Consider the following 144,179-nt stretch of genomic DNA (forward strand, 5'->3'; position numbering starts at 1 on the left):
GGGGCAGGTACCCTGAAAGTACTGCCACTTCTTAATACAGTGGGAGACATTCTATACATTATATAAATTGAGCTGACACTTCTGAAGCTAAAAACAGCACTGTTCGTGTCTGTCCTTCCTTTAATGAACCACCCAGAATAGTTATTCTCTTTGCGGTAATCAGACCAGTTCAACATACACAAAAATCACACTGTTTAACCACGGACATTTTATTGCAGTGATATTTCAATGCAAAGCATTTGATACTCATTACCACATATCTGTCCAATTTGTGGGAGGTTTGTTTGGTTTGGAGGTATTTGGCAGTGAGCCATACCTTATGGCTTGCCATAAGTATTGGAGCTTCTTGTTGTTTACATACCTCTTCTAGGTGGTTATTCAATTCTTCTTGAATCAGATGCATCTGTTGGATCCAGTCAGTGGCAGCAGGGTTCAGAGAGGCTGCTGGTAATGCTGGGTGGAAACAGGGGTGGAATCTGTAATTCATGAAGAAGGTGCTCCTACCCATAGAGGCATGGTTGGCATTATTGTAGGAAAACTCTGCATATGGCAGGATTGTGGAGCCTTGTCTTGATGATAAAGTACGAAGCATCTTAAGTACTGTTCTAATAGTTGTTTCACCTGTTCTGTTTCTCTATTTGTTTGGGGGGTGGTTTGCAGTGGAGGTGGATATCCAGACATCCAGTAGCCTGAACACTTCACACAAGAAGCGAGAGGTAAACTGTGGGCCTTGTTCAGAAACGAAGTGGTCTGGGAGCCCATGGAACTGGACCATGTTGTGCAATAGGAGTTGGGTGGTAGTCTTAGCAGAGGCCAGCTGGTTGTAATAAATGAAGTGGGCCATATTGGTCAGGCGGTCCACAATCATCAACTCTACAGTGTGACCACCAGATGGCGGGAGCTTCACAATAAAGTCTAGACTAACGGTGGACCAAGACCTAGCAGTAGTCTCTAGGGATACTAAGGTACCACGGGGTCTGGGTCAGGGTGTCTTGGTATGTACACAGCATTTGCAAGAGTTGATATATGCTTGGTCTTCAGCCCACTTATGCCCAACCATGCAGGATGTCTTCTGGTGGCCAAAATGATCCACCAATGGAGCATCATGGCATAGTCATAGCATCTCCAGCAGGGTCTCCCTGGTAAACACATATATGTACTTAGAATCATAGAGTTGGAAGGGACCTCAGGAGGTCATCTAGTCCAACCCCCTGCTCAAAGCAGGACTCCTCAGCTAAATAATCCCAGCAAGGTTTTTGTCAAGCCGCATCTTAAAAACCTCTAAAGATGGAGATTCCACCACCCGTCTAGGTAACCCATTCCAGTGCTTCACCACCCTCCTAGTGAAAATTTTTTTCCTAATGTCCAACCTAGATCTCCCCCACTGCAATTTGAGACCGTTGCTCCTTGTTCTGTCATCTGCCACCACTGAGAACAGCCTAGCTCCATCCTCCCTGGAACCACCTTTCAGGTAGTTAAAGGCTGCTATCAAATCTCCCCACATTCTTCTCTCCTTCACACTAAACAAGCCTAGTTCCCTCAGCCTCTCCTCATAAGTCTTGTGCTCCAGCCCCCTAATCATTTTTGTTGCCCTCCGCTGGACTCTCTCCAACTTGTCCACATCCTTTTTGTAGTGGGGGGCCCAAAACTGGATACAATACTCCAAATTCGGCCTCACCAATGCCGAACAGAGGGGAATAATCACTTCCCGCAATCTGCTGGCAATGCTTCTACTAATGCAGCCCAATATGCTATTAGCCTTCTTGGCAACCAAGGAATACTGCTGCCTCATATCCAGCTTCTTATCCACTGTAACCCTCAGGCCCTTTTCTGCAGAACTGCTGCCTAGCTCATCGGTCCCCAGTCTGTGGCTGTGTATGGGATTCTTCCGTCCAAAGTGCAGGACTCTGCACTTGTCCTTGTTGAACCTCATCAGATTGCTTTTGGCCCAATCCTCCAGTTTGTTTAGGTCCTTCTGTATCCTATCCCTACCTTCCAGGGTACCTACCACTCCCCCTAGCTTAGTGTCATCTGCAAACTTGCTGAGAGTGCAATCTAGCCCATCATCTAGATCATTAATGAAAATATTGAACAAAACCGGCCCCCGCACCGACCGCTGGGGCACTCCACTTGTGACCAGCTGCCAGCTAGACATGGAGCCATTGATCACTATTCGTTGAGCCCTATGCTCTAGCCAGTTTTCTATCCATTTTATAGTCCATTCATCCAACCCATACTTCTTTAACTTGCTGATAAGAATACTGTGAGAGACCATATCAAAAGCTTTGCTAAAGTCAAGGTATATCACGTCCAATGCTTTCCCCACATCCACAGAGCCAGTCACCTCTTCATTGAATGCAATAAGGTTGGTCAGGCATGACTTTCCCTTGGTGAATCCATGTTGACTGTTTCTGATCACCTTCCTCTCTTCCAAGTGCCTTAAAATGGATTCCTTGAGGACCTGCTCCATGATTTTTCCAGGGACTGAGGTGAGGCTGACTGGTCTGTAGTTCCCTGGATCCTCTTACCTCCCTTTCTTGAAAATGGGCACTATATTTGCTTTTTTCCAGTCACCAGGGACCTCCCCCAGTTGCCACGAGCTTTCAAAGATAATAGCCAACGGCTCTGAAATCACATCAGCCAACTCCCTCAGCATTCTCGGGTGCATTGCATCCGGCCCCATGGACTTGTGTATGTCCAATCTTTCTAAATAGTCTTGGACCTGTTCCTTCAGCACTGCGGGATGTTCACCGCCTTCCCATTCTGTGCCGCCCAGTGCAGTAGTCTGGGAGCTGACCTTGTCTGTGAAGACAGAGGCAAAAAAGACATTGAGTACCTCAGCTTTCTCCACATCCTCTGACACTAGGTTGCCTCTCCCATTCTGTAAGGGGCCCACACTTTCCCTAATCTTCCTCTTGTTGGTAACATGCCTGTAGAAACCCTTCTTGTTCCCCTTCACGTCCCTTGCTAGCTGCAACTCCCATTGCGCTTTGGCCTTCCTGATTTCATTCCTGCATGTTCGAGCAGCATTTTAATACTCCTCCCTAGTCATCTGACCAAGCTTCCACTTCTTGTAAGCTTCTTTTTTGTGTTTAAGTTCACCAAAGACTTCTTTGTTAAGCCAAGCTGGATGCCTACCATATTTGCTATTCTTTCTGCACATCGGGATGGTTTGCTCCTGTGCCCTCAATAAGGTTTCTTTAAAATACAGCCAGCTTTCTTGGATTCCTTTCCCCCTCATATTAGCCTCCTGCCCATTAGCTCCCTGAGGGAGTCAAAGTCTGCTTTTCTGAAGTCTATAACCTGCTGTTCTCCTTTCTTCCTTTTGTCAGGATCCTGAACTCGACCATCTCATGGACACTTCTGCCTAGGTTGCCTCCCACTTCTACTTCCCCTATCAAACCTTCCCTGTTTGTGAGCTTGTTAAAGTATATTGCCATTCCCACATAGAACAATAAATCTTAGCCTCCAGTAGCAGGGGCTGTGTCCCTTGGACAAGCAGGTCTTCGTTCGAGGTGTACTAGGTAAGGTAGAGCAGGTATCACTGGACTGTGACATTGGTACCAGGCTTGAAGTGGCAGGAGGGGCTTGGAAGTTGGTTCTTCACTTCCCCAGTAGTATTCCCCTTCTGTGATAAAAGCATCGGCTTTCCCATTTCACCTTGCTGTGGGGTAGTGTCGTTCGCTAAGCCTCCCCGCCCCCGCCCCCTTGTGTGGTTAACTCTTTCAGTGTGGGGTACACGCACCCCGTCACAGGTAGGTAATTGTGAACTTGAACTGAGAAAAGAACAAGGCCCTCCTTATCTGCCTGTAGTTCAACAGTCAAGCCCTGCGGAGATACTTGAGGTTCTTATGATCAATGAAGACCTATGCTGGATGCCAAGTCCCCTCAAGGTGGTGACACCATTCTTCCAATGCAGTTTTTATGATGAGCAGCTGTAGTGGGGTATTTTAGCAACCAGCCAGGTGTCCAGGCCACTGCCAATTATTGGGATGGACTATCAATTGTTTTGCTTGCTGTTTTTAGCCATTCTTAGGCCTCTGCAGAGAATTTAGCATAACTAGGTAAAGTGGAAGGAGGGGGGTTAGACAGTGAACACGTGAAGTGGACTTGATTCTGCTTTCTATCCCTCTGAGTATGCTGGGGCAGATGTCTTGAAAAACAGGAAATCTGGATATATTTTAGGACTGCAGCTATGGGGAAATTATTGCTAGACATGTAACTTAAGACTGCTTGCTTAATAATATTTTTAATGACATCTCTAACTCCTGTTTCTGCCCAGTGATGGACTTGTTTGTTCAGCTATGTAACATTTTCTTGATTCACATGTCTCTGTAGCTTTTGGGTATAAATGGGGGCTAGCAAGTCTGAGTCAGGCGGATCGCTTTGTAGACACATTGAAAAGATCTCCAAGATCAAACAGAAAGATCAGCCATTCAGAAATCTGTGACTGAATCACCCGAAGACTGCCTCAGACTTGTGGGGTAACTATCAGTTTGGGGTACACTAATAACCTATTGTATATGTGTGTGCTTAAGACTAAGAAGGGGAGACTTCTGGTAAAGGCATTCCAGAGGACATTGCTGGAGAATAATAAAGTACAGCTTTAAGTTAAGAGCCCTTGATTTTGACTTGTCAGTACCAGCCATATAGCAGACGGAAGGTGCTGTGTCTCTCTTGGTTTATGTCCTGATACCGACTCACAGAGACTAAAAGTTACTGGTTGAGGAACCCTGGGTAACACAACCACTTGTCCAGAATTTCATAGTTTGTCTCAGCTTCCTGGAATAGAAGGCAAAAGGGTGCAGAACTGACTGGGCCCAAGTCGCTGTGAGAGTTCAAGCCCTTGCGTCACACTGGACGCATCTGCTTCCACTACAAATGGATGAATCAGGTCAGGGTGTGCCAAGATCAGGGCTGTGATTCAGGCAGCCTTTAGCTGGTCAAAAATGAGCTGGGCTTCAGGAGACCAACTAAATAGCACAGCTTGTGGAGGAGGGAAGTCAGGGGGTTTTTAATTGAGAGAAGTCAATGATAAATCTCATATAAAAATTTGCAAAGCCCAGAGAGTCCGTGGTGCTGTCCAGTTACAGATGGCTTCTTCCTTCTGAGGATCCATCTGGATTCTCTCCAGGGAGATGATGTACCCAAGAATTCAATGGTGGCCTGGCTGAAGGCACACTTTTCTAGTTTGGCGTACAACCCATACTTCTGTAGACTGGGCATGGTGGTACTGCTTCTCCAGGTTCTCAGAAAATACCCTATATTGTCAAGGTATATAATCACATATTGATCCAGGATATCCCTGAACACATAATTTATGAAAATGTTGAAATGTTGCAGGGCATTGGTCAAACTAAAACAGCATCACCAAGTATTTGAAGTGCCCGTATCGGGTACAAAAAACAGTCTTCCATTCATCCCCAGGCCACATTACGTTGTATGCCTCCTGACGATCTAGTTTCATGAAGATCCTAGCTGTCCTCAGGTAGTCTATAAATTCCAGAATGAGGAACAAGGTGTACCAGTTATACATAGTCACTTGATTTAATGCACAGAAGTCTACCCAGAGGGAAAGCGACCCATCTTTCTTCTTCACAAATAGGACTGGAGAAGTAGCTCACCGAATGAAGCCCTTAGCAAGGTTTTCCCAGATATACCCATGCAGTGCCTCCAGTTCTGGTTCACACATGGACTATATCCACCTGTAGAGCATCTTTGCCCTAGGCTGTATGTCTATCAGGCAGCTGTAGTCCCTACGTGGCATAAAGTGGCATTAGCAGCTTTCACCAGGAACCAAGCAGAGAGCATAAAAAAATGGTAAACGAACATGACACATGGCATGACCTTTTGGGGTATCTGAAAAATGATCTTTTGGGGTGTCCGAAAAATAGTAAAAATACCTGAAGAACCTTAATCACAAGATGTTCCAAACACCTAAACAATAAACTTTGACCACATAATGTTAGACAAGTTGTGGGTGAGTTTTAAGAACAGTTAAATGTCAAGGCAGCAGGAGCATGGGAAGTGGTCAGGGTATGCTTTCTCCTTCCTCCCCCTCCCTTCTCCAACAACCCCCTTGCAATAAGGAAATTGACTGCCACTGCTACTGCAAGTGTTAATGAAAAGACAGCATATAAATATTGGCCAGTCTGGTTGTGGAGGGAAGAAAAGAGAGCCTTCTGAGGTCCAAAGACTGACCTCATTCTGTACTAAAGGAAGGTACAGAGCAGAAGACCCCCTCCAGAGCAGAACCTTGATTGGCCATCAAGATCCATCTGGAGGTTGTAACATTGGTTTGGTGAGCTATAACTTTTGTTGCTATATTCATTTATTATTTATCTAATCCATGTTTAGCAATCGTAATACAATAGATTAATAAAGTGTAGTCTCTGTATCAGATGCATGTGCTGTGCTCTCATGAAACCTGTTAACTCCTTTTTGAACCTTGTAAACCTAAGTCAGTGAGCTCCCAGGGATTGAAGGAATTGACAAGTTTGTCCCCATGGAGCCCTCAGGATTGAGGAACTGAGGAAGGTTTTCCCTCACGGAGCATCCAGGATTGGGGAAACTGAGGAAAACCTGCTAAGCCTTATTCAGTGAGTTTTCAGGGGGTGGAGGGGGGGAAATCTGATGGATCTATTCAATGAGCCCTTGGGGAGGAGGGAAATTTGAATTGCAGGTGGTGAGCCCTCAGGGTGGGGAATCTGACCTGCTGACCCAAGGCAAGGGTAACAGTGGATGTACTGAATCTGCATTCTTCTTCTTGAACACATCTAGGTTGTTGTGTTACTTATCAGGGAGCTGAAGTTCTGGTCTGAAATCGCTCCGTCCTGGCTATCCCCTGCCATCCAGTGTACTGCTTCTGAGAGTCTCTTCCCATCCTGGTGCCCTGAGCATGTGTCACTTGAGGGTTCATTACTTCACTTAAGGCACACTTTCTGACAGTATTCCGAAGAAAAGATAATGTTCCCCCATCATCCAGGATATGGATTGTGCTGTTCCAACCAAAGAATGCTAAGAATTATCAGGAAGAACAGGGAGCGGATCATATCAAAGCATTGTTTCTCGGTGCCTTTCCACGACAGCTTCTGAGGGTATGTCTACACTGATGGCTGCAAAGTTGCTGCCATCAGATCTACCTTTCTGGATCGATTGAGCAGTCAGTGAAGACCCGTTCAATCGATCCAGAAGTCGACGCAGTAAAACCACCCCCTCATGTAGCGTAGTGCTGCGTCAATGGGAATGTGGTTCCCATCAGTGAAGACACCACACAGAATGGAAACACAGCAGTCGATGGGAGTTACACAAGCTACTCTGCATAGCTTGCGTAACTCCAATCAACTGCCGCCGAGTCTCCAGGTAAGTGTAGACCAGGCTTAAGGGGATGGTCTCCTGAGACAACATTCCCGATGATGGGGGTGACCCATCAATCATCTCCACCAGCTCTGTTGCAGGTTTTGGCCAGAGGAGGATCTGCAGGGTTTTGGCTGCCATAGCATCTATAAAGTTGGCAGCAGCCCCGGAATCTATCATTGCAAGTTGTGAGGAATCTGCTGTGCCTGCCCTAAGGCCTGCAACTGCAGAAGCAAATGGAAGTGTGGGGATATACCACAGTTCCGAGCTCAGGTTCTACTTGAGGTCAGGGAGGTGATTCCAGAGCAGGGCCTGCCCTACACCAAATGGCACCCCAGGTGAGGAGCATCTTTGGCGCCCCCCCTCCATTTATGAAACTTTTGAATATCTTATTTGTATTGCATTTGTAGCCCATTTCACGACTCTGATGCACAATTTGCATGCATGATTTATCCCTGTCATATAAGATGATGAATTTGCACACTAGGATCTGTAAATCTGTATTTATTCATGCCATATAAAAGCAAATAAAAATAATTTGTTTCCTCTAAGCTTATAGAAACTTTTTAATTTTAAGACTAACTGAAACATTTTACTTCAAACTTTCTATTTTCCCTTTTGTCGCTAACAACAAAAAGAGCACCCTGAGTTGGCCCCGGTGACCCCAAGCCCAGCACCCCAGGCAGTCACTTGGGTTGCCTGCCCCTAAATCTGGCCCTGTTCCAGGCAATAGAGCTCCGGTGGTACCCAGGCCCTACTCCCTTACTGGGCCTGGGCTGGTCTGTTTCTTGAGTTCTTCCAAAGTGGGCAGGAGGAAGGGCATGTGCCCTTGTCCCTGTCCCTCACCGTAAAAACAGAGGTTCTGTTGTCATCGATGCTCTTTCTCCTCCAGGGTCAGATGTCATCAGCCCAGGTTAACCTGCATGGGTTCTGGACACGGTTACACAGACCTTGGCATGGAGGACAAGTGTGTAGGTGTCAGACCACCCCTCCTCACGCAACCAAGAGTCAATGCACAGCACAATGTCCATGAAGATGCCTAAGTAGGTGGGCTTTTTGACATGAACTAGCTCATCTTTTACCTCATCAATGAGCCCCCAGCAGAATTGGTAAAGTTAAGCTGCATCATTCCACTCAACATCAGCCTCTGTAGAGCGGACCCAGTGCAGGTTATCAAAGATGGTCGTGAAGGCTTGTAAGAAGGCATCTGTCAGAAAGCACTGAGCTGTTCTGCTCTAACAAGGGGGAGCCCCAATTAAGTGCTTCACTAGAGAGCAGGCTAATTACTAGCCCTAGTCTGGTCTGTGAGGTATGTGTGAAAGCAGAGCAGGAAGTGCAGATGGCATTGGGTCAGGAAAACCTAGTATTTTCAACAATCCCCATCGAATCGCTCATGGAGTAGCACTGTGTGGGCTGGTTATGGTCTGTTCGGGGACGCAGTGTTGCCACTTATCTCTGCGTGTTTGTGAGTCGTTCACATAGTCTGTGCTTCAGCAATGAGCTGCACCACCTGAACCTGCAACTGACCTACTTGTTCACCCAGATTTTGTGCTTCCAGTGCACCCTGTGTAACGTGGGTCTGTAATGTGAGGTTCTCCATGTGCAGGCAGCTAACTTGTTCCTGTGGGGCCCGGCCCTGTGGTTGGAAGGCAGCTTACCCTCTACATCAACTGTAAACAATGGATTTGGAAGTGGAGGGATTCCGAAAGGTGGTCTGAGCAAACTGTCTCAACTGGGTTGTGGACAGTCAGACCTAGTAGTCAGAGCAAGAGTCGAGAGTCAGGCCAAGTTGGGTACCAGAGGGTCAGAGTCTGAGACAGGTCAGAGGACAAACCAGGAGTCAGGCATCAATAGGTAGTTACAGTTACCAGGTAGTTACAGTTACCAGGGTCCAGTTACCAGGAGATCAGAGTCCAAGATAGGATGAAGGGCAAGCCAAGAGTCAGGTGTCAGGAAACAAGCAGGGTCAGACGCCAGAGTCTGGTATTTCTCATGTGCAGGGTCTGAAGCAAGATGGGCAGGCAGTCTGTATTGTTGCTTAGACAGGTTATGTCCTGGCTTCCTAGCTTAAGTACTGTTGTCAGCCAAACAGTGGGCTGCAAGGAACTGCTCCTCAGGTCCCGCTGGGTGTTATTTCCTACTGGGCCAGCCTCACAGAGTCCTCCCACAGGAGCCCAGGATAAGCCTTCTGTGGTGATGTGGAGGCATCAGTAGCCAAGAACCCCCATGATCCCAGTTTCTAGACCTGCAGGTTCTTATACACACATCATTGTACATATACCTAATTCAAACACAGAGATATCTATACACGTTTTCAACCACTGCTAATGTATTCCCCAGACTTTGGTAAAATATGCAGGAATTCATTTTATTTTCTGTTTCTTCCTCTCTTGCCCAAAAGGTTCCAGTTTTGGAATTGATCCAACCAGACCAAATATGTAATACAAAGTTGTCTTATATACATTATATTTTCATTAATTTTCTTAATCTTTTTTCCAGTGATCTAAAAATCATCCCAGTTGGTTTGACTGATATGGCCTATTATGGTATTTCTTGTTAAAAATTCTCCTTTGGTTTTTATATGGACCTTTTTTACATTACATATTATGTAAAGTTTGAGAGTTCATTTTAGAGATTTAGCATCCTTTGTGCCTTCACTCAGCATAAAACCCTTTGAAGTCATATGAAACTAGATTCTTAACAGTCTAGTCCATCAAGGCCTGATAATTGTTACTGTCTGCAATTTCATAGTGCATGTAACCTGGTCCTTGACCTTGATTATCACCTTAAGCTTCTGATAAGAAAACAATTGGCCCAAACCCTAATCTACTCCATTTGCAGGCATGTAAAACCTGTGTTGTTCTGCAGCACAGAAGAAAGAAAATGTAGCAGGGGGGGAAGCCAGACACAGGCATCCCCTCTGCCAGTATCCACACTTCCTTGCACATCATGGAGCTGCAAGGTACAAGAGCAACAGAGCTGTCTTTATAATTTATAAGGGCAAGCTTGCAAAATAATTTTTTCCACATGCCTCAAGTATAACCAATTCCTGCTCATCAGGGTCACGTCACTATACAAAAGCCTGACCTGACGATTTTGGGAGGATTAGAAAGAGGATTCTTTGGAAAACTTCCAGCTGACTCATCTTACAAAAAACATATTCATTTTAACCCTTGTGATCTGTTTATATTGGCTCACATTTTCAAGACAATGTTCACAAGGAAATGGGCTAGTATTTTACTTTTAAAATGAAACCTGAGACTCTTCTTCATATTTTTAATGTACACAAATCAGAGGGGATTGTTGCTAAGGTCTTGTCATGGTTTAGAGACCAATTTTGGGTAATGTAGGCTAGGGAGAAAGGATCACAGCTAATGAACCTTGGACTATATACAGCGAGTCATAACGCTCCCACCGACCCCTACATTGTGGCAGGGGCAAATAGCCATGGTGGCATTATATTTGGAGTGGGGAAGGCAAAGCAGTATAATGTCCCTGCTTCAGTTCCCAGGGAATATCCTCTCAGAAAGCAAGACTTTCTAGGAGGTGGGAAGATTGGGTCTGAGGAGCGAGAGAGAGATGAGAAAAGTGCAGTCCCACTACTTAGCGAAGAAAGAAATCTAATAATAGATGACACCAAGAAGGCTGAGGTGTTTAATGCCTATTTTAATGCTCCATTCTTCAATAAAAATGTTAATTATGACCAAATACTTAACATAATTAATAATAACAATGGAACACAAGCCAGAAGAGGGAAGAAGAGGTTAGCAACCATTTAGATAAACTAGATGCTTTTAAGTTGGCAGGGCCTGACAAAATTCAACCTAGGGTACTTAAGGAACTAGCTAAAGCAATCTCAGAACTATCTTTGAGAGCTCATGGAGGACAGGAAAGGTCACCGGAGAACTGGATAAGGGCAAACATAGTATTTATCTTTAAAAAGGGGAACAAAGAGGACCTGTTAAATTATAGCTCAGTCGTCTTAACATCAATACCTGGAAAAGTAGTAGAACAAATTATTAAACAAATAACAGGAGTGTTATATGTAAGACATAGGAGGTAATTACACCACTCTACTCACCACTGGTGAAGCTTCAGCTGGACTACTGCGACTAGTTTTGGGTGAGAGACTTTAAGAAAGATATAGATAAATTGGAGAGGGTCCAAAGGAAAGCTACAAAAATGATAAAAGGTTTATAAAACCTGAACTGTGAGAAAAGGGTAAAAAACCTGGGTATGTTTAGTTTTGAGAAAAAAAACCCTAAACCGTTCTAAAGAGGATGGTGATCGATCATTTTCTATGTCCACTGAAAGTAGAAAAAGAAAAATAAGGTTAATCTGCTTCAAGGAAAATTTAGGTTAGTTATTAGGGAAAACTTTTAGTTATAAGGACAGGCTTCCAAGGGAGATTGTGGAATCCCCATCATGGAGTTTTTTAAGAACAAGTTAGACAAACACCTGTCAGAGATGGTCTAGGTATACTTGGTCCTGCTTTGCACAGGAGGCTGGACTAGATGACCTCTTGAGGTCCCTTCCATTATGATTCTATAAACTGTATGCAATCCATAAAGATACATCCTGTTTATTGATTCTTATGAGTTAATCTCATAGTGTCAATATATATATAACATTGGTTCTGTAACATGCACACCACCCACCCAGGACAATTTTTAAGAGGCAATTTAAAATATGCTTCTTCCTCCTTCCTGTCAGTTTCATGACAACAATGTAGTAGTGTTGTACATGTAAATATTCAAATTCACAGGTATATAACTATAAATGAACTGTAAATGATAAGTATAAAAACATATAATTTATAAACTATAAATTAAATCATAAACTTGCTGAAAATTTGTGATAATACTCTTTAAATAAAGGCAAAAAAGAGCTCACCAATGTTAGAAATATCAATGCAGCATTTCTTGATATTTATTTTCTGAATGAAAAAGTCTTTCTCCCGCAATCTCAGCCTTGGAAAAGGAGATTGTGGCCATAATGAAGAAAAAAATCAGTAGTCAGCCGAATCTTTGCAGGCAACTGAATAAGTACCTTTTATAAGAAAAAGGGTTTGTTATTGTTTTTACTACAATTCACTTCTAAGGTTTTATTTGAAGTGCACAAGGTCAACTTGCAATATGTTGCTGGAACGCTAATAATCTTTAGTACCAACACTTATTATGTATTGGCAAAGCTACCTTCCTTACTTTGTCGTTTCTCAACATAATCTGTATTATTTATTTTCAAATGTTTTTATTTTAAAAGAGCTACATAAAACAAATTCCAGTAATCTAGAAGTATTATAGTAGCACTGTTTACACTATTTTAAGGTTTTGTCAGCACTTATATTATAAAACTCTACTTTCATAGGTTTATTACAGGGCCATAAAAATTCACTCCAGTGTTTAGCTTGATATATAAATACTCATCTTGGGACTCTTTTTATTTTAAATTCTAGAATTTATATTTATATATTTAAGTTATAGAAATACATTCTTAAATTTACCTGTTTTGAGGGAATTTCTTCCAGATCCTCTTACTAAAAATATACAACATGACATTTTGGAGTATAATGGACCCAGCTTTTTTGCACACATTTTTTTTTTTTTAAATCTTTCATCTTTTAAAGGTATACCATAGTACTAATACTCCAAGAGTTCTAATATGATTAATCTCAAAAGCCAGAATCTTGAACTTGTTTTTTCCTTATACTCACTTCAGAGAAATGACTTTCCCTTGTGTAAAGAAGCAGGGTGATCTTGAATAAACAGAGCAGTGTTGACTTGGTCCATTCATGCATGTGAGTAGGATAAAATACATAACCTTTCCCAATAATAAAAATTGAGTTCTCTTGCTTCTTCCTCCATTCTGCTCAAGTTATTCACAACAACAGAAGGAATAAATATTCTTGGTTCTTCTGGAAAGCTCATGATTTTTTGCTTATGTTATATACTCTCTTTACTGCTTACTGACAGCCCATTATACTGTTTCTCTTCTTTCAAATCCCTCCTTAAAGCACACATCTTCTAAAAGGCCTGTTAAGCCTGGATCTCATCTCAAGGAAGTGGCCACTGGAAGCAGGCTTAAATTAGCCTAGTTATCTAGATATCTGTGACATACTTGCCTCTGTGGTACCTGAGGACTCATCAAGTATTTGCTGACAAGCACAGATGTAGGCAGTTTATTACAAGCAGGGATGGTAGCACCATGTGTTAGATTGCCTGACAGTCTCATTCTAACATCTTATAATATCAAAAAGAAAAAGGTAGTTAAAATACATTAGAATCAAGAGAAAGAGAAGGGAAGTGTGGGTCTACTCAGCAGGGAACAAAAGCTAATATCTGATAACATCAAGAAGCCTGAGGTGTTTAATGCCTCTTTTGCTTGTCTTCACTAAAAAGTGAAGTATTGTTAATACTGAACAATATTAATAACAATGGGGAAGAAACACAAGTCAAAACAAGGAAAGAACAGATTAAAGAAATGTAGATAAATTAGATGTATTCAAGTCTGCTGGGCCTGATGAAATTCATCCTAGGATACTTAAGAAACTATCCAAAGCACTCTGAGAACTGTTACCAATTATCTTTGAGAACACATGGAGGATGTGTGAGATCCCAGAGGATTACAGAACGGCAATCTATCTTTAAAAGGGGGGGGAAGAGGATCCAGGGAATTATAGACCAGTCAACCTAACTTCAATACCTGGAAGGTACTGCAAAAAAAAATATTAATCAATTTTGTGACCACCTAGAGGATCACAGGGTTATAAGGAATAAACAACATGGATTTGTCAAGCACAAATCATACCAGAACAACCTAATTTCCATCTTTGATAAGGTTACTGGCCTACTGGATAGTGGGAAGAATCTGAAAGATCTCGATAGATTTTGGTTTTAGTTAGACTTTTAACACTACCACATAACATTCTCATAAGCAAACTAGGGTAATGTGGTCTAGATGAAATTACTGTAAGGTAGGTGAACAACTGGTTGAAAGACCATACTCAAAGAGTAGTTATCAATGGGTTCACTGTCAATATAAGAAAAAGTATCTGGTGGGGTCCCATAGGGGTCTGTCCTAGGTCCAATACAATTAAACATTTTCACTAATGACTTGGATAATGGAGTGGAGCATATGCTCATAAAATTTGTGAATGACACCAAGTCAGTAGTGATTGCAAGCAGTTTGGAGGATAGGATTAGAGTTCAAAATTACCTTGATAAATTGGAGAATTGTTCTGAAATCAACCAGATTAAATTCAATAAAGACAAGTGCAAAGTACAACACAGGAAGAAAAAATCAAATGCACAAATACCAAATAGAATAATAGGCTTTGTGGCAGTAGCGCTGAAAAAGATCTGTGGGCTATAGGGGATCTCAAATTGAATATGAGTGAACAGTGTGATGCAGTTGAGAACAACACTAATATTTCTGAGTTGTATTAACAGGATTGCCGTACATAAAAAAATGGGAGGTAATTGCCCCCCCACCCTATTCTGTATTGGCGATGCTTCAACTGGAGTACTGTGTCCAATTCTGGGCACCAGTCTCCAGAAAAGATGTGGATAAACTGGAGAGAGTCCAGAGGAGAGAAAAACATAATGATAGAAAGTTTAGAAAGGTTAAAAAAAAAAAAAACCCGGATTTGTTTAGTTTTAAAAAAATACAGCTGAGGGAGGACCTGGTAGTCTTGAAATATGTTAAGGGCTGTTCTAAAGAGGACGGTGATCGCTTGTACTCCATGTCCACTGAAGGTAGGACAAGAAGTAATGAGCTTAATCTGCAGTGAGGGAGGTTTAGGTTAGATATTAGAAAAATCTTTTTTACTATAAAGATAGTTCAGCTCTGGAATAGGCTTCCAAGGGAGTTTGTGGAATCCCCATCATTGGAGGTTTTTTAGAAAAGGTTGGACAAAACACCTGGTTGGGATGGTCTAGGTTAACTTGGTCCTGCCTCAGAGGGCTGGATTTGATTAACTCTCGAGGTCTCTTGCAGTCCTACATTGCTATGATTCTATCATAGCTTTATCAAACATTAATTGTTCAGACTGAATTTTTCCATTCCAGGTATCTGCTTCAGGATGATTTTTTTCTTTTTTTCTTCATTTCAGACAAAACAGTACAGCCTTTTCTCAGAATGAGGCTAGGGAAAATAAGTTGTATTTCAATGTTTAAAAAATTCTGGCAACCTTTGATTTGGAAAGCTGTAGAGCCCCAGTGCTTTGCAGCAGGGCTTGAAATTCAGCATGGTGTAAGGGATATGGCCTTTGCCATCCCTCTGAATATCTATCCAAATTTGGCCAAATTATAAGCCTTTGAAAAAAATCATATTTCACAGATGCTCAGTAAAGACCTGCTAGAGTTTAACAGCTAAAATATCCAAAGATTCTGTGTTGACTGAGCATGCTCAGTGCTCTCATATCTCCTAATCCTGACCATGCTGCATGTGCCCCATCTCTACAGAGCAACTGAGCATGTTCCATCTCCTCACAGTTTCTACATATGACAGGATAGCACATGCATCAGCCCCATAGAGCGACTAAGCATGATCACTCCATCCCAGGACTAGAGGAACAAAGCCAGACTTTAACTGCAATGGTTGCTTCTGACTCCTGGGATGATGTAGGGCTGGGAAGTGGAATGGAAAGCAAGACACCTGTCTCTTCTGTGCCCTCAATGTCCTCCAGCCAGCACTTAGACAATGTTCAGGAGGGAGTCATCTGATTCAAATGCAGAGGGGACAAGAACTAGACCGAGGGCACTGAACGGGAAGACTGAGGGAGTAAACTGGGACAAGGTGCGTGGGGGAAATGGAGGCTGGCAGGGAAGGTGGAGACTCGGACTGGAAGCCAAAGTGAGAAAAACAGGGAGGGAGACGGGGAGGTGGTGTGGGGACTGAAAGTGAATGAGGAGCTGGGAAAAGACTGGGACTGTCTGGGCAAGGAGACTGAGAAGAGAAGCCAGGAGAGGCAAAGACACTGAGATAAGGAGAGAAGCCCAGGGAGGGAATCTGGGACTGGGAGCCATTGGGGATGGAGGTTAGTGACTGAAGGTGGAGGTAAAGAGAGTGACAGACTGGGGAACTGGAGGGGAGAAATCTGAGACTGTCTGGGCAAGGAGACTGAGGACAAGAAGGGGAAAATTGGGAATGGCTGGGCAAGGACACTGAAAGGGGGAGGCAGACTGAAACTGGCTAGGTGCGTAGAAAGGGATTGGGACAAGGAGTCAGTGGTGGTGTAAAGACAGCACTGGAACAGAATGGAGACAGGTTGGAGGCAACAAGACAGAAGAGGTCATGCTTAGGGGGAATGGGCAGAAGAATCTGTGCCCACTAGAACACATTCCCCTCCAGAGCCTGAAATGGAACCCAAGAATGCTGAGCCTCACCTTTTCGCTGTTTCAGTATATATCTGTTCTTCTTCTTCTTTCATATGGCATGTGTAGGGAGCAACAATTACAAAAATATCTGTTGATACCCACTGGCAAAGTATCCCAGCCCCTACTAGAGCTGGTCCACAGAGAGGACGACATCCTATTGCTATCACTTATTTCATTTGTTCAAGAGACAGAGGTCTGTGCAGTGGATCTAAAGGTTCCAACCCTGCTGATGAATCATGTAAGTGTCAGTACAGAATTTTTTTGGCAAAATGGTTTTCTAATTAAAAAAGCCATTTTCACCAAAATCAACACTTTTTAAAACATTTTCTTAATTGGACAAATATTACTGTAATACATTTTAAACACATTTTATTTTGTTTCAGAATTTGGAATTTGTTTTTTAAATGGATTTCTCATTTTTACATTATATTTACATTATTTCATGACATAGTATAGTATGTGATCATATAATCAAAAACTTTATCATAATGCATACCAACAAGGTTGCACAGGCGAAGTTATTTCCTTACTTTTGAGTGCTTGACTTTGCAAATGTAATAATGTTCTTTTGATGTATTTTTGTATGTAATAAATATACAGGGGACTGAAATGAAATCAGAAGGTCAAGCTTGGTCTCAGCTGCATTCATTCAACCTACTCATCTTCAGGGAAGAGTCTCATTTTTTGTGTGCAGTACCTCCATTAGCACACATATGATTTTATAAAAATTATAAATAAATAGTAACACTGTCTACTCTTTATGTTGTCTATTTTCATACATCCGTTTTTACTACACTGCTTGGCAGTAGCTTAACTGCTCTGCTGGTAAAACATCTGTTGTCTACCCATAACTGCTTATTTGGTGAGGTTTAGGGGCTAGAACATTCAGCTAGGAGTAAGGAGACCCGGGCTCTTCCTTGGTCTACCACTGACCTGTTATCTGACTTTCAGGAAATCACTCCACTTCATTTCTCCTTTAATTGCAAAATGGGGATAATACTCCTCCTCTGTAATGTATTATGTGAGAGTTATGTGGCCGTTTTGATGACAATAAAGAACAGAGAATTAAATAATGGCAGGGATCTGATCTTGTAAGGTATTGAGCACCATCAGCTCTGTCAGCACATCACAAGTGATGATTTCAACCCATAACAAGTGATGTTCAGCATCTTTTAGGATTGGGCTACAGGGAAGGAGGGAAAATAGAGTCAAATCTGAGTTGTCCCCTTCTTGATGAAGTACTGGAAGAGGCACACAAACTCTTCTCCCAAACTGACCCTTAGATTGCATTCCAGTTTTCTGAGTATATTTTTAAGCAGCCTATGGGCTTTATTCAAAGCCCTTTGAAGCTGATGGAAAGACTCCAGTTGATTTCAACTGTCTTTTGATCCAACCCTAAGTTTCTATTTAATACAAAACACTTGATAACTTGTCCCTCTGAGAGAATACTATGTATTTGGTTTGTAGAATAAAATGCAGGATCTTCCTCAACCATTAACATGGGGTACTCTGCTCTCTCCTTTGGCTGCAACAGATTAAAACCCTATTTAAAGGGGGAGCTATTACAGTTACAGTACAGCCTACAGGCTCATCCTGCATTCCATCACAGAGTGCAAAGAAAGCTGAATCTGCGCTTGGTGCAAGTAAGATCACAAGGTTAAAACAACCTGACCAAAGCTACGAAATTCAAAATAGAAGCTGACACTGAACTTGCAGACTATTGCCTTTTTCCCCCCAGAACATAGGGTTAAGAATGGAACATAAATGATCATTATATTTTCTGGCTTCGGTGGGTTGAATGCATTGCATAACCATTAGGTAAAAGTAAATTCTCCTAATTTGGCTCAGTCCAGCCCCACTCAACCACCTGAAAGTTCAAAAGGTCACAGGCCTTTTTTAACAGGAATAAACTGGAAGTTTTAAAAATTGTAATTGGTATATCTGAGACTGCTGCTGGTGGCAGCCATCTTGCTAAAAAATGTTATCATTTTGGGCACCATGAATACAGGAGCTCACTTTAGTAGACTCTAATCAAGTTTCAGCCTGCTGTGATACTGGTTTAACAGTCAGAGGAAGGAATTATTGTGCAGTATTAAATGAATTGTTTAATTTTTAAAATGTAAAACTATTTTTCTGAATGCTGACCCAACATTATAGCAAGTAGGGGAATTTATTTACTGTCTCCGAAACAGAAATATCCTGCTATCTGTGTCACTTTTAGCAAAACAGTTGCCAATAGAAGTGGCTTAGAAGTGACAATTAGTTCTTAAAACCCTGCATTTTCAAATACACGGTGATTTCAATGAATTTGAACTTTCATATTTCTGGGTTAGATTGAGCAAAAATATAGCCCCTGATTCTTGGGCATGACTGAGCTGCACTAAATACTGGACTTGTGTGGAGAAAGGTGACTTTACAACATCTTTGTTTCTCAACTCTGGGGCTAGCTAAGGGCTGGTTCATCCCCCAGAATAAATTAGAGGAGCCTCAGTACTGTTTCAACTTATGCCCAACTACCAATGGTCCCAAAGGGCCTTTCTGCAACCACTTCTCTTCTTCACAGGGGACTTGTGAGGATAAATCCATTAAAAATTAAATTTTTACTTAAACTTGTGAGGATAAATCCAAAAAAAATCCACTCAGTAATTATTATAATGTGGCATAGTGACTCACCAGCCAGGCACTGCCTTATGGCTAGGAGCAATATTGCAGAGTTTCGTTCTGTGCAGTCCTGCTGACCAGGTCCACAACTGCTCCCCTTTACCTTGTGACTAGAACCACTGGCTGTGTCACCTGTGGTCTTGCCCCTTTCAGGGTAAACCAGGGTTTTCACCCAATAGTCCCAGGGCCAATGGTCCTTCTGGTCCCTTGTGTCTGTGGTATTCTAACTAGTCTTCCCAGTGAGGCTATAGGGGAACCCAGTCCCTCACTTTACTCTGGGTTCCAGCTCAGGGACTCTTGTGGCAAGTGGTTAAGTTATGTCCGGTGAGACTGCTTACTTCTTCCCTGACCTACTTGGATTTTGGGAGATAGTGGGCTCAGAGTGGGAAAAGAGTTCTTACCCTGGGGCAAAGAGCTTATTTCCAAACAATCAGGTGTAGGATGTGGAAGAATTTTGTAATGCGAGGGTAACATGAGTGGCAAGACTAGGCCTGAGTTAGCCTAAGTAATAATAGCTAGGCCTTATAAGCAAAAGCAGGCCTTCCGAGCAAAGCTAGGTGCCTCATGACCTGGGCATAAACTCGGGACAAAATGCAGAGATAGGCTAACCACAGAAAACTAGGTCAACTGTAGGAAACTAGGCTAACCACAGAACCAGTTTAAGCCAGCTAGAAGCCAGCAGAAGTTGTAAACAAGTAACTGCAGCTTATAGTGGATTGGTCCCTAGCTAAGTGCCAATAGCAGAGAAAATAACAAGTGTTAAGACCCAATCCCCAAGTGGATTGAGACATAACCAATAAGCTTATTGCTAAAAGTAGGGGGAAGAGGTATATTGGGACCCCCAGGTGCTGCCCTGCCTCGGAAGTCTGTAGGCCGGTGGAGGTATCAGCGGTGCTACGTGTCAAGTCTGTTCCTGGTGCAGTCTGTTTACGGGGAGAGATAGGCTTCCCCTCCCTTATTGTGGTAAGCGCCTGACTTGTATTGCTGCTGACTTGAACAAACAGCTTTTGCAGTCAGAGGCTTGTCTGTCTGCCTTTTTCTCACCACTGAGATCTCAAAGCACGAACCTTCCGTTTCGGTGGAGCACATCAGGTCTCTGCTCCAGGATCTGAAATGAAATCCTTCCTGTGAGGACTTTACAATAAGAAACAATATAAATCAAGGACTCCATGGTGAAATAACTGAGGACTTTGCTATGAGAGATAACAACAGATAACAGATAACAGATAGCAGAACTGAGTAGACTCCAATGATGCCCTGCCTATCTAGCGTCTGAATTCAACTGAATTACTAAACTGGATTAGGTGCTGGTTCCTCCAAGCAGGACCAGACAAGCAGCAACCTTGGGACTGGAGTCAGAGCCACAAAAAGAAAGACACTTGGACTACTGCACTTATCCAAACTGGTCAGTGGGGTTTAGTGGATGGGTAAGACAGTATGACTGCTACCTGTGGGACATCTCACCAGTGGGTGGGAAGGGACTATTGCCAAAGTAACCAGAAGAGAGGGTGTATCTTAATCTATTTGAATATACATTCTGTTGCTGGGTTTCCAAATTTTATGACTATGTTCCTTTTTCCATAATAAAGATTTCCTTGTTTGTACACAGTCTCAGAGTACTCAAGAATGGGGAAATTCTTCCTGTTAAGGGTGTCCAGGGAGGGTGTGACAGCCTTAAAGGAGCAGCTGGCACAAAGGAATTCCCAGGTAGTATAGATATAGCATAGTTGTCTCTACACCATCCCCCTTTGTAGAAATTGGCATGGAGGGAAGTTGAGGGCATGGTAGGAGGCAAGGGGAATATTGGACTGCCAATTGATTCTCGGTGACTCCTGGCTGGCAAAATGGCCTTTGGTAGCTGTTACAAACTGACATAATTTAGGGGGATGGCACCAAGATCAGGGGAGCAGAAAAGTGGCATTAAACCATTTTTATCCCCTAGTTCCATACCAAAATATTTCATCAAGTTAAAATAAGATGAGATTACATATTGATACAAGCTGCACATACTGCAATAAAAGCTAATGCATCAAGTTAAAATTCAAGGAATTTGAAAAACTATTCAAAACTTTACAAAACTACCATTATTTAAACTGTTTACAGCAAACTGTGCTTTAAAAAAATTCCACTGCACATAAAAAAGAATCAGGTTGGTGATGATCACATAATCTGAATACAGAAAGACAGAGGACACTAAACAACTAAAATTAATCTAGAGAAATGGGTTATTTCCCCAGTATCTTTTTGTAATCTAGTAATGTATTATATTACCCAATTATCCCAGGCAGGCAGGTTGCTATTTCCTACCTTGTCCAAGAGGAGTAGAATTAAAGAGCATCTCCTGAAATTACTGCTTTTAAAACTGAATTATATTAGTTTGCATGGAACCTGTCTGTGCTTTTACAAATTGTTAATCTACTGAATGTTTTCACATTTAATACACAATTATTATTTACGAGCAATGTGAATTTATTAGCTAGATGTAACTGATAGTTATTATGCATGAATTTTTTGCTGTCCCCTAGGACTGAAATGAAAATGAGATGCTGCATCTCTAAAGGCCTTCTTAAAAGGAACATTTATAAAGTAAATAGTGTAACTAAACATTTGCTAAATTGACACTACTATACAATCATGTCTTCCCAAATTTGAATCATATCCTATCACACATGGGAAGACTGGATGACTCAAATGTTATGGATTTTTCCAACCCCTCAATTGCTAGTTCCAATCTAGGAGGCCTATGTGAAATGAATAGAGACAATCAGAATGTTTTTATCTAAAATTTTTTTCATGTTGATGATGTTTTTGACAGAAAAGTTTCTAAAGTACAGGATAAACTCTCTAGTCACTTCTGATGAGACACCTGAACGAACCTGAACATGGACACCTAGGATATGTCTACAGGGCAAGCAGAAACCAGGTCTACACACTCAGGTTTGAGATAAAAAGCTAAAAAGAGATATGTGGATGTTTGGGCTCAGGCTCTGAAGCCCACCCTCATCTCTGGGCCTCAGAGCCTGAACTCCAGCCTGAGCCTGAACATCTACACTGCCATTTTTAGCATGAGCCCCATAAGTCCAAGTCTGTGGATCCAGGCTTTAAGACTCCCTGCCTCAGGATTCTACTTGTTGTGTAAACATTCCCTTAGGGTACATCTATGCAAAAAAAAAGAAAAAAAGAAAAAAAAAGTGCAGCAGCAAGTCTCGGTGTCTGGTCAACTAACCTGAACTCACAGGGCTCCTGGTAAGGGGCTAAAAAGACCCTTCCCCCTCAGCAGGTTTCAGAGGCCAGCCTGCAGTCCAAGCTCGAATATCTACACTGCTATTTTTAGGCCCACATTGTGAGCCCCAGGAAGCTGAGTTAGTTCACCCAGGCTCTGAGACTCTCAATTGTGAGAGATTTTGCTGTGGAGATTTACCCTTAGACACAATTTCATTGTGCTAAAACATTAAAAAAGTTCAGTTTTCTTTGTTCCAGTATGGAACAAAAACAAAATGTCAGAATCTTGAAAGTTGTTACAAAACAAAATTGTCATCCTCTGGCTAGCTCTAGTAATGAATTGGTGATTTCCTCATGACTCGGTACAGTGTCTATATCACAAAAACCCGCACCATGGATGGCAATAAAATGATTATCAATAATCTCAGCATAGAAGTTAAGAACTGTGTGTGCATGGAAGGTGAACTAACCTTTGCACCTCTTAGAGGTAATCATAGCCTAATCAGGTTAAGATCAGGGTAATGTAAGCGTAACATGAGAGTTGGTACTACCCTCATGTTTCAGAACCGGTTTACAAATCTTGAAGGTTCCATTATATTTTTTCCAATTACCTTTCCTCAGTGCTCAGTTAATGTAGGCAAGGAATGCATTTGCCAAGCCATCCAAGGTAATAGGAACCTGAAAAGCCAGGTCCACAATATCCCTGAGGAAAAGGGGAGAGGAGAGCTTACCTGAACCATCTTTTAGAAGCTTCGGTAAGGACTTCAGAATGGTATATTTGAATTTTCACTGAATCTTTTAACATTAACTAGGTTTAATAGCCTGTAATTATCCTGAGGAAGTACTTGTAGCCTTTAAGCTCATACCTCTTCTGCCACAGAAGTATAGACCAACAATATGAACACTACAGGATATTTTTCCCTAAGTCATTCCCAATAGTGTTTTATCTTAGAAGTCTTTCCCTTAACTAATACTATATTAATACTGAACATTTATATAATACTTTCCATCTTCAAAGCATTCTGAAGACATTCATTAATTAATTCTCACAACAGCTCTATAGGGTGTAAGTAGTTTTGTCCCCATTTCATTGACAGACAAACTGAGGGAGAGAGAGTTTAAGTGGCTTGCCAAAGCACACTCTATGAATCAGTACTAGTATTAGTAGGATTATTGCTCAGAAATACCTAATTTGTATTTGTGATTAATCCAATACACCAGACAATAGACTGTTATCCAGCATTAACCAATTCCATGCCTAATCATTCTGACTGTTCAGAATATTTTCCTAAAGACTAACCTGAACATTTCAATTTTTATCAGGAGACCATTACTTCTTGTTTTACTCCTTCAGACAATGTGAATAATCCTATTCCTTTCTTGATATTATTTCCCTGAAGATATTTATACAGTATTATCATGTTCTCCCTTTACTCCTGTCTCCATGACTGCATAAATTGAGTTCTTTCAAGTCTGTTTGTGTAAGTCGTGTCTCCCAGTCCTTGTAGTGGTTTACTTGCTATTTTGCTCAATTTTCTTTAGGTTTTCAATATTCTTAGTAGGACGCAATGACTAGTACTACAAAGAATTATAATAAGAATGGTTGGAACTGATGTCTGAGCTGAGGAAGATATACATTTTATAAGTTCCAGAGGGGTAGCCATGTTAGTCTGTATACAGCAAAAACAACAAGAGTCCTGTTAGTCTTTAAGATGCTACAGGACTCTCATAAATTTTATAGCCTTTCTGGATTAGCAATTTTTACAGAAAAAGGATCTCTTTCTTGCAGACAAATTTGACAACTTGAAATGCTGGAAAAGATAACACAATTCTGCCATGATTAAAACCCCACACATCCCCATTAAAGTCATTAGGGCGACAAGGAATTTAGTCTCATGCAAGTTTCATGTATACCTCTGAGTGGAGAATATGGCCCCATAATGTTTTTTTTTAAATGGTAGAGGTTCACTTGTTTTCTAATAGCTTTATTAATAAAACTCCAAAATGAGAATCTTGCCTGTGTACTGATTAGTGAAGCCACAAATAAGGTAAATGAAGAAAACAGCTCTTCCACGAAATAAAGCTCTCTTGTGAATCTTGTGTCAGCAAAATTCACAAATGGCTACTTATCTTGTTTCCAGTGAAGTGATAATATAATTCTGTTTTCCCTCATGCCGTCTTCTGCTCCCTGCTCATTCTCAATGTAAAATTCAACAAGGAAGTTTAGGGAAACATTTTGCTTGTTTTGTTTATTTTTCATGAATATCACCGACCGAAAAACAAAGCTCACATAATTTACTACATGTTCCAAACATCACTGCTGTGCATTATAGTCATTATGGAAAACTATTAATTTGCTGACTACTAAAGTTAAAAATCTCATTGGCTTATGTCCTTACCCAAGCCTACAATGGCCATAATAAATTAATCTTTTCAAATCAGCTATGCATTTTAACAAAAGAACTGTAAAGAAGATGAACTGGATATTTTTAGATCTCATATAACAGCAAACTAGTTATAAACAAAAAAAGTCTTGGATAAAAGGCCTTTTTCATTAGTCGTCCTATTTAATGTATAGTTAGATGAATGTTTAAAAAGATATTGGGTAAAACTTGCAAAAGTACCTAAGAGACTTAGGAGTCTAAGTTTCATTTTCAAAAGTGACAGGCACTTTAGGAGTCCAAATATCACTGAAGATCAATGGGACTTTTAACATTTATCCTCAGTGCTTTAATATTCTTCCTGATCATTCTAAACATCAAAAGCAACATTTACGTGAGTGGTACAGGTATCCACATATCACATAACAAAGCACAACTTGGGAAAGTAAAAAAATAAAGTCACAAATATTATTTAACTTCCCTATGCTGTTTCCCATGATGAACTCATCAACTCTTCCTTTAATTTATCCTCACAGTCATGATGAAGTTTATTAATATTTTCATATTAAAACTATATTTAAAGAAATGTATTTGGGTTGCAAAGTCAAGTGCTCAAGAGTTAGGAATTACCATCTTTGTGATTGCCCAGCCAACCTTAATTCCCTCTCCTTGTGCCTCCAACTTGTTCACTGAATGAGGCAGGGGTCTGTGGAAAACAGCAGTATGTGACCATGTAATTAAAGATCATTGGTTACTAGCACTTTGCATACCAAAGCACTTTAAAATATGGCCCAGAATCCCTTTTAATTTTAGGAGGAATTCTGGTAGACAGAATGTTATTCATTCAAAGTAAACAATTTCATAATAGATATACAGACTTTTAACTGATATATAGAGAGCTTTAGTGCTTACTTCTGGCACTGCTGGCTGGTGAGTAGGGAGAGAGGAGACACTCACCTACACAGAAGCCCAAGCAGTGGTCCCATGGACCCTGCTGATGTCAGCTAATTCTCTGCCTTTTATTCTAGATTTAAAAATAAAAAACTTCTGGGAGGAGCTGGGAGCCTAGGAAACCTAAAAGAGGGAAAAACCAAAGGCACACACTGTTATATCTATGAGCATTCTTCTGCACTTGAACAGAGAGCTTGAGTCTTGCTGACGATGATATCATGGGCGCCGGATATTATAAGTGGAGAAAGGCTTAGTCTTCCCAAACAGCTAGACATGGCCCCACCCACACTCCACCCTGAGGCCCCACCCCCTCCTGCTGCATCCTGCTCTTCTCAGCTCAGGATCCTGAACTCACTCATCTCACGGTCACTGCTGCCAAGGTTACCACGCACTTCCACTTCCCTTACCAATTCTTCCCTCTTTGTGAACAGCAGGTCAAGAGGAGCCCAGCCCCTATGCCAATTTATACCAGCTAAAAATTCTGGGGTATTGTCTCCAACTCCTGTCCTCATGGCATATAACATCTAGTTCCAAGTATATCCTCATGGCAAAAAAATAAATTCCCGTTTTTGTTGTGTTTATTACCTGGCTTACATAAGCATTCATCATGATCAGCTTCTTGGCTTCTCAGTCCAGAAGCATAAAAACGAACAGATGGCAAATAAAAATTCTTAAAGGCTCCTTAAAATAGAATTGTTACATCCAAAAATTGTTTCCCAAGGTCACCTATATCCTATAATACTGGAGAGGCGAGAAGAAAGATCTTTCAAGTTCTAAGTAGCTAGCTGCTCTGAATACAGCTGCTCAGCTTTTACAATTACTTTTTGTTTCAGCTCATTAAAGGGTTTTTACAGACCTTTTATCTGGTGTAAAGAGGTTGGAGCATGGATGTGGATCTCATCCTAGTTTTTTATATTTTGCTTTCTTTGAAAGTATCTAATTTGGGGCAGAGGAAGGGAGGAGGTGTTTTTTTCATTTATCTTTTTCTAAATAGTTTATGTATTAAAATATTGAGATATCAGCTGAGATATAGACACTAACAATATAAATGATGTCAGAATACTATTCATTAATGGTCCTGGTATCCTTTTGATATGATGAATGTTTATTTCACTTAGTGCTGGTTGTCTACTGCCTTTGTACATCTAGAAATTCCAAGAGCAAAGATTTGGTGTTAAATTACATTTCTGATTTTTCAGATTCCATTTTCTGTCATAAAAGATTTCTTTTCCCTGTTGTCACTTGTCTTTATATGTGGCACTCAGGCATGGCATTTGGGACCAGTGTCCCTCTAATCTCCCAGGCTTACAAAAAAGCAAGCAAGAGGCTATGATGAATAAGGAATTGGATGATGAATAATACAAAAAAATAGTATAATGCCTTGATATAAACCAATGGTGAAGCTTCATCTGGACTATCGTATGCAATACTCATCACTGCGTTTCAAAAACTATATTGTAGAACTAGAGGGAGGTCAGAGAAGAGAGATGAAAATGATTAAGGGCAAGAGAAAACTTTCCTGAAAAGAGATGGGAAAGAATGAGATTGTTTACCTTAGAAAGGCGACAAATAAGAGGGGACATAATAGACGTGTATACAAGAATGAAGGGTATAGAGAAGGAAGATTGGGAACTTCTGTTCTCTCTGTTTCAGAATACATAAAAAAGTGGGGAATTCATCAATAAAAGGAAATACTTTTTCACTCAGTGTGAAATTAGACTGTGAAACTCATTGTCACAGAAAGTTGTTGAGGCTAAGAACTTAACAAGTTTTAAATAGGGATTGGATATTATTCTAGATATCAAGAATAAGAGTTATTGTTAATGATAACAAAAATTTTTGCTTCAGGGCTTAAGCCAATCTCTAATTATTATGAACTACTAGAGATCAGGATGAGACCTAATGGCGGGGGAGGGGAATGGTTATGCTACATCTGTCTTCTGCAAGGTAGTTACATCTTCCTCCAAAGCATCAGGTACTGGCTACTGTCAGAACAAGGATACTGGACAAGATGGACCTCTGGTCAGTCCATTATGGCAATTTCTATGTTCCTAAGACAAAAAAAGGAAAGGAAAACATAAAAGAGGGGAGGAAAGAGCTAATACAACATTTTGCACATCTATCATCAATAAATGGGAAAAGTGGTAACTGCCAAATACCCCTTCCACATGAAACTTGTACCATGTGGAATGCCATTGATGTCATAAGGACTGAGTGTAGACTTTTGGATTAAAACTGCTGTATAGTATGCCCTTACTCTTTCATCTTTGTTCCCCCATTTGGTCTTGAACAGGAATTTCCACCATATCCTTCATTCTCACCTTCTCTCTACTTTGATTAAATGTTTTCCTAAGAATTCCTGAAATGGCTTGCTGAGTAATTAAGTAAATTACAATGCATGGCACATCTTTATGTCCCATACCCAAATACACATAGCAGATATTAGATGTTTCATTGTTTTTATGGCAACATAGCCATTGAATGAAAAACAAAGGGATATCTTTCAGTGGGAAAAGGAAACATTTATGATCTTTGTTTCAAAACTTATAGCCTAATAAATATGAAGTATAGGAGAATAAAGTGTCAAGAATTCCACACTCATTTGCTGATATTATAGTAACTCTGTGATATAGAAGGCTAACCAGGCTGTTGGTAACAATATTTCTGTAGTCCCCAACGTTACATACTCTTGCATATTGTGAATCACTTTAATCAAATGTAAATTTAAAGTCTAGTTCCCCATTTGCTGGTACATTATTCCTGGGTTATGTTATTGTAATATTATCTCTCTTCTGCCATAACAATATTAATTGCTCATCTATTGCTCAGCTATTTTGCTTTGCTAGCATTTGTAGAATTTGTTCTGTTTATATGGTCCAAAATTGTTTCTGCAATAAAAAATTTAACACATAATAGGTCTAAATTCACTGAATTTTCCAATGTGATTGCAAAATATTAGTTCAGTGTAGTTCCCTTTTGATGACTAGAGATTAGGAACAACTACCAAGAACATTTTCAAAATTGTGTGGAGTCATATTAACTTTAATAGTGTCATAAGCTAAAAATCCATTGGGTTTTGTATGCTGTATTGTAGCTATAATATATAACATTTGGAGCTTATTCCTAAATAACAGTTTATGTTTTAAAATAACAAGAAATAAGGACTCTTGGAGAGTAAGATATATTTTATGCTCTAATTTTAAAAAATGCAGTCAACTATATTTCAAGAAAATAGCAGTGGCTGAAAGAAAATGACCATGTGACTATATTTTTTCATTTGAACAGTTTCAAAGCCCATTAAAAACTATAGTAAAACTGTTCTACTTTGCATCTCTTTGTTGGAATATAATCACAATCTGTTTTGCGTTAACACTTAAGTGGGTACAGCATCAGCTATGTAATGCTGCTTCTCTGAATGCTGGTAATGTGGCCTGCGTGTTTTTCTTAATGGAATGTTATAAAGCTTTGATTTTAAAATACATATATAGAATACTCTGCAGACACTTTTCATTTTAAAAAATGGAAGTGAAAAAAGCAATTCTAGATTTGTAATTCCATGTAGTTAAAGCTATATAAAAGCATTTCCATCCAACCCCCTGCCCTCCTTCATTTCATGATACATGAAATGAAACACATTCCTCCCAGGACTGGAATTTGTATTCAGGCTAACCATCCAGAATAATTTATTTAGTTAGTTGGTTATTTACTTACTTACTATTTCGGGGTTTTTTTCAAGTTGGCAAATTAAATCGAGTTTTGGAGGTTAAAAGTGTGGTTTTATTGTTTGTTTTTTCTTCTTCAAGAAATTAAAACTTGGCAATGTCCTTCCACAATAGGAAAATATTTCTTTTGAATGTCGTGGAGATAATAACATTTTCAAATGGCTGTTGTGCACAAGCTGTAACAACTTTGCATCATGTTTTACTGAATTTGTATCTAACTCCAAAACACAATGAATCTTTGGATAAACATCTGAGCTTCAGAGCCCTTCTCTGAATTCATGGAATAAAATTTACAGGTGATATGTAAAGGACATTGAATCAGTTGGACTGTTAGTTACAATACAAGTGCTAGAAAATATCAAATTAGCCTGGCACACATTAAGTGTATTAATAGATGACTAACTGATAGATCTCAAAATGTAAACAGGATAGTATCATTGAATCGGTGTATTTCTAGTGGAGTTCCACAGGGATCAGTTTTGGCTCTATGCTATTTAACATTTTTATCAATGACTTGAAAAAAAAACTCATCATAAAATCCTCACTTGATAAAGGCTGCAAAATGACACAAAAATGGCTGTGTGGTAAATAATGAAGAAGACAGGTAATTGATACAGAGCAATCTGGATTACCTGTTAAAATAGGTACAAGCAAAATAATATTTGTTTTGGTATGGCTAAATGTAAATGGGAACAAAGAATGTAGGCAATACTTTCATGATATGGGCCTCTATCCTGGGAAGCAGTAACTATTAAAGGAGTGGGTGGGTGAGGTTCTGTGGCCTGCATTGTGCAGGAAATCAGACTAGAGGATCATATTGTTCCCTTCTGACCTTAGAGTCTATGAGACTATGAAAATAATTTGCGGGTCATGGCAAATAACCAGCTGAACACAAGCTTCCAGTGCAATGCTATACCTAAAAGAGTTAGTACAATCCTTGGATGCATAAACAGGAGAATCTCAAGTCAGGGTAGAGAGGTTATTTTACCTCCATATTTGGCACTGGTGCAACCACTGTTGGAATCCTGTGTCCATTTCTGGTGTCCTCAATTTAAGAAGGATGTTGATAAATAAGAGAGGAGTTAAAGAAGATCCATGAGACGGATTAAAGAATTAGAAAATCTGCTTTCTATTGATAGATTCAGGGAGCTCAATCTATTTAGCTCAACAAAGAAAAGATTAAGTGATGACTTGATTTTGGTCTACACATACCTACCTGGGGAACAAACGTTTGACAGTGGGATCTTCAGTCTAGCAGAGAAAGATATATGATCCCAGGATAATATGCCTGGACATTAAAGCTAGACAAATTCAGACTGGAAATAAAGCATAAACATTTAACTATAAGGGTAATTAACCATTGGAACAATTTTCAAACATTCATGGTGGATTCTTCATACTGACAATATTTAAATAAAGATTGGTTGTTTTTGTAAAAGATATGTTCTAGAAAACATTCGGAGTCAATTCTATGGCCTATGTTATACAGATAGCTTGACTAAATGATCACAGTTGGTCTCTTTTGGACTTCAAATGTATGAATCTACATTACTGACTAAAAGGTGTAGCCAATTGTTTGACTACATTCATGGTTCATTTTTAAAAATGTTCAAGAGACCAAATACTCAAATTTAATCATATGTATTGTCTACAGACAAAGGAGTATAATACAAAAAGGAGATATACATACCTTCCTTCCAAGAAGCAATTATTATCTCCCAGCACGTTCACCTTACGCAGAGGGAGTGCTTCAAAACTATGCATTTCAGCTAGTCTTATTTATGGTACAATTTTCCAAGTTAAAAAACTCTTTACACATCACTAAAACCCAACCCACCAGTTTGTAACAGTTCCTTAACTTGTTGTTTTGTTCTATACTTCTCTTATCTCTGTTTAGGATATTACAGTCCAGAAACGTTGAGCACAGACATACATCCCAACCTAGATGCACCATTTACATTTCACAGCTTCTGACAGGCTTCCTATTTTCTAATGACAAAGCTGACTTCAGCTTTCCAAAGTGTGGGATACTTGTGAGGAGAGCATAATACAATCAGTTAACATAATTTCCCAACATTTTTATATATATGTAATGCAAATTATATTAATAAGAACATAAGAACAGCCATACTGGATATGACCAATGGTTCATCTAGCTCAGTATCCTGTATTCCAACAGTGAACAATGCCAGATGCTTCAGAGGGAATGAACAGAACAGGGCAATTAGCGAGTCATCCATCCCCTGCTGTCCAATCCTAGCTTCTAGCAGTCAGAAACTTAGTGATACCCAAAGCATGGGGTTGCATCCCTGACCATCTTGGCTAATAACCATTGATAGACCTATCCTCCATTAACTTCTCTAATTCTATTTTGACTCCAATTATATTTTTAGCATTCACAACTTCCCCTGGCAACAAGTTCCACAGGTTGAGTGTTCATTGTGTGAAGAAATATGTCCTTATGTTTGTTTTAAATCTACTGCCTAATAATTTCAGATTCTTGTGTTATATGAGAAAGTAAATGATACTTCATTATGCACCTTCTTCACACCATTCATGATTTTATAGTCCTGTCATATAGACCCTCTTGATCATCTCTTTTCTAAGATGAACAGTCTGTCTTTTTAATCTCTCTTCACATGGAAGCTGCTCCATATCCCTAATTATTTTTGTCACCCTTCTCTTTTTATAGTTCTAATATTTTTTTGAGATGGGGCAACCAGAACTGCACACAGTATTCAAGGTATGGGTGTGCCATGGATTTAGATTATGATATTATGATATTTTCTTTCTTATTATCTATCCTGTTCCTAATGGTTCATTCTTTTAGCTTTTTTGACTGCCACTGCACTTTAAACAGATGTTTTCAGAGAACTATCTACGATGACTCCAAAATCTTTTTCTTGAGTGGTAACAGCTAATTTAGATTCCATCATTTTGTACATATAGTTGGGATTATATTTTAAATTGTGCATTACTTTGCATTTATTTCATCATTGAATACCATATGTATAATACCCATTAATGTAGTGTATACTATGTCTAACATATATGTATTAGCTAACAACATTTTGGCAACTGAATGTGAATCTAAGAGATTATAAGTAAGTCTATGGAGTGAAATCCTGACCCGATTGAAGCCAATGGCAAAACTTCCATTTATTATAACAGGGCCATTGAGTCTAAACTGCCATAACATACATGTTGAGTAGACTGGAAGAAAGTGTACCTTACATCAACTTTGACTGTCTTCTCATTTTGGTCCATAGATCATAGAAGTTAAATATGGAAATGATCTATTATATATCCTTCCCTGAGTCAATATAGGGTTTTTTTCTATAGTGTATTTTCTGATTTTTTTCCCAGTCTGTTTTTAAAAGTCCTATGTGATGGAATTTTACCACTTCCCCTGATAGTGAATTGCACAATCTAACAGGGGAGAGGATGAATGAAAAAAACAAATATGAGAAAATTCAAATGTTAGTCTTAATGAACTATTGGAACACATTCAGATACTACAGAGATGAGATCAGTATACGAACCTGTATAGAATAGTACAGAATACAGTCCACTATTAGGAAACATTTCCTGATAATCAGCCTAATTTTCCACATTTTTAGTTTCATCCCATTACTTCTAATTATACCATCTAATAACATCACTTAACTAATTTGTCTCCTACCTTGGTGTTTACACACTTTCAATATCTGTAATCTGTTATCATGTCCTTCCCTCAGCAAAGCTGTATATATTTAGACCTTTTACGTTTTCTTTTAAGTCATCCCCCTGATAATTTTTGTTGTTTTGCTCTGAACACTATCCAATTTGCCAATTTGTCAGGTGATCTGGTGCCTAGAACTGAGCAGTCACCAAACCAACTTTATCACTGGTATAACTCAATTGAATCTGGTGAAGTTACACCAGAGTGAATTTGGCCTCTGATATTTATGTGCTCCATTATCTCAACTCTATTTTCACTACATAAGGAAAATAGTTTCACTATCACACAGGTATTGTATTTTATTCTGTAGCATATAGCACACTTGACATTTTCCCTTTTGGTTCCTTCATAATGAGTAGTTTTAATTTTTCTGACAACTTGCTGTTATTTACATACATACATACTCTTCATTTTCCCACTGCAGTTCATCATTCATCTCCTTCTCACTATATAAGCTTCTTCTCTCTTTTAAATGCTATCTCTGTGCTATAGGTATGTTATTAATAAATTAACTGGGAATTGGGTTGGCACAAGGCCCACCACAAAGTAATTTTGGAATCATATGGTAGTCTGTTTTAGACATAAAGTTGAGGTAGACACTGGATTTCTTTGTACAGAATAGGTTATTTTACGATAAAGCTAATACTACAAACAAATTGTTCATAAAAATTTTTTGTATATTCTTTTATTTAATCAGAATATCTCATAACCTGGATAATATGGAATAAACATTCCATATCACATTCAAGGTATTCTGTCTTACATATGTACACAGGGAATACTTTGGCCTCTCCTGAACACAAATGCTCTCTTTCCATCTTCCTAGGCCATTGATTACAAGTAGGTTGGTGACTATAAAAAAAACTTTTAAAAGCTGCATTAATATTCTTAACATTTCTGCTGATGTAGAGTGTGCTTTTTTCATTCCACTATACTGGTGAGTGTATTCTGGAGTCTGAATTCATTAGCTACTGTACTTTGGAATTAACAAACCAAGAATGTAACATCAGAGACCAACATCTATATTTTATGTCTGACTGTGCATATCAAAATATATTTTCCATAATCTGTGTTATCACACAACTATTTCTTTTAACAGTAAATGCTATAACATTTATTATTAGTTTTTATTTTTTGGCCATTGATTATATCCCAATTATTATACTATTTTGGGCAGCTCCTCCATGGAGCTTTAAGCTTGGGCTTGTATCTGGCACAGTTTATGAACTTCCCTGATACGTTCTCCTTTGTGGCAAGAGGGAGACCCTGGAACATGTCTATGAAGAGTATGTCAGTATGCGGCCCCTCTTACAACTCCTCCAGAACCTTCTAATGAGGTTCTGGCTGCAATTTTCCCTGCACCTCCTTATTTATATACACCCCATTCATGACCCCACAAAGTCAAAAGACCTCCTCATCAACCTCCTCCTGGCGCTAGACAAGATGGATATCCATCAGAACTAGAGGAGGAAGCTGAATGGGGGGGATGCTCTGCGATGGTGGGGCCTATCTCTGGTCCCTCATCTGATTACTGCCCAGGCAGAATTCCTCTGAGCGGTGTCCACTGACTTCTTAGATAACTTAGAGGAACAGTAGGAGCTGTGGAGGGCTCTCTACTCAGTGGCCCCCTCTACATTACTGATTTTTAAACTTTAACCTTCACTCCTGAGCCTGTTTTTTCATTTGTTGTCCCCAGGATTCTCCTGTGACATGGATTCAATGGCTACTCCCCCTCAGTTGAGGTGGCAGGCCTTAGGTTTTTGGCAGGCTTAGGCCCACCATGTCCCATCACAATAGGTACTTATACTATTTCGGAGATTCAGTCATCACTATTAAAATATCAGCAAATGGTATCTGAGAAGCTGTAGTATTTTCAATTACTTAGAGTAAAACTAATTGTAATAATCTAGCTACCTCTGTGGAATGATAGCTGAATGAATTTAATGGCAACTACTGTGATAGTCTTTTTCATTTAAAGGTAAATGCCTTCCTGCATGTCAGGAACTCAGCTGACTCTGGCTTCAATCACCTAGCAATCTAATGAACTCAGATGGTCTAATAACCCTCACTAGATGACTATGCTTCCTGATTGAACAGAAGGGCCAACAGATCACCATTTAGGGTTGTAGCAACAGCAGCAGAATGGCTGCTCAATGTATACCAGGCCCACAGCTGCTCCAGACCTGCTTGCTGTCTGACCCTTCCTCCAGCCAGTGCTTACTCCTACTCTAGCCCTGGTCCCTACCTTTCTTTGAACTGCTGTCTCCTAATTGTCTTCCTCTGAACTGCTGATACCTGCTTGTCTCCTGACCACAACTCTGATTCTGCCTTTTGGTTCAGTGCTGGCCCCTGACTTCTGACAGCGTGGTTTTTGCATATCATAGGAAATAAGTTCCATTTGTCAGCTATGATTAGGAGTCAGATGGGGGGAGGGAGGAGAGGAAAGCAAACTGATACTCTATTCAATGACCATACACAATTCCAGAGTGTTCCTGCTAGAAATGTTCAGCTATGAAATAGTCAGTGTTAACATTTAAATCATCATCATTAGACTTCTGAGTTAGGAGGGCGTGTAACAGTTCTCTTAGAGACATTTAGATCATACTGAGGTTTTCATCACACCTTTTTTATAATCACCAGAGAAATGCTGGTTTCACATTCCAGCTAATACTAGATCCTCAGCCCTACGGAACAGCACAATGGGGAATTAAAGTCACCTTAAATGAGCACTTGAGGATTCCCTTGGCATAAGAAAATCCTTAGCTGACCCAGACATGATCACCACATCAGTTTTGGATGGAGGGAAAAGAGAGAAGTCCCCTGAGTAGCCAAGCCTGCCCCTCCATTCATCCCGCCTCTCAAAATTCCAGAGGCTGTCTTTTCTCTGCCAGTCTGATCAACAGCCCCCTTGCTGAGACAAGGTGAAAGATTTTTAAAAATCCCACCTTGCAATGCATTTGGTGGTTGTATTATAAATGCTGGATTCCAAGAATTTATGTCATAGCTAAAGATGAAATTTGAATGAACATCCGGGTTTGTATTCTGAACGCCCATCCTTAAAAATAAAGAATATTTGAGAGGGGGAGTGGAGATCTGAAATATTGTGTCAATTTTATCTCTTGGCTCTGTCATTCATAAATGTAATGGACCAAAACTTGGCATCCAGACTATAAGCCCCAATTAAACATTTCTTTCTACCTCAGAAATGGTACAAATCAGTTGAAGCATTTTTCCATTGGCTTCAGGAGATTTTCCAACCAATTGCTTATATAAAAGTGCTGCTTTCTTATTATAAATAATAGTCTAGCAGTATATTGCACAATTGCAAGATAAAATTAAATAAATGGCTCAAGATTGGAAAACTTATTTTGAATTCCAGAATATAAAGAACAGAGAATAACATAATTTCACCCCCCACCAGACATCCATTCTCTGGTTCAGTACCTGTGGCTGTTCTCCATATTTCAAGCTCAGGTATATATGTTAATATTGTATATATGTTTTATTCCTCCATTAATTTAAATGTTATTACACTGATGTATAACATAAGTGATTTAACAGAGAGGGAAATATTTCACTTTGATCAGATTGCACCCCAAAATCTTGTATCTAAAGGCTGTCTTTATTTTTGACGTTCTTAGAATGTTTGAGTGGACATGTAGCTAATAATTTGCCTAGTTCTTTTCACATCTACATTCACTAGTTTGATCTGGCTCAAGTGACCTATGACCAAACGTTATGACCATCTGAAAGCTATAAGGCTGACTATGTGAAATGTGTTGGTAGTTTCAATACAGTTCTTATTGGACATATATCCAACAACACAGTAATCAACACAGTTGACATAGATACCACAGCAAAGTGGAAAAGGACTGAATGGGAAAGTGAACTATGCTTTCACCTCTAAAGGTGGTCCATCCATGACAATAGTGAGATTTCATGAAGATTGTTTGTACTGCTACTGCCTGTGCCACATCTGTTCTGTGGATATACTACTTCATTTACTATGGCTGTCATTCTAGCACCTTTCACAAGCACTACTATCCCTAGAAACAAAAATCTTATATATCGTAGAAATGAGATTTAATATGATAGCTGATTGAAGTACATATAGTACTTGGTCTACTTGCCTATGCCATAAGAACTGAATTTCATTTATCAGCTTTGCTATCTTTATTTTGATGCACATTGTCTTTACCTTTTCAGAAAGCCAACACATCAGCACATGATGAGTAATTCCTAGTTAAATCTAATATCAATACAAGATAGCTTTTGGTATGAATAACTACTTATATGATGAGAAACTATCTTACCATATTGTCCAGTTATAAAAGTCTTCAGCACTGTAACTGCAGGATCAGATCACTAATTATTCTTTGCATTACATGGGTGGCAATTTTTTTTCCACTGAATGTTCTTCTGGGAAAAAAAGTAGAGAGATTTCACTGTCTACAAATCAAATGCATTCCAGATATAGGAATAGTACAGAGGTACTCAATTTATAGCAGCAAGAATTACTTATTGAAATATTTTTTTAAGTGCATCAGTCCCAGTTCTAATTTTTTACTCATTACTCAAAACTCTCATTGACATTCAGTCTTCTTTCATGAAGAATAAGGACTTCTGGATTGAATCCACAGCAATTACATTTTATGAAATAGATACATTTCAAGGAAACAAATATCCTTCTTATTTATTATTTTTAATAATAGGACTTAGCATAATTTAATTCCCATATAACTTATCTAGTGTTTGTTGTCAGCAGTTTATCACCCTTATGGTAAAGTCCTATGGAATTTATTAAGGATTATACCAATATATTTCTACAGAAAGTGCTATAGATTGTGATATAGCAAGAGCAGAAGGCAGTAGGAGAGTGATCCGATTTACAAACTAGGAAGGTGGGTGGGCGTTAGCCCTAGAATGCTCAGGACTCTGTTCCCTGAAGACTAGCCAGAGTCATTAGAGGGCAATTAGGAACATCTAAGGCCAATTAAGGCCCAACCAGGTGCCTGATAAAAACCCTCTGCTCCAGGCAGACGGGGTGTGAGCCGGAGGAGTGCAGTGTTGTGTGGAGGAGCAGAGAGTTATTCTGAGAGAGGTACTGGGCACAAGGGGGGAAGCTTGCGCAAGCAGGACTGAGATACTCCCCCAGGCACAGGGGCTTGGGTAAGGAAGCCCAGCCCAGGCGACAAGGAAGCAGGGCCTGAGGAGCCAGAAGGACAGAGGAGGGGAATTAGCCCAGGGGAAAGATTGCAGCTGTGAACACAGTACCAGCAGCACATAGCTGCTACCCATAGAGCCTCTGGGCTGGGACCCGGAGGAGTGGGCAGGCCCAGTTCCCTACCTCCGTCCCTGGGGAAGTGGGGTAACTGGTGATGCCCTGGCCCACTAGGAGAGGCAAAAGCACAAGACCCACTAGGGTGAAGCCGGCTGTCTGCCGTAAGATATAATTCTAAAAACTGTAGAATAGTTAGATAATCATATAATTTCCACAGATTCTTGAACCATCTTGTAACATGCTGTAGAAGTCATACCATTTTCTATTGAATTATATATGATGGTCAAAAAAGCCTGTGGAAAACATTTTCATTTTTCTCATATTCCATAGGATATTTCCAGAAGGGTGGTGCATAGAAGCATGTTAAAATAATCATTCACTTACTATTACAGATTGTTTTCATTATAATTTCATTACACTTATACAACAATAAACCTCTGTTTCCATTCAGCCTTCAGTTTATTCACCATTTTAGAGACATCATCTGTTTTGGACCCGAGAGGCCAGCCTCTGTATTTAAAGGCTGCAGAGATGTAGGTTTTGCTGCTATAGAATCCTTTTCCCTCTGAATATACGATAAAAAGAATTGCAAACAATTTGTTTTGGAATCAATGTCTAGAGAAAACAAATAAGATGACAAAGATGTTATAGTGAGACGTGGAATTCACTTGAAGAGGGAGATACTTTTGCACTTCTCTGTGAAATAAAAGTGAAGATGTATTACAGACATTGTCAAAGATAGCTCTAACTATCTCTGACAGTGTACTGATCATACTCAGACAAAGGATCTACATAGGTTTTTTACATGATATGGCAAACAGAACATTGTATTAAAAGATGGTCTGCTTAACACTTACTATTTTAGTACTCTTTTGCATTATGTTGTTGAAATAGATCCTTTGCTTTTGAGCACATGTACATTTATTTTAGAATTCACTGCACACATTAGCAAAGACCCAGAATGAAGAAAGTAAACCAACATATCAGATTAAATAGGAAAATCTCACATAGAAAAAAGATAGAAATACCTTAATAATTAGCTGATGCCTGTACATATGATGCAACCCAAATTACACTATGTAAACAGGAAGAAGAATAGACAGGCAGACATTAGTGAAGAGTCGGAATGCATAGATGCTTTTTAATAATACAGAGGAAAAATTTTTCCTGCAAAGACTATCATAGGACATGGACAAGCAGTTTACAGACAGACAACTCTAACACAGTTTTAAAGCTCAGAATAAGTAGGGAAATATCTGCAATTGTTTCAGAAGTCACACTCTTTCTGCAGGACTCAAACTGACTTTGAAATTGTGCATTTATTTGCAGTGTGACATGTGACAATTATACTTAAATTATCTTATAGGTTGAAGCATTAAAATTACTAAGTGCCACAGTTTTTTGCTTCCTGGGTTGAACAATATTACAACTTTCCCAGTAAATATTTGGAATATACACCAGGAGCTCTTCCAGGCCTATGTATAAAGTGACAAATTAAATTAAAGACCAAATGTGCCATTAATAATCATTCATTTATAAGAATCACTGAGTTTTAACTGAAAGCAGAAATTTTATTTTTACTTGGTTGCGAAGTTTAATTTTTTTGGGTGGGTGGGATAAAAGTGGGGGTTGAATTAAGTGTTCTTTGTGCAAGCTCTCACTACCAAAAAGCATCTATATCTATGTATCTATAGTGTATGGACAATGGATGAGATTCTGATCCTACTGAAGTCCAGATTTCACTCAAGTTTCCTATAAAGTAACATCCATTGTCAATATTCTTGAAAGAAAGAGGGAAGGTGGCACAAAAGCAGTCTAATTTAAAACACCGGCAAATTCTGTATTGATGAAAGCATCTGTGTGTACAAGCACAGAAAAGAAACAAACAAACAAACTGCAGAATCACTGCTCCTGAGTCAGCTGAGTTCCGTGGGATGACTGTCTTCCGTCCATTTATGCATTATAGATGATAGGTTCTCACAGGACCATCTACTAGTATCACCCCTAGTTTCTTGTTTGGAATTCCAAATAATTAATGAATTCAGGGAAATTTGGTGAAGTCAGTGGGCCTCTGCATGGGAACAAGGGTCCACGTTAGCACATCTGATTGAGGAATGGTGCTAATGTTTACCTCCTGTAGAAGGAAAAGCTAGTGTGTCTCTTATAATGGCTACAAGGTCGATAAATGTATTTGATGCTCTGTAAGTAATTATTAGATATACTGTCCAACAAAAAACCATGGACATATGGCACAAAGAAAGAGGGGAAGAAAAATGATGGCTACATACCATTCCAAATAAAGAACATAAGGTGAGATTCACAAAAGTATTTATGCACCTAACTCAATTATTTCAATGGGAGTTAGGCACCTAAATACCTTGTGAATACTACATAGTTATTAAAGATTATCATCTAACATTATTTGCATAGAAGAATGGTAGATACCAACACTTTCTGACAATATCTCTGTATATGCATGTATGTGTATTTGTGACATAGCCAAAATATGTATCTCAGGAAAAATACTGAGGCTCAAAACAAAATTCTCACTTTAAGACAGAAAAATAGTTCACTATATACAGTAACTTCATATTCTCCCAACAAACTGTTTCTCAATCAGCAGATGCAGACATTTTTATATAAAACAATGTTTCAGGATTGTCAGTGTGATTCACAGAACAAAATAACACCTTCAATCTCCAATTTACACAGCGCACAATGACTTAGACATTTCTTTCCAATAATACTACTGCACTCTCTTTCTTTACCTTAAAAGCTAATGGAGAAGATGTTCCAAATTTAACCTTTCAGATCATCCTCTATTGCATTAATAGCCAAGGAAACAAGGAAAGGAGAGAAGTTTCTTGCTAAGGGCGGAACATGAGTCACTGTCGTAGAATATCGAAAGAATAGTTAATGGGTTTTGTGCTTTTAGATAGAAAAGTAAAGTATATAGCTTGGGAAAAGGGCTGGAAGGACCTGATAAGGGCAGTCCAGACACTAGCACAGCACAAATAGAGGGCGAAAATAAGAACGGATGAGTTGACCGCAACTGAGCTGACCGCAGCTGGTTGGGTAAAAACTGGAAGTGCCAACCTGGTCACTGTGAACATGTCACATGACGTAACCACACTGACCACAAAAGTGACACTGTTCACTGGTTGGTTACATACTGATCAAGCTGATCAGTTTGGTGTTCAGTTTGAGGGTATTTAAACCCCCTGAAGTCAGTCACACTTTGGACTGCAGCCCGCTGGGATCCTCGGTATCTGGACTGAGCCCTTCTATGAACCAGCAGCGTCTGAGGGATGGCTAACACTTATCAGAATCGACTCCAAGGGACTTAGGGAAAGAAGTGCTTTTAATGTAATGTATGAAAGTACACTTGCTTTAAGATAACTAAGAGTTTACAAGCGATCATCTGTCTGTAAGCATGAGGATAATTAGGAGTTTGCAAGCGACCATCTGTCTGTAAACAGTTTACAAACAACCATGTCTGTAAACATGAGGCAATAAGTAGTGAAATTGTACAAACGACCATCTGACTGTATAAGGTAACAAGGAGTTTACAAACGACCATCTGTCTTTTAACATAGTTTACAAGTGACCATCTGTCTGTAAGCATAAGGAAACAAATAATAGAATTGTGCACTAAGAAATGAATGCATGCATGGTAGAGTATTAGGCCTTTGTATCTTTTTCTGATTTTGTGTTTGTATTAGTTATGTCTATATACTTTGTTCTTTACTAATGAATAAATAAATGAACAATATTTCTTCAGTTGAAACCTTGTTTGCACTCTTGTTCAGTCATCCCCGTCCCTCGATCGAGGCAACTCCTCTGCTCTCGGAACCCCGTGACCCTAGAGTAAAAGCCTTATTGGCCGTTTTGGGTCCACAACTGTCACCTCCTCTACTGTAAGGTTTTACCTTACCAGTGAAAATGCTTCACACCATTCTGCTGAGGATGAAATGAGAGTGGGCTTTATCTTTCTCTCTCTCTCTCAGTCCTGGCCCAAGTCCACCCACAAAAGCAGAAGCTGACAAAGAAACAAAGGGAAAAATAAAATATCTGAAAACCAGGATAGTTAAATGTTTCCTCCCAGGACAGTTTAATTTTGAAGCATTTGACCCATAAAGAGCTACATTACCAATGCTCTCAACTCTGCTTCTCTAACCTTGGGAATGATGTTATACATGAATAGATTCCAAGTACTTTATAAACTCAGACAAGAATCATTTCAGACACTAATTAATTTTAGGCAACTTTGGGGAGAATTGCCATGGCTATCATGACTTTACACAATAGTTTAGGACAAGAAGTGGAGAAGATGACTACATCCAATTGAAACTGTATGGGAAGTTAAGTAGGGAGAATGTCATTATCAAATTGGAATTTGGTCATGACAGCACTGCTAACTCTATTCTTGTAAAACAATGCCAGAGCTTTAGATGATTTATTATATCTCATGTAAAAGACAGAACCTCCTGGATAACACAGGGTCCACTAAAACACAGCTGAGGCATAGGCTCACTATTGACTTAAATGGAAGAATACTAGCTCCTAAATTATTGTCCCTTACTGAAGGTAGATGGATTTTCCTTGCAGGTCTTGCATTCAATTTTTTTTACCAGAAATCACACTTAGATTACAAGAACTGACAAAATCATGGCTCAAAATGGTAAGGCTGAAAATGACAAAACAGTTTTTAAATGCACTTTAAAAATGTCCATATGGACATTTAATATGGACAGTAAAACTGTCATCTGTCTTCAGCACAATGCCAGGAAATAGCAAGAGGTCATCGTGTCCACAGTATGAGACCAAGGCATGGCTCAGAAATTTTAAGAGCAAGGTGATAGGTATTAGTCTCCTGCATACTGGGAATATGATTTAAAAGACTTCAACTCTCTGTGTTAAATCCAAATTGTTTTCTTTTAGTGTATAACTAAATATTTGCAAGTTTCATTTCCAGTGGCCAAAAGTTGCAAACCTAAATGCCTAAATTAGACTCCTAATATATTTAGTCAGCCAAATAAAGTGTATTCATTGTCAGAGATGCTGAGCACTTGCAACTACCTTTGTACAGCTATGAGAGCTAAGGTTGCTCAGCACATCTGAAAATCAGGATACTAAAATTTAGCTTCCTAATCATTGATTTCAGAGCCTGAATTCAGACAACCAAGTTTAAACATGTTGGTCAATGTAGTTCATTAAATTGTAGAATTTGTAATAAACATTTTTATAATACTAAAAAATATTTTATAACACACTCTGCACAGTGAGGTCAATAAAAAAAATCAGCATATGAACATTTTGTAGATAATTGGCCCAATTATCAAATGAAAACCTCTTACTAGAATGATCGGACTCTATGGGTATGTCTTCACTGCTGTGGCAGCAGGGATCAATGCAGCAGGATCGATTGAGTGGGTTGTGGAGACCCACTCAATCGATCCCAAAGTGCTCTCCAGTCGACGCGGCCAATCATTGTATGCTTATATCATGATTATGTATGCAAATGTCCATTTTAAGACATTGTGGGTGAAATTTTAGTCCTGTGAGTAAAGCCCAAGTAAAAGGACTTTGACCTGCAAGAAATAAGCACTGCTTTTAGGAGGACAGAATATTCCTTCTGATTTGGAAGTGGTACATTAGGTTCTCAGGCAAATTATGACAGGATTTGTGCAGGTAAAGTAGGAAAACACAAAGCACAACAATTCTGAATTTTTACATAGTTTTGCAGTAATACTGCAATACAATGCAATTTTATTATGCAATTTGGAAATTCATAATTGCGGTTAATCTTGAAAGGAACAAAAAAATTAAATATTACACATTACAAGTAATTATATAGAAAACTATCTGTTACTATAGTAACAAAAATCAGCCATACATTTTCTAATTCCCTTCTGGCAGAATCTTTTTTCTGCTCTTTGGTTTGGGAACATCCATTGTGATTGTCATATAGATTATTAGAAATACAAAAATGAGGCAACAGAAAGAACACATCGTGGACTTATGATCCAGAAACAGGGCTTCTCACAAATGTGTGTCAAATATCCAGAGTTTGTACAAAATGCTTCAATTGGAGTTTTGCCTCAGAAATGAGGGCAAAACACTGAGCCCATAATCTATTTATAAGAGCTAAACAGGTACAACATCTAGGCAGCAGAACCGGATATTTCAGAGCAGGTCAAAAGATTGAGGTAGAAAAGTTTGCTGGCATACTCATTAATCCTACTCCTGTATATAAGCAGGAAACTTAGGGAGTTTCAACTGCTGGAGTTTTTTATTCATTCTCCCCTCAGAAGACGGGGTTTTCCTCACCTTAAAGGAAGATGGGGACTCTGGTCACTAACCCCTGGATCCAGGGAGTGCCAGAAGGCATGCAGCATCCACAATGGATACCCTTTGCCTCTGCTTTGCTGCCTGGTCTCAGCCTACTAGTGGCTGCTGGAGAGATGGTTCCTATGAAGCTATGCTTTCAGAAGTTCCTGTCTGTGGTTGCTCTCTAGAATCCCTCTAAAGGGGCAGGGTTATACAGCCTGATCCTATGCCCATTGTAGTCAATGGCAAAGCTGCCATTGACTTTAGTAGGGGCAGGATCAGGCACTTACACAGCACAGAGGTGGCAATGTTATAAGTTACTGCAATATTATGGTAGTTTCTTCTGCTGCTGACTTTCATAATGTACAACACAAGCTAGCCATTCTGCATGACAATGTGCTTATTTAGCTGATATTGCCTTATTTTCAATCTTTATTTGAGTACTAGGGTTAATCTTATAGCAGTTCGAACAGTTTATCAGCATTTACTTTTGTTTGCCTTTAACATACTTACAGCTTCCCCAGTCACTACACGGGTTAACTCCATCATTCTTGTTACAATATAATTTTCTCTCTGGACCTTGTCCATCTTTTTGAGGGTCTTCTGAATGTACTGGACAAAAATAGTTTAAAGTGTAGTCTAAAAAGCCCTTTACTGAAAGTTGGAACAAATTATTTTGACATGTAATCCATAACTTTAGGAGTGTAATTTTCAGAAGTGTTCAGCATTGGCCTAATTCTGCTCCCACTGAAGTCAAAAGTAAAACTCCCATTGTGAAGTCTAATGTAAATTACTTCTGAAAATCCTCTCATCTGTGTTCTAGCCCCTAGTCTTTTCCCACACACTCATTCTACTCATCTGCTTTCATTGCTGACGTGTGTTCTCCAAATTACATCCATTTAAAATTAATTCTCTTTGATTATTCTTGACCTAACCCATAAACATCACAACATTACCCTTGTCTAGGTTGATATTGACATGCCAAATGTCTTCTCATGCTTCCAATCTGTCTAGATCATCACTATGCTCAGTAATTGGATCATTTCAGCATTAATTCATGCCTTTTGATTGTGGTAGCATCACCTCAGTAACCCATATACAAAGCAAATGGAGTAATTAGCAAGCAACACCCATATAGAAATTACTTGTGAATGTCACAGGTGAATAGTTCATTCTGATGATGGGTGATGGGATACAAAACAGATAGAAGACTCCCTCAATTCTATTTCTTTGGAATAAGTCATTAGTGAATACTTCAACTCTGATAGGCAACTAAATCCCTGCCAAATTTTTTGCCTATACTAAATAATTCTAATTACTCCTCAGAGAATAAAAAGGATTAGCCCAGGTATTGATTCCTGCAATTCACCATGCATTCATCTTATTGACCTATAAACTTTTATTGTTGAAAACTGTCTCCACACTCTCAAATTCTGCCTTATCCGTTAAGGGGATTGATCCACTTCAGTAAGCTTGTGAGAAGCCATAACCCCCCCACCCCTCCTCCCCACAGTGTTCTTAATTTGAGACAGGTAACACTATCCAGGTCCAGGCATGGATTTAAATGTAATATACACTACCCAATCACAGTGTTATTGTAGACCCACACTTATAAACATCAACTTCAGTGTTAGGCCAACACTTTCAATTAAATTAATGGGAGCACCTCTCAAAAAGTCAGGTCCCTTCTGGCTTTAGCTGGCTACATTTAGGTACTTATATTAAAAATGTTGGCCTTACTGCAGTTGAATACAAGAGAAAGTAATTTTTCTTTAGAACTACAATACAAGCCTCATATATGCTGTGTACTAATCTTCCTTTCATTACACAACTGCAGTTATATAAACTACTTTGCACTCAGAATAACAATAATTTGAATGTGATTTTATGCAATAGAATAACTGCATTTACAAGATATTTTCTGTTCAGAATAAATGTACTTGAAATGCATTTAATTTTGGAACTACAGTTAAAAGACATTTTCATATTTGGCTGTTTAAATATGATTTCTTAGCAAAAATCTGCAGTAGCAAACCCCATTTTATCCAGCATACTGAGGATCGAATTAAGGTTTTATGCAGAACTTTTGCTATTTACAATCATGTCCTATTCACAATAACTACAGTCAAGGCATGAAGTGAGATGGAGCACCCATGCTTACAGACCTATCAATAAATAAATAAATGACAGCGAGAGCTCTGTGGTGGAACTACTAAACAATTTTTTTGAAGTTCCTTATAAACATAAATAACGTCTGCCCACTTTTTTCTAAAATTCCCTACCGTAGACAAAGCCCACAAGATTGAGCTACATCAGCTTATGTTTTCCAGGCTAACTTTACAGAGAAAAGGGATTGAGACTTACCTTTTTAAAACACTTAAAGCTGAGAATGTCCTTTATATTTCTATAATCATATATTTCATGCTCATATCAGGGCACATGTAGCCATGAGCTTTGTGGAGCTTCAAGACCAGGTCTGGTCACTGACAAGAAGATCCTAAATCTTGATAGCAGTGAATAGAAAGTGATTGTAAATTACATGGCCTAATCAGAAGTACCTATCTCCTGTTAAACTGGACATTCCAAATTTGCCATCCCCAAGTAGTTTCTTTAAAAGTTTCCACCTTTCAAAACATGATGCCTCTACCAAAGGTGTCATACAAAAGCACAAGCACAAGATAAGAACATGCATGCTGAGAATGAGGTGTGTTCATCCAGAGTTTTGTAGAGAGTCAATAGGCAACTGATGGCATCTGTTCTGCCTGGAATCCTTTCCACCCAGCACCTATTTGAGGTTTAAGTGTTGTGGAGGGCCTTACAATTTCCCTCCTAAGTATTTTAAGTGATTTTTTTTCTATTTAATTAATTAAACTGCAGTCTAATCTATTTACCTATTCACATACAATAGTTCTAAGACCTTCCCAACTATGACGAATTAGGAGAGTTCTAAGGCAGGTGAAATTAGGCTCAGTCGGTGCTACGAAAGAAAGGGAAAGCAAAATTCTATGTTCTCCACAGTTCTTTACAACTCAGGATAAAAAAAACTAGGGGGACTGTAACAGCATGCTGGCATAACCCCATAGTGTGGACACAGACTATGCTGATTGAGAGAGTTTCTCTGTCAGTGTAGAAACACCACCTCCCACATGGCAATAGCTAGGTCACCATAGTTATTTCTGCATTGATTAGTTTAATCTACACTGAGGGTTAGTTGGGCATTGGGCATAGCTATATCAGTTAAGGTGGGAGATTTTTTACACTGTGATCAATATAGGTACGTCAACCTACATTTTAAGTGTAGATCAGGTTTCAGAAACGCTAATGGCCAAACAAAGACTTCACAAGCTAGGCAACTTGCATTTAAATAGGCCAGCAGAGTGCAGAACCTTGGTCTGGAGCCATCTGCATTTGTGAAAGGATTTGTAGAAGGGGCAAAGGAAGCAAAGTATTTCTACTGATTTTTAGTCTTTGAGTTGTTTCTCAATATGGATATATCATCTTGTTTTCATATTCTTCTTGGTTTTAGTAATTAAACTCTAGAGAACAGTTGTATTTTGTGAATACTTATATGAGGAAGAAAAACAACGAGAGTCCTGTAGCACCTTAAAGACTAACAAATTTCTGCGGGCATAAGCTTTCGTGGGCTGCAACCCACTTTGTCAGATGCATGAAGTGGAAATGAGGAGGGAATTCTTTGCACATACAATAAATATGCTTTTAGGAGCCCTGAGGCATCAGCACTACAGGGCTAAATAAATGCTTTTGGAAAGAAATGAAACCTACTGAACACTGTTTTCACACTGTATGGGGAATCATTCAGCAGTATAGAATTTGATTTGTTATCTATCTCTGTTTCCAAGATGTTCGCATTTTCTCCTTCCCAGGGACTAAGCATGCATGGAATTGATTTAAGGTAATTGATTAACTATGCACCACTTAAATCCTATTTTAACAGCTTCAGTGGATTTAAGTGCTGCATAGGCCCTGTGCTAACCCTTTGCACGGGGCTGAATTTTCACCTTAGGTGCATGTTCTTTTCTATTATATTGGGCTTGAGCACCAGAAATATACTAAAAAGAAAGTGTAGAAATGTGCAGGTGCATTTGATTATCCTTATGAAAAGTTAATCAGGTAGTCTATTCACATCCTGTAGCGGGCAGTTTCTCAGGAACACCTTATATCCATACATGGGTATATTACCACTGCAAAGGCAACAGGAAATACGGCTCAAAGTTAATGGCATATTTCAAAACAGAGGGCATCCATGGATACCATGCCACAAACATACAGATGGGGGGCAGATGGCACAGTGGATGGCAAGACTAGCCATTTGTCAGAATAGCCATGCAGATAATATCAGCATCAGGATAATATCATCCCAGAAGCAAACCAAGGGAGCAGGCATAATACCAGTATGTGATGGTGCAGCAGGAACTTCTGGTTTTGGTAGGGCACAGCATATCTTGCATGAATTTCCCACAAACCATGAAAGATTGGTGTGTTCCGATTCCAGCAGAGTGCTTTAATTATGCTGTTATTCTGCACAGTCCATGCTTGGAGGTTCAGAAATTCTAACATTCTCTGCTGAGTGAGATGATATCTTAAAATATCATATATGGGGTCATTACTGGATGGAAGCAGATAATGTCAAGAATGAATGAGACAGAGCAAGGATCACGTTGCCCTTAGTGGCTAACCCACCAATGATCTAAGTCTCTATACTACTAGAGCTCACAGAGATTCTCCTTAAACTTGAGAGTTTAAACTAGGAGACAAGCATACGAGAGACACAGGGGGAGAAAGAGTTTCCTAGCAGCAGTACCTGGCTAATCAGGAGACATTATTATTTGTAGCACACACAGTGCTGTGCTCAGTGTCTCAAGACAATGTCTTTGCTCTAAAGAATTTACAATCTAATTTAAACATGACATTATGAAAATGGGAGAAGATAGAGTAGGGAGAGAGAATGACAAGGACAAGCCGAAATCCTCAAACATACTGGGAGTTAGGTGACTAAATGCCTTTGAGGATCCGGGCCAAGGTTACCTAACTGAGATCACGCAACAATTCTTAAGTATCAGGCCTATAGTTTGTAAAGATATTTTGAAATATTTCTCACTAAAGAATTAATATAAATAAAAGATATAAATAATTACTATTATAAAATTGTCCAACACTCAGGCTGCCAGTTGTGTAGCACGAAACAAGTTCAAAACTATGTGAAAATCTATGTTGCTATTTTTGCTGAGCAATACATACTGTATTTTGATATTGTTGCATATATTTTAAATATATTTCATAAACCACAACAAATGGATCTAATTAAAGGCATGATCCTACAAACACTTACTAATGGATATAGTTCTTGAATTGTCCCAATGTCTTCATTAGGGACAGTCCCAAAGACAAGCAGCAAGCCTGGTAATAATTGTTTTCAGGATTGGGTCCTTAGACATGTACTAAATACCCTTTCCATCCTTAGATTATACTTAAAGTAAATTTTATTGTATCACATCTGATTAATTAATCCCAACCTTCACATTACTGTTGTACCCATGCACTTTCAACATGCATTTTTAAGCTATAAAAGTCATTTTACCTCCTTGTGCTCTCTAGATTTCCAGCTTGTTAATTAAAAAGTAATATAGCTGCTATTCATTCCATTCTAAAGAAATTAAAATTACAGCATTATGATTACAATTATTAATGAATCCATTTTCTAAAATTACTTTTTTATGATGTACATGAAGAAAAGTGAATAACAGCATAACAAATAGGTAAAACAAATGGTGAATGGAGTGTTGCCAGCTTTTTATTATGATAATTAGGAATATTGAAGAAGAGTTATTTAGCAGTCTGGGGAAAAGCATGGCATTAGAAGCCAAGCTATCTTCATGTTTAGAGGAAAAGCATAATACTAATTTTATTGCTGTGTTACAAGTTTCCTGCATAATTTGAATATTGATGGGCTTAGTCCCCAGAAACAAAGGGCAATATCTCATTTGTGAACAATTAAAAGGGCTGTAGTGATGGTAAAAGACCAGTCGCCTCTAAGAAGGGCAAAAGCAGAGCCTCAATGGCTGCATAGTCCTCACTGACTGAATCTGTTTCCCCCCTTATAGTGACACCTGCTGAAAGACTTTATGTCCTACCATAATGGCATTCTCCAAGACTTTGAATTATGCACCGTAGTGCAGTGATAGGTAGGTAGTTAATCATTGTTGATGTTTTCCTCTCAACATTTTCTACACATCAGTGCACTACTCCATAAGAAATTATAATAGTCCCCAGCCCCTTTTCTTCTCATGTCATTGGCCTGTTATTGTCACTTGTTTGATTTGAATATATAGTGATTTTTTCCCCTGAATCTTTTAGAATAAATTTAAACTATTAGTGACATATTCTCTTGCCATTATTTTCAGTTAATTAGCACTCTGGTTATTCTTATACAACCTGCTAAAGATGAAGGGTATCACGCAGCAGGAAATAACATGAAGGACATGAAACCAAAGAACTTCAGATTATAGCTAAAATACTTTGGGTTGAATTTAAGCCTGCTATTAGTTATTGTGATTTCAATGAAGTTCCACCAGATGCATCAAATGTGAATTTGGCCCCTTTATAGTAAAGTGACCTACTCTTGAAAGTGAAAGTATCCATGGAAATAATGTCTCCTTTTTTACAGAAGAGTTCTGCTTTCTGGGTAAATTTCACCCCTTACAAAGGGCCAACTTAAGGCCTATCCACCAAGTAAGTCCCACATAAATCCAATTTTGAGGAATTCATGAGACTTAAATGGTGCATAGGTCTTACGCTGGCTCTCTACACAGAAATGAGTTTCTCCTTTTGTGCATATTCAGAGTCATATACAAATGCCTTCTGAAAACAAAATGTTGTTATTAGAGCTGTGCAAATAACTGATGTTTTGGTTGGCTGGCAGTTCTGAAAAATAAAAAAAATATTTCAGGTTGACCCTAAAACATTTCATTTTGGGGGCATTTTTAACTGTCTGAGCTGTTATTTTTTAATAAAAGCAAAGAAAATTTGGAAATGAAGGGCTAGGTTCACAAGGGGACGTGGGCACCAGTCACAAAAATGAGGAGAAGGAAAGAGTGGTGGTTCCCCCTTGTACCTGATAGCCCAGAGATTAGGACACTCACCTGGGTTGTGACAGATCCAGGTTTGAATCGCAACAGAGTAGTAGGGGCTCAAACATAGGCCTTCCCTTCCTCCCAGGAGCAGGCCTTCACCATTCTATAGGGTATTCTGATGTGGGGCTTTCTCAGGGCCTCTCATAAAATAACATGGCACTGCGTCTCAGAACTTAGGTCACCTGACTTGGGCTCATAGGGCTTTAAAATTGCAAGTTAGACTTCAGGCTCAGGCTGGACATCTACTTTGCAATGAGAGGGCAAGTGGAGGGTCTCAGAACCTGGGCTCCAGCTCAAGCCCGAACATCTACACTGCAGTTTTACAGCCCTGTGAGTCTAAGTCAGCTGATCCTGGCCATGTATTTGGCTGTGCAGCAGATCAGTGTAGACATGTCCTCGATCTCTCTTTTTAACGTCATTCCACCACTCTGTTAGAATAATTAAACAGTACTAGGTGAAAGCCTCTGTGCTAAGAACTTCGGCAGTTGGGCCAAGCAAATCATCTATGCAGTCTCCCTCATACAGCTAGTGAAATTGTTGCATCGCACAACCTTTTTCTTCTATCTTATGAAAGACGCATAATGCCCTTGGATATGTAAATGTTGCCTTCTCTATATTTTCTATGTTTCCTATTTTGCTGTATCATTTCTACCAACTGCATCTGAGAAAGTGAGCTGAGGGTCACGAAAGCTTATGCCTACTGAAATTAAAATTGTTAGTCTTTAAAGTGCTACAGAACTCAAGTTGTTTTTGCTGTATACAGATTAACATGGCTACCCCTCTGAAATAAGTTCCCTTGCAAATCTAGCACAAAAAAATTGCAAAATTTCATTTTGAGAATGTTGAAATGATCCATTTCAACATTTTTTAAAATATGTTCTTTAGTTTCAAATGAAACAAGTCACTAAAATAAACATGAATCCACTGAATGCTTTGGTCATTCTAAATCTGCATTTTTGGATGACAAAAATTTGGGATGAAAAATTTCATCCAGTTCTAGTTGTTATTGTTTTTTACCACTCTTAATCTTGTACAGGCAACACAGCTAAAAGAGTGAGACTGGTGCTGTTTCTTCTCTTATGTCATTTACAGCAGTGTTTACTGTACATTTCAATCAAGCAATGGGTTCGCACAGGTGTAATAAAAACAGAATTTGGAGGAGATGGGCTGGGCTAGGAAAAATCAAGGGCCTAACCTGGCCTGTAAAATTGTTATGACTAGTGATGATGCACAAAAAGGAAAGAACCCAGTCTGACTCCCAGGAAGGAAGTTAAGTTTGAGGCACTGGCATTACAGAAATCATCCTTCTGTACGTAGATTGAGCAGATTTGGTATGAAAGTAATTGAAAACTGCAAAACATGGAACCCACTCTAGAAATACAGTACAGGCTCTAGGGTTTTTCCATTAATGTTTAGCTATTGCTGTCACCACTCAAATTTCTAGTCTCCCAGATACCTCCAACCACAGTAGCAATCAAAACAAAACCTAGGAGATTGATTTAGGAATAGTAATGGCATGTAGACAGATTATTACACTAAGCAATAGCCCAAGAGTAAAAATAGCAATAAACAAATGAAATGGCCACAGTAAATTGTTCAGCAGCTGAGAGGGGAATAAAGAAAGGTGTTAACAAGGACTTTAATAAAATTCCTGTTAGTAACAATAGGGTGCATACATCTGCAGTTATGATTTATGAATACTTGAAAACAGAAAATAACTTACCTCCACTCCCACTGCCATTAATATTAGTGACATTAATAAACTAGTGATTTCAATGTGAGGAAGCTCACGGCTTTAGCTCCGTGTTTGTGTCTTATCTTTGATGCCTACCTTATCATTTTCTGCAACTGTTTATATAGTTGCATTGTGTTTTTGTTACTTTTCCTTTTAGATGTGTGTGTGAATAGACTGTTGCCTTATATTTCTATGTTACTTCATCTATGGAATAGGTTTTTTAAATTGGAAAGAAAAATAAGTATAATATGAATGCAACCTACTGTCAACTAATTCCCAGGTCTCTCCTTCTACTTCTGCACTGGCTAGCTAGAAAAAGGCAGAGCACTGTACTCTCAGACATGTAGTCTCTATTGACCACACCTCCGCAGTAAAGATACTGGATGGCCAAAGGCCGCATTATATAAATCCACAGGCTGCATCTGGGCTGTATGGAATATTTATGATATTTAGATAAATTCTTGGTCTGTGTTCCCAAAATTATGTAATGGTAGCTTCTAAAATAACATACTTATTGTGTTTACAACTTATCTATTATGGTTAGCATCATGTATTTGTTGATGGTGTTATTTTTGTTCTTCTGCTTAGGATAGCTCCAAATAAGTATTTATTTTTTTATTGAATTATTCCTTATGAAAAGAAAAAAAATTAAAATGAGGGTTGTGAAAGGGGTGTTTTGGGAACTGTGATTTTTGACAACAACAAAATGAGAGAAAGAGGATAAGGGGTCGTAGGGTATGTCCACCCCTTCCCACTGCGGGGTGGGTTGGGGAGTGTGGCGGCCCCATGGTTAGAACTTGCCTGACTGTCCTTGGATTCAGGACAGTATGGCCCAATGGCCAGAGTCAATATAGCTGCTCTGGGGATCAGGGCCGTGTGGCCCAACGGCCTGAGTCAATATAGTTGCCTTGGGGATTGGGGATGTGTGGTCAAATGGCCAGAGTCAGGGGGCTGCCACCAGAGGGATGATGGCCTGGGTGGGGGGATCCAGGTCCTCCCTACTCCACCGGGTCCCAGCCCAACGCCCTGACAGTGGCAAGGTTGCTCACCATGGAGTCAGCAGGAAATTTGCCCACAACATGCTGATTCTTCCCAGGAGTCATGGCTGTTTCTCCTTCCCTGGACTGCTTCCTACCCTGTCTCCTGACATGGTGGTCCACAGGTTTTCAGGGATTCCAGGCTCCTCAGCATGCAGAACCTTCTAAGACTGACTCCAGTTGGGGGTCTGGACATGCCAGGGACCCTGCCTGGTTCTTCAGGTTTCTTGCTGCCTTGGGCAAGGGCCACAACTGTTCTTGGGATGGAGCCTTCACCGAATGTCCTTCCTGCTCTGTTGTCAACCTAGAATATGCTAGGCTGTTCCCTTTTATACTGAGGCAGCACTTGGAGCATGTCCAGCACAGTCTAGGTGGCAGGACTTCTGCTGCCCATTGTGTGTGGTCAATCCTTTCGTAGCCAGTGTGGGGTATGTCCAGTTACCAATGAGGAATGCACAGAATATTGCCCCTGACCTTTCTAATAACAATCCTCATCCTATTTAAATCCATGGTAACACTTCCTTTGACTCAGGATCCTGCCCTCCCTTTCTCTCACACACATTTGCACATTTTATATGTATACGTACGTACGTACACACACACACACACACACACACACACACAAATGGTCTCAATGTAAAAGAGATAGCAACAGAGCAATAAAAGGAGGAGATGCTAAAATAGTGGCAGAGGATGGAACAAGGATAGCAGTGGTAACAGAGACAAACACAATACCTTCTCCTTTTCTCACTAACTAAAGCTGGAAAGCCACAACTTATCTGTCTCTTGTGCAAAAAACCTCATTCTTCTCTATCCTATAATCCAGGAGCATCCAATGTACCTCCTTTTTTTTCTTACCTCAGTGATACATGTGGCTGTGCTAGCAGAAACTCACAACTCTGCGCTCAGGTCAACAAAACTGGCTATTTATGTTTACTAAAGAGGTGAATTATCTGCTATCAGTTTCAGTAAATTTGCCAATCTCAATATCATTGCCAAAAATTGGCTTACAGAAACAGAAGCAGCTTTGTTCTAGGGATCAGAGTGATGGATAGTATATTCCTAGTTTATGAAAACAAAGAGGCAAAGCCAGGAATGAGTGAGCAATGGTGCATGTGATGCTCCTGAATCAGAAGGAAAGGCAAACTTCAAAAGGGACTTTTACAGTGGAAAGTTCTCAATCTTTGACTCACAGCTGTTTTGCTTAATTTGGTGATTATCTAAGATATTGGTGTGATTCTCTTCAGCACTAACACATTTTCTCTGCCTAGTGGATCTTGCAGTGAAGTCACAATGCTGAATTTCTGACATTTTAATTCCCCTAACTGACCATGATGTCACTCAAATAAATATAGTTGGGTAAAATTTCACAGTGAATAGTAAATTTGGCAAAATATGTACTTTTCAGGGTAATGAAACTATTCACAAATTCAGGTCAATTTGACAGTTTCAGCACCAAAAAACCATTAAAAAACTGCTGAAATGTCAAAGAGTTTCATTAACCTTTTTTAAAAAATTCATTGTTTTGTTTTGGTTCACGTTCAGTTTGAAACTAAACAGTTTTTCCCCACAGATTTTTTGGTTCTGCCACTGAAATGAAAAATCAATTATTTGCTCAGCTCTGTTCAGAAATGCAAAATTGGTAGCAGCAGTTGCTGGGTTGTGAAGGAGAAAATGCTTACGTTTATCAGCAAACAACAAAGGAAATGTCATATTAGGGGATACAAAGCTGGTTAGATGATTAAAATGCTTTTGGGATAAATGTTTTCAGTTCTCCCATTAGCTGTGATGTCAAAATTCCTCTTCAAGAAAATATGAAAAATCTTGAGCAATGACTTGAACAGAGTCTAATAGGAATTTTTGTTAAAGAAAAAACAATAAAGAATAAAGTTATAAGCAACTAGCACATATTTGGTATTTTTTCCCCAGTGGGGTTTTTGACTGTATTAATTTAACATTATTAAGATGCTTGCTTCAAATAGTTCCCTTCAGGTGTTAATAACACCATTTTAGTTTAAGGGTAACAACAAATAAGATTTTTTTTCTCATAGAGCTGGTGTGATTGGATGCAATGAACTGCACACAGGCCATGGCAAGGATGAAACTAAACTCCTGCCACAAATAGCAAAAGCTTCAGTGAAGGATGAAAACATGCAGCCTCTTCCAACAAAGGATAAAAACCTGAGTTGGAAGGGATGCATTGAGACATTGACTGGGGGTAGAACAAACAGGTGGGATTCTTGCTGGGCAGAAGAAAGCACGTTTCCTTTTCACTTGAAGTTAGGCTGAAGATATCCTTTTTGCATAAGTGATTTGGATTGAGCAGGGACGTATTATCCATTAGGCACAATAGGTACAGTGCCTACGAAACTTTCAGGACCTACGAAAAAAACTTTTCTTATATATAATTTTTTTTTTAAATTTAAAAAACTATTTATTAATAGCTTAAAATCAAATTAGTTATTTCGGTTGGGTGGCCTACGAAGGCAAGTGTGCGTAGGGCCTACGAAGGTCTTAAAACGGCCCTGGGACTGAGGGGCCTACTGCTTCTCCCTACTGCTTAAACTTCCTACTTACCTAGCTGTCTCCATTGTGGCTCTAAGCACTACAGCTGCCTGTTATGTAAAGTACCAGTTGATTTCTTATTGCTTTGGTTTATTAAAGTTGGACACACTGCAAAAGTAGGTGAAAGGAGGTAGATTGCTTTAAATGTCTGTTAAAAATAATAGATCTTTACAGTTCTATTCAAAGATGCCCCATCTCTCATAACTTCTTGCCTTGGCTTTCTAAAGTGAGATTTTCAAAAGTGCATGGACTTTCACATGCAAATGCCAGTGTATTCACATTTCGTGCTTTGCAAGCAGATGTACTTCTATTTCTCTGGTGCATCAGAGTTAACACAGAGCTGTTGGGCATGTACCTTTTTGAAAATCTGGTTCTGAAATGCTTTCTGTTAGACGGGAGCCCACACAAAAATCTGAATACCCCTGAATTTTGGGATGTTCAAAACTCAAACAAATTTCCATATTAAGCCCATCTTTCCTTAATACAAATAAACAAACAAATAAATAAATGTTATTGCCCCACCACGACCTCTCACGCATCTCTTTTTTTCTCTCAGTCGTTGGTGGGGTTTTCAAACATTCATTAAACATGTGGACTAGTTTATGGTTCTGCTCCACTCAGTGCTTATGACAGTAATTTGTCTCATCCAAGAAAAGACAGACATTCCTCCAACAAAAAAACAAATCACATTTAGAATGACCACATGATACAAGAGATCTGCTCCTGAATATTATCCTGAAATGAAACAACTCCATTTGGTTCCTATATTTGTAAATGCTTAGATTTTGTGCTGATTCTATACTTTGATTTATTTTTATTATTATTCATTTATTTTTGTTATTTTTGTTTTGAGAGAGAGGGTATTTTTCTTTATGGTATCCCCAGTGAGACCATGTTAGCTATAGGCTCACAACCAAAAGCGAACCTAATGGTTACAAGGCAACAGGTTCACAAGCTTTGATGGGATTTATAATCCAGAGACATTTGCAGTTTTGGAAAATAGTCCCTTGAAACTCGTCATTAACATTTTTGATAGAATAACCAAATAAATAGATTCCCTACTTGTTTCTGTGTAGAGAGGATGCTGTCATTAGATCTAAAATAAAAAGCAATAGCAAAAATATAATTTGGCACTATCTCCAGAGCATTCGGGGGTTTTTGGACATTGATATTAGACTGCAGTCAATGGGGATCTGCCCACACATCCCATGCGACTGTTGGTAGGGTCAATCTGGCATATAAATTAAAATTACTCCTGGAAAAGATTGAACAATATTCAAAATGACTGTTTAGATTACATGGGAAGGCAATTTATTTTCTGGATTTGTTTTTACTTAGTTTCTTACTACCAAAGGCATTGAAATTTATGTGATATTTCAACCTGTGGGAACGCTGTTATTTGTTGTAAAACAGGAAGGATGTTACCTTTGGGATTACAAAAGCCAAACTGCTTGACCTGAAAGGATCATCTGACCTCTGGTCCTACTTGTCTTCCCCTTGCCCCAAAAAATTGTATGAATAATACATAACAACTTCATAACTGGAGGTCTTTCCAGGTGCTTTATAAGGCAAAGAATGTAACAGCACAGCAGAGCTTGAGTCTGAAAGCTAATAAATCAAGAAACAATCTATACAGTAAAACTGCTGCAGTAGCATGACTGGTAGATTGTTATGATAGTAATACTAAATTAAAGCAAGAAGAAATAATGCGTCTCCTTTGTTTTATCCCCTTTATGCCTTATACTAGCTGAAATACAAGTGTTTACTATCCGTTTAGCAAAATAGTGTTTTATAAAGATGGATATTTCCACCTACATTACACATTATATGTATATCATGTCATCATGCACTAGATTTCTCTGATGGTAAGAAGTTATATGATTTAGAATGTATTCCATAATTCAACAATTTTCAAAGAAAGATATCTAACAGCAAAGAAACAGAGAGCTCTAAATTGAACTTTTATGTATTTTATTTTGAAAACCCAGGATACATCACGAAGAATCCATATGAATCTCAACCAATTTGAAAGCTATAATGTTAACCTCAGAGGGGTATTGAGTATAAAAAGCTAAAGCCTGACCATTGGCTCTTGTAGACCATGATCAGGTTTGCAGTATTTGGTATAATGCCATCAGCAAATAAAGGTTTTATGTTAAACGCTATTGCTCTTGAGATTGGAGAGCATTGCTTTTGTTCCCAATTATTCTGATTAGCAATTTCAAATCTGAAGCTTGACTGCTTCAACCTGCTGACACCCTACTAAACATTTTTGAAAAGTTGTAAAGTTTTACAAAAAATATAGAACATTGAAATGCTAAAATTGTGGGAATAGCTCTCTCAAGGGCAACTTTAGTTAAATTCAGTAGACTCTTTTGAATTTGGTGCATGTTAAAAATTTACTTTTATTGTTATATTTATTGCTGCTTGATGGTCTCCCAGGATTAGGCCCCAATTCAGCAAATTCTTTAGGCATGTGCCTAACTTTAAGTATGTAAGTAGTCCCACTGACTTCATTTTTATATCTCATTGCATCCTGATAAAGCTATTCCTACAATTCTCTGTTTTTCAGTAATTTACATATTTTATTTCAATGAGATTACTCTCATGCTTAAAATTCAACAGTGGTCATTTCCCTGGATTCCAGGGTGGCAAAAGCCTTTATAATCCCATAAAGGTACTTATCCCTTCAGTTCTTTCCAATCTTCTGTCTTGTAGGCCTTTTCCTGCCTGAGTGAATGTGTTGTAATGTGGGCCTGGAATTCTAGGTTCGACCATTTCTGTGAGATTGCTAGATTCCTATACAGGCCAAATGGGTGTGGCAAACAGTGATAAAAATCAAGGGTAGTCAAGAAGTGACTATATTATCAGATTCAAGTAATAAGATCTGCCAATTCTTTGTAGTTTGGTTTAGGTTAAATCCATCCTTCCCACAATTTTTTGCCCCACATCTTTGCTCTCCATTCCCCTACACACATGTATATTGGAGAGAAGGGCATCCCAATCCCTGTCCCCCATACTCCTGCTCCCCCTAAAATTAAAGCAACTGTATTAGGGTAGTTTTGCTCTCCCGCAATGGGAGACCCTAGCATAAACAAGTCAAAATCAGTAACGTCTAACCTGCTCATACTACATGAGCACTCAAAAGCTAGTTTGTCCTTAAGATCCTTAGGAGGTTTACTGTCCAACCTCAGTGATAGTAGCGGGGGCAGTAATATCACAGCCAGTGTTTCTGCATATCCAGGGTTCCAGTGAGATCTATAAACAAAAGCTCATTGTTTAATTCTCATTTTGTCTTTGATATTTACATGGCAATGATTTTAAACCACTAAAATTTCCTCAATAAATAATACATACAAAAGAAATTGGTCTGATGGAAGAGCCTATGGTTGTTGTCACTTCCATTAAATGAAATTCTGTTAGAGCTGTGGCAATTTCTTGGGCTTATGGATCTGCCAATGAAATCTGTAAGGTGAACAAGTTAGTCATCATATGTCATTAGTAGTTTATTCTGTCCACAGCAGAAGTTGTAACATTTGGCCACAATGCATTAAAAGAGACACTCTGAATTATGCCCATATCCTACTGGACATTGCTTCCTATAGTCCATCCACTGTCTGTGCTGGCTCTCCCTCAATAAATCAAAAGAGGAGAGGACTTACAAGTGGGATAAATAATGTACTGGTAATTCCCTTTGTTGCCATCTTCTGTCATCCTATTGCCATCCCTTGTGAATTTTGGAAGTTGAAATGTAAAGGGCACAGTTGGGATGTTGTTTATATACTATTGCCTTTATCAACAGTAATTTATGATCTTATTTTCTAATAGGTGGACTCACACCATGGGTCATTTAAGGTTGTTCCCCCATGGAATGGCAGAAAAGGACAACAATAAAATAAATTACCAACAACACTTCATCCTCAAATGTATTTGAGAACAACAGTTAAGGTAATTTGCAACATACTGGATCTTAACTTTAAACAACCTAGTGCAGATGGTGATTAATTACATACACTGAGATATGTCCTGCTCTAAACCAAAAATTTCAAAAGGCAAAGTAAATCCTATGGTGAACGCTGAATATCCTTTTTTAATTGTTTTCATAAAGACAGAGAAATTTAAATTAATTACAGAAAGAGCAGTAAATTGGAGTTGGCAAGGAGACAGATACTAGCAACCACTAAAATATACAAAATGGAAACAAAATATAATGGTCCCAATTCCATGTTATTTGTTATGTAGTTATTGCCGCTAAGCAATAACCCAAATTGAATGAATTAAAAGTGAAAGATGAGCACATAAGGCTTAACAAGATTATAAGAAGAGAATGAAGGATTTAAATTATGGGCATGCCAAAATTATAAATATTCAGGTTCCAGAAGTATCAGAGTGCATAAGACAATACTTTATTTAATGGAATTTTTCTTCCGTATAATTACTGCAGTGCCTAGGTCCACAGAGAATAGACGTCTATGGCATACTTTTGTTATTCCCCATTTCTTCTTTACTGTACAGGTTATAGTCCCTCCACTTTTTTATTCTAGTGTTACATCAATCAGTGCTGCATTTTCTAATATTCATGCCTATCAAGACCTTTTTCTTAACCAACAGCATTAACAAGGTCAATTCCTCTATAAGAAAATCCAAATATTTGACCAGATTAACAGGTGAGGTGCTTTTGCCTTGGTTAATTCTTTCTTTTTTTATTTATGGAAGAATCTTGTTACAAGAACGCTATAGTAGTCTTCTTCAATTCCTGCTCTAGCTGATGTACAGTACGTCTTACCCTATTAAACAAGATTTTAGAGGTGTAGGACCTAATATTGATCCTTGTTTCATTTCTGAAAATGGAGATAGACGGTATATTGAATGACTGCTTTCATCCCCACCTGTCTGCTGTGCATCTGTGCTTGTATAGCTGTGTAATATATATTATAAATATCTGTCTGAAGCACCATTCCTCCCATGTCCTTTCCACAAGCCAAAATTACCAAAGATGGCAGCCTTAGTACTTATACATCAGATTTCAAATGTGCAATACTCTGAAGCTAAAAATGGATTTCACAACAAGATCTGCAGGGAAAACCAAAAAAACAGTATCTGTGGGATCTCTGCATTATGTGAAAAGCCAAATTTTTAGGACTCAAATATATATAAAATTAGCAAAAACTATTCACCAACTTCATTCAGCTCAATATATAACATTAATATATATTTCTGTACTGAAGTTCTGGATTTCCAAATGTATTTTGAACAATTATGTTATTCAGATACTTCATGTTGATTTGTTTAGATTAAGTAACTCATAAAAGACACCCTGTAAGACATAGGGACAGGTTAAAGAATATTGAGGATAAGTTAAATGTATTTAAGTCATCAGGACCTGATGAAATTCATCCTAGGGAACTTAAGGAACTAACTGAAGCAATTTCGGAACTGTTAGCAATTATCCTTGAGAACTCCTGGAGGACAGGAGAGGTCCCAGAAGACAGGAGAAGGGAAAATATAGTTCCTATCTTTAAAGAGGGGAACAAGGGGGTCCCGGGGAATTATAGGCCAGGCAGCATAACTTCAATACCTGGAAAGATATTGGAGCAAATTATTAAACAATCAATTTGTAAGCACTTGGAAGATAAGGGTTACAAGCAATAGTCAGCATTGATTTGTCGAGAACAAATCATGCCAAAACAACTTAATTTCCTTCTTTGATAAGACTACTGACCTAGTCAATGGGGGGAAGCAGTAGATGTGATATATCTTGATTTTAGTAAGGCTTTTGACATAGTTCTTCATGACATCCTCATAAGCAAACTAGGGAAATATAGTTTAGATGAAATTACTACAAGATGGGTGCACAACTGTCTTAAAGACTATACTCAAAGTGTAGTTATCAATGGTTTGCTGTCAAATTGTGGGGAAGCATCTAGTGAGAACCCACAAGGATGAGTCCTGGTTCCAGTACTATTTTATCCAAGTCATTAATGAAAATATTATGGAATAGAGAGTATGTGTATAAAATTTGCAGATGATACCAAGTTGGGAGGGAATGCAAGCACTTTGGAGGATAGATTTAAAATTCAAAATGATCTTGACAAATTGGGGAATTGGTCTGAATTCAACAAGATGAAATTCAATAAAGAGTGAACTCAACATTCTAGTGCAACATACGTCACTTAGGAAGGAAATATCAAATGCACAACTACAAATGAGGAATTATTGTCTAGGGGTGGTACTACCACTGAAAACGATCTGGGAGTTGTTGTCAGTGTGATGCAGCTGCAAAAAAGGCTAATGTGATTCTGAGGTGTATTATACAGAGTGTTGTAGGTAAGACACAGGAGGTTAATTGTCCCATTCTACTCAGCACTGGTGATGCCCCAAGTGGAGTACTGTGCCCATTTATGGGTATGACAATTTAGGAAACCTGTGGACAATTTGGAAAGAGTCCAGAGAAAAGCAACAAAAATGATAAAAGGTATAGAAAACCTGATCTATGAGGAAAGATTAAAAAAACTGGGCATATTTAGTCTTGAGAAAAGCAGACTGAGGACGACCAGATAACAGTCTTCCAGTATGTTAAGGGCTCTTCTAAATAGGATGGTAATCAATTGTTATCCATGTCCACTGAAGGTAAGACAAGAAATAATGGGCTTAATCTGCAGCAAGGGAAATTAAGGTTAGATATTAGGAAAAACTTTCTAACTACAAGGGTAGTTAAGATCTGGAAAATGCTTCCAAGGGAGGCTGGGGAGTCCCCATCATTGGAAGCTTTTAAAAACAAGTTGGCCAAACACCTATTAGGGATGGTCTAGGTTTACTTGGTGCTGTCTCAGCACAGAGGGATGGACTTGATGACTTCTTGAGGTCCCATCCAGCCCTACATTTCTATGATTTTATAGCCCTACTGTAGTGAGAATGAACCAGAATCTCTGCTGCAGATCTGGATGAGAGCACTCTGCTTGCTGTATGAAAAGTGGGAGGAGCCATGACTTCTCTCACTCCCCATTCTTTTCCCCTTTTCTACTGGGGAGGCTAATGTTGTGCCTGTGTCTCTCAGGCTGGCTATGCTAAGGCTGTCCTTTGCACAATTCAATCCAGTTCTGCACAAAAATATAAGTGGATGAATCATTGTGTTCTTTTCCCCTCTTCTGTGGGCATGCCAATGGCCAGCCATAATACTGTGATCTTGTCCCAACTGGAGTCAAAATGATCCAAAAGTCATGTTAATGTTTGTACAAAGAGTAGAACAGGGATTCCTTGACCTCATCAAATGTGGTTTTGGGTTCTGAGCAGAACAACCTAATTTCATTCCAATCTGAAAGATGAAGTCACAGAGTGGATAAATTGCTGTTTAACAAATACGTATGCTAGAATTGCACTCAGATTGTGACTACATTTTAGCCTCTAATGGCACATCATTACCAGTAATACTTTGCAGATTTCTTTTGAAATCATTACCTTCTGACAGGCAGCAACTCTAACCCTGTTTTGCACCTTTTTAACAGAACTTTCAGACAGTTTGACTGTAGTAATTTATAGTGCATGTAATTGCAACCTTCATCGGTGGGCAAAATAGCTGAAGTCTGACATGAGGTGAAAAATGTGACAGCTAATAATAAAGGTAAAATGGCTTCTTTTTCAGGAAACATATTAATGGCAAGAAAAGCTTGGGGCCCAAGTTATGATGTTTATAGTCAATTTTCATTATTTTCTCATCATTTATACCCAAATGAAAGGAAGCTAAGATGCTTGAGACAAATAGTCATTCTTTTAAACCATGTTGTCCATTTAAAATATCAAGTCATCCCAAGGTACAGCAGAAAGATTCAAACTTCCTTTTGATCTGTGATGATTGCACTTATTTGAAGACATTATTATTTTTAATTACTTTCTAAATTTTAGACCGCATGAAATTATAAACCTCTTTTTAAGTTTCTTTGGCAAAGCAGTGTAGCACAGGGGATTCCAACGTGCTAAACAATTTGTCAGCTTATTAACAATAAAACTGAAATTTGTCCAAAAAAATAGAATGTTTACAAACAGCTTCTGTTGATGTGTAAGTCAGAATCCTTCTGTTAGCATAAGAACTCATACTGGTAGCATTAAGTCAAAAGCCAATATTATGGTATTTCAAAAGATTATCAGCAGAGCCTGATGGCCATAGGTGCACTCCAAATACAGCAAGAGAGGAGCTGGTTGGGAATTTTTCCATCAGAAAATGTTGATTTGTCAAACCTGAAACTTTTCATTCAAAAATTTTGTTGGGAAGGTTTCTTAGGTCTGGGATGGAATTTCAGGTCAAAACCAGAGACAACCACCCAAGGATAGTCAATTGCTTGTAGCTAGCCAAATCAGGCCGAGGAGGGACTTGAACCTGGATTACCGACAATGCAGATGAATGCCCTAGCTACAGGATATTCTGAGTGGGAAGCACTGTTTATTATTTTTCATGAAAAATTTCAAAAGGCCTTGGTTTGTTTTGTCCCAATGCAGAAAAAAACAAACGCCAAAATGGAATTCATGTTTTCCAGCCAGCCCTAAATGTGAACTTGTATCCAGTCAATAAATGATGTACAGCATGGGTTTTGGGGATTGGGAGTTTGGCAGGGGGCTGTGGCTGTATTTTAGTTTATTAGAGTGGGACAGAGCAATAATGATGCTTTTTGCTTTTGTACAAATGCTTTGCCTTTCAAAGAGCTGGGCAGTTAAAGAAGAGGTAGTCCATGTAGAAAATGGACTACAGTTACTTCAAACGGAGTGAAAATTCACATACAGTGGATAAAATACATTTGCAGCTTTGTGAAAATGACAAAATACTTACCACATATAAGCCCTTATAACTGTGTTGAATCTAATCTTTTATGGGCTGTCTGTTTTGATGCACTATCCTCTAGCTGACATTTAAAAATATTTTCTGCTTAGTTTAATATCTAAGGGGTGCAAAATGTACTTTGCTCACAACGAACTAATGAGATTAATATGTGAGAGTCACATTACTCAATTAAGTAAAAACAGCTTGTTTTTTTACTGAGCACTTCCATAGCCCTTTCCATTTTCAAACCCCACAGAGAAAGTCAGTGTCAGCGCTCGGTTGGAATTAGGTTTCCTGGAAATTGGTATTGGATTCAGACCTCTAGATTTACCTTTCTTCCTTTTTCTTATACAGTAGTGCATGGTCTTGTTTAAACAAGTCTTTTATTTTAATACATGTTTGATTCATTTAAAACCAAACTTATGATGAATTGATTTAAAAAGGACCGACTATGAAACCCTCAGGCCAGGATAGATTTGGAAAGGATTAAGTCTTTGCTTAACTTTACAATGATAAACATGCAATGGACAGGACTGATTCTGCTGGACTCACGTTCATAGGACTTCAACATTGGTTGGGGCAGAAAGGAACCAGAATAAATAGCAACCGAAGGTAGCTAGTATGATGGGAAAGGAGTAGCATTTTCCTGCCCCCTAAAGATGGCAGAAGCCAGTATGTGACAAGACCATACGAATGGGGCTCCCTGCAATTTCAGCAGGGTGGCAATTGGGGGGGGGGGAGATGGAGGGCTGAAGCCAGGGAGCAGTCATTCTACCCAGTTAAACCATCACATATTTCAGTGGAAAATCGGTTTCAAACTAATGCTACTGAGAGAAACAGTTTCTCTTCCATAGTTTCTACTCTTTTGTCCCATTGGTTATGTGTACGTAAAGAGGGGAAGTGTACAGCCATTGTTTTGCAACCAGTGGTACCCCAGTTCCTGAGTGAGACTGATGTGCCAGGACGAGTAATGTGGAATAGATGGCTGTGACGGAGTCCCACAGGAGCAGGGCTCTGGAATTACTCGGGCAAAGCCAGTCAGGACTCTAGTGCTTGGAGTCTGCCTCCCACCACCTTGCTCTCCACACACCAGTACAGCTGCCTCCTGAATCTGGCCTTGGCGTGTTCAGCACCCCTGCTCCGCCTGAGCTCCCCCTGGACGGGACTCTGAGGAGCGCCTACACACCCCCAAAGGGACCATGCACCCTGCCTTGCAGTCAGAAGCGATTCACAGCCAGTGTGGAAATCAGAAGGGTTTAGTAGTTCTCAGGATCACAGCATAGAAAGACTCTGTTAGCAGATTAATTAGAATTTACAGCAGCAACCAACTTGGAAGCCTCTGAGACCATTCTCAGGCCCTGCTCCCAAGGCCCCTTATGGCAGACTGCCTTTCCAGCCAGCGCCATGCCCCTCCCCAGTCCTTTGTCTCCTTCCCGGGCAAGGTGTCTACCCCTCCTTGTTTCCGCCTGCCGCAACTTATGACCTGTTGCAGCTGGCTGGCACAGGGCAGGGGGTCCTGGCCATTGTTTGTGTACTTGTGGCAGGTCCCACCCTATAGTGGCCTCTGCAATGATCACACACCCGGTTCTCATCACCAAAATACATGAGTAACATATGTGGAAAACTGAGGCACACACAGCACTCAGAGAAAACCCCAAAAATATCTCCACTTTGTCACAATGGCATTCCACATGAATGTTCCATGATGTATATAGCTGGGATTGGATTTTCCTAATGGCTTCAGGAGTCTCTGGGGACTTAGGGCCTGATTCTGCACCATTAAAGTCAATGGGAGTTTTGCTACTGACTTCAACTAGAAACAAAATCGTGGCTATTGTGTGCCACCCCCACTTTCCATCTCTGCTGGGATGGAATGACTAAAAAATGTGCCTAATAATGGACCTTCCAGCCCAGTCCTCCCACCTCAAACCTACACCATCTTAATAACCTATTGTGTGGCTCCCAAAATTCCACGCTCCCTTCCTCTCTCATGGCAGAACTGCACTGGTACTTCTGTCAGGCTGCCTTCAGCACCCACAAAGGCAGATGTAGGGTTTTTTCCCCCTTTTTGAATGACCAAATGGAAAATGAATTAGAAAGCATGTAATTTATGTATCGTGCATTTTACGTATTCATACTCAATGCATGCAGTTGAATGCATTCTAATATGTGCATCACCATTTTATAAAGCAGCAATATTTAACTTAATCAGAAGTAAACATTCAGTGCTGTGAACATTAATATACTGCTGGCTAGCTTTGTTGGGATGCACTTTTCTGCTATATTTTATAGCTGAATATATAGATGCCAAATCTTTTATCTTAAGAACTATTAAATTAAACTTGCTATAGGATTTTTATTTTAATAGATGAAGGGCCTGATTCTGATCTCATTTCCACAAGTCATTAATAACTCCACCAAAGTCAACTGCATTACATCATTGTGAAAATTCTGTAAGAGCAGAATTAGGCTCCTATCCTTTACACTATCATTTTAAAATGAATAATCTACTATAACTTCATCTTTTTATTTACTGTGCAAACCACAGCGTTTTCTAATTTCTAAAGCAACATACTGCTTTTTATTGCAAAAACTTATCAAGAGCGAAGGTTGTACTTTCAGTTTTTATTTTTCCATGAGAAAGAAGGGAGGACATAATATCGCAGGGGTGGCCAAACTGTGGCTCTCAAGCAGCATGCAGCTCTTTGACAGCTCAAGCGACTTATGGAGCCCTCATGTTCCCCCCCTCTCTATTCTCTGCCTACCAGCCTGGGGGAGAGCTCAGGGCTTCTGCCCTGTGGTGGAGAGCAGGGTCTTGAGGCTTCCGCCCTAAGAGGCACACCTGTCAGGGCTCGGGGTTTCCAGCCACTCGGGCGCACTTGCCGGGGCTTGGAGCCACATGCTGGGGCTTGGAGTTTCTGCCCCATGGGGCACACCTGCTGGGACTTGGGGCTTCCATCCTGTGGTGCACACCTGCCAGGGCTCAGAAGCCATGAGACCCCTCCTCCCCACCACAAGGCAGAAGCCCCAAAATCCAGGATGGAGACCCACAAGGCTTCTAGCTCTAGCAGTAATTGGCTGTGAAACAGTAAGTAGGATGTTAATATTTTTAAAAATGCATGTGTAAAGGATGTACGGATCTTGCGGGTCTCAAACTTCTCAAGTTTATTGCATGCAGCTCCGAGGGTCAGTAAGTTTGGCCATCCTTGTAATATAGTGTTGTTTTCTTATGTCATTGCTCAATATCATTCTGTATGAAGTTCTAAACTAAAGTCAAGTACAACTTTTTCCCCTATAAACTTAATATGATCATGTGGTCTATTCCCTTATGAATGCATAACCGTATTGTTTTTGTTCCTATTACTTTTATATCACTTAATCTTTATGACAAAAAAATTAAATTGTATCCAAAGATGGGGCCCCATCCGTACATACTTATGCATGTCAGTCAGTTAGTCCCCCGCTGGGTAGTTGCATAGTCAGTCAGTTTGAGTGTCCTTAAATTGGCAGGGGGAGCTGGGCAGAAATAGAATTCAAGATGTTGAGGCAATTATATTTCTATCTCACATGAAATGTTCTGATTAGTCCAATAGTTAAGATTTGTGATTTTGGGAAGCTACTAAATAGCTGAATGGTTTTGGAACAACTATTCTACCCACCCCAACCTGCTAATATTCTGTATTTTGCAAAGCCATTGCAACATTTAGTTAGCATTTTCCTCAAACCAGTATTAACTGTCAGTGATGAAATGGCGTACTGATCCTGTTATCTTGGGTAACAAATTTGCAAGAGAACATTAATGGGAAAATAGAGCATATGTCTTTGTTATGTGACAAGTCTGACAAGTAAGCCTGCTAGTATATAGGTAACATTAAATGTAATATCCTGCAATAACTAGAGCTTTTTTCATATTTCCTTTTAAACTCTTTTACTTGCTTCAGGCTGAACCAATTGTTTTGCCCTGACCTCCATTTCTAGTTATAACAAGAAAAGCTAAGTCATAAATAGAATCACTGCTGATTACTGGGAAGGTTTGATAGTGGATTTAGTCTTAAGACTTTTTCCCCCTAGGATAAGCCAGGAAACTGAATAGCTATTGTGTCAAAGAAGAGCTATTGTGTCGAAGAAAATGGAGCTCTCTGAATTTAAAAACGTTGCAAGTATAGTGACAAGAATTCTTTTTGCCCTGACCATTGATGGCACTGGATTAATATATCCCATTTCATTCAGACATAGCTGGTGCTGGCTATTTAATCTCCATTTCGGTGTCTAAACTTTACAACAATGTGACCTGTAAACTAAGACAATACGAAGAAAATGAGCACCTTGGAACAGAAGTCTGCAAGCCACCCCTCCCAGAGGTCAGACTGCAGATCAAGAACTTTGGTTGTTCAGCTCATTTAAAAACCAGTGGCCATTGCCATCTTTGATGATGATGATGTTGCAGAATTGTCACCCTTTTGAGGAGTACTGCTTGGAAATTTGACTTACGTCGTTAAACAATTTTCAAGTCAATTTTCAAAGGTGGTATATCTAAGGAACAATATAAAAACATTGCATCTTCCCACCAATTTGGACGGACTGTCAATAAGAAAGGTATTTGGAGATACTCACTGTTTCCTTGTATCCTCATTTCTGTCTATCCCTAGTTAATCCTGTAAAACCGATGGAGAATTTTTTTTTATGTCAAATCCACACAGCATTCTTTGCCCCAGCAGCCTGTGCCTCATTTTTGTTCTAAAACTTTATAGTACATATAAGAAATACATTAGTTAGCCATCACTCCTATGCAAGCATTTTCACACTATTATTTCAGGTAGTACTGAGACAAGATATTCACCAACTCAAAAAATAGAAACTGACCTTGAATTACACTTTTTTAAGGTTAGTCACTGCACATATAATATTTAACCCTTATGATGCTGGCATTTGCCAGGCTAACATTCAGAAGAATGCTTAGGAGGATGTTGAGAGCACCCAGAGAGTTAATTATTCAGTTCCAAAGAACTTGCAGTACTGCTGTATTCATGTACACCAGCAGAAATAAACTCTAAGAACGAGTACTTCTAATTAGCTAATAATCTATCTTTCATAGTATATACTGTACATATACATTACAGAATATAAAAGATACATAAGATTGCTTCCATTGTTTGATTGCCTTCTGGCAAGCAACAGAAGGAATATGAAAAAATAGTGAAACCAAGAAGATTTCCTCATCCATGTTTTCCATAATTTAATGATCCAACTTCTTGCACAAATCAGCGAGTCCTATGAGGAAGCCTTAGCTAATCAATCAATTATTGGTGAGTAAAAAGTCTGACCACCTTTAAGAAAGCTGTAAAATCTTCCTATTTGACAAAGCTTTTCAAAAATAACCAGAGTAACATTCACAGCAGCAACTATTCCCCTCTCCCCACCCCCAAAAAAAACCTCCTAAAACAAAAACCTTCCTGAAGAAGAGCTTTCTATAACCAACAAAAAAGAAACAGACTCCATGGAGTTCCCTAGGGGTTTAGGTATTGCCAATCTATAATGGAAGGCACTCAAATACTATGGTGAAGAGTATCCGTATAAAATCCTAAGATATAGCAAGAGCAATCAAAATAGATCGAGTAGATTGCTCACATATCAAGTCCCAGGAGCAGCCATAGAGACTGTGTCTGACCAACACAGTCTCTTCAAAATGCCTCCTGGGATGGTGTGACTCCATTCTACCCCCTAGGGCTGCGGCTCAAGAGACACCATCCAACTCCAAGTAAACAACTCAATATTTGACGACTTATTATTATTAATGTGCCTGCAAAACTTTGCACTTGTCTTTGTGCAGAAATCAGTAATTGTACAGCTAATAACTGTATATATAAGTGAGTTTTGCAGTTACAATGTGTATACATTTTGCACACACCCTTATTGTTCAGGACGTTGGAAATCTGGTTCTGAATGTCAAGTTCATTAAAATAGGTCACATTATGCCACTGGACTTCTTTGGATACATGTTACATGTCGCACCAAATTTGAAAACATTGTGCATGAACTCTTCCTCATTGTTATTTCCACACCTAGACAATAAACAAAGGGTTTTTAAACAGCTAGGCCACTTGAGGTACATTTTCAGAACAAAAACACACATGCACACCTCAGAAGAACTATTAGGACTCAGTCAGTGTGGTTGTAGTGATTATAACAAAGGACTGGGAGCCAGGAAACTGCTGAATGCTAATCCTTGCTGAACCACTGACTGACTTCTATTACCTTAGGCAAACAATTACTTTGCTAGAGGGGAAACCATGTTGCATCTGAGTGGAGCTTTACTGAATAAATAAATTACAAATAGTATTCAAATAATTAAAGTTGGATTGGGGCTGAAACCCTCAACTTGCCCTGGCAGTACATCCAAAACACCTGAGGCTAACTAGGAAAGTTGCCTCATTTAGTTCCTAGAAAAAATGCAGAGCAGGTTCAGTGTGTAGCGAAGTGACCTTAAAATGACTAAGTGGGTTTATTCTGAGTATTGTTTTGATTTCAGTCAGTGTCATAGTCATAGCAAGGATGGGGGAAATGAGGGAACTGATAAATGAGAGGACATGACAGAAAAAAAAATCAGCCTTGAAAAGAAAAACAACATAGGGCACATTTTCAAGAGTGCTAACTTGAACTGTGTCTGCCAAGGAAAAAAATGCATTTGCATCTATTGCACACTCAAACATGAATTTCCAGAAGAAGAAAAAGGTAATTGTGAATATAAAAGAACAAATTAGTCAGGGAGTCCCATCTTTACACATACACTTTTGTGGAGTGGCTCCACAAGTGTGCATTGCAACATTTAGTGCTGTAAATAAGGATACAATAGTGGGGAAGATACATATTTTTGATAACTCTGTTGACTTCCTGGGGCCAGGCTGGGTGTCTTTCCTAGATGGGCTAGAATCCTCCAGAAATTGAGTTTGGCAAGAACAAGGCATGCTGATTAGCTGTTTGAAGCTATTTAGGTGACTTCCATTGTAGGCAAGCAACCTGGCAGGATACACCCACGGTCTCCTTCTGAGAGTGAAGCCAATGGGAACTCAAGAGAATGGAGTGTTTACAAATAGAAGGAGTGGGAGCTAGAGTGGAGGGTTCAGTAGTGGAGCAGTCCAGAAGAGTCTGCCACAAAGGCTGTGTTCCAAGGACTTTGCCAGTTTTGTTGGATTAGATTTCAGACTCCCTCACCACACTGGTGAAAAAGAAGAGGACTAGAATTTGCTGGAGGCTGTGAAAATTGCACACTTATGTTTCAAAAACTGAGGGAGAGTTTCAAGGACACTGAGGACCTATCACTTTTTTCCCCAACTTTTAGGAACTGGCATGGCCTATAGCAGGGTTGAACCCCAGTCTACAGAGACTGAGGAGGGTAAATCCACTAAAAGAAGAGTTCTAGGAGAAGGGGGAGCTAGAGAAAGACAGAGAGTGCATATGCGCACACATAAATATATGTTGCATTTAAACCTGTGATAGTAACAAGTAGTAAAACTTGGGGGAAATCCTTCTGAAAGTGTTGTCTGTAAACAAGAGTTGTTTTTGACAATTGTTTCAGGAGTTATAAGTAAACATATGTATTCCTTTATGGATAGCTACTTAGTCACTGTTTTCCTTTAGAGATTTGATGTCACTATAGCCTTCTATCAGAGATTTAACTCTCTACACTAAAAGCCACTCCACTAAAAGTTCTATTAGAGATTTAACTCTCTAAACTGAAAAGACTAAACTCCGGTCTGTGCCACAATATAGAGGTTAACTGAGGTGCGGGAAAGGAGAAACTTAACATTAGCAGAGTGCTTTCCTCAAGCCCATTACAGGTGCACCATAGGCATCCACATCTCAAAAGGTTCTGGCTGGTTCACATTCTGGCTGGTTCAGGAAGGGAGCAGGTTCTGGTCAGGCCTGGGATGCTATAATGCTCTGCTGCAGGTGAATGTGGGCCCATTTGGGAATATTTCCATGAGGCGAGTGAGCAGGGTTTAAACTGCCACAGTGAATTAGCACTCGCCTCAGAGACAACTGATTTATGACCAGTTATAATGCGGACAGTAGGGGAGAATTACAGCAGTGTGTTGCATATGTCTGGAAACTATAGCCCATCTCTTTCATAACACTACCTGCAAATATGGAGCCGCTGGCCACATAGGAGTTTACAGCTTTCTGAAAGATGGCAGAGAAGGAGTAACTTCCCCTATGTTGGCATTGTGAATATGTTATGATACCCCCAGTTTCCTGCACTGAACAGTGCCTGATGTCACAGGTAGACTCATTGAAAGCAAATGTGTACTCACTTGTGATTTAAGATACAATTCTGGCTCAGACACAACACCAGTTTATGTATTGTTTTATGAAGGACTGGCCTTTATTGTCCAGAGAGCAAGAGAGTAAAGTATCCAAATAGATTGTTCATTTAAGTAGTTTACAAAGCCTGCCGTGTGTCTTTACTGCATGCTCAATACTGGCAATGATGTCTGATGAAATATATCCTAGCTGTGCAGTGGACTCTCTCCCCTCCAGTGGATACTTCTTTTCCAACCAAGCTACCCATTTGTGCCACGAATACTAAGATTTGGGCAGGAATCCCATAGTTTGCACTAAGAGTGTGACATATGTCCTCCACGGGTGCCAAATATAATAATAATTCTCCTCAATAAAAGACTGAGTACGTCAACTAGAGCCACTGCTCTCATTCAGCCCTGCTCTGCCCTCTCCTGTCAATTTTCAAATACACGCTGGTGGAACTCTGCAGTGTCTAAATATGAGAAAATAGCTAGTCAGAAAGGGAAGGAACTGGGACATGATCACTCCTTGAAACATTTTGTCTGCAAGATCGGAAATCCTGCTAAAGCCTGTTCCAAGCATTTGCTCATTACTAGAGGGATAGTGCAAGGTAATGGCAAGGCCATGCTGCAAAGGGAGGAGGGAAGGAGGGAGGAAAACAGCCTATAAGGATTATCTCCCTGCATGGATGACCCAAGGTCCATGGTGAAAGAGCTAGGTAACACATGCCGTTTTCAAGGCATTTACATATAACTCCTGTTTTGTTTATGCAGATCACAAACTCTTCTCCCCAGAGGGTTAACACATCAGAACTTTTATATAGTTCTCAGCATGGAGTTTTCTAGGTAAGTTTTCCTCTTTCACAGAACTTTCTGCAGCAGCAGTGATGGAACTGAAGTTCTGGATGATATATAAGCATTCAATGTACAGGATTAGGCTATACTTGAATGTACATAGCATAAAGTGTGCTCCATATTGCAAATTCTGCTACGTATACAACTGGAGTTCTTGATCATATAACTGACTGTTCCTTGGAACCAAAAAATGGGAAAGATTGCCAGTTCTATCAGAGATATCATTTGAAAGTATTATTATTATATTTTCCTCATTCTATCAGCCAGCTCCAGTAATACACCATTTTTCAGAAGGGATTCCCTTCTTTTAAGTAACATTTTTCTAGTGAGCCTTGATTACTGGATTGAAGCCCCTTTGAAAAATCAGGACCACACTGTATAACATTATTAAGAGAACTAGATATACTAAAAAGGGTCTCCTGAGCACCTTTCAAAAATGTGTGTGCTTCATTTACAATAAATTGATATACAAATGTACAGTGTTGATCCTCTATCTAACAATACCATTTAATGTGCAATATACAGTTTTGCCAAGAAAAAATTATGCATAATTCACTGCACAATCAGTAAAAAAATAGATAATTTCATGTTATGGGCACAGCAACCATGTGGATCCTGCTGCCAGCATTAACAGTTCGTTAGTTAACTTTGATCAAGTCCTGTTTCGAAGATGATTAGATGAAAGCAAATTAATGAACTGTTAATACACTGCAGCTGATCATAGCAAACTAACGAACTATTAATGTGCAGCAGCAGGGATCCATAAAAATAGCAAAATTGAGGCTTCCGTGAGCATCATGATAATAAGATATAATCATATCCCAAGCAATAATACATAACCCAACACATGAGTTCAGTGTGGTGCTGAATCTGAATTTTAAAAAATACATAATCCTAAATTGATTATAAAATTCAATAAAGATAAAAAGGTTTGTATAGGTTCAAGATCTGTATTTAGGAAGAGCTGATGCCAAACAAGTGGAACTGTCAAATTGTATTACATTGAAGTTTGATAGTTGCTTGAATAATTATCAAATATTTCATTTTAACACCCAACTTGTTTTACTGTTGCAGGTATGAAAATCCAGTGATATGAATAAATGGAATATGTGTACACCAGCAACACATAGCAATATTTTTGCTATTGTATGTAAGAACTTGCTAAAAGCATGGGTATAAAGAAGTTGCAGAAATTCTCCCTCAGTCATTGCTTTTGGGTAACAGTTGCCAAACGATTATTTCTGAGGTCAGACATATTACTCAAAAAACTGATCTTCTATATCAAATCTGCTGGCCAAATTCTTAGGTTTTCCATTTTCTCAGGTAATAAATAATTGTACATACAGGAACTTCCTCCATCTTTCTTGATTTACTTCTCTTTTCCTGTAGTGACTGTCAGTTGTTTACACATCAACTATGGTCATCAGATGGCAAATTACAAATAACCCATTTTTCTCTTCAGGCGCTTTGTGGGAGTGTATTATTTGTACCCTGACCTGATGGCTACCTAAGTGGACACTTACAGCAGGCCTGGTGCTGGACACCGGGTCAAGTGAGGCTGCCTACAGGGAGCTGGAAGGTGGCCACTTTCACTCAGGCGCCTCACTGGCGGCGAGTTCCCGGGACTTGGCCGCTATCCACTAGATAGTAGAAAGTATTCAAGGTCGTAAACAAGATAGTTGTGTGAGCTAAGAAGCTACCAGTAATATGTAAGCTGTTCCCGTGTGAAGTAGGTGAAATCATATAATAGCCAATCAGCAATTGCGTGGTTATTGTAAGCAAAGGTGATTAAAAGGTATATAAGCTGGAAAGCAAAATGGAATAAACGATTCTGCTTGCAATCATATTGGTTGTTGTGCTTTATCCGTCCCGCATCCTCTGCCATCAGCAGTGGAATCCTCCCTCGTCCTCTGCTATCAGCATTGGAACCCAACAAATGGTGACCCCGACGTGATTGCAATTCAAGTGGATTGGATTGTGCGTCGGGCAGGGAGAAGAAACGCGGGAGTTATAGCTGCTGCAGGAGGTACTGCGCTGGACGCAGCTCCTGGTCGTCCAAGAGGGACGTGTATGAGCTCACAGGAGATACTGCGGTGAAGGCAGCTCCTGGTTGCCCAGAGGCAGGCGTGGTCGCCCAGAGAGGCAGGCGTGGTCGCCCAGAGGCAGGTGTGGTCACCCAGAGAGGCAGGCGTGGTCGCCCAGAGGCAGGCGTGGTCGCCCAGAGGCAGGCGTGTTCGCCCAGAGACGTGGTCGTCCGAGAGAGACGTGGTCGTCCGAGAGGGACGTGGTCGTCCGAGAGGGACGTGTTTGAGCTCAAAGGTGAGCGGCTAATTAATTAAGTATGGGAAACGCTGCATCAGCTGAAGAAAAAACGGTGCTTGAATTTTTTATATGTATCGCGGAGCGCCAAGGGGAAAAGGTGTCCCCGGATAAATTATCTTGCTTATTGAAGTGGGAACTAAGAAGGGGATTTTTTGTAAAATCAAGTACTGTATTTGATAAGACTGTCTGGGAATACTTGGGCTCCGACCTATGGGAGTCGGTAGCTCATGGCAACAAGGAAGCCTTTGCCTTAAGTCAGACCTGGAATAAGGCAAGGAGGATGGTGAAGAACCTTGCGGCTGAAGCGGGGGTACAAGCGGCAGTGAGAGAAATATTTCAAGTGGGAAATGAGACGCCTCATGTATTGCCAGTAGGGAACGAAGTGAGTGTGGAGACCTGGACCGCAGTTCCATACCTCCGCGAGGAGATTGGTCGGTGATGGCCGAAGCGTGTGATAAATACTGGCACATAGGAAAATAAGACTCCTAAAGAGACCTCTACCATGGGAAATGAAAGAAATACTAAGTGGCAGGTTTCTCTGAAGAAGTACAGAAGTACTGAGTGGCAGTCAGACTTCTCTTATGTGGTATAATAAGTGTGTGAAAAGGATCTTAAAAACTGTTTGTAATTAGGTGCTACCTTAAGTGTTTCAAGAGAGAGAGAGGAAATTTTTTTTTTCCTTTCTTTTTCTTCTCTGTTTCTCTCTCCTTATCTCTCTCTCCGTTTCTCTTCTCTTGTTTCTAAAAACCTTTGAGAGAGGGGGAGGGAGTGGGTAAACATAATGGGAAATTGTAAAAAATAAGGATCGGGCCCTTAAGCATTTTGGTTCGAACAACATGGTTTATGGCCAAAAGGAGAAAGGGGGCCGAAGATAAAATGCAGACAGGGTGAAAACTCTAAAGAAAGACTGCATAAGTCCCGGGTAAGGAGTCTAAAGGACTCCAAAAAGGAAAAAGTGAAAATTTAGATAAAGAGTATATAGAGAGGTCGGGGCCGGGGTTGGGGAGTAGGACGTGGTACCTTTTTGGCCCCAGGAGATTCCTCCTGCCACTATTGTGGACAGTTGGGACACTGGAAAGCAGAATGTCCAAGACGATCTGGCCAGTCGGAGTGGACATTTGGGCCACCACCACCTCCTCCCCGAGACCAGACTCAACCTCTATATTAGGACAGCCTGGGAAATAGTAACTTCATTAATGCACCCTTTTTGTTAATAGATTAATCAGGTTTTTATGTGTTTTGTTTTATTGATGGAAAACCAGTAAAATGTTTTATAAACACTTTCTAGACACTGAAGTCAGCAGATCCACCTTAAAAGTTTAGGAGTTTTCTCTATTCCCTTATCAAGGAAGAATGTAAACCAATTAATGCCGCATCTAGTGTCTAAACCACTATCTGTTTCTTTGAGATTTATTTCTAATTAGCATGCTTTTCTTTTAAGTTTTTATTTTTCAGTTAACCTGGTAGGTAGACATTTATATTGTAAAATTTGGTTGTACTATTTATTGTTTACCAGATGGGATTAATTTGTTATTTTCCTTGTGAAAATGAAAATTCTATTTTGGCTGTATTTCTTGAATAGGGACAGGATTTTGAAATATCCAGCATACAAAAGGAATATGTCCTGTAATTACATCTCTCCTTAAACAAGGAATTATTGTGCCTATTTGAATCCTCTAAAACACCCCAATTTTTTTTGTTAGAAAACCTGGAAAATATTTATTGCTTTGTGTAAGATTGTGTGGGGATAAGTATAAGATCATTGCCTGTTACAGTAATGCCATGGACCCTGTAGCTGCAGGGCTTCCACCTTGTCTCCGTGCCATTGCAGCTGTAGCTGCCTTGGGTAAAACCTCGGAAACTTTGATTTTTGGTTCTCCACTTATTATTTTTGTACCTCATATTTGTTTAACAAAATATAAAATTCTTTTGTTGTTTGCAGGTCATATTATACTCACCCGATGTCCAGTTTTTGATCCTGCCTCATTGTTATCCACCCTTTGTAGAACCCAAAATTGATTTTCTATGTTATTGGCTCCTGTCAAAGAAATTCTAAAGGTATTCTTGTGGCTGATTATGCTGTTTGTTCTTAACATGAGGTAATTAAAAGTAACCCTTTCCCTTCTGTGAACCCTGATCAAGAAGCTAATTTTTTTCCTGTAACTACAGTTTGTATCCTGACCGAAGGTAAATTTGTTAATGATTCCCATTATGCCTTTGGTGTTGTTTATAATTATGGTTAATTCTAAAAACAAAAAGGCTTCCCCACTTTGGGAGGCTTCCATATTAAATGAATTTTATGTTGCTGCTTTATAAATGTTGTATAGTTATTTTTTATTATTGTTGTTGTTAAATGTTTAGTTTATTGGTATGTTGTAACAGACTCTGCTGTTAAGGCTGCAGTCCTTTCTGCATTTTGGGCCATATTTATGTTGTTTTGTGTTTATATTGGTCCAGTCTAATATGTATTAGTAATTGTATGTTTATTTTTGAATGGGTAAAAGTTTACCCATGTGCAAAGGCTGACACTATTATAGTCAGCAAAAGGCTTGTGAAGGAATTTATCCCTTGCTTTGGGATCCCTCTGTCTACCAACAGTAACAGGTCAAGTTATAAAAGAAGTTTGCAAGGCTCTTGATATCCAACAGAACTTTTATTGCCCACATCACCCTCAGTCTGCAGGGGCAGTGAAAAAACAGAATGGTGTTCTGATAAAATAAACTAGCCAAAATTTGCCATGAAACTAGCCTCAAATGGCCAGATGCCCTGCCTTTAGCCCTTATAAGTATAAAATCATTATGTAACAGAAAGACTGAACTATTACCACACAAGATCCTAATGGGCTGACCCGTGAGGCTTTCTAGCTCTCTACCAGTATCAACTCACCTAATGGATATTAATTTAGCTGATGAAACTGACTTGACTTATTGTCAAGCATTAATGAAGTGTGTTAAGGCTTTTCGTTCACAGGTCCAAGAAGCCCTTCCCCAAGACCCTCAAAAAGCATGTCATGATCTACAGCCCAGTGATTGGATTCACGTAAAAGTCCACCAAGAAAGACAGCCCTGAAACTGCGTTGGAAAGGCCCACTCCAGGTATTTCTCACCACCAACACTGTTGTAAAGTGCCAAGGTTACCAGTCCTGAATACATGCCTAACACTGTAAAAGAACCTCTGCACCTGTAATGACAAGGTCAGTGGAACAGGGTGCAAGTGCTTGTAACCTCTCCCCTGCTCACGAAAAGGATTTGAAACCACTCCAGAGCGAAGAGGATTTGAAACCACTCCAGAGCGAAGAGGATTTGCCACAACGTCATCCCTACCACCTCAAAAGAAAAAGACTTAAAAACTCCCCAGATCACTGGTTCCCTAAATGGGTATGGCTAGTGATCTTTTAGATGTTCTGTATTGGCCTTATCTGGATGACTCTCTTTTGATCCAAGTTCCTGATTAACGGTACACCTGTCGAGAAAATCCCCAAGGTCCATGGGGAAGAAGACCGACAACCTAATGACTTTGAGGTACAATTAAAACCCAAGCAACTAACCACAAAAGACAACACTTCTTGGACTATACTGACACATTTTTATAATTAATTAATCAATTTTAACTGTTGGATTTGTAGTCATGTTCCCTTGCATTTTGAAGAAGGTATACCCGTGGTTCTGATTGTGTTAAACACCATGTAGGAAAGAGAGTGAGAAGTTAACACTACAGAGTTTGGAGGGACAGTTGAAAGTGTGAAAAGTGTTATAGGAAGAGAATTTTTAAATTTTTTTTTTTTTTGCAGCCTTCTGAAGGAAAAACAGGCCCTTCTCCCAAATAATTGGTCTGTAAATATGTAAATAATCAATTGTAATTAATTGCTGCAGGCTGATAGACAATCTGATTTAAATCATTTGACTATGGACAATTCAGTCAAAATTACTGAAAGAACTACTAATTTAATGCACATGACATTTTACAAATCGCATCATTATTCCATACCATTTTCCAAGATGATATTTCATGGGGTTTCACAGATTTATTTTATGCCTTAATTTTATGGCTACCAAATTTATTTTGGCTTAAGTAATTGTTTGTGTGTATAATTTGTTTTATTGTTATTTTTACCTGTTGTTGTTTTTAGTGTTTGGGTATTTTGCCCTCTGTTTGCTTTGCTTTTAGTTGGTTTGTTAAGGCCAGGGTGCCTGTTGTGCTAATGTTAATTTAAGTTGTAATTATTAAATTTAAGCAAAGGCTAGTTCAGGTTTATAAGTGAGCCACACTGGTAATACAGTATGGCTCAAAGGGGGGATTGTAGGAAAATATTGTCTGTTTAACCATAGTTATTTTATTTTAGTTTTTTGAGTGTTTTGCTCTCTGCTGAAATCACCCCCCTTCTCTTTCCCATGGTGTTTGATTTTTTGCCAGGGTCAGAGAAAGGGCAAGGAGAGGGCCAACTAGTTTTAATTAGTTATATAGCCTTCTGAGAGAGAGATCAGACAATTTTAATAGAAAAGTAGAAATTTTTTGTTAATATGTTATTTGTTATGTATATTTTTTAAAATAGAAATGTATAAGTTAATAGTAATAGTAGTAATATTTTGTATATATCTATAAGCATCAAGAATTTATGTATATGTATTTTTTTTGTTTTGTTTTGTTTTGTTTGTATAAATATGTAAAAGAGCATGTCTTCGGGGTCTCACACTGACCACATGCTGGGAAGTGTAAAAGAAAGGGGGGAGCTGTGGGGGTATATTATCCATATGCTGACCTAACGGCTGCAGAATCGTGCAGCTATCGATTTTTTTTTGTTGGCACAGGGACACGGTTGTGAGGATTTTGAAGGCATGTGTTGTATGAATTTATTAGATCATTTATATTTTGTTTATGCTTTATTGCAATGCCTTGCAAATCATATGCATAAGATTATGCAAATTTATAATCCCTTATGGGAGTGGCTTAGCAGTTTTGGCTGGCCCTCTTGGTTTGTTTTATTTTGTTATATGGGGATAATCATTTTGGGAATTGTACTTTTTTTCCTTATTTGTGTCCCCTGTTTTATTTGCTTATTGCAAGGTAGTCTGGAGCATTTTGTTGAGCGCCTATTTAAAAGAAAGGGGGGAGATGTGGGAGTGACCTGATGGCTACCTAAGTGGACACTTACAGCAGGCCTGGTGCTGGACACCGGGTCAAGTGAGGCTGCCTACAGGGAGCTGGAAGGTGGCCACTTTCACTCAGGCGCCTCACTGGCGGCGAGTTCCCGGGACTTGGCCGCTATCCACTAGATAGTAGAAAGTATTCAAGGTCGTAAACAAGATAGTTGTGTGAGCTAAGAAGCTACCAGTAATATGTAAGCTGTTCCCGTGTGAAGTAGGTGAAATCATATAATAGCCAATCAGCAATTGCGTGGTTATTGTAAGCAAAGGTGATTAAAAGGTATATAAGCTGGAAAGCAAAATGGAATAAACGATTCTGCTTGCAATCATATTGGTTGTTGTGCTTTATCCGTCCCGCATCCTCTGCCATCAGCAGTGGAATCCTCCCTCGTCCTCTGCTATCAGCATTGGAACCCAACAGCGCTTCTCCCCTTTCTCACTTCTCTCTCATAATTAAACTGTTAGCTAATGATTCTACATCAGTGAAACTGGCAGTACTACCTCAACCCGCTAGTGTACCATGCAGACCACTATTGGGCTGTACGAAAATTATTATAGTTGAGATAATGTATCTGAGCAATCATTATGGGCCTGATCTTAAGCTCACTGAAGTCAATGGAAAAACTCCATGAACTCTCTCTTCATGCATCTTCTGTGTTATTGGTATTCAAATACCTATGGGTCTCTAATCTCTCGACATAACTAAATTACTATGACTTTGCAGCCTTCCTTCAGAGGATAGACTTCATAGATTCCAAAGCCAGAAGACACTATTGTGATCATCTAGTGTGACACAAGCCATGGAACTTCCCCGAAAATAATTCCTAGAGCATACTCGTTAGAAAAACATTCAATCTTGATTTTTAAATTGCCAGTCAGAGAACCACCACAACCCTTGGTAATTTGGTCCAATAGTTAATTATTCTCATTGTTAAAGTTTTACTCTTTATTTCCAGTCTGAATTTGTCTAGCCTCTGCTTCCATCCATTGGAGTGTGTTATACCTTTCTCTACTAGATTGAAGAGCTCCTTTATAATATTTGTTCCCTTGTGGACACCAGAACTGGACACACTATTTCATCAGCACTTGCACTAGTGCCAAATACAGAGGTAAAATAACCTTGCTAGTCCTACTTGAGATTTCCCTGTTTAGGCAACCAAGGATTATATTAGCCTTTTTGGCCACAGCTTCACACTGGAAATTCACATTCAGTTGATTATCCATCACCCACACCCCAAATCATTTTCAGAGTCCTGTTTCCCAGGATAGAGTTCTCCATCATATAAGTATGGTCTACATTCTTTGTTCCTAGGTACATATACTTAGCCATATTAAAACACATATTGTTTGCTTGTTCCCAGTTTACCCAGAGATTCAGATCACTCTGTCAGTGTCTTGTCCTCTTCGTTATTTACCACTCCCCCAATTTTTGTCTCATATGCAAACTTTTTCAATAATGATTTTATGCTTTCCTTCACATCATTAATAAAAATATTAAATAATATAGGGCCAAGAACCAATCCCTGTGGGACTCCACTAGAAACACAACCATATAACTATGATTCCCTGTTTACGATTACATTTTGAGACCCTATAAGTTAACCTGCTTTTTATCCATTTAATGTGTGCTATGTTAATTTTATATCATTCTAATTGTTGAGTCAAAATATCATGTGGTATCAAGTCAAGAGTCTTACAGAAATCTAAGTATTACATTAACACTATTATCTTTATCAACCTTCAAAAGAGGTCACGTCACTCATTTTTTGGTTACATTAACCTGATTAAGATGAATGGCCTCATCTGGGTCTTGTATTTAATGTTAGTATTGAAATTGTACCACCCACTAGAGATAAGGACCCCATTGCGCTAGGCAGTGAACACTTACGCACTAGATACAAAGGATAGAAAGGGAAACAGGCATAATTACTCACCTTAGTACTGGACTGAATATGCTGCTCCTTTATTTGGCAAGAGAGAAACCTTGAATCAATCTACTGGGGCTTCAAAGAGATAAAATCATTGGCTGTATTATTCTTCCTAACTGTGCATCATCTTACAAGGTAGCAAAGTCCATTACATCTGGAACTGGCTGCATTACAAATGCAAAGAGAAAATCTGATATGGTAGAAAATAAAAGCATTCAACTGTAAACCACTTAACCTCTCCTACCTGGAATATGATTAAGGCCATTCTTTCTTTCTCTAAGAGGTCCTAATCTGTGAACATAGAAGAAAATCAGATACTTAGGCTCAGCTTTTAAATTCTCATTAACTCACATCTCAAAGTCTGAAGTAACCCTTCCAGGATATTAAAGAATCCAATAAACAAATAGTCTATTTGTTCTTGCTAGGGTCTTCAACCCAGGCTTAGGGTCCTCCAAATTCAGCCCTTTCTTCAGGCTCCAAAATAAGCCCTGTTGCCTTCTTGGGGTTTATGACACTTTATCTATAGCTAATGGAAGAACCTAAGCATGCCCACTACTCCAATTTCCAACCCAGGGACCCTCTTAACAGCTGGCACATACTGCTTCATTCAGTTTGCTGCTGCTGCTTCTTTCCTGTGCCTGTTCCCTTCAGTTTCACCCTTATCTCAGGGTTAAGGTTATTAGGTTCTTTTCCCTGCAATCCCAGGTCTATAAATTCAGCAAGCCATAAACTCTGTCTAATGGCCAGGCTCCTTTGAAACATCCTTTCCCACTCTTCTAGTCCCAGCCAGGAACTGCACTGGCAAGGCCACTTATCTGGGCCACTAGGGCCCTAATTGGCTGTTGCTAGCCCCTCAAGCCCTTGGAGGACCAGGTCTCTGTGGTTTCCAAAATGACTGGTTCAGAGAGACCTCTCTAGACAAGCTTAGAGGTCCCACCTTCTCTGCTCTTTTCTTCTCCACTTGCTGCTTGTTGGAGCAGGGTGTAGTAGGACTGTAGGGCTTCCTGTAAGGAGCTGGAAAGGCCAGGTACATGGCAATCATGAATTTTGATCAAGTCTGGAATAAATTTAAGTTTCCTCCTCAATGTTTTTACATGCATTTGCCAGCTGAACACTTTCAACTGTTTACCTAGAAAAGTACAACTCCATTCCTTGGGAACATTGCTTTAGCGGAATTAAAAATCTATATCTTATTTCCAGGACAATATTAACATTATGTCTTGAGTTGAGAACTGTAGGCTTGTGACTTTAGAACTAATTTCATAGGTGTAACAAGAAGGTCTCCAGTATTTTTCAGAGCCTCGCTGTGCAACAGCTATTAGCAATTGCAACTTTTCCATTGTGTGCAGTGTGAAGTGGTAGATTCTCATCTGCTCCAGGGATCTCAGTAGACAGTTACTAAGATGACTGACACCTCCAGCTAAGCCCCAAATCTTAAAATAGGCCAAGATGACCTGACTGCCCCAAAACAAGGGTGGGGGGAAAAGAACACTAGAAAGAATATAGAGTAAAAGGGTGTATCCATATTTAGTGTATCATCATCTATCCAAAGTATGTAGTCCGATTCCCCATAAGTTCTCTTACCACTCAGGCAAGTCCTAAGTTTCCTAGGGAGGCAGACCTGAATTGTTGTGCCACTCTCCCCAAACTTAGTACCATTTTACCAAAGTGATTGTCCCTCTTCCTCCCCTTTCTGGAGCTGTTTGTCCCTTTGCACTCCTTCAGTCCCCCAGTCTTACTGGTGCTGTCTCCCTTCCTCTCTCTCTGGAATGATCAGAATGTTGTTTAGTTAGACCTCAGCCCTTCCCACTCCCAGCAGCCTCTAAGAGGATTGGTTAACTGAAGTCTGCTGTTTGGAGTTTTTTCCCTCTCCTCCCATGTGACAATTCACTCTGTCATAACTAGGCTTTATTGCTCTCCTTACATACTGAATAGGAAGTAACTGATTGTCCAAGAGAGCTGCAACAAATGTGGAAGGAATCAGCTTCATGAATATGCTACCTGTGGAGATGCTGTGCAATCTCTCTCTTTTAGGTTGTTTTAGATCATTTTGTGAATACAAAATTAGCCATAAATTCTCATTTCAAAGCAATACTTTACATCATCAGGCATGGATATGAAAAAAATGCTGTTTCATAAAGAATTAAAAATTCAGATTGGTAAGAAACTGATCCCAAAAGTGTTTGTCATGCACACAGGACCTACATTTAAGGAGAAGTTATGAGATATCATAACTTATCTTAAACTATATTAATTAACTCACATGATCAGCAACACAGAAGCAGATTTGCATAGTGTCTAGTTATTGCACTCAGTAACCTTTTACTTCAGTTAAACTTCTATTGGAAGAAAAACTCAACAGGTGATAAGTCTTAACAGGTAGCTGTCTCCCTACAGCAGTGGTGCCTGATTTTTGTTTCTTGGATTATCTTGACAAGGATGGGTGCTTCTCCATTACCTGAAACCATTGACATGATTGTCACTTGGGTCTTTTTTCCCTTCTCCCTGTCCATATTTTCTTTCACTTTTTTCTCTGTTCTCTTTTTAATTCATGCAATTTTGTGTCTTTTCTTCTTCTTTTTCTCTTTGTTCTTGCTAGTTCACTGTTTTACATACATTTCACTGCTTCTTTAACTCCAGCCTCCTCTCTCTAGTAGCTCCTGTGTCCTCACTCATCAGAAGGCTTTATGCTGCTGGGATGGGGACTGGTGCCACCCAAAGATTAACTGAATGTCATAAGCATGTCTGAGCCTGCAGCTCTGCCATATGAGCTGCTCCCACAGCAAAGATTAGGGACCAAAACAAGAGAAACAAGGAAAGGTGTGTGGATTTCAAGGAGCCATCTGTTGTTTTTTCTGCAGCTGCCGCCACCATTTACAATGTGTCTGGAGGGATGGATATGAAGTCCTTTATGAGGCTAGTCAGAAATTTTTCAACAAAATAATGTTATCAGAAGGTGCTGATTTGTTAAAATTGAAATTTTTCATGGGAAAGGGACAGTTTCAACGAATTTCTCATTTTGTTTAAAAAAGTGTTGATATTTTTATGATAGTTTTAAACTATAAATTTTTTTTAACTATAGAATTATAGCTTTCCTGTTTGAAACAACTTTTGCTTTACAAATTTAAGCCAATTATAGTTTAAAATGGTTGAAATCTAGATACAATATTTTGAATGACCCAAACTGATATTTTTTTTCTGGTTTGCAAATATTTTTGATTTATCATCCTGATTTGGGACTGGAAAACTTTTCAATGTCTCAAAATTTTTTGCAGGAAAGGAAAACTGTTTATTACCCATCTCTAGTCCTTCAGCTTTTCCCTCCCACAAAGTGGTTCTCATCTACCATCACCTTTCTCCCCAAAACCTCAAGCTCATCTGGCAGCTCTAGTTTTGGGAATACTGTCCTATTGGTTCTCATGCTGTCACACCATTGGTAGAAGCATAAAATACAAAAAGAAAATGCATACTTAGAGAAAGGAGCAATTGTTGGAGTTTGTCTTTTTTGTGTGTCTTACAAAGCCTCATTGCATTTCAATTAATCCTATCTTTAATTCACAGATTTAAGTATTTTATTTTAATACTGGATATTGTAAAACTCTTAAATAATAGTTTATTGTCAATACTTTTAGCAAGACCACACATTCATTCTCTATGGATGCTAATAAAATATATTTTTTAAAAGAAACAGATAAGCTATTTACAATATGTAAGCTCCAGCTGAAAATGCCACATTGCAACATTGTCTTTGAGCAATTTGTTACTCAAGGAGAAATCTTGGATCTTCAATCAAGAGTCACATCCCTGAGATGTAGCAGCTGTGCAAGCTACGCAGCTCTAAAGGCATTTGGTTTCCAACTATTCTGCCAAAAGCAGCAGAGGAAAACTTATTACCCAGGGCTAAGGAATACACAGGAGTTTGGATCATCTGAGACTGCAGAAAAGCAAAGCAAATGCTTTCAAACTGTGAGCATCCTATCAACTCAATAACTTAAACCAGGACAAAACAACGGCATATAAATTCTCTAGTTTTAAAGATTAGGAAGATTCTTAAGTTTTAATCAGTTACTGGGGTTTGTTATCAACTAAATGAGCACTTGCTTAAGGTGAATAATGGGGGATAAAGAAAAAGTGGTCTTTGAACTGCAGCATCTCATTAATGGACCAGAAAAAATTCTGAAAAAGGATGCAAAGCATTCTATTAAATGAGTTGAAAAAGCCTCTCTGTGATTTTACAAGTCTTTGCCTTTTTTATAATTAAGAGGTACACTGACTCCTGTTCCGACAGGTTAATGGTCCCCGAGAGTTAATAATGAGTCGGTTAGTAATTAACTGGATTTTATTATAAGACAACAGAAATTATATAGAATTTTAACTATTTATACACATTTAAACAAACAATTAACTATAATACACAAGCTAATATGATGGAATGTTAAACAGACAGTTAACTGCAAGGCACAGACTAATTTTAAAGAGACAACAGACAGTTAACTGCGAGTCACAGACTGATAGGAAGGAATGTTACAGTCAGCTAGCTGAAAAACACAGGCTGATAATTAACTCCTTACCATCCAGACGAGAAGGGGACACAGCACAGTAAACGCAAAAACTCGAACTCGGCCAACTAACAAACGATTCGCGCTTGGGGGGGGAGGACACGGGAGCGGGAGAGTCCGGACCAGGTGATCAGGCTGGTAGTTCAGGAAGGCTCTCAGCAGGGGCTTGGGTAAGACCCCTTTTATGGGCTTCGTGCGAGCACCAGATTGGCAGGGGGGATACGTGCAATAGGTTTCATTTCCTAGTTGATGTTAAGTTTCATTTCCCATGGTCAGTTAAGTTTTGTTTCCCATATATGACATGGGAGCCGAAGGCACAGCCGATCGCATAGGCATACCCTAATAAGGTCAGGTCGTGGGTTGACTGTTAGCACCGAATGGGTGGGGGAGCGAGGGGTGGTCATGGCAGAATTGGTGCAGCGACAATTCCCTTTTGCGGTGCACAGTTCTCAGGGCACTGAATCAGAAACAAGTGTTTTGACTACAAAAATGCTATTTGTTCAATTGATGAGTAATATAATTTCCTTTCTTATGTTTCTTCCCTTTTATTTTGTCAATAAACCTAGTTTATTAGGCAGATTCTCAGCATCAGACATGTGATGACACATACAGCACCCTAGAGAAATTGATATTGATCATTAACATTCATTGTGGTGGTTCTTGAGGCACCCAGGACTGTGAGTCACCTTGTTAACCACCTACCTGCATCTAGAGAGGGAGTCTTTCCTGTTGTGCTGGGTGTCAGCTCCCTGATACCACCAGCCACTCAAGCCCTCACCTTTCAGCTATGCCAGCCCTAACTTCTCCTTGCAGGTTAACAGTAGCTGCACTCCAATTCTCGTCTCTTTAAATTGTTCCCCTGTGATATTCAGTCCCTGACTTCACACAGTAATTACAGATCATCTGCCCCGACAGGCACAGTGTTCCCCAATTTACCAGTTTTACCTTAAAGCCCTGCTCCTGTAAATTACACTGCACTTGTGAGACTTAAAAGAAAAGAAAAGTAAGATTTATTTAAGAAAGACTGGAGATTTAACTAGAAGTAAGAGAACCTGATGGAAACAACTGGTTACAACACAAAATAAAATAATAAAACACAAACCTGGATCTGCATTTGCCAATAATTATCTTTCCTATATAATGAAGTAGACTTTCCCCCAAAGTTCAATCCATTGCAGAGCTGGTTGGTTTCAACAGAACCAGGATCCAAACTTTCCTCGAAGGACCCCCACTCCTTAAGGGGTTTCCTCAGTGAATGGATCTAGCATGCCTTTTCCTACATTCTCCTATACTGAAACACTCCTTCGTCTATAGTCATAGGTAGGGCGATCTCCTGCCTGCTGCAATGTTCCTTTTCACTCCAAGAGGTTTTGATCATTTGCAATTGTCTTTGATGGTTTTCCATTGACTGTTCTGTGATATGGCATGGGTAGACAATAGAACCTTGCATTACCTCACCGGCTGATTAGGGAGGGATGACAACTCCCTTTTAATTGAATGGATCATCATTGAGCCACATTACCTACTGGTGACTAATTTCTACTCCAAGTCCATTAAGCATATTTTCAATATAAATACATTGTTCCTTAAATATTACAGTATGTATATAGGGTAATGATTGTAAATCTTGAAAAGTTACGAGCTTTCTGTAGATACCTTAAATGTTGTTCTTTATGGATCCTTTAAGCCATGTTTGGTGTAGTGAGTTTGTTAGGTCTTAGGTGAAAGTCATTTGCAAAGAATAGGGGGATCCCTTTAATAAGGGGTCTGTGTGTCATCCTGGTCCACATAAAAATAATGACAGTGTTGTTCACTGATATTTAATTAATACTTTTGCTACATTCTTTTGGTATTGGTCACATTTGAAGGCCAAAACATTTGTCAAAGCTGAAAAATGTATAGGCCAAAATCATCCCTGGCAAAACTCCATTAAAGCTACTGTAGTGACACCAGAGATTAATATGGCTGTACACGTGAAAGTCAGATGCAGTCGAGTTGCAAAGTTTTATTTATTTATTTTGATGCAGACTTCATATTAAAGAAGGACTTACTCCTCTGGGTCCTTTTGATGAGGGTTAAAATTACAGTCCATATAAGTAAGAACAAATCTCACATTCTATCCGTAATCATTTATTTAGAACTAACTCACCAGAAAATTAGAAATATCAGAAATGTTCTACCTTGCTCATGAATACCAATCCTCATCATAATCTCCCTTACCCCAAAGCCCATGAAAGCAGATAGGAAATGAGCTAGAATTTAACAGTGCAGAACAGGTAAAATGAGACTGGTCCTAAGCACCATAGGAGGGCAGGCCAGAATACTGTAATTGAGAGGACAAGTACGTTACACAATCTGACTTGCAATGCTAGAAGAAAAGTAGATCACTCACTCATCACTTCTTACAGACACTCTAATAAATCCACGAGAACAAAGACATGGATAAAAATATCTCCTCTCTCAGGGATCTTCATGTCTCCTCATGAAAGAAACCCACAGAAATTGCAGATGGTCCAATTTCACTTTAGATCTGAAAGAGCTACCAATGGGAAGGAGCTTGAGTTTGGAGGATTTGAGTGTACTCCTGGAAATATTGGTATTGTCTACAGTGGTACAGGAAGTTTTTAAAGTAAGAAGGGATGGGACTTTATTTTGTACCTTTCTATCAGTCACTTTCAGGCCACGCAAAACATGCCCACTTTTGGGTCACCCTTTCCTACGACCCTGACACCCTCTCCTATGTATGTTAACATACATTCATTTTGCACATCCACAACATGCCTCATCAGCACACTGGATTACATTGTTATTTACTTCCATTTTCTTCATCCCTGTGTAGAAATTACCACAGAATTTGCACACTCTGCCCAGTCCAATCCTTCTCTAATCAGTGTGCATATAGAAGCACAAATAATGTACCGTGCTGATATTAGAGAAGTCTTAACTACTATTAAAAAAGTAAATGATCACAAACGTGATTCTCCTTTCAATTATACCACTGTAAATCAGAAGTAACACCATTCTAGTCAATGGAGCTACACAGTGGCAATCTACTAGATGTCAGAACAGTGGCAACTGTAGATGTGAGAACTCCTAATAAGGGAACAGAGATGTAAAGAAAAAATACCAAGCACACTGCTAGAGCTTAACAAAGAATATCAACAAGACAAAATCAAAGTTACACAAGGGCCATTTAAAATACATTAATTTAAAAATATTAAGATGATATTCCATTCTGAAAAATATATGCATTTTGGGGGGGAAAAGTCCTTAGAATCAATGCTAGTAGTAGTGTGCAGGGTTATTACTACAGTATTTGGAGAGGAGTCACACCTTAAGAACGCCACAATCCTAATGCTGAGTAGTAATGTCATGGTGCTTTTTGCATCATGTTAGTGCTGGTAATGAGGGGGCTCCTCTCCATCTGAACAATGTGGGGGGGGTCGCATTAAAAATAGCACAGTATCATTGACAATAAATTGCAGCCATTCATATTGGTCCCAGTTCATCAAAGTATTTAAACATGTGCTTAATTTTATTCACATGAATAGTGGTGGATTGGGGACACTGAAAGCTGAGTTAATTCTACATTTCAAACAATTTGGACTCAAATTTGAAAGGTGACAAGAGGTCTGGATGCCTCAGTTTTGGGGCACCCAACTCAAGGCACCTTGAAGAGGCCTTATCAGAATGTGCTCTGAAATCAAGTGCCCTGCTAGGTGTCTCAAGCTGGGCACACGAAAATGGAGGCAATCGCAGACCCCTAGTGACTTTTGAAAATGTAGGCCCTTTGGGGTTTATTCGTTTCTTGTTAATTTATAAGGTAAATTATTTTACATTATTAAGGGGTTGTGCAATTTTGTATTTAAGTGATAAATTTCAACGTTATTTCTCATCTTTTCTCCTAGAAACCTACTGTAAGCCGGTGGCATGGGCTGGCCGGGGTGTCATGAACCTTCCTCGGGCCCAGGCTCTGAGGAAGACCACAGCGCCTTCCTTTAGGGGAATAAACAGTGCCCATTTACAAGTCTTTAGCCCTGGCCCCCAGCGGGGTGGGCTAGCAAGGGGTCTGGTGCCCCCAGCCCTCATGCAGGGCGGGGAAGACAAAGCAGTCTATTGCCCCAGCCTTCCCACAGGCGGGGCTAGTGCAGCAGTCTGGTGCCCCCGTCCCTCAGGCAGGGCGGGGCGGGCAAGCAGTTTGCAGTCCCTGGCCCACAAGCCGGGCAGGGCTGATTGGGCAGTCATTAGCCCCGGCCTTCCCACAGGTGGGGCTAGTAAAATAGTTTGGAGCCCCAGGCCTTCCAGGCAGGCAGGGCAGAAGAGCTTGGTATCCTCTGCTAGCCAACGAAGAGGATGTCAAGCACTCCTGGTGTGGTTAGAGAAGGGGGGAGGGGGATGCAGGCCCACCCAACTGCATTGCGTCTCAGCCCAGGGCCCTATCAGTGGCAAAGCAGTTTGCCACTGAATCAGTGGGGCTCCAGCCGCGACACGCTGATGGGGTTTCACCCCTGACTCAGACACTTGACAGTTGGTTGTCCCTGGGCCACTTCCTCCCACCCTGTCCACGGGTACCTCTAGGTAGCAATCTCCTTCTGGGTCTCTGGGATAGAAGGTGAGCGGCAGTCCCACAAGTCCCTCACCGTCAATCGGCAGCAGGTTTGGAAATTCCTCTCTCTCGTCCATGGAGGGCAACTCTTCCAGGTCCTAGGGGCTCCTCCAGTCCACCAGGTTCAGTCAGCTCCAGGGGGTCCCCAGCATCAGGCAGGTCCTCCAGGTTAGGGTCAGCCTCAGGGGGTATTTACCACCCAGGAGTCTCAGGTGGCTCGTTCCAGTGACTAAGGGCTGGCAGCGCCACCCAATCACTAGGGCTCAGCGGCCCTATCCAGTCACTCGGGCCCGGCAATCCAGGCAGATTTTGGATGCTCCACTCGGTGGGGCGGTTGCTCCAAACAGCTGTTGGGTCTGGGTCAGGCCTAGGCTGCAGCCTCCAGGAAGACACATCTGCCTCTGGCAGCAGCTTCCTCCCTACTGAGCTGCTAGGCTGGCCTTTTATAGTTCCCGTTCCTGCCTGGGCCCCGCCTCTCTGTTGCCGGGTAGTTTGTCCTGTAGGGCCCTGTTCTGCCCAGCAGGAGCATTGTGACCCTTCCTCGGGCCCAGGCTCTGAGGAATGCCACAGCGCCTTGCTACACCTATCAATAAAAACAAAGGCAAACAATCCTTTTTAAAAATGTATGAAGAAGGAAAATGTTCACGACAGAAAGAAATGTGAAGTGTACCTAAGTGAGGACTGAACAGTACACCTCTCTGTAAAAATTGCTCTTACTGTGGCACTACACTGTTAGTTAAGCCAGCCCTTCCAAAACAACAAGCAGGGAAAGGAAAGAGCAGCCACCCAATGCCTGTGCTGAGTGCTAGTATAATATACATCAGGGAAGAAGGCACTTCCATTGTGAAAGTCCTGAGGCTATGACTAGACTTGTGTGCATATCCTAGTACTCGTCTTCATCCTGACACATGCCAGCTCATCCCACGGTGAGAGCCCACATCTGCTGTGCTGGACTTGCATAGAACACTGTGTACCTGCATCTACCTGTGTCCATGCAGCTGCTCTAGGTACGCATGCTTAGCGCTACCATTTCTCATGGGTTGTATCCCATGGTTCTTTGCAACACAGGTGTTGATGCTTAGCATACGCGTGCGCACGGGGTGTGCCAGGTGTGCCCAGGCACACCCTAATGCAGGGTTCGCCAAAACCCTAATGCGACACAAGCTGCCGCTGAAAAGAAAGACCCCGGCATTTTTTCTCAGTGGCGTGGAAGACGTTGCTAGCTGCCGCCGAAACAGATGACACAGTGAGATTTTTGGGCGGACAGTAAGGCAGCGAGGGTAAGTCAATTTTAATCCAGTGTGACCCGAAAATTCCCTGGGTGCACACCCTAATGTAATGTGCTGTGCATACCTATGATGCTTAGTGATCAGTGTGAATACCAGGGACACATGGTACGCCCCATTTGCAGATCAATAAGGTTTAATGTGCAAGGTTTTTTATAGATATACCAGTTGAATACAAAGCCTAAAATTAACTAGAATATATCATACTCACTAAGCCTGAAGAGCTAAGCAGTCACTCAGAAGGCTGTATACAGGAACAGCTTTCTTCAGGGACCCCAGGGAGTCAGTTGCCTCTAGTCCGACTGGCGTCAGGTGTAATGGAGCACCTCCCTTTGTCCACGTGGTAACTTCTTATAACCTTCCATAAACAACTTTTACCTAATTACCTCTCTACTCATTATCATATATGCTAATTACCCACATTGGGTTTTCACCCTTAACTGCATTCCATTCTCACCAGGATAATTGAGGTCAACAAAACAACATCTCACGAAAGGAGGGGCGGTGTAAAAATATGCCCTTTGGCAGTGAAAAAGCATACCTCCAGACATTCAAGGATAACTTCTTGTGCCCATCACTATTTATCTATATGCAACTACAAGCATACATGTTGTGTATTTCAGCTTGTTATGTGCCGTGGTATGCAGAAACTGAGACAACTGCAAGGTTAGTCAGTAGTCCTATTCATCTCTGAGAACCGAAAGATGTCATGCTACAGGGGTCAGAATAGCCAAGCAAGCAACTGAAGCTATGCTGGGAATGTAGGACTGTGGTCAGGTAACTCAAATTGCACTGGGCCTCCAATAACAGGGAGATACTCGTTTGGGTCTGTTGTTGGTACTGTACCCTGCCTTCACACATTTGCCTATGGCATTTCCTGATTACATCACTCCTCACTTTTATCTCTGCAAAACTGGGTCAAGGGCATGGATCAATGGGATGATGCACTCCTGCTCTCCGAGAACAAGTGTGGACTTCTCTGATAAAGCTGCTGGCCTTTCCAAGAACATCAGATATCATAACAAAAATAAAATAAAGATCTGACAGCCTTTAAATAAGGACATGCTATCTTTATATAAATCCTCAATTATGTGTGTCATTTGATATTACAAAGAATCACAAAATGCATACACTTTAAAATTTCAATTTATTTCACAGCTCCTAAAAGCAAAACTCAGCAGCATTCAGAGCCAGATAACATGGAAGCAAAACAAATTAAAACTAACCCACAAAGAAATCAATGGAATAATGATCTCATTTGAACTATTTGGTGAACAAATCAATAAGTCAGTGGATCTTAATGACATTATTTTAATTATGAATTAAGCCAGAGCTGAAGAAGAGAATGGAAAGTGACATGAGAATAAAAACCAATGTCAGAGCTGACATGGTCAGTAAGTCTGAAGAATGGATCAAAACAAGCTATGCTGAACTTTCAAAAACAAATATAATAAATTATATGTCATCGACAGCATTAACGACCCATTTGTCAGTCTATCATCAGACAGACATCTGCTATCAACTCAGCAAAGTTTAAGAATCCTTCTGTGATATGATCAGGTAATAAGGAATAAAGACATCAACAGATTTTTACTATTATTCTGCTATCTATATCAATCTTTGTGTGTTTACATTTTGGCTGCAAACTACAAGACAATCCTAGTCTTTTTCCAATTATTGACAGATGCATTGTAAACTTACACTTCATGTTTCCACTTCATGCATCTGACAAAGTGGGTTTCTGCACCACGAAAGCTTATGCCCAAATAAATTTGTTAGTCTTTAAGGTGCCACAGTAGACCTAAAAAAAGAAGGAAGGATAGTCAGATGGCTAAAGCAATGACCTGGGCCTCAAAAGATTTAGGTTCAGTTCCTGGCTTCCTCTGTGATTTTGGATATGGTTAGTTACCTCATCAGTAAACTAAGGATAATACTACTGTCATAGATTAATGGTTGTGAGGTAGTCAGACATGGGTGCGATATAAGTGCCTAGATGGACAGATCTTTTTCACAGTGTAGCTTAACAATACTATCAAATTCCCTTTTGTCACCAGTGATTATGTGGGAAAAGTGAAATATTGAATCAGGGAAACCTCAAACAAGACACTAAGGAAACTAATCCCAAACAACATGTTTTAATGCACTGCAACTATTAGAAGAGAACCAAAACCAGATTATCTTTGATTTTAATATTAGTCAATTCTGTTTGTCTACGGGAAATAAAGACACCTTATTTTCACAGGTGAGTTATTACTTTAGGTTTGCAAACTGGCAGCTTTAATTACTCAGAGCCGCTGTTGGTGAGAAAGAGCTTGCACACACACTCCTTTAAATAAGACTTACCTTTCATTTCCTTCTGTTTTCAAACTAGGCGCATAATGAACTTAGAATTTAAGAGAAGTTGATAAAATTGATGATGTCCCCACTCTTTTTGGGGAAAATGTTAAGTATTTGTACACAAAATATAGAAGATAATTCCTTGTTGTTAAAAACTGTATAAGTACATCTAAGTTTTACATCTAAATTTATTTGCTACAGAGAAGGTCACAGTTTGGGGCTCAGTCCAACTCTTCTAAGCCTGATCCATATGTGGAGAAAAGATCTGATGGTGAGTTTTAATCAAAGATGAAGTAGTTACTGAGAAATGGATCCACATCTCTGCACTCAATACATTCTGGTAGTTTGGACTCACCAGCTGGAGATACCATCTTAATTTCTTTCTATCAGCTGAATGCATGAAGATAAAAAAATAAGGATGAATAAAACCTACAACAAACAAGCCATAAAAAAGCACTCTGCTATCAAGACTACACACTATAACTTAATGTATACAATATGAAGAATAAAGAAAATAATGTTAGTAATCCATGATCTTGCAGAAGTAAACACAGAACGTGCCGAATGAACTGTCTCTTTTGGACAATTATATACGGCAGGACTGTACCCTGCCATTACACTACCTATAGGGAAGGGAATAAGGACTTCTTCCTTTTAAATGGCTCATCTAATGAGTTACCAGAATTGCAGCCATTATGCTCAGGACAGCACAAGGTCAGCTAATGTGTTGCTTTCCCCCACACCCTAGAAGCATGTCAAAAAGTGGATAGTGAGTAGTGGAAAATATAGAAAAAGCCACAACTCAACCTCTGCCCTTATCTGCATTTGAGCAGTCATCCCTAGAATTGACCAAGATAATTTCAGAGACATGTACGTTACAGTCCGTAAAGAGAAGTAGTGAGTTCCACTTCAACTGCAAGTAGGACTTTCTAGGAAGCGTTGCACCACCCTGAGGTGTAAACTGCCTCCTTGCGCTTCCCCTGAAGCAGTGCATCTTACTTTGGCTTGATGTTAAAAGCATAATCCAGCTCATGATAATGAGGGATGGGCAGACTTACCTGGCTTTAAAAGGGGGAGGCCAAAACCTCAAAGACTTTACCTGATCTATACAGACTCTCTCTCACACACATATTAAAAAAAACATTTTTAAGGTTGAAAAGTCAAGCACTCAAAAGTTACTCCAGAATTAAGGTTTCCCTTAAGGCCAGAAGGGACCATTATGATAATCTTGTCTGTTATATTTCATATTTTCTTCTAGGAAGCTTTTGGTTAATCAACATTGAACTAAATTCTTGTATCAGAAATACAAAGTTGATATCATTAACTTCCCTGTTCTAAGATTTAAAATGTTTACAATTACTAATTATTATAAAGTCCTTCATAATGTTATGTACTCTCAACAATCAAGTCTTTGGCATCTCAAATTGGGCTCCCAAAATTAGTGGACACTTTTTACCTTTGTGTCTCCGCTCCCCATCTACAAAATGAAAATAATACAACTCCCTCACCTCACAACAGTGATATAAAGATTAATTAATTAATTAATTGTGGTGCACTCATACACTCCAGTCAGGAGCACCATAGAACAGCCCAGGCAGAAATTACTAATTCTGTCTTCGGAGCAGGGTTTGAATGGTGTGCAGTAAATAAGGCCTAGGGCCACACATTGAACAAGAAGGGGACAATCAGCTATTGAATAGTCATGTGCAATGAATGTGGCAGGCATCCTGTGGACAAAGTAGAATATAGGCATGTAATTTAAAAATATCATTACCCATACCTACAAGGGGGCCAAATTAATGTTGCACGGGCAACCTTAATTCTGGCATTTTCCAATATCTGAAGATTTGGCTTTGCAATCTTTATGTTCTATTAACATAGGGCTTTTTTTTTTCTGTGTAATATACATACATGGCAAGACTAGCCATGTATTGGCTATTCTGATAGACAAAGGCTTCCCATAACCTTAGCTTTTTATATTCTAGGCTGCATGAGACTGGATACTAGAGAATCTAATCTTCTCAGAAGAAAACAGTAGAAAATTTGTATCAGAAAATTTGTTGTATATTGAACAAAACCATGATCATCCTCTTAAATTATTGAGATTAGAGGAAAGGTTTTGTGTGTGGCTAGATCAGAGAAAAGTCACCTATATCCTGGAAATAAAATACTCCCGATTGTTGATTTATGTTAAATTTCTCAGAGGACAAACAAATTTATAGTGTTCATGAAGAGAGGAATGGAATTGAGATCCATTGTCCTGTCAAACTGCAAGCTACCCCACAGGTTTGTACATGTTGGGGCTTGTTATATTAGTTACTCATTTATCTGAACAAGGTAAAGCCAAAAAATATATAGTCCTGCATTTGAAAATGAAGACTCTTTTTGCTGATTTGTAATCTAATGAATAAATGTTCAACAATATATAAACTGAGGACAAAATTTTCAAATTTGGCTGCCTAAAGTTTAGTATCTATATCCATTTTTAAGTAGATACACAGAAGTGACCTGATTTTTTAGAGGTGGGTAACAAATATGACTCCCATATTGTTATTTACAATAATTGTCTAGCATTACATTTATTGAGCTTCATAGATTTTAAGGCCAGAAGGGATCACTATGATCATCTAATCTGTTATACTTTGTATTGCCTCCAAGACAGTTTTCGTGTAATCAACATTGAGCAAAGTTCTTCTTGTATCAGAATTATGAGGTTCACCCAATCAGCTTTCCAATCCTGAGGTTTAAATTGTTTAAAATTATTATTTATTATTATTAATTATTTTTATTCTGGTAGTACCTAAAGAATCCTATTTAGGGTCCCATTGGGCACCTACAGAACAGAAGACAGTACCGCTCCTCAATGCTTAAACTCTAAAAGACAGGACAGAAAAACAGACAGAGAAAACAAAATAGTAGTTCTGCAGAAATATTCATCTTGTAATTGACAGTACACTTGGTTGCTGAGACAAATTTTGTCATCCAAAATACAAAGGGATTTACTTTCTTGACTATGTATGATATTCATACCTCTAAAAGATTCGAATGCTGTTTGTTCGTGTTTTACTCTGAGTTTATAAAGATATTTTCAGGACTACACATCAGTTGAATCAGGGTCCCAGGTGAAATCCTGGCCCCATTGAAATTAATGGGATATTTGATATTTTCTTCAAAGGGCTAAGATTTCATCCCAGATTTTAAGTATATTTTGCCACTCATCTTCAGGGAACCCATAAATGTGCCTTTTGTTTTCTGTTTGTCGTTAATATATATGAATATTTGCAGCCCCTACATTTCTATTCTGAAACACATCTGCTAAAATTGTTAGGTCCTGCAAAATGTCAGTTAGCCAAACATTACAAAAATAAAGTGGAGCAGGAAGGAACTAAAGTATTTTCTCCTCATTCCCACTGCTCTTTCGTCTTGCTGATTTTGATAAGTGTAAATTGGATCATATGATGTAGGTGGCACCAATTATTCTACACAATGCATCCACTCCACGGACATGTAGGTCAGGTTAACAATTACTTCTTATTTCCAAAGAATCAAATTATTTTCTATCCATTCTGCTATCTCTAATTTTCATTGCAGTTGGAGAACCTTCCCTTCCTATAAAACTACTATGCTTTTGAATCCCACGCAAACTTGGTTTGAAGCACCAATACTCAGAAGCTAAAAGAGCTGATACTTCTTCACTTTTTAAACTTTCATTTCTCCTTCTTAATTTACTTCTTAATATTTTTCACTTGCATGCATGGACATCAAAAATAAGGATCAATAAAACCTGCAACAAACAAGCTATAAAGAAGCAATCTGCCCTATTTATTGGCCCAGTCTTACAGTAATTCAGTATACGAACTGAATGTTAAAAATGTTAAATTGTCTGTAACAGAACAAATTGAATTACTAATGGTCTCATTTATTCTGTCTAGAAAATTGAAAACTATACTTGTAGGTATGTGAAAATATGTATATATAAAGTTTTCTACTTTAGAGAAGGTTTTCTAGGTTTCTTTTCTTTAAAATGTTCTTTAGACTACTTTGTACAGTTCTGGTCACCACACTTCAAAAAAGATATATTAAAACTGGAAAAGGTACAGAGAAGGGCAACAAAAATGATTAGGGATATGGAACAGCTTTCATTTGAGGCAAGATTAAAAAGACTGGGACTGTTCATCTTGAAAAAGAGACGACTGAAGGGAAATGTGCTACAGATCTACAAAATCATGAATGATGTGCAAAAATTAAATAAAGAAGTGTCACATGAACCAGGCATGGGTGAAGTCTGGGAGGCCTGGGACCCCCACCCCCCCAAACTGCAGTGCTGTTATATCAGAACAGAGCAGTTCTGGGGCAGATCCACACCCCCTACCTCCTCCTCTTCCCACCACCCTCTCCAGAGGCCCACCTCCTGGCCAGGTCAGAGGCAGGAAGCCAGATCTGGGCAGTGCAGGGAGGCTGCTGCTCTGGCTGGCACTATGAAGTAGGCAGCCATGGCGCTCCCTCTTCTCCTCCTCCTGCTACTGGTGCCCAGGGCTGTGGCTGCTACTTAGCTCCCAGGCCCCCTTTGATTGCTCGCACAGCTAGTAAGAGCTGCCCAGATCAGGGGACCCAGCTCCAGCGATGGAAGAGCCCTTGGAGAACTGCAACTGGGGGAGGGGGGGAGGAAGGCTCTTGGCACACAGCCCCTACCTACACCTCTCCCTGCATCCTGAGTTACACCCCTCACTCCACCCAGCCCTTAGCTACCCCTGCCTGCACCTGAGCAGTTTTCAAACTTTTTGAGCTGAGCCCCTCCTCCTTCCCCCCCTTTGAGTTCTATTCTTTGGTTGTCCCGCCCCCCACCAACCCAGACAGGCTGAGTGGCCTGCTGAGGTGATTCGGGGGTGCAGGTAGCACTCCCTCCCCAGGCCCTACTGTGCAAAGCTGGCCTGAACCCCACCGGGCCCTTCCCCCCATTATAGAAGTCAAACTACGTCTATGGAACCAGGGGGATTACCCAATGAAATGAATAGGCAGCAGGTTTAAAACAAACAAAAGTGTACATTCAAACACACAGTGCACAGTCAACCTGTGCAATTCATTGCCAGGAGATGTTGAGAAGGCCAAAAGTATAAATGGGTTCAAAAAAGAATTAGATGAGCTCATGGAGGATAGAGCCATCAGTGGCTATTAGCTAAGCTAGTTGGGGCTCCAACCCCAAGTTCTGGTGTCCCTGTGCTCCACCGAGACAGAGGGTTCATGGTTTGAAATATCAGTAGCGAGGAAAGAGCAGCCGGACGAGGAAGTGCCCACACAGTTAGTTTATTCAAGCTATTATTATAACACTAAAACTATTAGAGTTACAAATCAAGCGCTTACCGCAATAAGGGAGAGGAAGCCCATTTACCTCCCTGTAAGCGAGTTGCTGCAGGGAGCGAACCTGCCACGCAGCACCCGCTGGATCCTCCACAGGTCTGCGGAAAGCCTCATGGCAGGGCAGCACCTGGGGGTCTCAATATACCCCTTTCCCCAATTCTAGCAATAAGTTCATTGGCTGCATCTCAATCCACTTGGGGATTGGTTCTTAACACTTGTTATTTTCTTTCCTATTGGCAATTAGCTAGGGACCAATCCACTATAAACTGCGGTTACTTGTTTACTGCTTCAGCCAGCCTCTAGCTGGTTTGAACCAATTCTGTGGTCAGCATACTTCTGCTTTCATCCCGAGTTTATGAGGACATGGTCTTGCTCAGGAGGCTTACTCTTGCTCATAGGGCCCAGTCTTGCTACTCATGCTGTTCCTACGTTACAGTAATCTTCTGCGCCCTACAGTCCCTAAACCTCTGCCTTTTAAAAGCTGGGACTGGACGACAGGGAATGGAACACTTGATAAATTGCCCTGCATACTGGGCTATATGTACCATTGGTCTGACCCAACATGGCCATTCTTCTGTTTCTAAGGATTAATTTTTTTTTAGTTAAAAATTGGAAAAGAAAACAGACTTTGTGGCATTCTCCCTCTCTCATTTTTTTATATGTTATCTACTTAGGCCCTTATCCTGCAGAGATTTCTGCATGTGTTAACTTTAAGTACTGTATGTATTTCCAATGAAGTGAATGGGACTGTTCACAGTGGACAGAGTTAAACCCACGCATAAGTCTTTTCAGGATCAGGGCCTTAGATTATCATCTCTTTAGGCAAGAACCTATCTTTCTATTCAAACAACTAGCACACTTGAGTACTCTGTAAATAAGAAGAAGAAATAGAAAGTTTTTCTATTTGCTTCCATATAGGATCCCATAGTGTGTGTCAGTAAAGGTCTTTATTGACTAATCGGTATTCAGGATGTCTATTATTAATCCATTTTCTTAAGAACTAACACGTGTCTCATCCATGACTTATCTCTTCCTTCACACACAAATATCAGAGGTGCCAGTTATTGCAATAATTAACAATTAGTCTCCCGTTTGCCTGAACTAAACATGGCCAGGGAGAAGCATTACTGCACTGGGACCCTGATGATAGGAAATAAAGACTTTGATGTAGGATTTAAGTAGCTGTTGTTGACTTCCTCTATTTCCTAATAAAACAAACTGAAGAGAGGGAGGATTCATTGGATTAATGCAAGGGGACCCTGATACTATGTACAAAAACCAAGCTGTTCACACCAGATGTATAACAGGCAAACAGTCAGCAAAGTAATGTACTATGATAGAGTCCTAACCAGTATTATGTTACAAATAATTTCTCCTTAGCAAGTACAGCTACTCACTGGGTGGAAAGGAAACAGACTGGACAACACTTAGAGCAAAGATAGAGAGAACAAATTAATTAACTCCTGTCAGAGAATATATATATTCTCTGTCATTTGATGTATTAGCCATGATGCCCTCCAGTCCTGCAGGAGATTCTGGACTGGAGTATAGGAGATTCTGGTGGACAGTTAAGGGCTCCCACATCTCATCCCTCCCACCCCCCAACAGAAAAGCATATGAAAGATCTTCCATAGGAATGGTTTAGTGAAGAAAAATGGGGCATGCTGAAGTATTTAGGATAAGGTTTAATTATCTTACAAATTAATACTTCCCACATCAGACGTATCTTCCTTCACTTATCTACTACATACCAGATCAGCTACTGGAGTTCTCTATTCAGGGGTGTGGTCAGAGCAGAGGCAACATTATAACCCACTTTAAAAAATGGAAGTCATCAGCTGAAATCCAGTGACTGTTGGCACCAACCAAGAGTCTTTACCATTAGATGATGACCTCTATGAAATTAGTAAGGAGGTTTGGTAGAGTATTCTCCCACATCATGAAGCCTATTATTAAAATGCCCTACTTTGTTTGCCCTCTCAGCATATTAAGATAAGGTGATTGACCAAAGTGAATGAATTTCTTTCATCCCGATGGCTGGTCCAAGTCAGGATTGAAGAAGTTGATTATGTTTCTGTAATAAGCAAAGGAAAAGCTTGCAGTGCAGCTGCCAGCATTGCATCTGTTCTGTGAATAAATACGATCCAACAAACTCAAAGCTGTTAATCGAAAGCCTGGTCTACACTGCCGGTGAAATTTGGTGGCAGTCAACGGGAGATACGCAAGCTACATAGAGTAGCTTGCATATCTCCCATCGACTTCCTAACTTCTGATTACCACGCCATCCCCACTACACTGCGCCAACTGGAAATGCCCTCCAGTCGACGCAGCATTACTCTTTTTGTGGATTAACGTGGTTGACTTCCTGATCAAATGAGTGGGTCTCCACTTCTGCTGAATCGATTCTGCTGAATAAATCCAGTGGCGCAGACCATCCTGCCATCAGTGTGCACATACCCCAACATGTTTCAGTAGCATTTAATTTATATATTGCCTCAGGGTTTCTTTGTGCTTCCCTGACTGTTTGTATTAACTTATGTCTTGTTTGTCTTGTTTTATATGTACATTGTAGGTTTTTATGGCAGGGACCATCTCTTTGTACTATGTTTGTACAGCACCTAACACAATAGGGTCCTGGTCCCTGACTGAGTCTCCTGGGCACTACCCACAATACAAACAATGGTAGGACTAGAGAGGTTATTTTACCTCTATATTTGGCACTGGATCAACCACCTCTGGGATACTGTGTCCAGTTCTGATGTCCACAATTCAAGAAGGATGTTGATAAAATAGAAAGGGTTCAGAGAACAGCCACAGGAAGGATTAAAGGATTAGAAAATCTCTTTTATAATGATACACTCCAGGTACTCAGTTTATTTAGTTTATGAAAGAGAAGATGACTTGCTAACAATCTAAAGTACCTAAATGGGGAACAAATATTGAGGATGGGATCTTCAATCTAGCAGCGAAAGATATAGCATGATCCAATGACTGGAGGTTGAAGCTAGACAAATTCAGATTGAAAATAAGATGTAAATTATTATACAATTTACCATGTGACATGGTGGATTCTCCCTTACTAACTATTTTTAAATCAAGATTGGATGTTTTTTTCTAAAAGATATGCTCTAGAAATTATTTTCAGGGAAGTTCTATGGCCTGTGTTACATAGGAGGTAAGACTAGATGATCACAATGGTTCCTTCTGAATTTGGAATCTATGAATCTATTAATGTGGGTAGTCTGGAAAGGTCCATGATGCTAGGAGCTTTCAAAACTCTTGCCTTTTTTCTTGCTAACAGGAGCAGTACGGTCATTAATGGTGTTTGCAGTGTTGTAGCTGTGTTGGTCCCAGGATCTGAGCGAAACAAGGAAGGTGGGGTAATATATTTTATTTATCCAACATCTGTTGGTGGAAGGGGCAAGCTTTTGAGCTTCATAGAGCACTTCCTCAGGTCTAGGGAAGGTGGTATGATTCCCACTGTCATTCTGGGAGGTCCAGGAAGAAAGAGCTACAAGGGCGAAGGCATTGTCTTGTGACAAGGATGGAGTTTGAAGAATTGTGTCATGTGTCAACAGACCATTTTAATTTGAAAAAAAAAAGCAGTTAGTGCAAATAAATCCTGGGTTAGAGAAGCCCTTCGTTGTCTATGCAGACAAGAAAGCCTGCACAAAAATGATTTGAATATGGCTAAACAGATATGTTTTTATTATGATTATGATTTCAGGAGTTGACATTGTCAAAAAATCTCATGTGGGGCATTCTCAAAGTACTTTATCAAGTAATGACATTTAAATGGCCTCTGACATTTTTGAAGATGGGGGTTTTTTTTTGGTGAAAAGTAGCAAAAAAAACCCTTCTTTTCATATGTAGCAACAATCAAGGATTAAATAAAACATGTCAAAATAACAGATAACATTTCCAGTAAAGAAAATCGATTTAAACAAGTCAGGTAGAAATGCACACCTTTCTGCAGAGAAAAGATCTTTTGTAGATGTTCAGCTTATTTATTACCTGCATGAACAACCGCAGTAGGCATTTGTTTTGGGATGGGTCCCCCCCGTTAATTCCTTTGAAAGGAAGCAAACTACTAATGTTAGATCTGAGAAGCTGATGTTGCTTGTTTATAGGAGGCACGGGGCAGGGGTCCTTTGCTTTGCTAAATGATAGAGGTAGTTGAAGGGATAGAAATGCAAAGGATAGAAATTCACAAGAATAGCTATGTTTCCATGTGCTTCCCATTCTCTTGATCAGCTAGGCGGCACAGCTGAGAAGCATGTTAATGCATGTCAAGATTTCTCGGGTATCCTCCAGTGAAATCTCTAGGAATCTTTCCTGGAGGTACTCACCAATCCTCTGCCTCAGATTCCTTAGCAGAGTGGCTCTGTTCCTTCCCCCTTTGTAGGACACTTTCCCGCACCAATCAGCAATCACTTGTGCAGGGACCAAAGCACCACACAGCGATAGGTGAGCAGCAGTTTTGAAGCTGCTCTTGTAGAGGAGATAGACCCTAGCTTCCCTGTTTACTCTCAGGATTGAGATATCGCCTTCTATGGCCCCTACTTGTGGAAAATGGTGGCACAATTTGAAATTTTGTCCCTATGTACCTGCATTTATGTCCCAAGCATCCACGTACCCAGAACCTCTTCCCCAGTATGACCCCAGCCCCCCGCAGCAAAATTCACCATGCCCAGGGAAATCACGGCTCTGTGCTCTTCCCAGGGGACAGTGAAAAAGATGTATATTTAACAATAATGAATCTATAGTGTTAAGGCACCCACAGTAATGCTTCTGTTCTTTGTTTCCTGTGCTTCTACAGATGTGACCTTCACAGCAAAACCCCCACACCAGCGGAGCACCTCCAGCTGATAAGGAACCGACCTTGGACAGGCAAAGAGGAGCTGTTCCAAGAACTACTCCACTCCTTTGAGGTGCCAAAAAGAGAAAAAAGGGCATGGAGACAATCTGTGTCCAAAAGTCAGAACACTGATAGACAGGAAAAAAGGGAATATCATGACCAGGTGCTACCAGGTCATGACTGCATGATCAGGTCTATGGAGGAGCAGATGGAGCTGTTAAGGCAATCATGACGTTGCAGACAGAGTTCATGTGTGCTCGCCCCTCTCTTGCGGCCACTAGAGAACTGCTTTCCATGCACTCCCCAATCTCCCCCCACCACATTCCTACCAAACCCCTGGCCCATCTCATTATCCCTTTCACTCCACCCCTTCAGACAGCTACGACAGTAACAGCTGGACTTACACCCAGCTGTCATAGCTCACACTGTCCCTTACTGCTTTCTCCCCTCCAGCATGGTGTTTTGTTTGTGTTGTAAGCTGTTTTCATTTAATAAAGACAAGCTGTGAGAACAATAAGCAATCTTTATTTCTGTGTTGCACACGGTGCTTTCACCTGTCATTGATACAAAGCTCAAGCTGGATAGCAGTCACAGCATGGCACAGTGCTGTTCACAAAAACTCCTTATTGGTTTTCATTCTCAAAATGGGTCCTCAACGCCTCCCTGATCTGAATGGCCCCCCGTTGTGCCCTCTAATACCCCTAGCATCTGACTGTTCACAGAGGCAAACTTTTCACCCTTAGCGTCACATAAATTATGGAACACAGAGCAGGCGGTGATAACCATGAGAATATTGTCCTTATTTAAGTCTAGCCTGCCATAAAGGCATCTCCAGCAAGTCTTTAATCTGCCATGGTCATTTGGCACTTGCTCAGCCTGTTATTGAAGTGCTCCTTGCTGCTATACAGATTGTCTGTATAAGGCTTCATGAGCCATGGCATTAATGGGTAGGCTGTGTATCCCAGGATCACCATGGGCATTTCAACATCCCCCATAGGAATCTTTTGGTCTAGAAAGAAAGTCACTGCTTGCAGCTTTCTGTATAGGCCAGTGTTCCTAAAGATGCATGCGTCATGCAGCTTCCCTGACCAATCTGTATTGATGTCAATGAAACATCCACAATGATCCACAAGCACCTGCAGTATCATAGAGAAGTACCCCTTTCTACTGATGTACTCAATCGCAAGACGGTCCAGAGCCAAAATTGGGGTATGCGTGCCACCTATCGCCCCGCCAAAGTTAGGGAATCCCTTTGCCGCAAAGCAATCCACTATTTCACGAACATTTCCCAGAGTCTCAGTCCTTCGTAGCAGGATGCAATTAATATCCCTGCACTCTTGCAATAACGCAACTCTAGTGGTGGACCTCCCGACTCCAAACTGATTAGCGACCGACTGGTAGCAGTCTGGAGTTGCCAGCCTCCACACAGCGATTGCCACGTGCTTCTCCACCAAAAGGGCAGCTCTCATTCTGGCGTCCTTGTGCCGCAGGGCAGAGGCAAGCACCGCACATAGTTCAATGAAGGTGGCTTTGTGCATTCAAAAATTCTGCAGCCACTGCTTGTCATCCCAGACCTGTATAATGATGCGATCCCACCACTCAGTGCTTGTTTCACGTGACCATAAGCAGCGGTGCACCATGCGCAGAAGCTCCATGATGCAAAAAGTAATTTGGTGCTGTTTGTTTGCACGGCACACAGCAGGTCAGGTGCCTCGGATTCCTGTTCCTGTAGTGAGCTCATGACATACTGCAGGAGCAGCCACGATGTGTTCAGAACACAGTGGAGAGCAGTGCAGGATCCATCCTTTCAGATAGAGATGTTGGGCACTCAGGAAATGGGGGGGCCGTTGAAAAATGCTGCTAAACGCAGTCAGGTACACAAGGAATGACAGGACAGAAATCAATGCATCACGGGACGTTGAGCCCACACCCAGCATGCACTGCAAGCCTTTCCACCTTCCCACAACTTCTAGCAGCACAAGATGACAAGTTGCACAGTGGGATAGCTGTCCACAGTGCACTGCTTTCCCTCTCGATGCTAGAGCACCAAGCGTGGACTCGCTTTAGCGACACAGTGAGTGCTGTGTGGACAGGTGCAAGCGCTGTAATTACAGTGCTTTTTGATCATCGATGTAACTTGCGTCGACACACCTTTCTAGTGTAGACAAGGCCTTAGGAATACAAAAAAAACCTCATTCTCCCAAACTCATTTACTCTCTGACAGTAGCAATTTTATTAATTAAACCTGAAGATTTTATTGAGCTCAAAAACGTCAGACACATATGCACCTTAGGTGCTATAAAACTGAAACATCTCTTTTTTTCAAATGGCTGAAATTTTTTCTCTAATTAGATACAGACATTATTAATACTCTACAGTCACTGAATAATCTTATCCTCAAACTAATGATCTCTTGGCCAATACACCCCATTCCAGTTTTTCAAAAGCCTCCAACTAACATCACAGGATTAGAGGCAAAATTTAATTCTATTATTTAAGTTTAAATCCATTTTAGATTGTAAAAGCTTCAAGGCAGAGATCTGGATAGTTATTTGTCTTTTAAAACCTCATGTACTGTCATTATGGCAAATAAATAATAATGGTATCTCATTATTTTAAGTACTAAGTGTTATATTGATTAATTTTGGGTGGCCTCCAACATCATATACAGTAAATACTGCCATAGGTATCTAAAAGAGGGTCCACACTGTACTAATGTAAGGTGCTTCTGACTAATTCTTTTATCTACGCTTGATCCATTGCTTGTCACCACGCCTGACAGAACTACTTTAAATGAAGTGCATACCCTTGTTCTAAAAGCAGATCTCTGTCCAATTCATGATTTCATTAATTTTGGCTCTATCCTTGCTGTACTTTTTGAAGTCCATTATACAGCCTTGATATGAATTTTACTGAGACAAAGAGAAGAGGAAAAGTCACAGTGTCACGTAAACTGAACAGAATCTTTCCAGCTAGCTTTCTGCAGCATGTAGTAAATGTCCTATACGAATCAAAATAAGTTACTACTCAACATTACAAACTTAGCTGGCCGCTACCCAAAAGGCATTTGGAAATAATGGGGTCAATTCTTCTGTTATGAGAAAAGGTATGCAAGGCAAAGAAGGGTGGAAGTACAATGATAAAAATTCTTTACATCAGCTACTTGACAGGTAGCAATTCTGCAATAGTGTACAGAGCATCTAAATACAGTTGTAAACTGATAGCCAAATTATAGGGCCCTATGCCCTTCTGCAGGATATCAGTAACTCCCATTGAAGTTACTTTCATCCCTGATTTAAGTTATGCTAATTTAAATCCAGAGTCTATTTAGATTCACTTTGCAGCATTGTCTACAAATCATTCCCTCATGAGAGAAAGGTTTGGGAGGTTGTAGAGGAAGAATGAGGGGAAATGTCTAGTTATCTCAATCCCATAGAGCTTGTGGATTTAAGAGGCCAAGAATCCTGGATCCAAAGAGAAGAAAGACATTTTCTGTTAGTCTTCCTCTGCTCCTGTAAATGTCATTCTGCTATCGACTGCATCAGCCAGTGGCTACTTAGGAGCAGCAGGAGAGAGGACCTAGGGAGATTTGAGTTCAGATAAATATCAGTGTAAATGATCAGAATTTGGCTAGTGAATGTGTAATAGAGACTGCAAGAATAAAAAGGGGTGAGACAAAGCCACAGGGGGGCATGTTCTATTCAGAATTGAACCCATAATGATATTCTGTGGCTGGGTGTCCTAGGAAAAAGGGTTTGTAATAGCCCTTTCTATGATAAATCAGCCTCTAAGCTAGTCTGAATGAGTGCAGCGGTGCCCTGAACAAGTTAGCATTTCAGGACTATTGTGGGTTTGTTTTATGTGCTACAGTTTGCTGATATACCTGTGTTCTCCCTTCTATATTTCCCTATTTGTTTTCATCTTGGAATCCACACTTTGTTTTTCTTGGACACTAAAGTAACTTCCTTCTTGCCCTTTATAGAACATTGGCGTGCTTCCACTCAATGACCAATATTGCCCTTGACTGTGGGTGGCTCATGTACTTGAGGATTATTGATATCATACATGATTTTATGGGTGATTAGGTTCTCTCTACATGGTAGCTTACATGGTATATGCTTCCCTGAGTAGCCTGAAGCCTATGTGAGTGTTTAAGTATCTGGATGCCCAGCTCAGGCACACAAGTGGCATGTGAGTTACATACGTACAGTGGGCCTGTGTGTTTCTTTTATTCCCCACACTAGTGGTTAATGGCCAACAGTTCAGATACTAAAGCATGCATCTCTTCCTACAGCAGCAAGAAACATGTATCTGGCATCTTTCATTTCAGCAACCTGTCCGTCACCGAACTGTATACCATGCAGGTAACTAAACACCTTACCTACATTCCCTGCTTGTAATAAGTACCAAATTCTGGTACTGATTTACTTTGATCTGACTGAACTGACATTGCACTGAAGTAGCAACACTGACTCCATTGTTTTGATATGAATTTTGAAATCACTTAATCTCCTTTCATTACATCCACTCTGAAATCTCCTGAAAGAACAAACTCAATTGCCCTAACATCCTTTGACTTCCGAGTGCTGTCCTGAGTCCACAGACAGGAAATATATTTACTTTTATAAAAAAGATTCTAACTGAGTAGTGTAAAAAAGAAACTGGGTGGCGGGGAGAAGAGATTATCTTCTCCCAAGAAAAATCCTGTGAGAGGGAGCCTCAGGGGGAGAAAAATTCTGCAAGATGAAACTGGTGGAGACAGTCTCTACAAATCATTTCCTCAAAAGAATTTTTGTGAAGGAGCATCGTGTGGGAGAAGAAGGGGAGACCACCTGGAATTCCAGGGGAAAAGAACCTCCAGAGCCACATACTCCTCTCCCACTGTGTAGCACACGCCTTCTGGCACAGTACTGCCGTTGGCTGACGCCCCATAATAGAAATCCAGAAGGTTTGCAGGAGATGGTGCTAAGGCGTATTTATCTGTTCCTCCTCTGAGGACCCAAAAGCATGCAGAGCATCTTCTACACAGACCCACAGCAGAGGAGCCTTCCACGGGAGTCAAGGGAATGGACATTATGCCATGGAGGCAATACACACCATGTCCACTCAGTCACAGACAGCCTCCTATAAGGACCCTCTCCGCATATGATGTCAGAGGAGTGAACAGGGTCATTGCATTAGTTCTGTTATTGGCATGAGATTTAAACTGAAAAGATCAGCCTGGTAATAGAAACTCTTGACTATATCTCCCTTTCCAGTTTTTAGTGGCCAGCTTCTCCTACAGTTTGTGCAATAACCTGTAAGATACAGTAATTAACAACACTTTATTTAGCAATGCTTAGCATACAGCTTACCTATCAAAACCCCTCCCAGCTACCTTTAGTGGAAATTAATAGATCTCCATTTCCAAACACTTGGGGGCTGCGTGCATTTAAAAATACAAACATCACTCTAGTTTCTGTTTCCTCAGACAGCCCAGTTAGAATCTGACGCACCTTCTTTTAGATAATTGCCCCTGATACTTACTCAGTACGGAGACAAAAAGCCCCTCCCACCTGCACCTTGCCTGTCCTGCACAACTGTAGTCTGTGTGCAAAGAGAAACACAGGGACTGCTCCAGCTATATGCCACTTTAGGGGTAAGTAACCCCAAAGACACTGAGGAAGAGACTGACAAAGTGAGCCAGCCATAGAGGGGGAACATGCTGTGCACTGAAAGACTGGTGGAGGAGTTGCATCTCTCTTCCCCAAGCACTTTACAATTGGGACATAGACAGTGAACCCAGACATGTATGGCCAAATTCACTCTGGCTGGCGCAGGAAGATGTCAATTACGATAGAACCTCGGAGTTAGGAACACCAGAGTTACAAACTGACCGGTCATCCACACACCTCATTTGGAACCGGAATTGCACAATCAGGCAGCTGCAGAGACCTAACAAAAAGCAAATACTGTGTTAAATGTAAACTACTAAAAAAAAGGAAAGAAAAGTTTTTAAAAATTTGACAAGGTAAAGAAACTTTTTCTGTGCTTGTTTCATTTAAGTTAAGATGATTAAAAGCAGCATTTTTCTTCTGTGGTAAACTTTCAAAGCTGTATTAAGTCAATGTTCAGCTGTAAACTTTTGAAAGAACAACCATAAGGTTTTGTTCATTTATGAACATTTCAGAGTTATGAACAACCTCCATTCCTGAGGTGTTCATAACACTGAGGTTCTACTGTATATGTACTAGCCTGGGTTCCTGGGTCCAAAGGAGGGAGGGAGGAGAAATTCACCCCTTGAGAGTCAGGTGGTAGTGAGTCATGGCACCTGTGTAGGAAGCAGCTATAGGAATAGGAACTTTGCTAGTTTAGGCTGCTGAGGGGATCCAGTGAAGCAAAGCCTTGCTATTTTTTAGGCTTCTCTGCTCTCCTGCAAGTCCTCTGAAAGACCTGCCAGGGCCCAAATACAACATCCCCAGTCATAGACTTCCTGCCTGTCGGGGTCTCTGCCAAGGTCTACCCCAGTCGTTCTCAAACTGCGGCCAGTGGACCACATGCAGCCCAATGAGCACTCAGCTGCGACCCATGTGACATCCTCAGGGCTATACAGGTAGTATTGGACGTGGGCCACATTACACATTGTGGCAGCATGATGCATGACGAGGTGACAGGGTAAATCTTGCAGTTATTTTCCTTGAACAATGAATATGCCACACATGCCTATTGTTAAAGTAAGGGTTTTTAAATTATTTTAAATATGGTGCAAGAAATAACAAATAAATACTAATACTTTATCTAGGGAAATTCAATGAGCTAGATATAGATAAATCTTATTGATAATTAAAGGTTTGATCATACTCTAATAAACTCTCATTGAATCCAATGGGAGCAGGATCAAGTGTTATTTTTTGCTCACTGAAAAGGAGGCAGGTCTAGAGGAGAACAAATCTAAACCATCAGTTAAAATAAGATTCAAGTCCCCTTAGTAACAACTTCAGAGGAAGGACTACCAATACTGTGGGCAAAATAAGGGGGATGAAAATGTGAAGTATAAGCATTTAAGCAGAGGAATAGTACAGCACTTGAAATCATTTATCTGTGCAGCACTACATGCTGTAATGAGACATGCATTATTTATTTTTCCAACTACAGCAAGGTAACCGGGTTTTCCATGTCAAGTTCTGGTTCAGCATTTGGATGCTATTGTTTCCACTGCAAACAATAACAACAGCTGGAAGTGTTATATTTTCTAGTGTTTCAAGAACACGGCTACAGTAAGTTTTATGGGAGTTTAATGAATGTCACAATTGTTTCTATTTGTGTTTTCCTTGTTGCTGAAAGCTACAAAGGAAGATAAGTGTCTTTTCTTCCATTGGGTGGTGAAGAGAAGGAAAAATTCTTGTGCATGCAGATGCATTTTCTGCAAAAAACATAATAGCATAGTTTTAAAATCCCTTTATATTGTACAAGCAATAGGGTAACAGAGCAATGTAATACAGCCCTTGACCACCTTTATCAAGCACCTTTTGTATCAAAGGCATTTTGAATTATTTTTCATAGAGCCAGATCCCCTCTTTCATATCCTGAAAAGCATAGATTGGAAGACAGGTCTACCAGTATGGCTCCTGAGCCACTGCTGCTCCACTATGTCATTTTCTCTTGTAAGTGAATCCAGATGCAAAGAGAATTTAGAAAGCCAAAAGATGCCAGTACCAAGAACAGCCCAGGATGGATGTAACCTGCCTCCATGGGTCTACAGACACTCACCCTAGCTCTAAGGCATTGCTGAAAGTTTTACTCTATCACTCATGTGCATATATAACGTACAGTACAGAAAAGTCATAGTGGGGGAGTTGCTGCTGTTTGTGGCACCAGTAACTAAGGATGCTATAATCATGATAAATCCTGTTGGCGTTCAAGAGGCCCATGCATCACCGAAAAGCTGACTAGTACCTCTGGCCATGCACTCCGAATTCATGCGCTGCAGGACTCCCCTCCTTCCATGGCTACTTGGCTTTTTATGGTATGGAAAATATTTCATAGCTGTCTTCCTCTTTTATGGTGTCATTTGACACTTCTATTACATTTTGACCCTTTCAGCTCCCTTCTGCTTTGAGTGTATGGGAGCATGTGGCCCATAATTAACAGTGAAAATCCCAAAGAGCTATTTTTTCTAGTTAAAATGTGTAGTTAAAAATAAAACTTTCAGAAACACTGGCTATAAAACATTCCACCTTTTTAGTCTTTAAAACCCTCAGCCCACCTCCCTGCTTCACCCCCCAGACAGCTGATGCCAACTCCTACAACACTCTCAAATTACAACCTCTTGATTTTACTCATTTAGGGCCCCAGTTTGGAAATGTATTGAGGTCAATGAGGCTGCAGGTGCATGAATGTCTAAATGTGGAATTTGAAGCCTAACTTTAGGCATTCAGGTTTGAAATTTGAATTTTGGTCTTTGGTCCTACTGAAAATTACACCCAGAAAAACCTACATCCACATATGTAGATTGGGTAAGTGCATGCACAATTATCCAATTTGACCATAAAATTCAGGAGATTTTTTTTTTTAAATGAGCTTTTAGACTCCTTCTATGCAACTATAATACAAGAGCTGTGTTATAAACTGGCTCACAGATGCTGAATTATAAACTCATTTATTTCTATAGTCCCAAAATCCTTCTGCGTTCTGCTATAGTTCTGTTTTTACATACCGATGATTGAGTCAACACATTATACAATACAGTGACTGTTAAATTTTACTTAACTAAAATATGCACAGTGCTTCGACTAGTGTAAAACATTATATAATTACTAAGAATTATATTATTTTTATCACATTGCTATTTGTAGTGAGACCTAATAAACAAGCATTAGGCATTTTCTGAAATGTAAATATAGCATACTAATGAAGTACAGAAAATCTGAAATGTAAGGATTGGGAGTCCAAAAGTATCAGATTCTAGTACTAGGAAAATCTTTAAAACTACATGGTCACCTAGAAATACACTGCCTTACAATTTAATAAGTTTTAGGAAGTGAAATTATATTTTTGTACGGCATTCTGAAACTCATTTTATGTGGATAGAGAGCATAAGAATTCTGAGATAAAATATCTTTGCAGAGTAAGTAGTAAACTATGCATTTCAAAGTGGTATCCTAATGCGTTTTTGCTCTTGGGGGAATAAATGATCAAACACATGTCAATAGTTTTGATCTATGAAGTTCAGGTAAAATGACACATTTTGGCAGTATTGTACTTTTTAGAAAAGTGTCTAAATGTAGGCTTAGTTTCTTCAGTGCTTCCTATTTTGTCTTTCAATTTGTCACACAAATCTGATTGCACAGTGGGTTATATCAAGTACCCCTCCCTCAAAGTCTTTGAAAAATTATCAGTCATCTACAGCATTTGCAAGTGGGTTGAATTTTGTTTGCTCTGGCTATTGGTAAACTTCTGTCCTTGTAATTTTTATCTTCCTACATACTACATATGCACTTGCAGCATGACCTCATGTTGGCATCTAAACCTGGGAGATCAACAATCATCTAATTCTAATGCAGATCTGCAAAGTGTTTCATCTTTCCCTGCCAATCAGCATATATTTACATACAGTGTTCGCTCTGTATCTCACTTCTGTGGATTACAGTTTTGAGTCTATTTGATATTTTGAAATTCCTTGATTTTAGGCTGCCTTCCTCCAAGCCTCAAGGATTTTCTTTTGCACAAAATCACAGTAACATTGAAAATGTTCTTAACTTAAAGATTTCCTTTAAGCACAAAGAGTGTTGTAATGGTTCACCACAGATCATTCAGGTCTGGATAGCACTGCAGGGTATAAGAATGGAGCCCCAAAAGATGCCTCCCTAGACAAAAAACATAGCACCAAACATTGAAGTTAATATTTTATTGTCATAATAGGTCAAAATTCTCATCTCAGTTGCACCAATACAATCTGTGGAGATTGCCTCCGTTTACCTAGGAAGAAAATTTGACTTAATTATTCCAATTCTCGATGACTGATCATGTTTAAATGGTGTCTATGCAGCTTTAAACAATTATTTTTGTGAATCCATGGCTCCTATAGGGAACTGAGATGTCGTATAACTTTTTAGAGAGGAATCAGAACTAAAGCTTACTTTAATTTTGACTGAGAGTTTCCTTTTAATTTGTTTACTGGTTCAATATTGAAACTCAAAAGCTAGATTTTTTTCTCCATTTGCAATAGAAAACTACTATAGTCTCAATCTTAAACTTCCTATCCTCTTTTTTTAACCTTGTCCCTCCTTTTAAGTGCTGTGGAAAGATGTTGAATGACATTCCCAGAAACTATGGCCTTCTGTTTATCCACACTACAAATACACTATAGATTGTAGCTATGCAAACTTCCTTACACTGCTCTGCCAAAGTATGTCAAAACTGCTCAGGAGAATCCATTTTGCCATAAACAGGGAATTAATTCTCCTTACCCATTCAGTATTTGACTTCCCTGCTAGCACTGTAGACGAGATTGTAATGTTTTAACCTATTTTGTCACGTTTCAGCCCACTTTAACTAAGGAACTCAAGAATAGAACTGCTGCACTTTAACTGCTGCTTCTTTCACTTCAGTCATAAGTAATGTAATACCTACATGCATATTGCATGTAGTTTGGAAGGTTTTCAAACTGTTTGGGATCCTTCAGGACTAAGGATGCTGTATAAAAATTAATAAGGGCTGCCATTGTGCTCAGGCCTTGCATAGGCACCAGGTGAGAGGGATGTAGCCTTTATTTTAAACTGAATAAACGTATAGTTCTGTGGTAAATTACAGTGAGTCTGGCTCCTGTTTAAAGATAAATAGGGTGGAAATTTGGTGGCTCTAGGAACAAACAAAGAATAAGGACAGTAACCACAAACAAAATTACAAGTGAAAAATCTTGTTTGTAGTATAAGTTACACTCACATACCCCTTTACACAACCTGAGAGAATCCATGCACTGGCCAATGCCATATCCATACTCATATAACTAAAGATTTCATAGAGTCGGGTGGGTGTCCCAACAAGTGGTCATCAAGAGAGGGGTGGTTCCTGCTGGGGTGGTCCCAAAGAGGTCTACCCTGGGCATTCCTTTTTTGAGATCTTCCCATTTTTACCCAGTCAGGGAACCTCTTTTAAATTGCTGTTCTGACCCACAGCTAACACCTTAGACATATGCATGAAGGTTTCAACCCTCTTTTCCTTATCTGTACTACCACACCCAAGGAACACTGGGGAGCCGCATCTTTCATAGGTTGTTTCGTAGTTCTCTTTATTCTCATTAGCATCTATGCCCATGTGTCCCTGGTAACCTGCTATCAAAGCAGGACATTCCATGATGTTAAAATCAGGTGTTTTGTGGTCTTGGACAGTACTTTGCGGTCCATTACACTCTATTTTCCATAACTTCATCTATTGGCACATATTTTACAGTAATCTAACCTTACTGGCATAGGGTTATTCCTAGGTCACCCACTCACATCAAGCATTCTAAAAGCCTGCAACCTAGTATGGCTAAATTAAAATCTTACAGGCCTCAGATTATAGGCCTTGCATTACAGCCACGCTTTATTTATATGCTTAATACACATGCATCACTCCTAAATATCTGTCAGTCTTATACTTCTATAATCCTACAACTTAAATCTATTTAGCATGTATTGATTATATATGAAATAGCATATGAGTTGACCATAACACTAAATAACAAACAACAATAAATGGATGATAAAATGTACTAATTGGCTACTGGGGAGACACCTTCTCTTGAGCAGGGCCAGATACAATCAAGTACTTAGTAAGTGATTATCTCTGGAGCCATTATATGCTCTTTGGTTTCTATTTTAAAAGCATAAGGATTTAAATGCAGAATTATACTTCCAAAATTACTTTTTCTCGAGACTCATTCAGCAATAATTCATCTAAATGGAGATGCCACCACATCAAAGCTTTTTAAAACCAATGTCATGTTTAACTCCCCTATTAATTGAGATGCCACTGCCCAGATTTCCCCATGTTTTCAAGGAGTGAGGATGTGCACATACTTGCTAAATCTTGAGTTAAGGAAACAGCTTTGGATCTCCAAGAAGCCTCTGAAAGTCCTATTTTGCACTATAAAGCCAAGCCAAGCTATTAAACATTAACTGCTGTTGTGGCTACTTGAGAGTGAAAGTTGAATGAATTCATAATAAAAGTAATTTTATGTGGATGTGGAGAAAATGGAAATTATTAAGTGAAGAGTAATGAACACTTTGCCATCCGAAGATGAATGGTAAGAAACAGTAGTCAATACCCCATTAGCAAGTCCATTATAACCTTGGAATAGAAACATACTTTATTTTAGAAACCTAAAACAATTGTAAATGAATGTTAACAGCTGAATAAATGTATGTGCTAATCTATGGTTACAAAAGTTAAATAAATTAGTCACACTATTGCAAAAAGAAACATTAGTGAGTCATTATCAGAACCATTATCAAACCTTTCATTACAATTCTGTGCACTGTTCAGGTTACTGTTGTGTCAGCATTTCCATTACATATCCCTGTTTTAGGAGGTTCAAATTCAATCATAAGGCTGAAACTTTGCACTGGAAGCTGCATATCAGCAGCACATTTTTAATAGAAGTTTTTTAAAAGTTTATTAACAGCTCTTGCAAAAAATTATAGTAGTGCAAAAATAATAGTAAATAGTCAATGTCTTCTAGGTCAGGCATTTCCTGGCAGTTAAGGGCACTCAGGCCCTTAACCTGATCAGTCATTAACTTCTAGGAAATGCCCAACCCATACATCTGTCTATTGCTATTGCAGACCATGAAATTACAAGTATATAAAGAGATTATGAAGAATTTCCCTTTTTTTAATACAAAATGTAAACGTTTTCAATGCAATTGCCATGGTTATGATGTTCTAGACAGAATACTGATATTTATCTTGCACTTAAAGTTCAATGCATTAACCAACAAGAGAGCTGGACTATATTCTTGTCGGTCCACTAGATTTACACAGCCTGATTCAGATCTCATTTACACCACCATAATTCCACTGATTTAGACTGAGTTACTTCCTATTTACAGTTGTTTAATTGATCTGAAGGAGGTGCATGGTAATCTTTTTTTTTTTTTAATCATCATCAAGGCTCAAAGTCCCCCAGGCACATTAACAAGATGTCAATAAAACACTTCCCAGAACTAGGACAAAATATTTTAGTTTATCACAAGAACAGGAGCAGAGAAAATTGAATGATCAACAGCACCATCCTGCCATCCATCACAATCCCTGCTTATTATACAATAATTTGCCCTATGGGTTATATTTATCCCACCCATACACAGTTTATGTATTGTGGCAGGTGGAATATGAAGCTACTGGGGAAATAAAATCTACTTGGCGTAAAGATGGTGCAGGACAGCTATATGACCCTTCTCTTCCTGCTATTCTTGCCAGTCAGCTGGATTAGCACCTGCAGTGTCTCTGTACCAGTTGCATTTAAGATCACTGGGTTCACATAAATGTGGATCCCATAGCCCTTTTCCCTGGTCCACACCAATCACAGCCTTCTGCACTACTCTATATGGGCCCAGGGGAAGATGCTTTATGCAAGGGGTAATCAGTCACCCCTCCAGTTTTTTTGCTAGTAGTCCCCGCTTCATAGCTCTTATCTGGGACTAAATGATTCAGAGGGGTTTATGCTACTTTGGAGGCAAGTCCTACAGCTCATTCCACAAGAGGGAAAACAATACACCCCCAATAGAATGATCAAGAAAGAGCCCTGTAATAGGATCTTCATGAAGAGGTCTTCTCTGTAGCTCCATCTTGTAGGTTTTACCATATGACAGGGTGATCTGGCCTCTCATTTCATGAGCCAAAATATACAGCCAAATTCTGCATCCTCCCACATACCCTCAAAAGTGGTCTAAGGAAGTGGACAACCCTTGTCTTATTCAGGAAGGTGCACACTAAGCGAGGCAGGACATACACATATATGTAATGCATGCACACAAGAGGAAGGAGTTAAGACTATGTATGCAGCCTTAACTTTGGCTTTTCCTAATTTAGCTTAACTGTGAAAATTGTGATATTCTTAACCAAGTGTTTCAGTGAAATATTGAATGTTATGTGGGAGAACCAGCTCCAATATAGTTCAGGGTGAGCAGCCCTTTCTATTTAAAGGACAATTTGTCCAAGGGTTCTAAAATTTTCATACTTACTGAGGTTGTCTTGAAATTTGCTGTGCCCCAGGAGGTTGTTGAATAGTAGTCCAAAGCTAGAGTTATGTGGACAAGATACAGGCCCCTGTGGGGAAAAACCAAGCATTTTACAAAATCTCCAGCTCCTTATAGCTAGATTTGTAGACACCAGGGCTCAAATCTTGGCTTTAATCATCCCCATATGATCTCAGTCACTCAACAATTTTCTTAGCTAGCATAGCACACCCTGCCTCTTTGGGAAAACAACATTGACTTGTGAGGGTTTGGCATGTGTTTTTCTAGAGAACCAAACTTCTTTTAATAACATTGCCAATGAGACGGATATGCTCATGTGCAGCAAGATTAGGATTTGAAAGTAGCCCATTGTCCCATTATTTAGATGGGTCAAGGGGACACACTGTGGTATTTAAACCTGAACTACACCTATGTACCATAAGTTTGAACCCCTACCTTTGGCAAAAATCTGAGAATGATCAGTGTACATGTTGCTCCTAGCTGCCTCTGTTATGGGTTGTTTTGGGTGGGGAGGGGAATTCCTCACTTTACATTTGGGAAAGGTACCCTGCTAATTTTTACAGCTAATTTAGAAGGCACTCTAAATATTTTCTGAAAGATATACAGGTATGAGAGAATGATTGCTGGCACTGTTGCTAGAACATTATTATAGCAGGGTTTCCACATTGATTAACTAGAGGGAAGATGAAACAGTTAAGATAACTGAGCAATGGACCTGAGAATGCTTATGGCCAAAAGGGTCATTATTACAACTGGGTGAGTAATGGATTTTTCAGTTCGCTAGCAGTTTTGGAAAAAGAGACTAGTTTCAGGTCAAACTGAAAACATTTTTTCAAAATGTTTCAGTGAATCCAAAGGCACAAAAAAATGAGTCAGAATAAAATGTTTGGACATTACTGTTATGAAGACATTCAAGTCAAAACATTTTGGTAATACTGAAATGAAATATTTTTACTTTCAGGCATTTTGACAAAGCTAGCAAGAGAGTCACAAAACGGCTGGAGGAAGAGGTGTCTCCCTTGTAAGCTTTAGGCCAACAATGGTTAGGGCACTCACGCAGGAGATAGGAGAACCAGGTTTAATTTTCCTCTTTCTGATATGGAGAAGGGATTTACACTTGGGCTTCCCACAATTCAGGAGAGTGTTCTTGACAGTGGACTTTTCTTGTGTGGGTCTTTCTCAATGTCTCCTCTTGAAGCTGTTCCACTGAATATAAATAATTAAATAGTCACTGAAATAAAGACTTGATGTCCTTCATCTTAGATGAGTGCCTTAACTACCAGGCTAGAGATTCACCTTTCTGGTGTTCAGCAGTTTGAGTTTCTCTAAGCCAACCTTCTGGAAGGGCATGAGACCACCAGAAAACTTTAGCTCTGCGTTAAAGATTTTTTCCAATGAATATTTATACAGAAGGAGAGCTGCAAAAAAGTAGCTTTCATATTGTTTCCTATAACATAGCTTTCTAGACATCTTTTTTTCTTTCAAATAGTTAAAAATAGTTTTAATTTAGCCTGTATATTGTGTCAGCTTTTGTCCAGGAGTAAGCAAGTTTTGACAGTCAAATTATCAATCAGTGAAAAGAGAGAGGGCCTAATGGAAATTTTTACTGGTGCTTATGTGAATAGCAGTATGAATGTTGCTGAAGTGTATCACTTACATATACTGTACAAACTTTTTTTAAATTCATGGCTCGCATTGTCAGAGGGAAATGGGTGAATGAATGGAGTATCATTTTATTATGGCTATAAAGAAGCAATAATTAACACTTAAAAATGTAAATAAAAAATGAGTGATTATTCCAAGTAAGAACATTATTTCTTACAGAAATGTTTGCAAAAACTTATTTATGTTTGCTCTAGCAAAAAGGTCAAGGTTAGCTAACACACCCCCAAACTCAGCTTGACTCATCTTTGTAGTGTAAACAAACCCTTGATGGTTCAAGGGGTGAACACAGAAGTGGCCGCAATCTAGGATTTTTTGTTTCTTTTACAGAGCAAGAAGGGTCAAGGGCAGCAGGAGGCAAAAATGAAGCAATGGCAGCTCCCCCCAGGCATTTCTCACAATACCTCAAAAAAAAAAACAAAAAAAAACATGAAAGGTCTGCATTGGCCATCAGGCAAATTGCCTGGCCATGAAAGATGAGGTCAGTGTATTAAACGTTTTCATTTGTATTAGTCTCATCTGAATGTCTTGTGGGCGAACTACAGAGATTACAGCATAGATTTAAATGATTCCGCTTTATATCCACATTTGAAAATGATCTACCATTCTTCGAAACAAGCTAGGTTTGGGGAGTGAGAATTGATATTACTATCATTAGTTAAGTATCTTGCCTAGAATCTAGAGATCATCCAGGTCAGTCTGGGTTGTGATTAGCTTCCACTTGCTGCTCAGCAACAGGAGAAAGACTATCAAGAGACAAATCAAAGGGCAGTCTGCCCTGCACCATGGTGGAATTTCCTAACGTACTCAGAGCCATCGATGCACTGATCTACATACACTTTCTAAAAGATCTTGCAGCATCAGTAAAATTGGCCACAAAAATATATTTTTTCAGTCTAGTGAAAGACGGGAAATCCAATTTTTTCACTGATTGTTACAGATAAGGTTGCTGTAGTTTTAAAACAGTTTTCACCAGCTTAGCCACACACACATTTGTTTGTAAATTTAAAAAAAAAAGTCCAACCTGCTATTGAGGTGGCATGAAAAGGAGTGAGGCTGTTACACCGAGCTTTTTTTAAACTATTACAACAGTTCTACTGCTGCTGGTGCAGCTGCACTGGAAATAGCAATATTAGGAACTTTAATGTAGACATTTTTTTTTTAATCTATTATTTTTTTTTTTTTTTTTATTATCATGTCTTCTAATGCTGCTCATAACCTGTCCATAAGCCATGATGGTAAATATGCCAGCAGCCACCTTTCCACCCTAGAGCTTCCACCAGTGGAGCTAAATTAGTGGGAAATTTCAAGAAAAAAATGTGTGTGTATTAAAGTGATTAAATGAGTAAAAACTGCAACATAATCCAAAGCTAAGAACCTGTCAGTTGTCAGAATATTTGAGGAATTCATAACTACTTGGCAAATTGGGGTCTCCAATGCCTTCAAACGCTCTTGTTTTAAATATGCTCAAAATTTTTTAAGATATTCAAATATTTAGTAGAATATTTTATTGAAAAAAACATTCAATCTTCAAGTATGGAAACTAATTTTGATTCTATGGAATACAATAATTTAATCTTTTGCTTTTCTTATTTTGCTTTTATTCAGTTTTTAGCTTCTGCCATCACTGTGGAAATAATTAATGTCTAAACATTTATCCTGAGTATACATAAGTCACACTCCATAATCAGGAAAACAGCTATTTTATATATATATAAAAATATATATAATATAAAAAATAAATATATATATATATATATATATATAAATAAAAGCACAAAAATAAGACTAAACTCACAGCCTTTTCTCCACCTATTTCACACAGGAAGAAAACCAAATTAGATACAGCTGTCATAACACAAAGATATAAATATATTCCCAGAGAATAATTATCAGTCAAGCCGGAAGGGCATATTGAGTGGGCTCCCACAGGGATCAGTTCTGGGTCCTGTTTTGTTTAATATCTTCATCAATGATTTAGTTAATGGCATAGAGAGTATACTTATAAAGTTTTTGGATGATACCAAGGTGAAAGGGATTGCAAGTGCTTTAGAGGATAGGATTAAAATTCAAAATGACCTGAACAAACTGATGAAATGGTCTGAAATAAATAGGATGAAAATTCAATAAGGACAAATGCAATGTACTCGACTTAGGAAGGAACAATCAGTTGCACACATACAAAATGGGAAATGACGCCAAGGAAGAAGTACAGTGGAAAGGGATCTGGAGATCATAGTTGGTCACAAGCTAAATATGAGTTAACAGTGTAACTTGCAAAAAAAAACAAAAAAAAAAAGCAAACATCATTCTAGGAAGTATTAGCAGGAGTGTTGTAAGCAAGACACAACATATAATTCTTCTACTCTACTCCATGAAGATTAGGCCTCAATTGGAATATTGTGTCCAGTTCTGAGCATCACATTTCAGGGAAGATGTGGACAAATTGGAGAAAGTCCAGAGAAGAACAACAAATTAATTAAAGGTCTAGAAAACATCACCTATGAGGAAAGACTGAAATAAACTGGGTTTGTTTAGCCTGGAGAAGAGAAAATGAAAAGGACATAATAACAGTTTTCAAGTACATAAAAGATTGTTTTCAGTAACCTCTAAGGATAAGACAAGAGGCAATGGGCTTAAATTGCAGCAAGGACGGTTTAGGTTGGACATTAGGAAAAACTTCCTAACTGTCTGGTTAAGCAAACACTGGAATAAATTGCCTAGGGGAATTATACAATCTCTGTCATTGGAGATTTTTAAGAGTAGGTTTGGGCAGACACCTGTTAGGGATGGTCTAGATAATGCTTGGTCCTGCCATAAGTGCAGGGGACTGGACTAGAAGACCTCTGAAGGTCCCTTCCAGTCCTATGATTTTATATATTGTATAATCTGAGAAATTGCTTTCCTTAGCATACTGAGTCATGGAGGCAATGACACAAATAAACATGTCTGCTCATGGGGAGAAGTTAGTAAAGGACAAGATACTCAGCTAGCAAAAATTGGCACAGCTTCAACGGAGATAAGCAGCTTTTTGTCAAATAAGGATCTGGCCCAAAGCCTTTTGTGGGTGAAAGGAAGGAATACAGCTCTATACATACATACTAGTGATTTTATATATATAATGGGTAGATGTTATCTTTACCCACACTGTATCAAATGAATCAGTGTAGGTGTATGTTCTGCTGGAGAATTAAACAGTGTGCACAAAAAAGAACTGCTATCTTTCTGTGTTTCAGATTATATACAACTGTGCTTTAGAGCAGTAGGATATCTGCAAGGGGAGGGTCAAAATCAATGCCTTTTTCTAGAAGGCATTACTGAAATAAATTTTAAAACCTTTGATGTAATTGCTTCCTAAGATTGCCATTAGCGCAGCTCCATCCTTTTTGACTGATTGAGGGCCATTAGATGTTCAAGTTTTACTAAGACTGCCAAATTATCCATAGTATCTGAAGAAAAACAGATGCACTGTGTTTCATTTAATATATAATATAGCACATGCAGAATGAAACAAACATTAAAACTTAATGCTCGCAGGATGGTGGGATGGAAGCAACACAGTTAATCTATTTTCATTAGTGCTTGACCTTATTTTCATTGGAGCTATGAATGTGAAGTCACATTGGAGAGCCTAGAGACAGTTTAGTTTAGCTCTCTTGAGGAGAAAACATTCCTCAGTTCTTCCATTTCCCTAGCCAAGATCTGCTTCAGGAGATTCTTGGATGAGAAAAAGACAAGCTCCTCTCCCTTCTCAGGAAGAGGACAAAACACTCATTTTCCAAGCATCTGCTGCCTTTTTATGGCTTCCCCTGTTTAGGCAGCACAGATCTCAGCTCTATCTCCCAGCCATCTAATAAGCCACAGCTGCCATCTCTTCTCTACTAGTAAGACAGCTTCAGGACTACTTTCTGCACAATGAAAGGATTTATCCCCTTACTGCCTCTTAGGGACATACTCCTTATAGTACCTATAAGAATTAAAAATCACAACTCCATGGGGAATAATGACAGTTGCCATGCTAGCAGCATTCACAAGAACCATTAACAAAGCAAACCAAGTTCTCAGCAATGGAAACAATGTCCTTTAAAAATTCCATTGGAAAACTGAAGACATAGGTCAAGTAATCTGAAAGAAGATGAAGAAACTACAGAAAACTCAGAACAGGAGTAAAATAAACTAATTGATTTGAAGCTCCAGGCTCCTATTGCATACACAAAAATGATATGAAAATATTATGCAACAATACTTCATTTGGTGTAATAATACAAAAGTAGGAAATACTTTCCTTTTAAAGAAAGCCTTTCAACCCAGGACCAAAAAATAGTCTAATAATATTAATTAAGGGCCCGATCCATCTCATACTGACTTGTGTGGGAGTTGTGTCAGCTCCTACTGGAGACTCATAGCTATGCAATACATAGAGACCTCACCCTGGAAAAGAAAAATCAGACAATCAGTAAAGAGAAAGAGAAATAAAAAAACAATTAGAGGCGCAAAAAGCTATTTATGAGCACTAATTATGGTGAAAAATGGCCTATCACAGGCTCTCAAATTTCAGAACTAAGATGGCAAGTCACCTTGAAACTTTTTAGACTTCAGCCTCCATAACTTACTGATCACAGGCTAAATTCTATAAGTTACACTGCTGTAAATCCAGAATATGTATTGACCTGAATGTGATTTAACTGAGAACAGAATTTGGCCCTGAGTCTTTTAACTGTATCTTGTACACATCCAAGTACACTATCAGCACATAAATAAAATGAATCAATGTTTAATTACATGTATGAAGCATATTGGGTAATCTGTTATACTGTGCAACTTGTTATTGACTTTGTGGTTTTAATTACTGTAAAAGCACCCAGACCAACTTGGATGGGCTATCAATCTTGTTCACAATAGTATGGAGCACCTAAATGACCTAACATAGATCAGGGACCTGTTTTGCTAGGCACAGTAAAATTAAATTGAAAATAAAATGTAATAATGAAATAAAAATAAATGTATGCCATCTTTGCTTCATCTCTGAACTAGAAAATTCTGGAAATATTTAGGTAGATTCCAAATGCCATTAGATAAAATTTATGGATTGGCCTACTCAGTTACTGCAGATGCAATTAAGGACTGATCCTGTGACCACTGAGATCAATGACAAATACTCACATTGACTTGAATGGTTGCAGGATTGAGGGCATAGAAAAATCAGCTGGAAATTTGGCCCTTTAAGATATAAGGAAGTAAATAGGCAAAAAAAGTCAAGTTAAATAAAAAATTTATAGGGATCCCAAACCTCAATATTTATAAACAGAAATGTCTGTGCCCCATATGTGATAGCTCTTTCTTAGTTCAGCTATCTTCTATTCATCTGCATAATTTACATTCATTTAAATTAAACACATTTGAAAACTAAACTAAATGTAATTAATAGGATGGGTGTGAAAAGAAATCCCAAGAAGAGCCCAAAATCTATAAAGTGCTGAGTACCTCTGGAAAATGCTGAGAGCCCTCAATTCTCACTGAACTCAGTGATAATTCAAAGTGCTCAGCACATATATGATGAGCCCTATTTTTTATACTGTACAGATAACTCCTGCACACTGTTCATGTCATTTGCTAGTTTCTTCTACTGGTCCTAGTTTCTATTCACCTTCATGTGCCTGCTCTCAAAGATAGAAGAGAGCTGCAAATAGTCAAGGTAATTTCACTGTCAAGTAAAGCTGCAAACAGATTAACGCCTCAAAAGTACAATTTGGCTTATATGTAAAATTTAGAATTCTCAACTTAACACCAGAGTTTTCTTAAAGGATGATATGACAAATGCTGTATTATTTTCCAAAAATCCCTTCTTTATTTTATATTAAAAGTCTGAAACCAATTCCAAACTAGTTTAGCTGAAACAGTTAAAATAACAGCAGGTGGAGTATAATGCAATTTTTAATATCAATTTTGGTTATAAATTTCTCTTGTTTTAACATCAATAAATAGCTTGTTAACAAATACTATCCAATCGCTTTCCCCTTTTTGGATTAGTTTAGAGAGGAGTCCATTTTATTTACCAATACTGAGCAAAGATACTGATGTGCACAGCTCAAAAAATGTAATAATCATATTTATTTACTTATTTCTATTGTTAAAGATATAATCTTAAAACAGGATCTCTTGGCCTGATTCTGTTTTTACACCAGTTTTACCTCATCTGACTATGGCCTGCCACAGAGTTACTCCTCATATAGACAGTATCAAAGAGACAAATCAGGCCCATTGTTCCTTTGGAGCCTGACTGCTCCTGCTCTTTATTCCTCACAAGATGACATAGCCTATACTGTGACAACACAATTGCACCCATAGCAACTAATTTTCATCATAATCAGTCTGTTTAGGAAACAATTCTGATTTTTTTATAATATTTTCTGTATTCTTCTCTCATCCTTTATTACTAAGAATTAATTTTAAACAGATTGTTCTTCTAAGTTTTCCAGAAGGGAAATTAGTTCTAGGAAACATAAAATAAAAAAATTAACAACACACAGTAAACAACAGTGATCATAGGACATCATTAACAACAGTCAAATATGCTGCAAAATATTAAATAGCAATGTTTCCGTTCGTTAGCAACAAATCGTCTTGTTAACGGTCCTGACTTTTAAATAGCATTGGTAAAAAGGTGGTAATAAAAATTCAATGATAGGACTTACAATTGTAGCCTACATAAAATCTAATACTTAACAGAGTCCTTGAGCTCCAAGGAGTGAATAATGCAACAAGGTCAAGAACGGACTTATGAACGACAGGGTTATGTATCCAAAAGGAGAAATATTTTCTCCAATGGATTCTAATTTATCTCTGACAATGACTATCAGAAGAGGACTCCTTCCTCATGTGAAGTGACTAAAGACTCGAGGTGAGATCTTTATCCATTGAAGTAACTGGAGTTTGCCATTGACTTCAATGGAGTTAATATTTCACTCTCATGCGTCCCTTCGTTTTAAGCTGTCTTTTTTTTAAAAAATCTTTGTTTCTTTGATCTCAAGCCAGATGGCCAAATTTTGTTCTCTCTCTAGCACCTGGCATAAATCCCTTGAATTCAAGTGCTTTTTCTGGATTTACACCACGGTAGCAGAGCGGAACTTGGCTGATGGCATTTTTTGGGAACATAAAAGTTTGAAGTTATTTTCAAGCACAAATTAACTTGATGATATTGTGCCTTTGGTGTAAATCCTGCTTTCATGAATTTCAAACCATTACACAGGCAGAAATTCTGAACTCTTTTTGGTAAATGCCAAGTAACAAGCCATTCCTGACTTCGTTGTGGTTTCCCCATCCTTGAAACATAACAAATCTGTTCTACAAACTGTCTCTCATACTGAGATTTCTGTCCCTTTCTCTTACACTCTTTTATTCTTCAACCTTCTATCACTGGAGAAGTTCCTTCCATATGCTCACTTTAGACACGGCTCTGCTTTTACCATTGTGTCCCCCACAGCATTTTATTGTCATTCTAGAAATGTGGCCAAGGAAGGATTTTTTTCTTTCATTTGTTTCTCTTTTTCAGACCTCAAATGATTTTTAACGACTCAGAAGATCCATAGGTGTGAAAAAGTCTCAAGACCACAACCAAAAACTCAAAGTCAGTATTACATATGAATGGTCTATCACTTAAAAAAAAAGAAAAAAACCTAATAAAATGACAAATTGTTTGTGTTTAGTGCTAGATTGTAGCTTTGCCAGAAGCTCTTTATATTAGGCAGCATGTAGAAGCACCACCCCAGAGGAGCACTGAAGGGAGGGAACCTCACACTGGAGAAGCTCAATTCCCTCCCTGTTTCCCTCTTGCTCAGTGGGGAAAGGTCTATATCAGCAGGAAATTAGGACAAACCACCTCCCTTGTTAGCTCACTTTTACTAGCCAGTGTGTTGTAGGGTGGGAGGCTCCAGCCACAACCCACTTACTCCTCGCCCACCCAGCCAAGATCTGAGTAGCACATATAGGAGTATAGGGGGACAAGGGACAATCTAATCCTAATCATTTAATGTTTATGAAGCATTTGACATCCTGGATCCAGTGTGTAGCATTATATTTAATATAACTCATGTTAAGTTGTACTTTACTCTATAAGTAGTCCTACTGGCCTCAAAAGGACTATTCATTGAGTAAAGCTCTACTCAGTGTGAGGAAGGGTGGCAAACTGAGCTTACAATGTTTCGTTTAGACTTTATGACTCCACAACAAAGAGTGTTCATCCAAAGCTCTGAGCCCCATTGACATATGCTTAGAAGCACAATAAAAAAGAATTTTACAATCAACAAAAGCAGCAGTATCTATTCTCCTTTCCCAACCCCAAACTACTTTGCATACATGTCAGCAGTCCCACACCACATTTTCCTGTGACAAATCAGAGTCCAGACAACACAAGGGGGAAAAAAACAGGAGGCGGTCTGAACCACAAAGAATAAGCAGCTGAATTATAAACAATGCTATTGTGTATAAAAACTTGTCAAGTAAGGCCTTTTATGAAAGCTTATAAGGCTCTGAACTTGAGGATCATGATGAGCTATGTATACAGACTGTGGTTATGTATTTATGTACGTAGATTACTATGTTCATGACCTGAACTGCCATTTCAAATACGCTTCACAGCAGGGAAGGGCTTCTCTCACACTAGGTATTTATATGAAACTGGTTCCAAGTAACGAGCCAGTGTCCAGCCAGGAAGAGACAATGGCAAACCATCAAAGTTAATGAAAAGACACTGAAACCGAAAAGAAAATCTCAGCCTTGGACAACTAAGAAAAGAAGGAGTTTCCCGCAACTCTGAATAACCATGAGATGTCAGGAGAAAGAGAAAAAAAGTGGAGGAGACCTTTCAAAATCAGGCTTGCATCTGAGGTTTGGCATCCATAAACTGAGGGGGCAGTCATTAATCAGGAAGCTTTCAGTGAAACAATGGTTCCCCTCTATGACAGAGGGCACACTGGGAAAGTGTTCAGAGGCAATATATAACATATTAGGAAAGGGAATTCATCTAATATAGAAGTGTAAAGCCTGAAATTGTGTCTTTATGTTTATGTTCTGTGTAACTTGTATGTAATTTGCTTTTCCTTACTACTTCATCTTTGAATCAGTGATTTTTCTATTAAATAAACTTTTTGTTTATTTTAATCCCAAGCTGGTTTCTGGTGTGCAAACTGTATGGAATGTGTGTCCCAAAATGAACTGATAACTGGAGATAGATTTCACTCCTCCAGGCATGATGAACCAGAGGGGGAAAGTCTAAGTGTCTAGTAGTTAAGAACTTGAGATGGAGGGATTTGGGGAGACTTGGAACTGGAAGGGCTCTTGGTGTCACCTTGCAAGAAGTAACTAAGCTGGGTGGAAGCAATGGTGAGACTGCTATGCTTGTGGACAGGCTACTGGTGCCAGGGCTCTGAGACGTAGCAGCACACTGTTAAGGCACCCAAAGTTACAAGGCATTCCTTACTGGTCGTATTGAACCCAAAAGAAATCCCACTTCCAACTGCCTGTGCAACTCTTCCCTCATCCCCCCATGCTCACATAAAGAAAGTGGAATTTGTAGCATGTTTAGCAGATTAACAGGTTTGGGCTATTTTGTACCAGGATGATGGGAAGAAAAAGGGAGACACACAGTATTGTATCAATCAGTGCCCTATCACCTAGTTGTTAAATAATAGGAAAATGAGATGAGTTTCTAAAGATTTGATTCAAGATGAAAAGCTTCTATACGGAAAGTGAACCAAACCATAACCTGTGAAGGTTTGCAGTTGGACTACATCATCATCATCATCATCAAATGCCCATATTCTAGCCTACAAAAAGGCTAAAGATGATGAAAAAATGGACAGCTTCCTTGCTCTGATGATGAGGAACAAAAAAATCTCAAAAATTGATTTCACAAAACAGAATTCTTGTTTTCCAATGCCCTAATTATGGGTTTCTCCAAGAATAAATAACAAAAACATACACATTTTAACTTTAGATCCTCCAATAGTACGAATTAAAAATTTATCACAATTTATTAGAAAGACGAGGTGTTTGAGGTAATATCTTTAATTGGGCCAACTTCTGTTGGTGAGAAAGACAAGAGCTCTTCTTCAGGTCCCCATGATGTGGAAATGCAGGCATACAGTATTGGTTCCCCTCTTGGTTCTCAAATCAATTCACACATCCCCAGGATATTTAATATAATGTTCCCCCACTTGGGGCTAATTTTATAAGCCCTTAGAAAACAATCAGAGTTCCTTTGTCCCTTTCAGACTCAAACCCTGAAGAAGCTCTGTGTAAGCTCAAAAGCTTTTCTCTCTCACCACCGGGAGTTGGTCCAATAAAACATATTTCTTCATCCAACTTGTCTCTCTAATATCCTGGGACCGACACAGCTACAACAACACTGACTATCCCAATTTATGGCCTATTTGGAAATTGTCCCACTGATTACTGGCCACAAAGTTTGTGTAAATCAGCATAGTTCTACTGACCTCTGATTGACATAAAAAAGGCTATTTACTCCAGCTGAGGATCTGGCCCTCTGTTTATTGACTGAATACTGGGTGTGTTCTGAGGAAAGGAGCCAAAAAAACCCTGTTAATCAAAAATCAGTAGAGCAAGAGAGACATGATAACAAGTAAATGAACAGTTTACCTTAAACTTCAGGTTGAATAGGTTGTGTGGGGGCTTCCTCACTTCAGGATCAGTCTGTATTAAATCAAATCATTTGTAGGATGTCCCTGATGTACAGTACAGTAACAGCTATAAAAGAATCTCATATTCCTTTTTCCATAGTGATTACAATCTGAATAATCAGAAGCATATACATCTAGTAGTTAATATTCATGCTTGAATATCATTTAAGCAAAATTGTCAAGTTTTGACTAAATTAAGGACAAACCTAGTTATGTAAAAAGTCTGTCCCAGTAGATTATAAACAAACAACAAAAGGAAAAATCTTGATTTCAGAAGCTGCATTTTGAGAATTCCAAAAATCATTCTTATGTGTCATTTATCTTCAATTTTAACCAAACACGACTCTTTCAGAAAGTTTTTTCATCAAATGTCAGATCTGTTCTTTTATTAAAATCAGACATAAAAATATAACTGAATATAACTCATTTTAATGAGGAATTATGGTTAAGAGAGATAAATATTACAGTTCCAGTATTAACTGGAAAATTAATAAGCTTCTTCAAAAAAGTGAACCCTGTTAATAGTGAGAATGTATTGTTTATTCATTGTTTGAACATCCCAGTCACCATTTTGATATGCAAGGAGCTGTAAGAACTACACTGCAAATGGCAAAGTTGGTGGCACTATTCCTGAATAGAATAGTAAAATTCTCACTTACAGCAAGCCTGCTGGGAGTGACATTTGTACTGCCAGTTGAAGCCAATGCTCACAAGTGTCATGTGCTCTGCCCTCAATGATTACAAATGAAATTGCTTTAGGTCACAGCAAAATAGATAGAGTCTTTCCTCAGTAAACATCCATTCAGATGTCCAAAATGTATACAAAGAAGCTGTCCATTTTTTCATCATCTTTAGCCTTTTTGTAGGCTGAAGTCCCAAAGCAATACTCTCTGATGTGGCAATGCAGACACCCTGCCTTGGTTCCCCTCTTGGTTTTCAAATCAATTCACACATTCCCAGGAGATTTAACATAATGTTACCCCACTTGGGGCTAATTCAGTAAGCCCTCGGAAGACAATCAGAGTTCCTTTGTCCCTTTCAGACTCAAATCCTTCATTCCTCAGGTCTTCTAATTTACCCTTGTTTCAGGTCCTCAGGCTCTAGCTCTCTCCTCTCAGCTCTCTTATATTCAGGCAAGTTCTTCCGGTCCAATCTGAACCCTTGGTCTCTCTGAGAAGACTTTCCCCTAGGTTTCTCCTTAGCCCCAATCTGTAGGCTCAAACTCCTTCTGATATTGGATAGGGACTCCACAGCTCTTCTTCTTGGAGTTGTAGATGAATCCAGGCAGGCTTCCCCAGCTCACCACAATCCTGGCTTTACCGTAGTAGAGCCTTCATACAGATTGTTACCACCTCTAGGCTCACTTTAACTAAGAGTCTCTTACAGATGGCGATATAACTCAGGTATTTGGCCCCTATTCCCAATTTAATTTTTTCATCCTTCCTCAGACAACCTGTTCATAAATGGACCATAACTTAGAACAGTTTTGGCTGGGTCTAGGCTCCCACTGCCCTTAAAGGGGACTGATAACACTTGTAGACGCCTGTATACACCTTGCTGCCAGCAGAAGGTCATATACCAATGCAAAGGTCTTTGACTGATGCAGATTCTCAACTTCTTCCAATAAGCATCATCCTAAGGCCAGGTCTACACTACAGACCAGCATCAGTATAACTACATCAGTCGCTCAGGGATGTGAAAAATCCACACTCCATCACAACATAGTTATACTGATCTAATCCCCATGTAGACAGCACTATGTCAATGGGAGAGCTTCTCCTGTCAACATAGCTACTGACTCTTGGGGAAATGGATTACGTTGAGAGGAGAAGCTCTCTGTCAGTGTAGTACTGTCTTCACTAAAGCACTACAGCGGCACAGTTGCACCTGTACATGAAGACAAGCCCTTATTCAGAATTAAAGTGGATTTAATGTGATTAAGTTTAATTCAACTGTACCACTGTAGTGTAGATACTTACTATACCAATAGAAGGGGTTCTTCCATCATTGTACTTAATCCACCTCTCCGAGAGGCAGTAGGTAGGCTGATGGAAGGTTTCTTCCATTGACCTAGCAGTGTCCACCCCACAGCTTAGGTTAATGACATTGCATAGGGTATGACATTTTTCACAGTGGGAAAGGGATAAGTTTCTCAAGGGAAAAACCAAACAACTTGATTTTTTTCAGCACTGCAGCTTGGCTCAGCACGGGAAAGGGATGGTGCACCAGCTAGGTGGTTTTCAGGGCTCCTGAGCCCAGACATGAATTAGAGCTGTTTCTAGACAGCTCTAACATTTGTCACCGATAAAGGGACACAAATAGGCCTTATGCCAGTGAAGGATTGCCATGGCAGAACGGCCCTTCCCCTGTTCACCTCCTTCTGTCCTCAGCATGCTTTCTATATCAGGAAAGTGAGGGACAGAAGAGCATTGCCTGGATGTAACAATGATACCCTATGCTAGGGAAATTCTATGCTAGGCATTTGCAGCTAGATTATGCCCCCTTTATGCTACCAGCTATTCTGTGGGCTCTGCTTGGAAACCAACACTTGAAGCTGGTGATCTTACTAACTAACTAATGATTAGTATCTGATCTTTATTTTTTGGAGACGTTGATTAACAAGGTTGCTGAGGGGGCAGCACTTCCAGTTTCTTGAGTCCTCAGATATTGAGTGTCCCAGAACAATCTGGGTGTAGGGGGTGCACATGGACGGGCACAGACACACACACAGGCCTGAATATGTGGGTCGGGGAAGTCACTGGTTGCATTAGTTAATAATTTCCTCCTGGCAATGAATATGGATAAAGTAACCAAGTTGATTCTATTACAACTCTCAGCAGCCATTGGTACCATAGATCACAAGCCTTTGCTGAAGGGTCTGGGGAAGCAAATAGAAGTGGATGGACTGGCTCCTGAGTGGCTCCCTTCTGATCTTTCTGAGAAAACCACAAGAATAGGGATGAACAATTGCCCATCTGCTCAATGCTTTCTCATGTGAGGTACTAATGAAGTCTATTTTGTCATCACTCTTCTTCAATGTGTAGGTGAGGCTGATAGGAAGGTTGTGATGTGTTAAATATGCTAAGGAGACTCAGCTCTGCATCATCATGTCTGACCCAATTTTTAAAAAGAGAAGAATGTTCCCTTGTAAGCATTCTTTGTTTGTTTTGTTAGTTTGATTTCCCTTTCTCATGCCACAACTTACCCTTTCTCCTCACCTGCAACAACTAGAAAATAGAACCGAGCTGTCCTTTATGTCCCAGTGAAATTGCGTCCAACCAAATCTGAGTGCACCAAATCACACCAAGTGACAACTGGGCTTAAAACTGTAATGTTCTTCAGATATCAATACTGACAATTCAAATACTGACAATCAAGTTTTGCTGTGATTCCTTTTGTTTAGTTTTTAAACAGTCAAGGAAGTTGCAATGTGCAGTACAATCAAGAGACAATATACATTCAGCAACAAGCCTATCATGCTATCAACAAGAACTTTCCTGCACACTCCAAATTAAAACAATCTCGTGATTTAAATATGTTCTCCTGTGCTGATTCCATTCAGCTTCCTTACACATCAGAATAAAAGAACCACGGTGCAATTATTATCCCAGGGTCAGGAACAGGCAAAGTGAAACAAAGGAAGAATAAGCATTAGTATCACAATAGCCAACCAAGCTCAGTTTTCCATCTGTTCTTAACTATTGTTAAACAATGAACTAAAACCTACTGAGTTCATCAAAGAGAGAGGTACCTCACTGCTACATCGACTTCCAGATCACTGTGAATCTAATCACAACAGGGAAATGAAAGAATGGTTTAATGAATTAGTAGGAAAAGGGACAACTGTTTTCTCATTTTTTATATCTCTGGTGGCATGTAAATCTGAATAAAATACAATAGAATTTCTGTGTTAGCCTAAGAATTGGAAGCAGAGTGTGTATACACAGCCCACAGAGTCAGATTTAATTGTTAATGGCTTCCATAACTATATACAAAATAAGGAACAGCAAATATTACAATATTTTCAAGTATATGTCACCACGATTGGCATTCTACCCCTAGGTACAGAATAATCTGATTTGCTGTAACTATAAAATTGGATTATATGTGCACTATATACTATGATGTTTATTATTTTTCCTTGTTAGTTCCAAAATATATTTCTCTCCTTTATACGGGGAGTCTGGTGTATTCATCTTTTGAAAAAACATTGAGGGGGGAATATCTATTTCTGGAAAGTCTCAGAAAAAAATTTAATTTAAAGGCAAACAAATTTCTGACAAATAGCTGTTAATATTGCATGAGGTTTCATAGTCCCATCTAGTGGTCAGAAAATAATGCCACTGCATGGAAAAGACTAATACAGCAATAATCCCAACAGATCTGTAGATTTATTATCTACTTAAACACAGCAGTCATATCATTACTTCCAATGCTAGCTCAAGGCCCACAAAGATCTTTGGCAAACATAAACCTAAACATTATATGTTAAACATCAATCATATGCTGGGCACGCCCGTTCCCGGTAGTAATCTCTATCGAAACAGTTGCATTCCTTCTCAACACTGGACTCATCTAAGGAAAGCTATTATTGATGTTATTTTGTACCTGACTTTGCTTCTTGAGAATATTTTATTGTAGTAAATACCATTCTGTAATGGTATTCTGTAAAGTGCCAAGTGATGGTAGCACCATAAACAGAGCTATACAGATTTTGTGGGACATATTAAGATTGACAAGGTCTTAAAACAAACAAGATAATTCTGTTTTCATCCCCTAATGCAACATCTCTGTCTGACTCAACAGCATAGAGTTTTGAGACTGGCTGATTCCTGCTGTTAGAATGGGTATGTGCTTTTATTGTCAAGATGAATAATACTTAAAATTATTTAAGATATTCAATGTTTCATCATTCAAAAATTGCTACAAGTAACCAGGAACATTATCAATGTGGAAAAGACAACCAATTATCAATGTGGATAAGACATTATCAGTGTGGAAAAGGAATTCTCAGAAACAGCTGTTTCAATGAGCTAATTTTAAATATTACTTCATAACAGCATTTACACACAGTGATTGGCTGCCATGTCATAGCACACTTCCCTAGGGGAAACAAGAACATTGATTTTCATCATTTTAGGCTAGCCGTTTACTTTAGGAACAGCACTAAAAGCAGGGGATGGTGCATAAACTGCACCAGCCCAGAAGTAAGACCACCAGGTGGCTGTGATTCAGCAACACACTCCTGAGTCACAGTTATTCAGTTACCTATTCTAGCAGCAAATTATAACCATGCCCTGCACCAGCTCAGCTGCACTGGCCAGTAAATAGAGAGTAGAGCCAAGGCTGCACACATTCCCTGCCTGTCCATGCTAATTTTCTGCTCAGCCCTGAGGACAGAGTGCACATTCACTCCTGCATACCCAAACCCAAGGTCCTAGTAGTCCACTCCCTCTTACTCCATTGTGTGGGTGTGTAGTCCAAGTCACAATCTAGCCAGTTGTTAAAAGTCTAATTCAATTGTCTTTGTAATACAACTGCTTCCCTTCACAACTTTCAACACAAGGTGTCCCTTTGAAACATGGGAATGCAGCATGAACATCAGTTTTCTTTGGGAAAATTATATTTATTTCACATTACACTATGGATTTGGTCAGTGAGTAAGAAGACAGGGAAACGTGGATTGTATACGTAACCCTTCTGCCACTTGGAGTCAGCACTGACGAGAGCTGGGTTCAAAATCTAGGAGTTCCTTTCAACAATACAACACAAAACCAGCTCAAGCCCCCACCCACACACCTGGAAATTATACACCACCTCCCTGTGTGCCTCCAAAAGCGATACTTCCCCTCTCGCAAGCACAGAGTCTGAATACAGAAAGAAGACCATTTAATAAAAGGAGGGAAATAGCTTAGCATTAATTTGGGAAAACAGCACAAGCAGGATTCATAAACATAAAACCACTGTGCCAGCCGCCCTTTACCAGCCATCTCACTAGCTGCCCTTAGCCAGCCGTTCTGCTGCACACCATCACCTTCTGCTGTCACCTGCTTCTCCACTATCACATCTGCATGTCAGTCTCTTGAGGTTCCACCCAGCTCTCAGTGATGTCAGCTCTCAGTGATTGTCAGCTCTTAGTGGGCGAACCTCAGTGCTGAAGCAGGCAGGAGCGCCATCCCCCAGTAGATGATTTTAGCTCTAGCAAGCAATTAACAAAACAAAAGACTCCTTAAGGAATCTAAACTAGCTCTGTCTTTGAACAGCAGGAGAGGGAGGTTAAACCATGCCTGGGGCTCTGAGGCAGAGCCGACATTTCCAGGCAGGAATACCTATCCCCACCCCCATCCACCTTCACAGGGATCTGGCATCCCAGCCCCTTGCTTAGCCAGCTCGGTTCAGATGATGACTCTTCAATCAGAACAGGCTAGGAATGGTTCTGCTGCCATTTGTTTGTATAATAATGAGAACAACATTTCCTTACCCCTGCATTTAACACTAGAGTGATTTGTAACCCAACACCAGCCAAAGAGATCATTTGGGCAAAACAATCCCATCATGCTAAGCACTTAAGTAGGGTGGGTGTGCTCATGGAAATACAGTCCGGCCCTGACGCCTGTTTCCCTACCCCATGCCAGCTCAGAGTGGGAGGGCTCATTCAGACCCTGCTTACATATAAAATACACTGCAAAATAAAAGAATGGAATACTCTACCTCAGAGACCTCTACCTTGATCTCACACTCAAGGCATCAGGCTTAAAATTGGTTGTGCCCAGGAGCCAAGCCTGTTCTCTATTCCATTCTAGATTGAACCCAAATATTTCATGCACTGATAACATGCGGAGGCCCTTTAACTTAAGAATGGCCATACAGAGTCAGAGCAATGGTCCATCTTGCGCAATATCCTGTCTTCTGACAATGGTCAGTGACAGATGCTCCACAGAAAATGGCAATCATCGAGTCATCCATCCCATATCATTCAGTCCCAGCTTTGGGCACTCAGTGATTTAGAGACACCCAAAGCAAGGGGTTGCATCTCCGACCATGTTGGCTAATAGCCATTGATAGACCTATCTGCTATGAACTTATCTACTTCTTTTTTCAACCCAGTTACACTTCTGGCTTTCACAACTTCCCCTAGGAGATGCCTGTGTGTCCAATTAGGGTCTGTCTAAAATGGAATAAAAGCCCTGCAAAACAGCTGTGGCTGACCCATGTCAGCTGACTTGAGCTCACAGGGCTTAGGCTGTGGGACTAAAAATTGCTGTGTAAACATTTGGGCTTGGGCTGGTGCCCTAAATCTGGGACCCTCCCCCCTCACTGGGTCCCAAAGCTCGGGATCCAACCTGAGCTCAAACGTCTATATAGCAATTTTACAGCCTCGCAGTCTGAGCCCCAGGAGCCCAAGTCTGCTGACCCAGGCCAGCCACGTGCGTTTAATTGCATACCCTTACCGACTGGAATACTTAACTTTTTGGAAATACATTACTCACTAAGAAATAGCTTTTTAAAAATGCTGTTTCTTACTTAGATATTCAGCATCAGAACTTAATTGAAAGATTAAAGAAGAAGAAGATATGAATAAAAGCTGCAGAATGCACATTAAGCTTTAATACACTCTAGGTTCATCAAAGACTTAGAAATGACATGTATAATTGAAATTACATTTAGGTCAGAGAGCTTACCGCACTATTATATTGGATAGCCAAATTATATGGAGTCAGAGAGAGACTAGCATGCAAGCTTGAGCTATGAAGTTACACTACACGAGAAGTACAAATTTATTCTATCACTCCCTCATTTACTTAGCTTTCTCTGATATATCAAAGCAAACTTGACTGAAATTTTATTCAGCTGTATTCAGAATACAAATGTAATTTTTTTTTTAAATGAAAGAAAATCTGCCTAGGAAAAATACTCTGGTGCATTGATCAGAAGTAAGAAACCCAGAATGTCTGTTGGTAAAGAGATACTTTTAATAATCTATATTAGTTGCAGACAAATGCTGGAATGTATATTACAGACATTAAAAGCTGACATACATGTCTAGAGTTGAGTCATGGAGTCTTCTTATCTTAATCTTATTAAGCTAACTAGTGATACTTTCACTATAAGATGGACAGACACACTGATGAGATATATTTAGTTAATTAAGGCTTTTGGGGTTACATGTTGGAGTGGGATGTATTTTTCCACCTTCTTGTGAATAAATCGTGTCTGTAAAGTAGTAGTATGGCTTCTTTAGAAGTGTGGTTTAACTTCTGTGATGCTGGATTCATTATCTTTAAAGGTCACTGTTTTACTTTACCTGTGCCTTGCTGATTAATATGGTGATTGAATATATCAGTGGTGTACTGTTGAGTTCTTCCCTTCTTTTCCTGAAAAGCAACGTTACCCGTGACACATGCACTAGCAATAGCGGATTGATCTATTGCCACTGTTGATAGACACAGCATCTTAGCTCCGTAAAGCCCATGACCACAGATTCTCCCAAACTCACACTCCTTGTGGTCTTAACTGAATGGCTCATGCAGTAGTAGTCTATAAAATTCCTTGGCGTAATCAAGGACAGGTTTATGGAAAGAGTTCTCATTGAGTAAAATACTGTGATGAGTTCCATGTGACCAAGAAAGTTATGATTCCAGCAGTCCTCTCTGGGAGTGAAAGTGAGTGAATACAGATATGGGATAATGATTATTATTCTGCTTTTATTTACAGTTTGTAGAAACCCGGCATAGGAATATAATCTTGAACAGGAACTTTAAATAAAAACTGCAAAGCACAGTTTACAGCCCCCTGAGCTTCAGAGCGCAGCTGTGTATCATCATCAAGTCAGATTATTTTTTTCTCTGTATTGTTCTACCATATCATGTTTTTACCCCATCCACTAGAAAATCCTTTGTGTTATCACCATATGCTAGATTTGTCAATCAAAGTTAGCTACAGGCATCAATCAAAACCACCCCATAAGCTGATAATATTGTGTTGCCTTTGGTCTGCCTACATCATGCAGCTCAAAAAGAACTCATTCTAAGTATCAGTTAGCATTGATGGGGTTTTCAGAATCAAGTCATCTAATCCAGCTTGGCCAAATATAATTGTCACTGATGCCAACAACATCAGCAGTTAGAACCCCAGTTATGGTAGGGTTCCTAGCTTTGCTATCTGCTGAACCAATGTTAGCAACAATGGGAACATTTTCAAGTCTTTTCCTGGTAAAGGCAGGGCTTGGGTTTTGTCACCCATATGCTCAACAAATAATAGCAACTCCTTAGGATTTGAAGGAACCTCTGCCCTTGAGACAAAAAGTGCTGTAAGCTTCCCATCAGATGAATCAATATAGCTTCAATGGCCCAAATTCCTCACTTAAGCACCCACTACTGGGCTGGAATGGATGTTAACCCTTCCAAATGGAATTTTTCTGACCACTTCCACTATAAGTATTTTATAAGAAGTCTGTGTGTTTCATACTGTATCTTAGCCACAGTATTAATTTATGAATCATGAACTTCTACAGTTAACATGACTATTTCAGTTTTGGTCCTTTTTAAGCTGGAGGTGGGCTGATTCAGTTGAATCAACTCTAACCCCTCAGAAAGCAAACATATTCTCTATGTGTCTATTATTCAATTCCTCCTTGCTATAGTTCTTTGATTCTTTTCTTCTTCTGGTGACTCCTAACTCCCTGGACATTTCCCATGCCATCTTCTGTGTTTTCTACTTCCTCCTCCTCCATCCCACTGGTAT

At 39.5% G+C, this 144,179-nt stretch overlaps 2 long non-coding RNA genes across 2 annotated transcripts; both read left to right on the forward strand.

Moving 5' to 3' along the window:
• The first annotated feature begins 20,333 nt into the window (after positions 1-20,333).
• Positions 20,334-77,303, forward strand: LOC137155491 (uncharacterized). The gene is made up of 4 exons (XR_010920492.1): positions 20,334-20,799; positions 61,319-61,438; positions 75,377-75,448; positions 76,532-77,303. It is a non-coding gene; the product is annotated as an uncharacterized lncRNA (long non-coding RNA).
• Positions 77,304-77,740: 437 nt separating this feature from the next.
• Positions 77,741-83,254, forward strand: LOC137155492 (uncharacterized). Its single transcript, XR_010920494.1, has 2 exons — positions 77,741-77,776; positions 79,722-83,254. It is a non-coding gene; the product is annotated as an uncharacterized lncRNA (long non-coding RNA).
• Positions 83,255-144,179: the final 60,925 nt, after the last annotated feature.

This window comes from Emydura macquarii, unplaced genomic scaffold (genome assembly GCF_026122565.2).
Source record: "Emydura macquarii macquarii isolate MOO-44397 ecotype Brisbane River unplaced genomic scaffold, CSIRO-AGI_Emac_v2 contig_1363, whole genome shotgun sequence".
Lineage (NCBI taxonomy): Eukaryota > Metazoa > Chordata > Testudines > Chelidae > Emydura > Emydura macquarii.